Below are 109,842 nucleotides of genomic sequence, written 5' to 3'. Positions count from 1 at the left end.
AGAAGTTAACCATTCGCTTCCCTCTACTGGAGGGTGTCCAATGAAAGCCTTTCCTGGAGATCAGGTAAGTGTTTATTCATGATTATAACATGTATCTCGTAGCCATGAGCACACAGAGAGGCAGTTCCTGTGTCAGACATTTCCATCACACTAACTTGAGCCAAGCCTTGAATATAATCCAAGGCCATCTGTTGGGTAGATCCTTCGATATGCTAATTAGGTTGTGCCAATCTTTTCTATTTACAATTGGGGCCTGACAGAGTCTTTGAATAGGGGAGATCTACTATGTCACAGATGGATTTGAATATGAATTCAGTTTAAAATGATCCCGTGGTAAACCCCTACCTTAAATTATTCATTTTTGGGTTCTTAAATTACATAAACCACTTGTGCCTGGTGTCAGCCCCTCTGATAAAAATGCAAGATTAGCTGTGAAGCTCAGAGGAACTTAGATCAGGGGCTGGTTGCACAGAACACCTTAAGTTAAGATTTTCCTTAAAGACCTAGTTAAGGTTTTCTCAAAATAAATTTGCTTGCATAAAACTCTTAATATGTTCACTGAAGTATTCATGGTTTTCTCCTTTCTCCTACACTTTTGATTTTACACTTTATATTTGACTGTATTCATTTTCGTTGCTTCTTTCCTACAGTGGTTTCCTGTTTTCTGATATTTGGTATTAAATTTATTTGTACTTTGTGTTGTCTATGATTGTTAAGTTCGAACTTTTCCTCCACTGACCAATTAAGTTTTCTTTTCTTTCACCATTTTTTCACTATTTAACTATAAGCCAGCTTTGTGAGATGAAAAAGAGGCATCACAAGCATGAGTCCAGGCAAACCAACAATCTCCATGAAAACTTTTACTTCTTCCTACTTAAGGAGAAAACTTAAGGTATTTTGTGCAACTGGTTCTAGGTATTTAAGTACAATAAATGAAGACAGTTTTAACACAAAATCTTTAAGCTGAGAACTGGCTGTACCGGTCGCCAGTGTCAGTGACCAAATCGGTATAGTTCCTGGGTAACACTTTAGAATAGAGCCCGAAATATACGGTGTAAGTCTTTCCAATTTACTGAGTAATTTTTTAGTTAGTATATATAGTAGTAGTTAGGGAATAAGGGAGCAACAATCTGGAAACTTAAAAAGAATTTATGCTGCAGGTATTTTTTAACTAGCAGGAACCTATTTTAATAAATGACCATGCTGAGCTACAAAGGTGGAGGTTTGGGGTAAGATGGGGTGTTGAGTTCTGTAGTATTAATATAAATCAGCTATGATTTATTTCAAAATGAAATATACCATTTATATACACATTCATATACCACTTAAAAACAATAGAGAATTACAGACAATAAAAAAGGGCATAGGCAAACTACATATTTCCTTGTTTAAGGTTTGAATTACTTACTAATTAAGTTATACTACATCACCTGACTTCCTCCTTTGCTCCTGATAGCCTGCAGTGCATCGGTCAAGTGATCACAGCCTCCCGCAACACGGTTATGTGGGTCATATACAAATTATAGTGCCTTACTTCTCACAGGTATATGTACAGTCCGTAAATGAGAGCAGCGTATGTTGTAAAATAGACCTACTTATGATATGAGGTATAACATTGTATTTACAGGGGACTTAAGAAGCCTGAGCTGGTGCAGGTTATGTGGACTGACACTGCTATCAGCACAAGGTGATGTTCATTGGTGCCAAATGCCATACTCTAATTCAGTCGATCACACTGTAACCTGTAGTAATAGACTACTTCCTGAAACAGTTCCAAACAGCAACAAATAAATTTAAACCTGCAAACCTGAGACTTTCATTAAATTCATGTTTGAGCTGTCACTCAAAATGTACCAAATATTGTTGTAAAGGTACCTGTGTATTAGAAGGAAAGTAAAGATTCAGAACAGAAAATAGAAAACCATAAAAGGAAGCTCAGCAAACCAAAAAAAATCTTCTAAACCAATCAAACGCAAATATTTTTGACTATAATGCAAAATGTATTTTACTTTGAATATAGGAACAAACCGAAGTCTAGCAGTTTTAACCAGTGTGCTGCAGCTCCCAATGGGCAGAAAACAAGCTTGAGCAGACACAGAACAAACACACAGCGTAATCACAAGGGTGTTCCTCTGGCAGTGTGCGGAGCAGCTGGAATAAAGATCACTCAGTCCTGCCTTTTACAGTGGGTAGAAACCAAATTTTAACCAGATTTTCAGAAAGTCTGCAAAAGAAAATGTGGATTTATTTGCATCTCCATCCACTGTTGTGGAGATAAGCAGTAGGTGGCGTTAATTCTCAGGTGCCACTGCAGAATAAGAGGGTATGATGAGATGACTTAGTTTTAGGCCCTGACACACCAAACCGATTGCTCAAAGTTGGGCCACTGGTTAGTATAGCGGCTAATCCTAAACTTAAAACCACTGTGGGGCTGCATAGACAGGCTACTTACTAATCGACGCACTTGCCTGAACTACCGTTGCTCATCAGGTGAAAACAAATATGTTCCACTTCTTCTTTGATGCATAATTCATTTATCACTGCTGTAGTCTTCAATCAAACCTTGCAAACGTCCATAAACCTTTCAAATGTATACATTTTTCACCATTACATTAAGCAATGCATACCTCAATTAATGAGGCCTGGCGTCACGGTCAAACAACTCCCCTGTCTAACAACACCTGTCCCTCAATTAATGGTTCCTACCTCTATTGGCAGACACCCGTGACAATGCAGTGACCCCTACAGGACATATACATTTTACACTGGGGATGGTTCCTATAGTTAGCATCTGCCACCCTCGTCGGTGCAGTGTGTCCTGCACCTTTGCCCCTCGTCACTCCCCTTTGGCTTTTTTTTGGCGCGTTGGCATAGCGAAGAGAGAAGAGAAACGGAAGTGAGGAAATTAAACAAAGAACTAAAGTCAAGAGGGAGTGAGACCAAAACAAACTTATTATTATATGAGGTAAAATTATTTTTCTTTCGCCATTTAGCTCTGTAATGGAAACTTCTCCTGATGGTTTGTGTTATTGTTCACTGGCGATTGGTAAAAATGCTTTGTTCTTTCAAAATTGGATTGTGTTATTGATGTGCTAACAGGCTAACTAGCGTCAAACATGCTCTTCTGCAGGCGCAGAACGTACATGCTGGTTGATTGTCGGGTGTAGTCTTGTAGGCGATGTAAACATATGACACAGTGACATCAGGGGATGCAGCAGGAGTCAGTTCAGTGTATCTGGGTCTTTAAAAGAGCGCTAGTGAAAAACAATTAACGAAAAATAACGGAGATGCACACTGGACAATGGAAATAGAGAGTTTTGTAGCTCTGTGCTCAGAGGAGTTCTGGTAGCAGCCCTGTGGGCATCAGCATGTTAAAAGACATTCAGAGACGATGTGTCTTGCTCCTGTGTAGGAGGGGTGGTGGGGTCGGATGCATATCTGTGCCCAGGGGCCCAGTGTGTCATAATCCGCCCATGGCAGAGAACCTGGGTGTTTTTATCGGCACATCAAGGTGTTTCCCAGCGATGTTGTGTTTTTTCTCAGACCCATACCTGCTTTTCCAGTGGCTTTCGTGCCCCCAAAGTGGGTGCTCTAAGCCAGAATGTGATCTTCTCCTAACCATAACTGAAACCTAATCACACCCTCACCATAGCGTGTTTTAGAAACATAAAGTGTCAAGTACCAATGTAACATATCTGTGGTTTGCAGAAATGCACAATGGCAACATTTTTCTGGCGATTGTGTTGGTTCATGTGTGTGGTACGTCTTGAATTGTGCCTGCATGTAGCTGGATGGGGGTTGTATCATACATTGCTAGGCAGAGCATGTCACTCATATACAATGAAAGAGTCTTGTAATGTGTCAGCATCAGTTACTCAGGTCCAGTTCTTTCTGATCTTGATATAAATTAAAGCTACGATGTAAACAAATCAAAATTTAACCACGCTGTGTTAAATAAATAATAGGCTGTATGCGGATTCTGTTTCAATCCATGTTTCCTCTCAGTTTTACCACTCTGCTTATTCAAATCTCCAGGAAGCGCTTTAGTCAGTTTCTAAAAAAAGGACTGACTTGACGTAATGGGAACATTGTCAAAACAACCTCAATCTTTAACTCTTCTCTTAAAGGCCCAATCAGTATTTCTTTTGACTGTATACATCAAGGAATTTCCACATACATTATGAAGTGTTTGAGTTGCAGATGGAAAATCAACATTTCATGTGTTTTATAATTGATCTGAGTTCAAAGTATTGGCTTGTTTGATATATATTTTTTTACAACTTTAAATTGTGATCAAACCTTTTTGTAGTTATTGGAAATGTTGAATTAGGTTTAGTTATGTTCTAGAGTTAATCCCCGTATGAAAATATGTGTCAGTCAATTTAAGATTGACAGGAGGTCCCATCTACTCATTTGCATATATTTAAATCACAGATTGTGGCTTTAAGAAATGGGCAAACTGACAAATATATGCTGAATAACTCTATATTCAATTATTCATCCTCATATGCACAACTGCATGTGTGCCCATACAGACAGCCTATCACATGCATGGGTTATATTCCAAGGCCACACATCCATATGTATATACAGAATCTCTGACGCACAGCTTTTCTCCCCTCCTTGTCATTCTCACACATAACTAAAAAATTTTAAGCCTTGAAATCCTCCTCTTACAGCTGCGGCTTTGGAATACAATCCATCGCAGTTCATGATGAAGAGGCAACTGCTGTAAAATCCAATTGGAGGTTTATGGAGATAGATGGAGATGAATACCTCTATTCCTCATCCCTCGCTCTCTCTGTCTCTCTGCTGTACAAATATGGACTCGCACACGCTCGCACATGGACATACTTCCTCTCACTCTTGGAGTTACATGAAATCCACCCACAATTATACAGCGTCCCGCTCACAACTGCGAGGGAATCTTTCAGCAGGCTGGGTTTGGTCTCAGCGGGCAGAGCTTCACCGCTGAGCGCGCAGCCTCTCCTGCCTTGGCGGGGGGAGGCCTCCTCTGTTGAGGTATTATCCGCTCCCATCTAATATTCATCAGCTACTGGGAGATTCGTGACGACAAGTCAATTTGATAGGCTAACAATGCACCGAGGTGGTCAGTGTTGTTGTGCGCACATGCAGGTATGTGAGTCCCCATTAACAAGGTATAAACAGAACACACATGGGAGGGCATGTGCACAGAGGCTGAGGTGCGTCAAGAGAATAAATATAGACTTTTTTTTAGTGGTTATGATCGAAATCAATTACACAAACCTGTTTAAAATGATTTCACAAAGATTTGAATGAATAAGTGAATTGACCAAATATTTATCTGTCATTTAAAAGGAAAGTTTAAATAAATGTATTTTCAATGAGCCATTTAAATTCACCTGTAATTAATTACTTTACAATGTATTTTATTTATTAAACAATTTGCTGATAATTTACTGCGTCAAAATTAATCAGGTCAATAAGTGCATGTGTGTGCATGTGTTTGACAGAGTATGACATGTGATGATGGGTCATGTACCCGCACACGTGTGCACTTTGTGCTTCAAGTGCAAATGGATGGCCAAGTGTTTTCATGCATGCATGGTACATAGTTGGCTGTTAACGCAGAGAGCGACCCCACTTGACTTTCTAAAAAGCACCAACCTGAAAAAGCATTTGTTTTTTCTCTGTGCTCTTATTTATAGACATAGATAAAGAGAACATGTGACAAAGATCACAAGATGGACTTATGGTGGGCACTTAAACTTACTGAGCCACTGGAAAACATCCAAACACAATGTAGTACACTCTACAAAACTGAGTCTACTGCAAGAGATAATATCTATTCATAAAGCCATAAAGAAGTATTTCACTGCTGGAAATATGTTCTTTTCACAACAGGGCTGTCACTGCAGTAGAAAGATGCAAATACTTTTGAAACTGATGCTACATGATCAGAGAAAACAGAGGAAAAGGGCTGCAGCATTTGCTTTTGCTCAAGAGGATGAAAACCTACAACTACCAGAATGCAATGCGCTATACCAGACCAATCAATGCTCCTGCTGGTGGTCTTTGTTCTGACACAGGAAACAATATGTTGGCCAGCTTCTAAAAAGAAAAATCTTGAATGACAGTTAAACAGTGAGCTAAAACTTGTTTCTAAAACAGTTGAGAAACAGGCAACATAGTGCTGCTTAGTACTGCTTAGTTTTATTGTTTGATCTTAGTTTTTTTAGCGTCTGTTTTTATAATACAGGAAATAGTATGGTGCCCACTTTGTGTTCACACATTCTATTCTTTAACAGCCAAACCGTGCACTAAAACATGTTTCTGAAGTCATTTTAGATGAGGAATAGGCAATACAGTGACAGAATCTCGGTTTATATTTGATCAGCACTGCTTAGTTTTACTGTTTGGTCCGTGTTTCATAGATCAAGAGGGAGAGAGACAGGGGCAGCTCTCTATCTCGATCCACTTCCATACTCGTTGTGTCAGTGGTGGTCGGCATATGAACATGCGCAAGTACAGTCTGTAGTTAGAGTGTTATATGGTGGATTTGCGTTGGGAGAGCAGCAGGGAGATCTTGCTTCTATTAAGATGGAGGGATGTTAACATAGATCATTTACACATACTTCCCACACTGTTATGATACAAAGCTGTTTGAAATCGGCACAGTATCCATTTAATAAACAGTATATGTTCTCAGTCAGTACGTTTACATGCACAGTGGAGCGACATTTACAGCTCGACTAGGCCATTTAATTAGACTACTGTCCTTGTCCCAGTTTACAAGCACAGAAGGGGAACTGATGTATTGACTTAAGTATGTCTGACTCCACTATGATAGGTGGCGATATGCCCCCTTTCAGCTTGTTAGTATTGGACCTCTTTCCAGTTGACCTTTACGTCACAGACCAAACAATCGCCAAACAGGTTAGCTATGGCAAACTGGTACCATGGTGGACAACCTTGTGCCTTACTTTTTCTTTTTCTTCTCTTCTTCTGTTACGCGTTTAATGCCATTCGACTTCTGGATCAATGCTTGGGCCGGACACTGTGGAGCATGTGCACTGCATCCAGGCCAGTTTGGGTCTGATTGACTGTGCACATGCAGGAGTAATTCAACTACCAATTCCATTGTCTGGGCGTGTTAGTCTGACTTTGAGAAATTCAATTTGTTACAGTTTCAGTCAGACTAACATGTTTACATGTATTTAAAAAATCTGGTTTTAGTCGGACTTTTATTAGACAATAAATCGATTTTCTCTTATGTAAACATATAAGCGAGTGAAATGATAATGAATGGTAAAAGAGATGACTCCACTCTGGCACTGCATAACACACTTTCCTTATCTCTATACTTGTGTTTTTGTGTCTATATGTGCATGAGTGTCAAAAACAAAAAGCTGCAAAACATTCAACAGGACTATCTCACTGATCCCCACGGTGTGTCTACACACACACACACACACACACACACACACACACTGAATCACCCCTGTCCCCCTCCCCGCTCTCCTCCTTCCCTCTCTTTCTTTTTGGCATCCATCACTGTCCGCGGCAATGGACTGCGAAACAAATTTCTATCACTATACATTACAGGTTAAGAAAGGGAGCTGGGAATGTTATATATGCCGGGTTCGATTTTTATGTAGCGTCTACGGGCTCGTCCATCATTGCTCTGCTAGGCACCCCTGTGCACTGGGCCCCTGACGAGATGTTGTCTTGGCACCGCTATCAATCACCCTACGCTTGCCCGAGCCCTGTGCCCGATGTGCAGGAGGGGGCATGTGTTGTAGCTGCGGGACTCCCTGCCTCTGCCTCTCCTGTGCCTCTGTGACGGTGACGCCAGCACTCGCAGTCATTCGTCATTTGAATGGTGCGTTCATAGCATGTGTTTGGGGTCTACGTCCCTGAGTGACCTCTGTTGGTCGTCCTTTCTGTCTCAATACTGCAGAAGACTGGATGCTTTTAATGGCAGGAGATGACTGGGTAATAATTATGCAGGCCGGAGGGAAAACACAGTTGGGTTAGACCCACCTGGTGCCACTCACCCGTGCAATGAAGCTTGGGTCAGAGCCATTAAGGAAACATGAGGTCATGCCTTCATATGAAATATATGTAAACGAGGAATGTCAGTTTCGGTTAATGTTGTTTTTGATTACCTAACACACCTTAACTGGTAACTAACTGGTTTATTGGTAATAAAAAAAGAAATACAAGAGGCCTTTCCTTTGAGTGTGGCGCTCCATTAACTGAGTCTGAGCTTAGCACTGTATTTCAAAGATCTATCCTTTAGGTGGTGACATTTTAATGTTTTGTGATATAAATGTTTTGCCTTACATTTTATGTTTGCTTTGCTGTTAGACAGCAGGCTAGCCATGTTAACATATGGAAACATAGTGCCCACTGTCCATCCTCCGGTCTCCACTGGTTAGCTAACATTAGTGATGGCTAACTGTGCACCACCTGGGTTGGGTGGAAGATAGCTAGTGGCCCCACTAGTATCGCCGTCTCGACCCAACAGTGTTGCTATGGAAACATTTTGGCCACCCTCCAGTTTCCCCCCAGATCACCTTTTATTATCACTGTTAGCTCTGTTAGCACAGTTAGCAGTGTCAGCTTGGCTAGTGGTGCTAAGATAGTTAACAACAAGGGTTCTGTGGCTCAAAATGACGCTGCTTACTCACTGGGCCTACCAGGGGGGGAAACTGGATTGTGTCTGCCGTGTTTCGAAGCAACATTGTCCCACAAAATACCCACTGCCCACCCTACGGTTTCCACTGGTCAGCTAACGTAACAATACACTGTACAGTGTGTCTGGGAGATAAGCAACATCACCCAATGGTGGGATGATGTTGCTTCTGAAACACGGTGACCTCCCTCTGGTCTCTCTCCAGGTAGACCTGGTGAATAAGCAGCTTCATTTTGAGCCACAAAACCCCTTTGTTATCTATGTTAGCATCACTAGCCATTCTGATGCTAACAGTGCTAACAGTGATGCTAAAGGAGGTTTGCAGCTCAAAACTGAGCTGTTTACTCAGTGAGGCAACCTGGGTGGAGACTGAAGAGAGGGCACAGCAGTGCTGTTGGGTCGTTACTAGTCGTGATTGCCAAATAAGCATCGCCACTAGCTAGCCTCCACCTGACCTGTTTGGTGCGTAGTGCAGAGCGGACAAGACTAACGTTACTTAACCAGTGGAGACTGGACAGTGGGCAGTAAACAATATGTTTCCACAAATTAACACAGCTGTTGGGTGTTGCGATTGAGAACTGAGGCACAGCAGAATTAAGCTATAGACCGACATGTGTAACCGGTCAAAAATATTCTTGGCAGTTAAGTGATCAGTGATTAACCACTGAATTACCTCATGTCAGGCATGTCCAAGGTCTGGCCCCCAGGGGCCAGTCGTGGCCTGCAGATCAATTTTAAACAGCTCTTAGCCCCACACATTATTGGTTTATCAGGCAAGACCACCTTGTTTTCTCTTTACCTCACAATGGCAGAACTATCATACAGTTTGTAGACATGCATTAAGTAGGAACTACACAGGTGTAACTAATGTGTTTCATAATTGTAACCGAGCAAACAGAACAGTTACCTAATGGCAGCCATTTCCTGTTCGGTAGCCGACATGCCCACAGCAAAGAAATGTAAAGTCAACAGTGAGGACCAGCGCTTTTAGGAGCGGTGAAAAGTTGAATAAATTATCACTGAAAGATGAAACAGGTGTTGGCCCCCATTTAAAAAAGTTTGGACACCCCTGCTTTGTAAACCCCAACAAGGGGAGCGTCATCAACCACCAGCAGATTGCCTTATACAGTATGTAGGGGGTTTGGATGTAGTGCAGTGATATGATTTGTGGCTTCATCAGCTGATGTAACCTCAGTCCACCAACACCATGAAGGAATAAGCGTTCCCCGCTCTAATGGCTTAATACATCCATTTACTCTCTCTGTGTCTTTATAGATGACATATAGGGTTAAACAGACACAGGATGCTGAAGCGTGCGTCTTTGCATGACTGCTCAGGCTACTGCTAGACTAATCCTTTTTCTCCCAAAGTCAGGCGGATTATGATTTGAGGAGTACTCCTTCGCCCTTCACACTCCACGGTGAAAGTCATGGACCTATCAGAGAGCACGGGGGGTGGAGGGGTATTGGCGGTGGGAGTGAAGGTGGAGAAGGAGGGGAAATGGGGAGAGGGCTTAATTAGGCCAGATCACCGCCGCTCTCCACCACCACCATCAGCACTACCATCCCCAGTCCCCACACTATTCCCTTAGATCCCATCCACTTAATGTTCTGTGAAATCATATTCCACTCCCCAGAGAAGGGAGAGAAATCAGAACAATAAAATGACACATTTTAAAGAGAGGCAGCACCACGGGGAAATAGACTGTTAGTGACACATGGAGGATGTTGTGGGCTGATGGATAGCAAGCACATCTGTCTGGCCCATTACCAACAAACAGCATCATGCCCCAAAACACAGCAGTCTGGAAGAGGCGTCTGCACTTCAGTCAACTAAAAACAAGTTGTCTGTATGATTTTATGTCTTTTATGTCCAGTTATGTCGCTGATATAGTTTGAGCGTCTAGAATATACATTTTCTTTAATAAGAAACATCCTAAAAATGTCCTCACATGCATTTCTATATGAATTTACCATGACAAAACAACATGTTTGAGATCACATCGCTGCATTTTGTACACCTCCAGGCTTCAGGCTGAGCAGCAAACTGTGTAACAAAAAAAGTCATGCATTCCTATAATGCCTTTTTTAGGCTGATTATTCAACCTCCAAATCAGGGCTGGGTGATATGGAGAAAATCATATATCTCGTAACATATATTTTTTTTGGCTTTTATTACATGGAGAGAGGAGATAACACACAGCAAAGGCAAGAACACAGCCGTAGTATATGTGTTGCCTGCTCTACCAGGTGAGTGACTGGGCACCGATATCACTGATATGACTAAAAACCTTAATATCGATACTGTGACGATACTGTAGGGTTGAAGATTGATGCTTTCACAAAATGTTTACACAATGAGATTTAAGTACGCTAATCATCAATAATGTGGATGTAATAACTAAGAGGGCCAAGGCAAATAATAGAACAACTAGAACAGTCTAGTAAGTTAAAAATATTACATCACCTTACTGTATCGCACCCTTTAAAACCAGGGACACATACTACAATATCCAAAATCTAAGATGATATCTTGTCTAGTTCCACAACATTGATGGCAAATATTGCTTTTACAAATAATTGTATTGAAATCAACATAATAGATTGAATTACAGTTTACCAGTTTCTCGACCCAACACAGAAAGGGCTGGTTGTACAAAACACCTAAAGTTAAGATTTTCCTTTAAGTCCTAGTGTAAGATTTCATCATAATAAAATCAGATGCACAAAACACCCATAAGTCTTCTCCTTAAGCTTTCTTTAAAATGTTCACTTAAGTATTTATTGTTTCTCCTTGTCTTGGTCTTATACTTCGGGAACCCCTAGACCGTTACACAAAAGGCCTTAGCAACCAAAGCAAGGTAAAAGAATTTGAGGATCAGATTGACTTTGTAGTATGTGCTTGCTATGATTGTATTCCTCTAGAAGTATAATCTTTCCTCCTTTGACCAGTATGTTTTTTTGTCTTCTTTCCTTCTGCCATTTTTCACCATCTAACTATAAGCCAACTTTGTGAGACAATGACAGGCATCACAAGCATGAGTCCAGGCAAACAAACAAATTCCATGGAAACGTTTACTGCAGTGAAATCTCTTTCAAGGCAGTAATGAGTTAACGTTGTTCCTTAACAAAGAAAACCTTTTAAGGGATTCTGTGCAACTGTGTAAGTCCCTCAGCTAAGGAGAAATTAAGCCTGAAGTGTCCTAAGAGAAAACTTGAGGCGTTTGTGCAACTGGCCCCTAAATGCTTCAGCAAAACTACAAAATACCCATATACATTGAGTTTAGCTAATCTTAAAAGATGTGAGTTAAATAAACAGAACTGACTCTGCCACACATTGTCACATGTCATCCATCTCATCATCTCTCAAGATTTCGCTCTTCTGATGGATATGAGCTTGCTCATTCTGCGAACAGGTCTCCAGGCTGTGTAGCAACACGAGCCTCCTGCACCCAAGCTGCTGTCACAACTTCCATTTATAATTGCAACGCAGCCTCCATTATTCTCAACTGGGAGAGGGCAGAAAAAGAGGAAACAACAAACCTAAGTACGACCCCGAATTACTGAGATGCAGATTTGCACAGGACTAATAGTCTCACATGACCTCTGTGTTTGGTGAAATATGTTCGGTAATTTAGTGGAATTCTTACTTGACGAATTACAAAAATGGAAAGTCTGCATGGGATTACGATCACAGACGACCCCTGCAATTAGTATAAATTATTAGAGGTCCCTGGGTAACACCAGTCCTGTGCAAATAGGGCTCATGGTCTAATATATTCCAAACAGTAAAACATATGTCAAAAGATTCAGGTCATAACTCAACCTTGACTAAATATATAGCCACTGCTCTTTGTGCTTGTTTGGCCTCTGATGCCCATAAATCCACCACCTGACTAACAAAATATGTTTAGCACATATGAACCCATGTGTGAAGGTCTGAAATCATTTCATTACACTGTCGTGTTCTTAATATAACTTGTGCGCACATTTTGATATTGAGAAGAGGAGGCAAAAAAAAGATCCTCGTGGTGACAGTCATTCTCCAGGGTGGTTGTCTGCTAAAAATACCCTGTTGCCTTAAGGGCCTGGTGGAAAATATACAACAGAGCAAAATCTGAAATGTCACCGTGTCCCTCGAAGGTTAGAACAATGCTGCTAATAGCTGATAGTTGCTCCACAATACTTAAAGATTATGACGTCAGCTGTGAATTAGAGCTGCATCCTGCAATAGCCAACTCAAGGTAAGGAGTTAAATTCTCCGATGAACGGACCTTGTTACAAATTAAACCTAAGCTGCTTTAATTCCTTAATTAGAACTGTGTCTGTGTCATTGTTCTGCGCTTCCCCTCAGCTCCATTTTAAATTAGCCACACTTACCCAAATTTACACATGCAGAGCAGTCACACTGTAAACTTATAGGAGAGGTTGTGAATAACAAAGTAACAATGCTTTTGGGTGTGGCTGAGCCGTCTTTCTCTACACTTTTTTTTTTTTTTTCTCTCTGAGGCAGAGCAGAGGCAGTGAAGCAGACAGGCGGCCCCAGCATGCAGCGAGCAGCGGAGACGTCCAGCAAAATGGAGGGAGTCAAACAGAGAGAGGCACCCAGCATCAACATACAGGCAGACACGAGAGAGAGGAAGGGAGGCTGTCAGGGAAGATACACAAAGATACACATGGAATATAAATAATACACAGACTGGACAAACAGCTGGCCAGACAAAGACAGACAGGCGAGTTCACACACGCACACACACACACACACACACACACGATGGATAAGAAGACATGCAGGCGGGCAGGCAGAGTGGAGGAAATCCAGACATCCATGCAGAGTAGATGGAGGGCAGACAGACCAACAGGCAGCAGGGACAGACCACGCTGCCTCTCCACACCTCGAGGACACTTTGGCAGTAGAGAGAAGCTAAAGCTAATCCCCCGCTGTGTTTAGCCAGTTAGGGCCCTTCAAGACGAGAGAAAGTGGCTTTACACCCCGCCAAGGAGAGAGGAAAGGAGGGAGGGAGGGAGAGAGGAGGTCCGGCATTTTCCAGCAGCCAGATAACATCTGGGTTTTTTTTTTCATTAGGACACAAGGCAGCATTATCATCCAGAACATCTGAATTTACCCCCATCCACTACGCTCTTTCTATCGCTCCCCTCCAATCATTTCTAATGCACTCTGTCTCCCTCCTCCCCCTCTCCCTCCCACGTCTCCCACTCAATCAGACAACCCTGTTTTTATCCCGTACTACCTCGGAGTCCTCTATTGTTCTCAATTTTCGTCTTTTCACTTTGTGTCTTGTCCTCTCCTGCTCTTGTTCCTTCCCTTTATTCTCCTATTTATTTAGGAGGAGAAACAGCAGCAGTAAGTCTACTTTTCAGGATCCTTTCGGCTACGTTTTTCACACTAATGTTGGCCTAAATTATCTGTGGTGAGAACTTGATAATTCCTTGTTCTTGGATTGTTGCTCACGCCCAGAAGTGAGGGCAAATTTTTTTTTGCAGAACACAGCAAGGTGTTTATGTCCAGGAAAGGTTGCCACTTCACCGTGTGCTATCAAAGCATTCCTGCTTGAAAGCTGGGTTGTTAGAAATCTGGAAAAGGCAAGAAAAACCTTCCTCCTGCAGCTCCCCCGTCTCTTTCTTAAGCCCCTCCCACCAGACGACCACTGGCATATGCATGCGCTTCATACAGTATCGCAGTGTTTCCCATACACTGATTTAATCCTATTTCTTTGTACAGTCACATGCAGCTCATTCACTCAGCCCCTCCTTGCCCCACTCTCTCTGCCCCTTTTTACCAGACCACAAATGAGGCAAGAATTAGCTCACCAGCCACGGTCCCTTTGCCCCCTCCCCACCACTATGTACTACTTCCAGGCGGGCATCAGCTCAGGAGACGCACATTCAGTTGGTGACTATAGTGGCTCGAATTCAGCCAGCGCAAACCCCCAGCACCAGGTTTCACAGCAGGCTGGTGGATTTAACCAGTGTAATGGCAGCAACAGAAAGTTTGCTGCTGTGGCAGGGAGATAGAGCTGTCCGGTCCTCTGGAGCTGGGGTTTGCGCAGGCTGGATTTGCGTTGCTATGGTTGCTGACTGGATGGCGGTCTCATTAACTGCTGCCTGCTCTCCTCCCAGGAGGAGGACACACTGTGATTTGTGGTTCTGGCTAACGTCAGCTACATAAGCACGAACTTGAAGCTGCAGCTATGAGCCTTTAGCTCTGGTTAGCAGAAGGCTAAACTATTGGCAACATTTCGATCCATCTCTGAAACACTTTGCTGATATCGATATGTTTTGTTTAATTTATTGTCTGACTCGCTTTTTGATAAGTCCGCCTTCCTTTTTGAGTTGCTTTGCAGTTTAGGCAGTTGTTGCCAGTGTTGGAATAGCCACTCTCTCTGCAAGATTCTCCGCCATTGAATCAGGTTTTCACCAAAAGGCCGTGCAAGCGCATCTGCATTCATTGAACAGACAATAGGAACGCCTCTCTCTCTCTGAAACGACCCGTGATTGGCCAAAGTCTTCCTTAAGGGGTTAGAATTTTTTAATGCCTCTTTGTCTACTTGAATTACACTATGCTCAAAGTTTATTATGGGATTTTTGTCCAAGGATGCCAAAATTAAACTGCCTACCGTAGCTTTAAGCATGTGAGATTCAAACAATGAACGTGAAGTTAAAGCAGTTGTGTAAACGAAGCAATGACGATGAAACAGCAGGTGGTGTACAGTGTGTTTATTGTTTGAGCTGTGACTTCATGTCACGTGCACCCAAAAACAATAAAACCATTGTATGAATTTACACAGTCTAATTAATATGCCAGACAACAAGCAAGGAGAACAAAACCTGCCTGCAGATGTTCAAGTTTTTTAATTAGTAATTAAACAATATCTGAAAAATTAGGTTGCAGTAAACAACACTTAAATAGCCCATTACATGAGTGGCTATATTTTTATTCAGCGCAGCAACATCCTCTTCTTAATTAAGTGTCATGCGGTCACAGGTGTGCTTTTTGTTTGGCGGCCTGCAGCTTCAAACGTAAACTAGCTTTAAGGTTCGGGACAATCTGCTTTATCATTTTTTTTTTCTTCATCACATGTACCACTATATGAACGCCTCCTCTGCGGCAGTTTGGCTGCTCGTGTTTCTCCCAGTAATTATACGCCTCTGATTAAGTGCGCGAGTGAATAATGCAACCAGCTGGAGGAGTCCTCTCTGATGCCTGCGTGTTTTTTTTTCTTTTTTTCTTTTTTCTTTTCTGCGGTATGGTTTGCCTGGGTCTCCCCCCGCCGTGTGACCTGCGGGTGACGGGGAAACCTGCCATCAATGTGCCCGGAAACCCTCGACGCCAACACGGCAGCGCGAGCTAAAAATAGTCGGCTGGTGATAAATAATAAAACCTCTCCCCATATGCGAAGCTTCCCTCCACCTTCCTCCTGATCTCAGTCTGTGCGACTAATTGTATGACTTCATTTGAATTGGGTGTGTGTTGTAAGTGCTCAGGCTGTTTATGGTGGACACTGGCTGGATTTGAGACATTATTCAGCTATTATAGGATGAGAAAATACACCTAGAAACTTAAATCATGAATGGTTTTTACAGTGGTAGGCACAAGCACCGGGTATCAATATAGACATGAGGGAAGCACCATCAGGTGTGCACGTCTGTAGCCTGTTTAAATTCAATTTAAAGCAGCCCAGACCTCACATAAATATTATATTGTCTAAGGGCTCTCTCTGTAAATGGTTGTGCACGTAACAGGTCTAAAATCAGACATTTAAATGACAGAGCTGTGACATACAGGCCTGCATTAGTAATAATGGCTGTGAAACTGTCGTATATTATAAACGTAAATGCCATTACAGGTTTATTACTGTAGGTTTATTACTGAACACTCTCCCTGATCAGCATCATGTCCCTCTAATTTACCACAATATAATCATACTCTATAATTCTGCATGATCCCCCCCCCCCCAGCATCTTTTGCAAAGCGCTGCGTAATTTAAGACTGGTGTAAAAACCAAAATAAATCATGCTAAATCAAAGAAAGCAGTACCGTCCTGTGTGGAGAAAATGACACGGCGCTCCCTTTTCTGTTTTTCCTGGCTGTCTGGTCACGATTCAAAGCCCTCACAGTGGGGAGCTTTGTGTTGATGCTGCTGCAGTCCGCATGGGAACCCCCCCCATACAGCCCCCCCCCTCCTCCTCCTCCTCCTCCTCCTCCTCCTCTTTCTCCTCTCCTCTTCTCCTCTTCCATCTCTCCCTCCTCTTCATCCCCCCGCTGCTCCTCTTCCTCCTCCTCCTGCTTCTCTTCTCTTTCTCTCCTCCACCCACGCACGGCTCTCCACGACCAAGAGGCTAAAAATAGCATCAGGAATCCCCGCATCAATTCAGAGGGAGGAGGAGGGTTGGGGGGACGTCAGCGCACACACACAAGGTCATAAAACCCCCCTCCAGTGTTTTTCTTGATTTGTCACAGCTCCTATCAGCGTTTTTTTTATTTCTGAGACCCGCATCGTGTCAGATTTTATTTTATCGCCCTGAATTGATAAAAAAAAAATAGTATCGATCTCCTTTAAATCACATTAAACGCCTCTCCTATAATTAATTTCATGACACTGAGGTGAGAATGAGATTTCACTGCGGACTAAAATCACACAAAAATAAAAAAAAAGGACTTTACATAGCTGGGGTTTATCAGAGCGAAAACAGGTGGAGGAGATGGGGAGAAAACACACAAGGCAAGAAGAGGGAGCAGCCAATAGCTGTAACAATAAGCTGAGCATGTGCTTGCAGAATTTCAGCGCGTGTATTGCCCGTTATTCCATGCTACGAGCGACAGGAGACTGCAATGACTGGGAGAGCCCCTATTCTTAGTAGGAGACTATTGATTTTCTTGCTGTCATTTATAATCATCGCTGATGTGCCTTCTGCAAGGAGAGAGCCTGTGCAACCTCCATCAGATAAAAGGTATGTCCTTTCCTTTTCTTTCCTTTCACTTCATTCTCTTTTCCATGAGTGTTAGTTAAAGAAGAGGGGTGTGAAAAGATTGCATGATGAAATTGCAATTGCAGGCTCTAATATCTGTGGCTAATAGCCTTTATAGCCCACTTCATTTGCATTTACACACCTAATGGCACCAGTGCATGACTTTTTTTTGCAGGGATGATTTTTCTTATCTGTCATAGCTACACCTTGAAGCAGAAATGAACCATTTCTGTGTTACTGGTGTGCAGTGTGGAATATAAAGGGATATCCCCTGCATTAGATGAGTCTCATGCAAGGTTGCCCGTGTGTACAGTATTTAAACTTTTTTTGTCCGTGTGCAGATGGTGTAAGCTGGTCACATTTACGTGTGTGGTCTTCCTGAAACGGTTTCTAAGAGATGTGTCTTAATAGGAGAGTGTACAGTCCACCTCTGCCTGCTGGTGGTGAATATGGGGGGTCAGTTGGTCATCTCCTTTGTGTTTGTTGCGGCTCTGAAGATGAGACGGGGACCGAGTCTTTGAACCTTTGCATTAGTGATGAGCTTTCTCCTCTCTTTATCTCTCATCACCATATTTTACAACCGAGCCTCTCTTGTCAAACACTGGTCCCATCCGCCCACAAAGGTATGCACATGTGTTCACATGTGCACGTCGTTGCACAGACACACACACCCCGAGGCACATGTTTTGAACAAACAGGCATAATGCCATAACCGTCTTTACCTCACACACTCCAGACTGCGTCCCAAGTGGACCTTGCCCAGTTTGTTTCTCTTTGTCCTCTCCACTTCCCCTCATCATCTACTGCTCCATTTAATGACATCATTGTGCTCTGTGAACAGAGGTTGATGGTCCAGTGCTTCTGCCAAGGCCACGCCAGGGAACACAAGGCAGGTGTTGTGCTGTTGTGTTAGCAGAGAAGACGTCATGTACAACCAGCAGCAGACAAAACCCAGAGACATCTCTGTCACCGCTACATTAACACTGCCAGACTTTGACTAGAGGCAGGAAAAAGTATGACGTATAACGTTTTAAAGCTAGTGAGATAACGTCTCACATAGAGATAAATGAGTTAAATGAGAGTGGGAGCTATCAATGGAAAAATAAATCTTTAAAGATGCTTTAAATCTAACTGTCTATATCAAAATTTTAGTTTTTTCCCCCGTACTACAGTCATCCTCTTGCTAAGTATGTGTCATTCTTGTCGAAATAATTGCCACTGACAATAAGATTTTCCTCGTAATGTCACTCATAATCTCATAATTAAAAACCAGAACAAATCTAATACAGTAAATGAATGGAACTGTGCTGTGATGGCCTTTTCTTTCGCGTGCTGAGGAGGAAACAACCATAACGAGGTGGTGGTATCTGCGCGTGTGATGGGGGGGGCGTATTGCACGGACTGAAGTGACTAATTGCCCTCTTGTTCATCCTGTGAGATGGATGACAACACTCACCCCTCTGCTCCTCTAAGCATATGGCTGTGTGTCAGGATTACCCAGGATGGTCGCTGAGTGTCCCCTTATTCCTTCAGTGGGATCCCATCTCTTCTCGGGTGTTACCTGGCATGCCCGTGCATTACAGCTGCTGCCTGCATGGGCCACTTTATCATTCCCTGCACCTTGGCTTTGCTTGTGGCGGTAATAGAAAACACTTCATCACAGTTGTCCACCTTGTGCAGGCCTTTCCACTCATTTATGGGACTTTGGGATGCTAACATGTCAGCTGATATTTAACAGCGACTCCTCCTGTACCTGCCTCTTCCTGAGTGATGGCAAAGCTGCTTAGTCATTTGAGTAGCCGGAGCAAATCTAACTAATGATCTTAGCTGTCAGAGATAAATTCCACCATTGGGCGCTGGGCCCCGCTGCTGCTGTGGCTCGCAGCGCGTATCTCTTAGACGCTCTGTCTCAAGCATGCCCTCGGTATCATCTCACACTGGCTGCACCGAGTATTCGATGACGCCGCAGCCTCGGGTTGAGTCACGACTCGTCTCTTATCTCTGGGATCGCAGGTTGTTTGTCATGTGTGGAGCGTATCAGCGTTTACGCAGGCCGGCCGCATCCGTCCAGCTGAATATGTGTCACATTATTCACTGGTCATAACACTGTATCAAGGCCCGCCGTCACTCCAGCGGCACCAAACTCTCTATCCTTGAGGCATCAATCCAGTTAGTCATAGTTGAGTGAAATGACAGCCATAGCCATGACATGCAGTGAATTGACAGGCTAATTCAAGATGGCTGCCTTACACTCAGCTATCATACATGGCACACTGAGAAGCAAGAGGAGGTTTTTTTTTTTTTTTAAAAACATCTGTCTTTTTTCTCTGCTTTTTTTGTGTCTTTCTCCTTTGTCTCACGTCTCTGTCTTCAGAACAGCAGTTGGGTGCACCTCTGCATATATTCAGCTCTAAATATTAACTTGTATTTGTCATATACTGAACAAAAATATAAATGCAATACTGTTTATCTGTGTACACAAAAGGCTCAGTTCTCTCAAATTTTGTTCACAAAGTGTTCATGAACACTTCTTTTTTTCAAAGATAATCCCTCCACCTGACAGCTGAAGTAAATCAAGATCCTGATTAAACGGCATGATTATAACACAGGTTTGCCTTGGGCTAGTGACAATAGAAGGCCACTCTAAAATGTACAGTTTTATCAACGCAATGCCACAGATGTCTCAAGTGTTGAGGGAGCGTGCATGCTGACCGCAGGACTGCCCACCAGATCTGTTGTCCTTGAGCTGAGTGTTTCTAATGTTGTTTCTGAGTATTTGGGACTACATTTGATGGGCCTCACTTCAGCAGACCATGTGTAACCACACAAGCCCGGGACCTCCACATCCAGCTTCCTCACCTGCAAGATAGTCTGAGATCAGCCACAGACATGAGCACCACTGAGATGATTTCTGACAATTTTGCAGAAAGTCGTTGGCTGTGTAAAGCACCTGGTTGATTAGTTGTCTTGGTCGCTGGTCTCAGACGATCTTGCAGGTGAAGAAACCAGATGTGGAGGTCCTGGGGCCAGATGCATGAAATTCTGTAGATTCATGACTAAAACTGTGTGTACACATATAGACAGAAATATGCATGTGTATTCTTTTTGACAGATTTTTAAAGCAGTGCGTGCACCTTTTTTATAAGTTTCTATCATTGTGGCGCTGGATGCACATGCATAAGTCTAATTTCCACACCCACTGTTCGCCATAGATGGATTTAGAAATCCCCCTAAACATCCATTTCCATATTGAAACTTGTACACCACCGCCACTTAGTAAAAATACTGTGTCGCATCGGCGAGGTTCTCCAATAATGCCAGAGAAGCTGTCAAATTTGGCAGATTTGTAGCATCCATACCACTAATTCATCACGTTTCTGGAAACCATTATCGCAATAAAAACTCAATCATCATTATTTTTTAATGTCGGAAGGATGATAGATGATTTATTCAGAGTGCTCATGTTGAAACTGACTTCACAAAGTGCTCCACAGGATAACAAACGATAACTTACAGGGAGATGAATGTAAATAAAAATAATGATAAAATTCATCACTAATGAATTGTTTAAAATTAACTTTGACATTTCACAGAATGCAATGTATTGGCAAACAACCTAAAAGTAACGTAATCTGTCTCTCAACTGTAGCATCTCACCCACAGCTATCTTGGCTAACATCATGTGTAAAGAATTGGTGAGTTGCGCACATTCTCACTGCACATTCTTCTTTTATAAACACCAGTTTACATGTGGGAAGAGGCGTATGCATGATTTTTGTTTGTATACATTTTTTGTACATCTGGCCCCTTGGCAGGGTTACATGTGATTTCAGGTTGTGAGGATGGTTGGATGTACTGCCAAATTCATGGAAACAATATTGGAGATAAACGTGGATCCGTATTTGTGGACACAAAGTACGGTCACCTGTGTTATTTCAACAGGACATGAGCTTATTTTTATGACTGTGATCACTGTAATGAGAGCAAACAAACATCAACTGCACACATTGTTTATGTACCTCTCCCCAGCTGGCAGGGTTACGCTTGGTCTGCAGTTTTGAGGATGGTTGGATGTACTGCCAAATTTGCGAAAACAACATAGAAGATAGTTTATGGTGGTGAAATGACTATGAAAAACATGGGTCTACCTCTGTTGACACAAGATACAGTCACTTGGGTTATTTCAGCAGGACATGTGCCTATTTATAGGCCTACTTACATGACGGCAATCACTCAGTGATAGCAGACAAACATGGAGTGCAGTTCATTATTAGAGGAGCATTTTTTTGTTCACACATATTGTTTGTTCATCTGGCCCCTGGGCTGGCAGGGTTACACATGGTTTGTTGTGAGCACGGTTGGATGTACTGCCAAATTTGTGGAAACAACACTGGAGACAGTTTCTGGTAGGGAAATGATAAGGAAAAACCTTCAGCATGACTTCATCTGCAAACATTTATGAAAACAGCAACACAATTCTCTGAAGCGTATTGTTAAAAGAAATATATTTCTAAAGGTAAACGTGGGTCGATCTTTGTGGACATGGGGTACGGTCACCTGTTTTTTTTTTTTTAACACGACATGGACCTACTTACATGACTGTGATCACTATGATGAGAGGAAATAAACATGAACTGTAGTACATTATTAGAGGAGCAAGGTTTTTTTGTTAGCACACATCATTTGTACATCTGGCCCCTGAGCTGGCAGGGTTACCTGTGGTCTACAGTTGTGAGGATGGTTGGATGTACTGCCAAATTCGTGGAAACAACATTGGAGACAGTTTGTGGTAGTGAAGTGATAAGGGAAAAAACAGCAATACAACAGTTCTCTAAAGTATATTGTTAAGAGAAATTTATTTCTCAAGGTAAATGTGGGTCTGTCTTTGGGGACATGGGGTACAGTCACATGGGTTATTTTAATAGGACATGGGCCTACTATCATGACTGCGATCACTACAATGAGAGCAAACAAATATGGACTGCAGTTCATTTTTGGAGGAGCATGTTTTTTGTTCGCAAACATCATTTGTACATCTGGCTCCTGGGCTGGCGGGGTTACTCGTGGTCTATGGTTGTGAGGATGGTTGGATGTACTGCCGAATTGATGAAAACAACATAGGAGATAGTTTATGGTAGTGAAATGACTAGGAAAAACGTGGGTCTGCCTTTGTGGACGCAAGATACAGTCACCTGGGTTATTTCAGAAGGACACATGCCTATTTATATGAATGGTCACTATAATTAGAGCCAACAAACATGGGCTGCAGTTCATTATTAGAGGAGCACAACATATGTCCCAGTGATGTCATAGTCTGGTGGTCTGGCGGTTAGAGAGACAGTCTAATAAGCGGATGGACTCCTGTTTGAACCCCAAAACAGCCATGTGTTCTGCCAAAGTAAAGGTAAAACAGCTCAGACTAATATTCATTAAACCCCGGTGCACACGTTACACAATATATGGTCAAGATGCCAAGAACAATGAAATAGCACTCAGAGGCATACACGTATCTGTAAGAACAGTGATTATAAAAACACATATGACTTATCTTTGAGCGTAGATGATTCTGTGTTAAGATAATAGGCTAATCTCCGTACCTGTGTGTAATTATTTTTGGTTCACTTCACAGTACAACACATTTTCTATCTTCCTCTTCTTTTCAATTGAACTCTTTCGATCTATTCTGTGTTGGCGCACCTGCTCTTTTTAGATATCTCTCCCACTCGGTCCGATTTCCCTCTCTCACATACACACACTATCAGTTTCTCTCTCTCTCTCTCTCACACACACGAATACTTACACATCTCTCTGCTTCACCCTGGTTGGTTTTCTCTTTCTCTGTAATTACAGGCTTCTTATCTACTTCCTATGTTACGTGCTGCAGCCATTGGCCTCCTCCATGTTTCCTCCTCTACCATTTTAGTGTCACAGATCTTCCGCTGCTTCTCCCAACAGGAGCCAACAAGGCAGAGACACACAATATGCTTTAACGTGGCCTGGACCAGCCAAGTTTGACGGCTGCATGGGACAAATCCAAGAGGCACTAAATTCTGGTGGCAGCTTTTGCTAGAAAGAAGCTATTTGAGTGAAATATCGCAGCATCGTTAGGGTTGTGGGTGTGTGCATGAGAGGGGGGGGAAGCAAGACGGAGAGAAAATGTGGGCCCTGGCGTTCACAGCCGGTCAGTGAATGAGTGTTTGTGTGTGTCCAGGAGTTGTAAAGTTTGATTTAATTATTCATGTGGAAGCAGTAACATTGCTTCCCAAACTAGCAAATGAAACTCCATCTTGCCAAGGAACTCGCACAGGTCACAGCGACCAATTACTTAATGAAAATGATCAGGTTTCTAATGCGGCCCTGGCCAGAGCTCCACTCCAAATTCCTGCAGTACTTCACCGAGCTATAAAACAGAGTGTACCTCAGCTTTCTTCCAGTGGTTAGGCAAAGTGTGCCACCGCTGCAGTCTTTAGACCCATCAAAACTCCAAACGGCTGAACCAGCTTTAAGCAAAGGATTATTACTTATTAAGAATGGCTAATGTATGATGTAAAAGTTGGCTTCCCTCTCCATCTCTATCCCCTCCTGTCTCTTTGGCTCAGCCTCAACTTCTCTCTCTTCACTGAAATGGTTGTTGTTTATGCTCATATTTTCAAATATTAACATATTCTGATGGAGCGGGAAATAAACAAGGATGTGAAAGTCCATCTTAATAAAACACTCAAATGTGTATATGTACATTATAAGCAGTGATGTAGTGTTCGAGATCAATCTTGTGTCAAGACCTCTCCTTAAAGGTCCCGGCCTCGTCTTGGACTCGACCACATTTTTACTTGGTCTTGTGTCGGTCCCTGGATGTGTCTGGATTTTATTTTTAGACCACAAATGCCTGTGCATTGTCTGATTAGTTGTTACATTGTCACTATGATTGGATGTGAAACTTCTTGCTTCCTTGACTCATGTCTAATTTGAACTTTTGATACCATTAATGTCGGGCCCATTTCCCACGGTACACTTGTACACTCACACATGTATATGGCAATTTGAGGAGTGCCTATAGTTTGCATCTTTTACATTTAATATTTATGCTATGTGGGACTCGCACTGGTCTGGTCGTGGACTTGACCCCTAAAGTGACCCCTTACAAGCACAACTCGGTGACAAGAGATGGGGGACAAAACCCACAGTCCTCATTGTACTCCACAGACAAAAACATACAGTAACTAATCATAAACATTCACTCATTTCTGGAGCCTATCCCAGCTGACATTGGGCAAGAGGCAGGCGACACCCTGGACAGGTCACCCGACTATTGCAGGGACAGACAACCATTCACACTCACATTCACACCTACAGACAATTTAGACTCACCAATTAACCTGCATGTCTTTGGACTGTGGGAGGAAGCTGGAGTACCTGGAGAGAACCCATGCTGACACAGGGAGAACATGCAGACTCCACACAGAAGGGCTCCCCCACCCCCGGGGTTCGAACCCCCCACCTTTGGTACAAACTGGGAAACCTTATTCTGCAGAGTAGGACTAATGTAACTGAAAGCAACTGCACCTTACCTGGATTTTATTCTAGGTGCAGTTACAAAATGGTTTCAGGTTTTTTAACCTTTTTTAACCTCTAACACAAGCGAATGTTAGAAGTTGCACGGTCCAAGCTTTACACTACGAAACAAACAGTGTTAGGGAGCTGTGACCAACATGTAATTAAACTACAAGGTTAACTGCATAGTGGTAGTACAGCTACATTCATATTTGCATAGTGATTCCAGTAGTGAAATCACTTTTTGTGTAGTTTACTACTGAAACAACAAACATTTTTTGCCATTAAAGTCAAGAAATAGGGCGGCACGGTGGTGTGGTGGTTAGCACTCTCGCCTCACAGCAAGAGGGTTGCCGGTTCGATCCCGGGCGTGGGAGCCCTTCTGTGTGGAGTTTGCATGTTCTCCCTGTGTCAGCGTGGGTTCTCTCCGGGCACTCCGGCTTCCTCCCACAGTCCAAAGACATGCAGATTGGGGACTAGGTTAATTGGTAACTCTAAATTGTCCGTAGGTGTGAATGTGAGCGTGAATGGTTGTCTGTCTCTATGTGTCAGCCCTGCGATAGTCTGGCGACCTGTCCAGGGTGTACCCTGCCTCTCGCCCGATGTCAGCTGGGATAGGCTCCAGCCCCCCCGCGACCCTCAAGAGGATGAAGCGGTTAGAAGATGAATGAATGAATGAAGTCAAGAAATACATTTTTCTTTTACCATTACGGGTGACACAGAGGTGTAGTGGTTGGCACTATCACTTCACAGCAAGATGGTTCCGGGCTCAAACCTGCCAGCTGGTTAGGCCCTCCTGTACGGAGTGTGCATGTTCTCCCCATGTCAGTGTGGGTTTTCTCCAGGCACTCCGGCTTCTTCCCACAGTCCAAAGACATCAATCAATTTTATTTATAAAGCCCAATATCACAAATCACAATTTGCCTCACAGGGCTTTACAGCATATGGCATCCCTCTGTCCTTAAGACCCTCACAGCAGATAAGGGAAAAACTCCCCCAAAAAAACCCTTTAATGGGGAAAAAACAGTAGAAACCTCAGGAAGAGCAACTGAGGAGGGATCCCTCTTCCAGGACGGACAGACATGCAATAGATGTCGTAAAGAACAGATCAGCATAATAAATTAACAGTAATCCGTATGACACAATGAGACAGAAAGAGAGAGAGACAGACAGACAGACAGACAGACAGAGAACAGTAGCTTACAACAACATTAATGAAAGTAATAATATTATAGTTAAAGTTCTGGCTACTGCGGTACAATATGTTGAAAGTATGTATTAATATCTGGCAGTATACATGTGTGACAATAATCATATGTGTATAATAACAGTAGAAGTATGACTAATGACTAATGATGGCAGCAGCAGCAGGAGGCATCTGGCAGGACCACGGCAGCAGCACAACCACGTACGTTACACTGTCCAGGCACCGCTGCGATATGAGTTAATCTGAGAGACAGTGGAGCACAAAGGAGAGAGAGAGAGAAAGAGAGAGAAAGAGACAAGGAAAGAAGGTGCCCAATGTATTATAGGGGGTCCTCTGGCAGACTAGGCCTAAGTCAGCCTAACTAGGGGCTGGTACAGGACAAGCCTGCGCCAGCCCTAACTATAAGCTTTATCAAAGAGGAAAGTCTTAAGTCTAGTCTTAAATGTGGAGACGGTGTCTGCCTCCCGGACCGTAACAGGAAGATGATTCCACAGGAGAGGAGGCTGATAACTGAAGGCTCTGGCTCCTGATCTACTTTTGGAGACTTTAGGGACCACGAGTAACCCTGTGTTCTCAGAGCGCAGTGTTCTGGTGGGATAATAAGGCACTATGAGCTCTCTAAGATATGACGGAGCTTGACCATTTAGAGCTTTATAAGTTAACAGTAGAATTTTAAATTCAGTTCTGGATTTTACAGGGAGCCAGTGCAGAGAAGCTAAAACAGGAGAAATATGATCTTGTTTCTTAGTTCCTGTTAGTACACGTGCTGCTGCATTCTGAATTAGCTGGAGAGTTTTTAAGGACTTACTAGAGCTACCTGATAATAGAGAGTTACAGTAATCCAGCCTTGAGGTAACAAAAGACAAAAGACATGCAGGTTAATCATTGACTCTAAATTATCCGTAGGTGTGAATGTGAGTGTGAATGGATGTCTGTCTCTATGTGTCAGCCCTGTGATAGTCTGGTGACCTGTCCAGGGTGTAGGATAAATGGTGACAGAAAATTAATAACTGAATGTTACCATCACTTCGCTTCTGTAATTGAATCCGCTTTGACTGCAAGCATTTGTTTATCACTGTTGTTTATTAACAGCTCAGCTTGGACAACTTTACTGGTCCCTAAAGGACAATTCATTTGCAGCTTTACCCGGTCCATATCATACACACAACATTCAAAACGCCAAAGACTCACAGGTGAGGCAGTTATATGTCCGAGACACAGGTCAACATAGGCTGTAGCAACACCAGGTAACACGCAGCAAATAAAATAAACTGTTAAATATATAATTGAGACAGGCAGAACATGGTCACATTGGCTGATGATTCTTTTTGTGTTTCTCCCAGAGGGAACACAAGTCTCTTTGCTGGGCTCCAGTTATCTTAAAGCAGTGGTTCCCTACTGGTTCAGCCACAGGGTCCAGATTTCTCCTTAGTGATTAGTCCGTGGTCCCGCAGTTTAATACATTCAGCGTCATACTTGTGTTTGGCCATGTCATCAAGCTAGTTTGCTGTCTCTGTCCAGCAGCTGTCTGTTAGTCACTCACTCCACAGCAGAAAACAGTGCTTCAAAATAAAAGCTCTGTGCTGGAAATTTACTGTACTCAAGAATAACGTGTATTTTTTTTACAAATGTATTTTTTTTTACAAACTTGTGGTTCATTCAGAATGAGCCTGCGACCCACCAGTTAGGAACCACTGTTGTAGAGCACACTTTCCCAATATCATGTAGGCTGTTCTCATCCTTCTCCGACAGCCCATTAAACCAGCAAATAAATGAGAATATTAAAAGACTTTTAATAACTGATTGATTAAAAAAATGACATAGAATAGTATCACAGACACAAATAGAGTTAAGTCTCTGCATCAAGAGAATTCTTTGTGGCTTGACAGGTGACTCCGTGTTGACATCAAACATGAGTAGAAAGGTGAACACAGTTTCATGGTACCTTTATGTGTCGACAATTTGAACATCTTCACCATATATAATTGGTGCTTTTGATTTGTCGCTGTTTGAAATCAGTTAACCCTATCAATTTAAATGTGTTAAGATCAGGGATGTAGTTACAGCATTTAACAAAGGCAGGTATAGAGCACAAATAAATGTTCAGAGAGGCTGTTGCAGGTATTTTAAACGTTACCTGGCTCACTGAGGAATCCTGTAATGCCCCAACACTGACTCTAGTTTCTGGACAGCAGGTGTCTGACTGATGGACACTGTGTACAAAACCAAAGCTGACATTTCTCCCACTTTCCCATAATTATTATTCTATTTTTTGTGTGGAACATGTTAAGAAGTAAGCACTTTTGTAGTACACAAATAAAAATACACAGTAACAATATATGGTCGTCTGGGACGGTTTCGGTATTTAAGTATCTTCAAGTTATGTATTTTTTTATTTGGTGTCACGTCCCTTATAAATGTTCCATTTTTCCCAGTTCTTTGTAAATGTATTGTCTCAAACTCTCAAAACGTATGTCAACTTTTCCATCACTCAGCCAGTGTTCCTGCTTTGGGGGGCTTTCTTTGAGCCAGTGCCTGGTATTAGCTGTCTTACTTGCAGCAATCAAGACTTTAGTCAAGTAAATATCTTTTCTCATCACAATACCTCACAAGGCAGGTATTTGGGATTTCATATCCCAAATCACTTTCAACAGCCACATTAATATTTTCCCTGTATGACCTGATCCTTGTACAGCCTCCAACAACTTTACTGTGTTCCCAGCTGCCTGCTTTTTATTTCAGGTGTTGTGAAAAAGAGGGTTAAATTCCTCCAGCAGACTTCCCTCCACACTACTGACTGTGGCTGTGCATTGTGTCTCACACATCTGACACCAGTCTTCCTCTCTTATTTAAACCTTTAACCCCACTTCTTCCCATTTTGTCTGGTTGTCTGTTATATTATGTTGTTTTCTGTCACGAGAAACAAGTGTCTTGGATGCAAGAAAATTTTCACAAGTGATTCTGACAAAGTATTCATTCATTCATACAGTGTTGTGCCCCCCCTGCTTTAACCAAGCTGGATCTCTCCCTGTAGTTGAACTTCTTCCAGTGTGAAGTAATTGGTAGCTTTCAAAGTAGCTCCCCCAACACTGGGAACAAACCTCCCCTCAGTTCATCAGCTGAGTCTGCAACTCTGGTTTTTAAGGGTGCTATAGACATAAAGTTCACTCACTTAGCAAACCACCACGTGATGACCTGAGAGGTCTGATTGAAAGTTCAGCTGAAGCGACAGAATTTGGGCACATTCAGCACTCTGTGTTTGCTAAATCAAGGAGGCATCTCAAGTTAGTGTTAGAGAGAGCAGCCACCAGTAACTTTTGGGCATTTTAGTGTTGTTTTATTGTGGTAAAACAACAAAGACTCTTGACAAAACTCAGGGTTTATCCCCTTAATTTAAGCTCTGTGTTGTCTAATTGCGAATCAGTACATATATGTGATGGTCAGTTGTCCATTTTCTGGCCACTTGACACCACGGACACAGTCTGTGTGCGTCCGGACTCTTCCTCCATCACCACGGACAGCTCAGTCTGCGCCCTGCCTCTCTCTGTCTCCATCCAGCCGGGCTGCTCTCCGCGGTGACAGTGAAGCCTTTACCATGTTACACTGAGAGCATGCAACAGCAGCTCGCTCTCTCACACACACCGCGCTGCAAGCCGACTGCAGGCTCTGCACGCAGCACCCATTCTTAATATTTCTGCCTGGTAATACAAAACCAGGCATATTCTGCTTAATAATTAAATACCAGACTGCACGGCTGAGGCTGTGTGGCATGAGGTAATCGCTCCCGCACTGTGTGTTTGATGCTTTTCCTGTGGGCCAACAAGTGGGAACGTGTTTCAGCAGATAGATATTCAGAGTGTGTTTATTGCTCCACTCATGATTTTTTAAATGCTGACACTTTATGGACATCAGGAGCGGAGGTAATCACTTAGAGCTGATCATAAACTACACTGAGTGGGGGGGAAGGATCATGTTTGACAGGCCTGTGGATCTGTTTGGGTGACGTAGCAGTAAAAGTGATTTCTTATTATGCAGGGTGGTTATGGCAACATTGACAAAGTCGATCCACGGGGTCCACAGTGGATTAAGGTGATCGACCATGTGAGCGGGATTTAAACACCTTTCTACATCTCAGTAATCCCATTCTTGCATTATCCTAACAGCCTTAAGGAGTGATCGATCCGCTGCAACCTGTGCGCATAGCAGGCAATGGACCGATATTCAGTCGAAGGCGGTGTTTTGGCTGTACGGTGACGTTTTAAGGCAGGTCTTGGTCAAACCTACCAATGATACAAGTCGGTTCTATTCTGCTGGGACTGATCGCAATGAACGGGTGTCGGAGCTCTGCACGGCAAAGGAGCAACCACAGCGAGACGAGGCGATCAAGGGGATGCGGCATCGGTACGCGGGAGCTGTCCATCAGCACCAAATCCCCGACGATAAGCAAGCAAGCAGCAAGCAGAGCCGAGACCCAGTCGCTCCTGTTTTCAGCCTGCCGCCCCCGCCCTCTTCTCACCACCGAGACCGCACTTCGACCACCGCCGCTCACCGCCAGAGCCTCCAGGAGCTCCCGTGTCTGAGCCAGCCCTCTCGGAGACCTGTTCACAGCGGCGACCCTCTACCTCTGGCGAGCTACGACACCGCCCAGCGACCTTCACACCGAGGCAGCGAACCCAGCACCGGGCAGCCGGCGCACCTGCAGCAGGATCCCTGGGCCCCGGCCGGCTCTCAGCAGCAGCAGCAGCAGCAGCCGCCGCCGCAGTCGGAGAAGCAGCCTGTTTTTCCGAGCTGCCACTGCAGTTTTTCCGAGCAGGAGGCGAGTCTTTCTCAAAACCATCACCATCCTGCCGATCCTTTCCCACCGCAGCCCTCCCCACCTTTTCCGCCGCCTATACCGCCGCCACCAACGTCGTCCTCCTCCTCTCTGCTGTTTTCCCGGGAATCTAAAAGAGGGGATCGTCTCCGAAGGAGTGCCAATAATTACCAACAGGCAAGCATCGTGGAACGCTGCAGGGGAGGAGGAGGAGCAGGAGGGCACCGAGACCACAGGCAGTTGTTGCAGCAACAGCAGCAGCAGCAGCAGCAGCACAGTCATTTAAGACTCCAACAGAGGGACCCCTCCCCTGAAGGAACCCGTGCAAACTCGCAGAAAGGGCGCTCTTTAAATGCATGTGAGTCAACCGAGGCTAACAGGAGAGCATTCGAGCCTCAGACTCAGGACCTGCAGCAGCAGCAACAGATCCCACAATTACGAGCGCAGCAACAGCTACTGGTGGGGAGCAGCTTGCCTATCAACTACTGCGCCAGCGGCTCAGGAGAGCTATGTAGGACTCACCAGGCTCCACTGCTGCAACAGCAAGAGCAGCAGCAGCAGCGGCAGCAGCAGCAAGGCGCACTGGGGCTCTGTCCCCAGCGTCCGCAGCACTGTGAACAAGACCGCAATAAGTCTGGGAGGATCACCGCGCAAGGCGATCAGGCGCAGCCACACAGCCGCGACTCCCGCGTAACCCCCCCGGTAACACAGCAGGCGTACGCGGGGAACTCGTCTGCGACTGGCAGCAACAGCAGCAAAGACAGCCCCAACTACGGCTCCAGCTATCACCTGTGGCCAGAGAGCCCGCATAAAGGAGAGGAGAGGATACGCATCGACCTCCATAAGGTAGATTTTTTTCCTCCAACATATTTCTCCTGCGATATCGGAGCTAATTATCCTCTCATGACAAAAACAAACTGGCCTTAACGTTTTCACTCAATGACCACGCCTGTCATATGATTTTGATAGAGCAGAATCGCATATGTGTACGGTGTGCACGCGCGTGGCATGTGTGTATGTATGTAAAGGTGGTGGTGATGGAGGAGGAGGAGGAGGAGGAGGGGGGGTTGAATCGCCATTCATGTCTTCGCCAGCTTTTCCAAAACGGACCGCTGTTAACTACCGCACATGTAACCCAGTGCGTGATGTGTGTCTTATCTAACCTGGTATTTGTTTCATTTGGTCACACAAGCGCGCGCCTGCACGCACAAAAAAAAAAAAAAAAAAAAAAAAAAACGCGCTCGCGCACACACACCTGTTCCATGTTGCGGTGTTGTTTTGGGTAGCCTAGTGAAAATATTCAAATGACGCTCCCGGCTGCTGAATTAGAGACAAAGCGCGTGTTGTCTCACAGAGCAGAGGGGTGTCTGTTCAGATGTTGGCTCCCAGACACAACGCTTAGCTTTCTATCATCTAGGCCTGTACCTGTCAGTGTGAGCAGCTGCTGGCACGGTGCTCGACATACTTCCAAAGTCACTTTATATGGCAGTATGTGCTCTGTGTTCCTGCCTGGAGAGCTGTCTTACACTCATATGTGCAGTATATGTATAGTAGAATAAAAGTAAAGATGTATTTCATGTGGGCAAACAGGTGACAGCAGGGAAATGAAGAGGACGAGCATGTTAGATAATGTGTGACAACATGATTAAAACATATTAGGGAGATTAAATCAGGTAAAATAAGTTCAAGTGTTCCTGCAGAATATGAAATCATAGGTGAAGTGAAAGTGTGTCAGCATGCATGTGTCAAAAAGAGAAAGTTTAAAGCAGTTCGACTCAAATCTGCTTCTAATTATCAGCAGATGTAGATTAACTGACAGTATAAACTACTGTAGCTCACGGTAAACTCACAGCAAGCATGAAAAATCATCCTCACGTACGTCTGCTCAATATTGTTTGACAAATGAGTGAGCCGAGGCTGCTCGGAGTTGAAGAACAAATTGTTTCGGGTGTTGCAGAGAGACCAGAAGAAGCTAAATCAAACTGCAAGATGTTAAAGCACACTGTTGTTGATTCTGGCTGCTCACGCCTCACAAGAGGAAATTAACTACTTTTTTTCAAAGTGCCACCAGTCATCTCGTCTCCCCTGCGAAGTCTGCTCGACACAAACATGGCCACTTCTCCCTCATACACAGTGGACACGTGAACAGATGTTCATTTCGGTTGTGGAAGTTATTATCCTTAGTTTAGTCCCCGTGCACTGTTGTTTTCGTTCCTCCTCCCCTGAGCATTTCCTCCTTCGGTGCGGTCGATGTGAAGTTCTCATATCGCAGGATAGGAAATAACAGGAGGCGCTGATGAGGGTGCAGCATCTAAATAAGAGCGCCGGACTCCTCTTTAAAATGCTGCAGCTGTTTGCACGAAGCCGGGCTGGCACCACTAAAAGGTGCTACATCGAACCACCTTGACATGACTGTTCTGAACTTGGCTCAATTTCGGAGCATCAGCAAAACGCCGAAATGACCAAGGGGAAGTAAACTTTCTTTTCTTGAAGTTTCCAGCGTGCTGTTTTCAAGTTTAAATCACGGGGTGTTTTGTTGAGAGGAGAAGCTAAACCTGAGGCATGAGCTGAATTAAGAGCAGGGGAACTTGTTCCTCTAGTTGCATAATATTGGTCAGGGTCCAGTATATAAAGTGCCAGCACATGCCAGTGCTTGGTTTCTTTCTAAACTGCTGCGTGCACTGCATCTTAGAGGCATCAGGTTAATGGTGTCGGATACTGTGCACCAGTTATCACCTTAAATTCGCTTGGATCTCAATGTGAATCACCAGTAATGTATAAAAATACATGATATCCATCCATTTACCACGATTACATGTTATCTGTTAATATAATAAGGATGCTGTGACACCATTATCACAGTATACTGGGGGATAAAAGCCCATATTGTGCTAATTATAGTGTAAAATGTCAGTGTAAAGTCTTTTTTTAGTCGTAAAATACTCCCAGTGAATTCTTATTACTGTTTAAAACAGCTGGTATTTTAACAAGCTGTAGGGCCGTAATGTCTTTTAAATCCATTCTGATTATGGTACTGGCAGATTTTTTTTTTGTCTCTGATGGCTACAGCCAAAAGAAAAAGCTGGAAAATGGTCGTTATGCAGCAGGACACCAGTCATGACCGCAATATCACGTAGCAGGCAGCAATTTGAAGAAATCATTGATAATAGAGATGTCAGAAAAGTTTTCTCATTCTTAAAAATCTTCAAAATGGCGATATAACTTTAGCATCATAACTCACTTTGCTGTGCAGCTTTCCAGCTTGTGGTTTCCACTGAAAACAAGACGTTTATTCATCACACAACGGTTACATAATCCGGTTTCAATCATGAAACTGGAAATCTGAAGGAAAAACAAATCTTAGAAGTGCTCCCCGGACAGACTCTAAGTATCAAACCTTTTCCACTCGCTCAGATCCGAACGTGCCAAGTATTTTGATACGGCCAGACATGCTTATCTATTCACGGATATTCGCGGGATCGTGGTTACATCTTATTGACTCGCCCTCAACGAGGAGACAGCCCCCTACCCCTGCTCCCATTTGAAATCCCTTAAACAAAACACTTGTGACAGAACAAGCCCGATAAAGTGTATACGATTACAGTATCCCGCAGCACACCCTGAAACCCAATACCCAGCCTGCTGAACTGGTGGCAGGTAGTACGATATTGTGTCCTGCCTCAATAACATTGTGCTTTGAAAGGTGCATTGCTGCTTCTATTGTGATGGGCTATGTAAGTACTCTAATGCCTGCCACTTACTGCTATGGTGATATCTCCTGCAGGGACACGGCGGTACACAAACACCGGTGGATTTGCTCTCGTCGAACAAGGCTGATTTTTCAGGATACGTCTCGTTTAGCAGAAACCTGTGATTCGTCACGTTACAGTTGGTCAGATTTGGTGCCATCCAGGGCCAGTAGATAGAATGAAGGTGCACTTTCACTTGTTGACTGTCCATGTTTTTTATTATAATCACAAGTGCAGATTTCAGGGGGGGGCGCTGTAGACACGTCTCTCTTGATATTTAAAAACAAAAAGGTAGTAGATGACTTTTATTTTGACAGAATTAAACACATTTGCACCATAAATTGATGCAGAGAAGTGCATAAAAATTCACCAGAATGCAGGAAATTAAGTGTTTGATGCTCTAAATTTTCGTTCAGATGACCTCAAACCCTCCGTTTTGTATGTTGCCCCCAGTGTTGACACAAAACCTGCGTCTGATGATATTTATGTGCCGCCAATCCCCCTGCAGGGACAATATGGGTGACCCATGGGAGCTGTAGCTCAGAGAATCCGTCTTGGTGTGTCTTTTGTGACAAAGAGGCCAATATTTTTTAACTCTTCAAATTGTCAATTAATATATTGATCATTTGTAGAAATGAAGGGATGGTTTACTTTCATTTGCTTGCTCGCTGAGAGTTAGATGAGAAGATTACATGTCAAATTGTTCCATTAAGGAATAAGTTTGACCATTTTATTGATTGTTAGATAAATAGAAAATAGTGTAAAATCTTCATAACCATTTCCCAGAGTCCGGGGTGACATCTTCAGATTGTTTACGCTGTAAAACCAATTTTAGTCGCAAAGAAAGAAGCAAATACTCATATTTGAGAGTGGAAACACAGGATTGTACGAGAAGTTAACATAAATTTTGTCAGTCAACTATTTGATTTTATCGACTAATTGCTCCAGCACCACAAATATGTTCAGAAAACATTTTAGCAGACAAGGAGAGATAAAAAGTATTTTTATTATTTGCCTTCAGGCTGGCACAATATCAGATTTTCACAATGCAATTATCAGGGCTTAAAGAGTTTGCAATAACGATATTATCACGATATCTGTAAAAATTCTAAAAAAAATAATGCTGTTAGTCAAAATCGTCTTCAACTTTTCTTATTGTTTCATTTCTCTCACTTGTTTTTGGCAAATCAATTACGCTCAAAATACTCAAAAGTCCAGGAGGTGGAGAGAGTGTGTAACTGTAACTGTACAAAATTTTCAAAAAGAACAATTACACTTAATAGATGATGAGGAGGCGACCAAATGACTTTGGGGGAGGGAGACAAAGCGAGAACGGAGAGAAACGGAAATGATTATTTACATGATATGTGTATTTATTAGCATCATATCCATGTTTCATTGTCAGACATCACGGTTATCATCAATACCGGTATATTGTGACACCCATTATGCCCACTAGTTTCACTATTAATGGATTAATTGTTTGTTTCTAAACAAATAGTGAATATTATCTGTTGCAATTTCTGTAAGCTGAAATTATGTTTTCAGATATCTTGTTTTGTCTGACTAACGGTCCAAAACCCCCAAATAATTGATTTACTCTCACATAAGATAAGAAAAGAACACAAATTGTCACAATTGTGAGGCTGTAACTGAAGACTGTTTATATTTCTGCTTTGAAAATGACTTCATGGATTCTCAGAATAGTTGATAATTGATTTATTGACAGATTGTTTGAGCTTATCTGATGCTCGTGATTCAAAATATAACAAACCTTTGTGCTGCACGTTCACTATTAACTCGTCATTTCATAGTTTAGTAGAAAAAAGCAAATGTAGAAATCAGATTGTTCATAGCCAGCTGCCATCTTTCTCTTTCTCCCTCCTCCTGTCACATCACCCATGTTTGTTGGGTGCACTGGGCCTATAAGCCGCTCTGCTATGGCTGTGTGTATGTGTGTGTGTGTGTGTGTATATGTGTGTGTCAGGCGAGTGCCAGCCCACCTTTCTGGAGAACATAAGGTTGTATGTGTCATTGCAGAATGGATGGCTGGAAAAGAGGAGGAAAGCTATTACAGTAAAGCTTTTTGTGCGGATCCTGCCAAACGCTGGTCCAACACGCGTATAATCACCCTATATGATCTGGAAAAGGTCAACCCAGAATATATCAAAGTGGCACCTGCAACCAACTTAGTGTCTCTCTGACGCTGTCTGGAGGATTTAGTGTGTTTAGTGTTGCATGTGTGTGTGTGTGTGTGTGTGTATGTGTGTGTAGAGAGAACTTTGAAATGTGAATGATTTTGTTACCACAGAAACAGGGACAGCAAGTAAAGTAGTTTTGAATATTTCCACTGCATTTAAAGCCTCTTTTTTTCCACGTTTCAGTGTTGAATTTTTCCTATAACTAAGATTGTTTATTTCAACTTAATACCGGAGCACTTTTTTTCCCCCTCCTGTCTAAATTAAGGAAAATGCCAAAGTAATTTGGTTGCCAGCCCTCTTTAAAAAAGTAGTTTGTCATATCAGTTGTGTGTGTATGTGTGTGTTGGCTTTGCAGTATCGCTGAGGTAACGCTGAATGCTCAGGCCCTCGGAACAATTGATGTCGACAGATCTGCTTACAGCGTTATGATTTACAAGTGGGCTTATGCCAGGAGAAACATAATGTTGATTTAAACTTTCTCTATCGGTCATCTCTCCGCTGTTGTTACAGGTCCCGAGTTTGTTTTTCCCTCATTAGGCGTCCATGTTTCCACTGCCTTCTTAGTCTGAGAGGGCAGCCGACACCTTGAAAGTAAACACACCTCGCTGAACAATTAAATGTCAGACACGGGGCAGATCCTAGTTCACATCCTCTGTGTATGACGAAGTAGTGGCACTGCTGTAGATCCCTGATAACACTCACAATCGCACTGAGGAGAGGTGGCTGTGGGAGCCTCTTAGTTTCGGCTGCAGCTGGCAACACACAGGCAGTAAGTATGAACATGAAGCTCTTTAATAATTGATTGCTGTTTTCCCTATTTTTTTTTTTTTTTTTTGTCCGCTGTGTTTAAGTGCTGCGCTCCTGCTCTGAAATAGATTTGTGTTACCATGTGTGTTGCTATGGAGAGATCAGCCTGGTATTGTTGTAGCGGTCTCTCTCGGCGGTGTTGAGTTTGGTCAAGGAATCATGTGCGGAACAAGATTAATCTTTTTGATTTCACACACACATACAGTATGGGCTCGCATGTCCACGTCACACACACACACACACACACACACACACACACACACTGAACAAGCCCACATAAACACTGATATTACTGTAAGTGGTGTTCAAATAGTGCTCCACTTGATATAGTTCATTGGCTTTTGCGTTTCATTTGAGTGAGCCTGCACAAGGAGAGGTGTATTGAATTACTTGCAGTCCAGTTGAATACAAAGAGTGGAAAGAAAGCGTGTTGGGGGTTTCCTCAGCCGCCGTGAGCCTCGCTGCTTACTTGCTCCACGGGTAGAGTCACAGCATGGCAGATGTTTTCGCTCTGCCAGCAGTCAATGCAATTTGTAACCTGCCTGTTCGACCTCTCATGATGTTTCCCTTTTCTGATGTGTGTTGTAACTTACAATTCCCCCCCTCCCCGTTCCGTAGCATGCCAAGTCGCCACCACGGCTCTTTGCTTAATAAATGACCGCAGTTCATTTATATGGTAATTCCTGTGAGATGCTAGCCAAGGGATGCCAGGCATATAATGTATCACCGCAATGCATATGCTTTATGGCTAATTAGGTTATTGATCTGAGGCTGTTCCTGCGTTAGGGCATGATCACAACACAAAAGAGTATTAGAGTATGAGTAATGCAGCTGTAAGCAGATATTTGTCATTCATTACAATGCTGGTGAGACTCAACAGTACAGCGGCGGCTTCATGTGTGTGTGTGACGGCGCGGTCTTTCCACATATCTTATGATATTGTCGAGGCACGAGGCTCATTGAGTCATTTCAATATTGCCTGCTGGCTGTTTTCAAATGTTTGTTAAACACTGTGTTTGGTGGGAGTGCAGGGTGCAGTAACGAGATGTGAGAGATGTGTGATTTCATCATACTTTGCTCACACAATCGACTAACGCTTCGCTTGCAGCCTGCCCTTGGAAGTGCAAGTTTGAAAAGCTTCTCCTGCCATTGTGAAACTCCATACAGAGAGTGTTTGGCTCGCATGTGCGCCAGTCGTGCATATGAATACATGCGTGTATATTCATGGTGCTCTGCCTGTGCGCTCTCATTGGATACTCTTCTCCTCCTCCTGCTCATCAGGTCTTTATGCCCTCAGGTCAGAGTTTGACTGTGGATCCCCTGAGCTGCCGCACTACTTCATTTACAGCACATGATACACAACCATTCCCCTGTAAAACTCAATCACAGCCTCCTCTGGCCACTGATAAATATTCAGTGAGGAACAAAAAGCCTCAGCTGATCCGCATCTACTCAAACCTACTCTGCCTTCAGCTGTTTATAAGAAATGTGAGCACAATTTGTTACCTTTAAACAAACAAAACACATCGCTATGGGAATTCAAATGTAACCCACCCTCTAATCAGGAGGCTTCTGTGTGTACGTGTGTGTGTACTTTAAGTGTGTTATGTACAAATTACTGTGTGCATATGTGCGTGCTTTGCTGTCGCCAGTCGTAGTGGCTCTTCTCCAACACACAAGCTTTACAAATAGAAACAGGAGACGAGTTGAATGAAGCTGCTTTTCCTTCAGCTTTGTCAGCCCCCCCCGCCCTTCACACACACACACACACACACACACACACACACCCTCCTCCATCGTTACCTCAAATCACCTAGCTGCTGAATATGAAACAGCCATCACGGATGTACAGCAACAGTGTGATCTGTTGAGGGGCTCCTGAGGTTGACTGCACGTGATGAAAGCTGCAGTAAAACATCTGTTCCATGGAGCATAGTTAAGGTATTGATGTGCGTATGTTCTGCTGCATGTGTGTTGTGCACATTTACATGTTAGTTTGCACCACAGATGGTATGAAAATAATGGACGTAGTCACCGTCACCCATTGGTTTGTGGACTCCTGTTTTGAAGCCTTAAGTTTGGCATCATGGCCATCGCCATCTTGTATTTTTGGAGCCAGATGTGACCATATTTTGACGAGTGTATAGCTCAACTCCTCTACTCTGTGAATCTGGGGTTACGCTACCTAACCAAAGTTGTCACCATGGTAGCAACTTGTCAACTGATAACAGACACCTGTCACTCAAAGCAGCCACGCCCTTAATTAACTTTAAGCCCTAATAGATTGCCCCAGGGATGACCTTTTGCTGTAGGCTGACTCTGAAATTTTTATCGCACTGGTTCCCTTGTCAAAAATCCAATGGGATTTTTCAATTGAATTGTGGATAATTGCTGAAAATAAGCTCCATGGCAAACAATCGTTTATGAAACTTGCACGTTGTAATAATGATTTCAAGATAATCTTCACAAATGAACATCACTTAATGATTATTGAAGCCTAAATGTAATCGACAGAAGTAAAAAGCTAACGTTAGGCTATAAACAAACTATGCTGCAGTCGCATGACATAACAAGACTGTAAAACTGTGTTCGGCACAACTCAGCGTGATGACGTTCTATAGTCTCGTTTAGTCACTTGTTAGCAACCACTTTTTTAAGACACATAAATGGACCTGCACTTGTATAGCGCCTTTCTAGTCATCCAACCTACGAGTCACATTCACCCATTCACACACACATTTATACACTGGTGGCCGAGGCTACCATCTTGCTCAGCATCTTGCTCTAGGATGCTTCGACATGTAGGCTGGCGGATCCTGGAATTTAACCACTGATCTTCGATTGGTAGATGACCAGCTCTTCCTCTGAGCCACAACTGCCCCACAACATAAAAGCTTCATAATTCACAGGTGAGGTATTTTATGTTGTAGAATAAAACATGAAAGTCTCTTCAGCTTGCGTTAACCACAAATCTTAATTCAGGCATCAAAAACCACTGACGCTGAGACGAGGAACCATGAGTGGGCACGTCAATAAATGTAAAAGGGTGATTTATATAAAAATTCACACCCGTACAGTCATAAATTAGGAAATTAGCTATAGAGACCAGGGGACTCATTTATAAACATTGCACATGCACAAAACGAGGCCTGAAAGAAGCATACACCACTTCCCACGCAAAGGTTATGATGTATAAAAACAGACATGATGGGAGAAACTTTGACCCATGCTTACGAACATTTTGGAGACGGGAAATTGGCGACGCAGATGGTGAAGAGGAAGCCTGATTGTAGAAATATTATATTTTTGGCTTTTGTTCATATGTACATTTTTAGTATGGATCCTATGCGCTTTTTTTTTTTTTTTATAAATGAGACCCCAGAACTGTTTTTGTAGCAGGCCTTAAACATTAGAGATGTTAATGTACCAATATTTTTCTTCCCAATTTCAATTCTGATACCTGAATTTGCGTATCAGCTGATAGCGAGTATCAGTCTGCTGAGTACGTTTGCAGTAAAAAAAAAAAAAATCAGCGGTAAGACCACTAATCCTGTATGATTGCGTAATGATTGCTATCGTTGTTATATGGTATAGTTCAGCTTAAACTAAATATGAACAAGTACATAAAAAGAATGAATGCCATCGTTAATAACAGATTGCTGGCATTGTGCTAACGTTACACTGTTTAAAGGAAATTGATATTTCGTCCCTGGCCTGAAGCAGTAGATGCCAGTGGCAGCACACTGCAACTTGCTGTATGGGCTACTGTTTTGGAGCAGCGCAGAAGAACTGATCTACGGGAAAAGTGCTGTTTTATCTGGGTATGAATCTACTTTAAAGTTTATTAATAAATCATGGTATCAGAATAGAGCATAGTCTTTTTCTGCTGTGAAGTTGGGCATGTTAGCATAGGGGTCTATGGCGGCGGTTTCCAACTGGTGGGTCGCGGGTCCACTCTGAATGGACTGCAAGTGACTCGAGAATGTGTCAAGTTTGTGAAAACCACACTTTTTTTTTTGAAGTGCAGTGAATTTCAGGCGCAGAGCTTTTATTTTGAAGTGCCGTTTCCTGCTGTAGAATGAGTGAATAACGGACAGCGACTTGACAGAGGCCGCAAACTAGCTCGACGACATGGCCAAACCCAAGTATGACGCTGAATGTGTTAAACTGTGTGGACCTTGGACGAATGACTAAGGTGAAATCGGGACCCTGTAGCTGGACCAGTTGGGAACCACTAGTCAGTGGGGATTTAATCTGTTTTGGAACCAGCCTCAAGTGGCTGTTCGAGGGATTGCAGTTTTTGGCTCCTCTGCATTGGCTTCATTTTTCAGTCCCAGAGGTTGCCGATGGTTTGCACCTGTGTTTGTGTGCAAAGAAAAGCCAGAGAGTGAATGAGTGGGAGGATATGGCTTTAGTATATCATTATCATGTGGATGCCACAGTCTTGTCTTCAGGTGCTAAAGGTCACATTAACTCTGCTGCAGCTTCCAGTCATGTGGACGAGCCTTGTCTTCAGGAATCCTCGCTGCGCTGTAGTCTTCCTCCTGTGTGAATCACAGCATTGGGGCTCCGTGCCTAATTATGCATCTGCAGTGGTGTTTACAAAGAGGGCGGACGCACCATACTGTATGCGTTAATGGGTGTGAACATGTGTTTGCGGTCCATAAAAAAGGCGTATAACAATCTATGAATGCTATTTTTATTTATCTTGGTTTATGAGTCTTCACACAATGCTGACATGAGAGAAATGTAGCACCTCGCTTCCTCCCTCACTCTCCCTCCCTCCCTCTGTTTATCTCTGGTTTATGTTAGCGGTTTCTATGGTGTTCGGCTCCGTGCCGCGCTGTAGTTCCTATACAGCTGCTCCAGCCTCCATTATCGGCCTCTCTGTGACTGTTAACCCCTTAATAGGTCAGTGGTCTGCGTACTTCCCCTTTTGTCACTGCCATTTTCTCTTTAACCCTTTCTCAAACAAAGCTGCCTTTCTCTCTCTTCGCGTCTCTTTTTCTTTGAGAGTCCATTTTCGTTTCCGCTCCCCAGCCATCTCTTCTTCTCTGTCAGACTGGGGGAAAAAAGGCTTTTTAAAATAGAATCAATTTACACTAAAGGGCCCAGGGGGCATTAGAAAACTGCTGCACTTAATTTCATAACCAAAAAAAAATAATTCACAGCTAGAGGCTGTTAGCACATTTCCCAGAACTTTTATCATGTGAGACATAACAGAGAAGCATGAAAGACAGCTACTCTTGACTGTAGTAAAGTGCGATGCAGGGTCAGGTTATGGTTCATGGTTGGTGTGTTACATTTGTGTCTGTGGGTGAATACAAATGTGCTGCTTTTCCAACTGGCCCTTTGTCTCAGTTCACCAGAGAAAAGGGGGGGTGGGGGGTGTTTCGGAGCCAGATAAGGATATTCAATTAGCTTGAGTCTATGGAAGGCGGCTGCACCAGTCAGAGCATGCCGGAGCCGGGTGACATATGGTAAGGGCTCTCTGTTAGTGTGGAGGAGCAATGAAACCTGATATCTTCTCATTTCATCTTGTCACTGTTTCAGTAATTTTCCCATTGGAATGTCAAACATACACTGTCTGCTTCAGTAGATATCAGTTTTTTCTTGCGTTTTCTCAGTGGGAAAGTCTCATCTTAGAAATGAAAATGGAAGATGACTAGAATAAAATGGAATGGTTTTCAGATTATCACAGTTTGAGATTAAACTTTTTTTTATTGGTGTTTATTCTTATGTAAAACGGCACACTGGGGATGCAGCGATCTATCAGATGCACATCGGTATCAGCCGATATTCACCTTGTTGACTGCTGTTGGCCTATCAAATAAAAAAGATGACAGTCACTGATGGCAGTGGTCGATGTTTTTCTGTGTCACATCATTTGAGCATTGCTAAAAGGCAGGGCTCAAGACTAACTAACCCAGGATGCTGTCGGGACGAAAGGACACAGTAAACTCACTGTTGGTGTGCCAGGGAACACACCCTTTTGTTTCCTTGATAATGCTACACTGTGAACAGCTAATCTATGTTAAAATCAGCAGGAAGGGAGCCCCTTACCATTAGCTGTTAGCAGCCGGTGGCCGGAACTAACCGCTAATGAAGGTTGCATTGAGTTACATTAAGATGCATTCAAGCCCTCTTTGGTAAAAATGAGTATTGGGCAAAGGTGAATTATAATATTCTCATTTTGTGTCCAAATATAATCTTGTAAAATGTAGTTTTTGGTGAAAACTCGAATAAATTCAGCTGTTTGAAGAAGAAGAATTTATTTTATGTTTTCACAGCTATATGAAATAGACATTAGAAAGGGAATTATTAGGGCGTTAATCAACGTTAATCAAGAAAATCTTGGTCGACTGAAATTCTGCCTACTCTTCAATCAATGGATTTGTTGATGGGGAAGAAAATTCTGCACATTCTCTCTGGGCTAACTAAATCAGCCACAGTGCACTGAGTGTCACAGGCTTCGACATTAACTCTTGCCCAGGGCAAGTTAATTCAATTCAGACAAGTTGAACACCTCGAGTGAAAAATAAATGTAATGTTCACTGTAATATTATCTGAAAATAACTGTATCAGTGGGAACATCCAGCTGAGCTTCATGCATGAGCTTGTCTTAAAACTACGCGTTCAATGAGACTGATGAGAAAAACCTGACATACTGAACTTTATAAACAAACGTAATTAAAGTGATATCTCTGTAATGTTGCTTGCGAGAGACAGATTCACTGTTGTAAGTCCAGATGCTAATGTTATTCATCCTGCTGCTCCAACAGGGGCTCCGGTGTGATCGTATCCCCTTCAGAAGCTTTGTAATCCAACCTTGAACTGCAGTGTCTTTTTGGAGACGTAGTAAAATAAATTCTTAGAGATGAAATCCAACACTAAATGTCCTCTGTGATTATTTATGCGTTTTCCAATTAAAAATGAGAGGTGAAAAATGTCTTGCTGTGCTCATCAATGTCACCTGCCGTCCAATCACAGCAAGGAAGGGGAGGGACAAATACCACAAAGACCAACCGTCACAGAGGACGAATATAGGTGCCGGACATCAACAGCAGCAACTGTGTTTTCAGCTGGGAAAGAAACTCTTTGGTGGACACACAGCCTTATAAAGGCAACACCAGCAATTGTCCGACCAATGAGAATTTGGTCCGACAAGAGCATATCGATCAACCAATTGACCAACCGACCAGAATGTGACGGCCCTAGGAATTATGATATGTAGAGTAAAAAAGTTTTTGATGTAGTCATGTTTTTCAAAATAGTTTTCATTTGAAGAAACGTTACTTTTTAGGGTTGTTTCATAAACTTGAATGATCACATTTGTGCTCATTTAAAGATAAGGTGGTGAAAGGCTCAATTACTCTAAAACAATTTATTTCTTTTTTTAAAATAAAGATTTTTTCCCTCGGCACAAAAGCAGGAATATGTAACAACAATCACAATATAAGCAACAACAACAACAAAAAAATCGGCTTTCGGCTATCGGCCAAATTGTTGTTTTAAACATCAGTATCGGCCCAGAATTTTACATTCAGTGCATCTTTGATTTTTTCGATTAACACACTTTGAGATTAAACTTTTTTTACTGGTGTTGATTCTCACTGAAAACTTCACAGCTGCAAGCAAAAACCTTTTCATGTTATTCATTGATATTTAAAATGTATATATTCTCTCTGAGATATTGCTGAGGATTCACTTTGACCCTGAAGTGTTGGGGGGAGAAAAAAAAATTCCTCTGATTCCCCATCACTCTCTCTTCCTCTCCCTCTCTCTTGTCCTCCAGCTTCTCCTGTTGGCTCGTTTCCTCCTCATGTCATAAATTTCAAGCAGGACGTTTCCAGGCAACTCTCCAGTTAATCTTTACTGAGTTTGTTGCGCTATCGATCTGTCCTGTGCTATAGGTTGTCCTGGCTTCTCTCTCCTCTATTGATGTTTTCGCCTCGGGGAAAGAATGAAACTGCCTCGGCCTGAATTTACAGAGGGCTCGTTTTCAAATGACTTACAATCACTTTGCAATGAAAATAGAAGTTGTCAGGCGGTGGCATTTTTACATTGATACTGTTGTTGGATGTCCCGAGAGTGAATGCAACTTGATGAGCGGTCAGAATTGTGGGATTGTGGAGAGGGTTATGGGGCACTTAGGGGTGATAATCTCTGTGAGGAATATACGACCTCCGTGGTTCTGTTGGGATGTCCAATAGCCGTCAGGGGAACAGGCACATAATGAAGATGGTTTAGTCCTTTGGGTCCACACAAACTGGGCTATATTTCTTCTGTGGTTTGGTGTGCCTGTGTGAGTCTTCTGTCGCTGACCACGTGCATAAGTGGGAAGAAGTTTTGCTATTAGAGGCCATTCAGGTCGTAAATCAAACTTGTTTTTACGTAACATCATCACATAATGTTCCACTATACTCTCCTTCACACCAGTATGTCCTCTCACATGTGCAGTCACCGCAGTTTTTTCCAACATGCAACTATTCTCATGTTAGACTCTGCCATAATAGCACAAGAGGATAATTGTACATGTGAATGACAATGGAGGGTATCTGCATGACATTAATGTACACTGAAGTGGCTACAGTCACACCCTCTCATTCTGTTTGACACACACTTTCATCACTCATTGGTTTTTGTCCTCAGACACATAATAATTACGCTCATATTCTCGCATAATACTGTTTCTACTACACACACCATCATCATTTCTCACACAAAGATTCTCTCTTAAATAGGTTATCATAATCACACACACACACACACACACACACAGCAATATTTCAAATTTCTAATTAAACTTAAAGGCCCAAATTCACTGAAAGTGTCTCATGTCAGCATTTTGAAGTACATCTATTTATTTTAAATTGCTAAACTCGCACCAAAAATGGTATAAGGCCTGTCAAAATGCTTTGTCGCCCCTGCTCCGACCTTGTCATGATTTTGGGGCGTCAAATAAGGACACAGGAGCCAGGGGGTAAAACGAACACTACTGGACATTGTAATGATTTATACGACAAGTGCAGTTTAAAAACAATATAATTTCCTTTGTGGGGCTAATCAATGGTGATAAATGATCTGAAGTATATAGTTTGTCAACGTTTAGAGCAGTGATACTCAACCTACAGCCCCTGGGCCAAATCTGGCCTGCCGACCATTTTCTAACTCAGTGGTTCCCAACTGGTCCAACCCTGGGGTCCAGATTTCTCCTTAGTCATTACTTCAAGGTCCACACAGTTTAATACATTAAGCAACATACTTGTTCGGCCATATCGTCGAAGTAGTTTGCTGTCTCTGTCAAGTAGCTGTACATTAGTCACTCAATCTACAGCAGGAAATTGCACTTCAAATTATCGCTCTGTGCTGAAAATCCACTGCACTTAAAAATAAAGTGTGTTTTTTTACAAACTTGACACATTCGCAAGTCACTTGCGGTCCATTCAGAATGGATCCATGACCCACTTTTGGACCACGACCCACCAGTTGGGAACCACTGCTCCTAATTCACAATGAAAATGAATTGATTCACACTGGGATTTTATTGTACTGTAATGTAAATACGGTGCCAGAGTGCATAAATACATCAAAATAGGAAAAAACAGCCAGGGAAGGATTCCACGGACCCTCAAACACAGGTCCGAGTTAAACCTAGAAATGCCCCAGCATACACCTGACCTATATGGAGCTGGTGCGATTGGATTTGCCTCTTGGCAGAGATGAGTGAGAACAGCAAAGGTTGAAAACAGGCAATTCATTTATTATATATACTGATAAATATTATTGTTTGTATAATAACTGGGCCCTGGCCTCCTGTTTCGCAAAAGTGGCCCCCGGGCAAAGCAAGTTGAGGATCCCTGCTTTAGGGTCATTAATGTTTTATTAGACTCAGTAGAAGTCACATTTCCTTGATGTGATTGGTGTGAAATTTGGAGGGTTTCTTCATTACATCTCGTTGTTATATCATATTCAATATAACATTGATCATCAGGTGCAGTTTGCTTTGTCGGTCAATTGTGGTCACTGTACTTGCTGTTACTGTGATTTGAAGCATTCTCTGGCACAAGAATTTCCTTCGGGACAAATTTAATTCTATTGAAGTGAATTGAATTTAATTAAATTAATCTCTTTATTTCTGAGGGCAGTTTTTTTCCTCAAAACACTGCTGGTTCTGCAGTGCTGGAATTTGATAGAACAGCTCAAATAAAAATGTACAGAAAATGAATATCTGTAATGTACAATCACATAGTGACCATTTCCTAAAATACTGCTGTTTCTGTAGTGTAGCATTTCATATCTGATGCCTGCCAAAGGAAGTGCGTCAGTTCCAGTGTGTTTGGGCCTTTAGTAGCCATACTTTAACCATGCTGTACTTACCATGACCGTGATGTTTACACGTGCTGTGAGTTTCCTGCTCAGTATGAATATGTCCTCAAAAAACTTCACAGTGAACAAATTGCTGATACAAAGGGTCAGATCTTTTTGTCACTTTGTTGTAAAGTTGTCACGCTTTTAAGAATTGAGATTAAAAAATTAGATATTTAGCTTGAGTTTCTTGAAGACGTTTCGCCTCTCATCCAAGAGGCTTCTTCTGTTCTTCAGAGCGAGACCAGCAAGTCCAGTTGCCTACGATGTAGCACTTATGATACCATGACCTGGATGACTGAGAGTCTTCACTGGCAAATGCACTCTCACTCTCATCTACTGGGTGCCCTGTCAGTAAACTGTGGGTGTCTTTGTCAATGCAAAATGTATAAAACTTGTAAGCTGCTGATATGAATGCATTTTGGATTGGGCATTACTGATGGAAAAACTGTAGGTAAGGCTGTTTGCTCCCTGTTAAAGATGCAACTCCCTTACAGTAACGACACTGCAACAAGAAATCTCATGTCGCTAATTCGTAGCCTGAAAGTCACACTGAACTGATATTTCATTTTACTTTTAAATAGCTGAACAAATCAGGGATGATTTAGCAGTCTGGAACGAGGCTGAGCTGAGGGTGCTGAGGTCAGTTCTACAACAAAGTTTAGTTTCAGGCTAAGTAGATTATGTTCGACTCAATTTAAATGATACAAGTGTTATCTTTCATCCATTTTAACCTGATTTATTTAAAAAGTGACGGCCCTAGTGCATTGATAAAATAAATCAGGGTGGCGTTACATTTCCAGTTTAAGCAAATGCAAAGTTATTGTATGTGAATGTAATTCTTTTGTGGCTTGTCTTACATAGCCAACTATGAATGGTGTAATGCTGTATCAGAGAGAGGTGACGCTCACTGCAGTAGCATTGTGGCCTTAACCTGCTCTCACAAGACTCGGTGTGTGTGTAGGAATGTGTCGAGGACCAGGTCTGCCTCTTTATGAGAAGATCATCAGCACAAATCTGGCATTAATCAAGCAATGGGCCATAATAGGAACAATATGGGGCAATACTGTTGATTAGCTAGAATAAAGAGGACGCTTTAGGAAGCTGATTAGTGCAACGTTGAAATGCGCTTCTGTTCCCATTTCCATGTACAATGTCAAACTTCAAGGAGCAGGTTTTATAGAGGCATTAACACATCAACGGAATATTCAATGTGATGCTTAACAGACGTTATATCATGCTGTCACCCATCTAACCTGGAATCGGCTATTTTGTTCTTTCAGATTTCAGGAATGTGAGTAACTTTTCGCAGTTGTGCAAATTAAACTTAAACTAAACTAAAACTGCCAATGCTTTATGATTAAACCAAAAATAATTGGAATAGAAAGAAAAATCCATCATGCATCCACATTCCAAAATACATTTTAAAGCCATTTTAATTGAGCGGTCTAAAACCTTTTCTCATTACTTTCTTTTTCCTCAGTATCTACACCCTGCTCACGCTCACACACCTGAGTTATGTCTGAGAGGCTCACTTACACAAACACGCTGCTTTGCTTCTTCAGCTGTTGTGTCATTTATGAGCGGTTTTTACCTCCAGTGAGTGCAAACAAACTTACCCGGCTTTGAGTGGCCCGACTGGCCATTTTCCAAGTTATATGTCTTTCTCTGGGAAACCATCTTTGCTTAAGTGACATTTACTAGTGTCCGGAATATTCTGCAGTAGTGAGTGCTGTGGGTGCTTTCATTTTTCTCATTGAATAACCACATTGTAAATATACTGTTGCCTTATTAGATGGCACAAAGGGAATGCAACAGTTGGAGGAGATTAATGCAGGTCCGTTTGTGTCAAAAGTTTGCCTTTGATTGAGTTTAATGGTTGTGTGTTCCAGAACCCTTCCTGCTAATTAGTATAAGTGCAACACGTTCTCACTCCCAACTCTTCAAATAGTTGCCTGATATCAGACAGAATTGTAAACTCGTTACACTCCGTTTCCATCTTAAGTCTGACATTATGTCCCCAGACACCAATTCATCAGCCTAAATCTAACTTCACTTTAAGTCCACACTATTGCATAGCCATGCCAACATACTTGTTTTGCCAGGTTTTTCAGAAGGGAACAGAGCAAAGTAAAACAAACCATGGTGTCAGCCTTCGCCATTGTTGTTAGTACTCCTCATGGGTTCTGGTGCACCACTTGACAATGGGGTTAGTCCTGCCCATGTTGCTGATGATCTAATCAAGTCCCCGGCGACAATCAGTGGTAATTGTTTTTAATTTTAACCAAGAAACCTCTGTTTCATGTCATGATGCCAGATGTATCTGTGGACTCTCACTTTGCGGAGTGGGCGGTTTCAAAGGTCTAGGTAGTCTTGTTGGGTCAGTTTTGGATCTCAGTTTCTGGTTGGCAAACAGCATCTTGTAAAAACAACCATTAGTCATAACTTAGCGCCACTAGTCGATTAGTCGTCTGCATGTTTACGATTTTAATTTAATTATTAAATTGTATATTTTGGGCGGGGCAACACAATGGTTTGAAGGTGTGAGAAAGAATAGTATCAGTAACATTGTTAACACTGTGCTACATTACAGAGAAATACAAAACCGTACTAATGAACCTTCATTAATATAGGCCTATATTTTATCTACAAGTGCACGTCACACACTGAGCGAGCCGCCTGTTAATGACGCTGTGGGCTAATGGGCATGTAGCTACTTCCATGTTTCAGATTATGCATCATGTTTGAGGTCAATAGGTAAATGTTTGCCTGCAGAGTTTACATATCACATATCAGGTACCAGCCCAGTAATTTAATGTGACTCCTATCTGACTGCTGAGTGTGGCCTCTTCCTGTGTCTGTCCTTTCAAATTAAATTCCTACATGGTCCAGTCATATAGGTTTTGATTTATTTTGCAGCTAAGCAACCACTGAAATCTTGCCGACTAATGACGTTTCTGGTCGTCTAACATTTGGTCAACTATTAGAGGGCAGCCCTAATTCATGTTTACAGAAAACTTAGGTTTCGTCAGCAAAACTACTTGGTTAAGTACAGGAAAAGATCAAGGTTTGGGTTAAAATCCAGGTAACTTTTGTTCTCACATGGGACACAAACAGCCGTTTCCTTGGTGAAAGTCTTGTGTTTGTTTGACCCATGCATCCACCACCCACTCCAACCACCTCACTACAGAGACATTTTTGCTCTTTATACCACGAGTTGCTCTAAGCGTCTCATGGGTTTGCATTGGAGCTAGTTTAAAGCCTGATGTGTCTCATACAGTATTTGATGACCTGGGAATGAGAAAAGGTTGATAAGTTCAGGGTTTTACAAAGTATGACTCTGCCTCCCTACAGATGCAATTGAGACAACTGAGTGCCCATGCAGGTTGTAAACAGGAGGTATGATGTTGCTATTGAGTCAGGTATTTAGCTATGGGCTACAACTGTATAACTTTATGTGGGGTGTATACACTTCCTGCGTTTTACCATTTTCAAAATCCCAAATCCCCATTGCTATGTTAAACTAGTCTCACACCTCTCTCGCCATTTCATTTTAGTGCTATGGGTGAAACAACAGTTGCCTCTGAGCTAGCAACCTACATGCTAACACATCTTTTAATGTGTTCTCCAGTGTTTTGTTTTGCAGGAACATAGCCATGTTAATGACAGTGCTTCCCTCCTCACGTGCAGATGTTCCACTAAAACAAGTTCCATCCTGACACTATTTAGGAGATAGGTCTGGATGTGAGACTACTTTGATATTAAGAGATAATAATATCCTTCAGAAGTGTCAGTCATGCTGAATCTAAAAATATTTGTATTATGTGTTCAAATGTGGCAGAGTTATGACTCCAGGAAAAAGGAATCAACTCTCCCTCACAGTTTGAAATCCTCTGCTTTAAGGGTGCTGTCAGACCTAGAGTTGTCTTGCTTTGGTCTGAATCAGGGACTTATTTTGTGACAAAGTTGTATAATTGCCTAGAGTTGGTTCATGTTCTCACAGCAGCATTTACAAGCGGACCAGATCAAATGCCTTGCGTGAGAAAGCTGCTCTTGATTGGTCAGAATTTCCATGTGGGAAAAATCCAGGAAGTAAACCAAACGTTGAAGAAGAGTACACTTGCAAGATAAATGTGACACTTTGTATATGGTTGCCAGTATCAGTCTATCCTTTATGTCCCTGATCTACAAATCAAGTTTCTAACAACCTGCCTCCTTTAATTTGCTGGAAATTAAAATTGTTCCTAATGAGGCAGTGGGTGTCCCACAGGGAAAGTAACCCCCCCATCAGTTCTAACCCCAATCTCCCCAGGACCTAGTTTATAAACCGCACACTCACACAGGTTCACATGGAGTAACCTTGTTGGGTCCTAATTATAATAGCATTGTGTCTCTGTTGAACACAGCGCGTTATTAGTCCTAACAATAACACATTCCCACAGGCATGTACTCATGTCCTTTTTCTCCATGGAGGGTTTGTCTTGTTTTTGCCTACTTTTTTGTTGTTAATCTCTGAGAGAAGAGAAACGGGGGGAGTGAGGGAGGCCGAGCTCTGCTAGAGGCCAATGAATTTCTCTGTTATCAAGCTACCATCATTTGTAACTGCATGTTGTGTGTACAGTGAATTCTTTAGACACAGAATTAAATCTCATATTTTTTACTTTGATAATGAATCGTAGCTGTTGTATAGCTACCACGACCCTGTATGTGTCATACATTATTTACTAAGATGTTTTTAAAATCATCTTTTTTACACTAATGTGCACATACTGTCGTAGTGATATTGTTCTCTTCATCTTCTTCTGCAGGGCTTTTCTGTCTGTTGTATTACTGTATATTTTTGTCACTGTAAAATACACAAAATAACAAACTAATAATGGCCACATCGTGTTTCAGATGACTCATAGTTGGAGTGAATGTGATCTTTAAAGGATGCCAACACTGAACCAAACAGTGAAAGAATCTCATCTTGTTTCTGCTGTGACTTAATGCTATTGCCATATTTTAAGTCTAGTTATTTGCCTCAGTAAAGGTTATAGCTTCCCCGAGGCGACTGCAGTGCTGAACTTGATTTTTTTTTATTGTATTGACACAATTTATTGTGTGTAGATTTTATTGTTGGCTTTTATTTTCTTGCTGAGTTGCTGTGTTGGGTCTTCCCCCTGGGGATTCCATTAAAGCCACCAGCAGTAATGGAGGCTGCATTGCAGACCCCTACCACTTGCAGCTAATCGTCCTCACTGACTGACGGTGAGCATTTAAGCTGGCTTTAGGGCTCCAGGTGGTGGTCATGACAGTTTGGGTTGTCAAAAATGCAGCTTCCATTACAAATGATTCATTCAGTTACACCCACAAGACCTCAGTACTCAGAAATTCATTTAAAATCATCCTTGACGATGCCAGTTAGAGCTGGAACGATTTATTGATTTGTTGGCTTGCTAGTAGCTATTTGTGTTAGCACAGAGAGCAACAATAGCTTAGCTTCCTAATAGGCAAACAGGGCGCGCAGTGAGTCAGAGGGGTAGTAAATTTAATAACACCCCCTACTGGAGTACAAGCAAGCAGCAAACTCCGGGGCTGAAAAACGTCTGCCAGTTCTGTGAACGGCCACTTTAGGCCGCCTCCAGAAGCCAGTCAGTCCCCATAGACCCCCATGTTAAAATGCCCAAATTTACAGCAGACAAAAACATGTTTACAGCCTGGTACAAAAAACAGTTTTGGTCTCTATAGCTAACTTCCCCCTCAATGACAACTGTACCAGGGGTGAATTTAAAGGAGTGAAAGTCACCCCTTTAAATTTTGTATGCATAATTAAGGGCAAGCCGCTTTGAGTGACAGGCTGCCAATAGTGTCCTCGGCTTCTTAGTCAGATCCACCTCTCGCTAATCCACAGTGCCAGCCTTTGGCCAAAATATGGTCATTTCTGGCTCCAAGAAATCAAGAGGGTGGCAGCCAAAATTCGGAACTTGAGGCTTCCAAATGGGAGTCCACAAACCAATGGATGACAATGAGTGATTTTTACAGTCTGTGAGGTTTGTGGTTCATATCCAGGGTGGGGGATTCAAACCTGGGGGTGGGCCAGGAGCCCTTCTGTGGGGAGCTTGCATGTTCTCCCTGTGTCAGCGTGGGTTTTCTCTGGGTACTCCGGCTTCCTCCCACAGTCCAAAGACATGCAGGTTAATTGGTGACTCTAAATTGTCCGTAGGTGTGAATGAGAGTGTGAATGGTTGTCTGTCTCTGTCCAGGGTGTACCCTGCCTCCCAGCGACCCCCAACAGGATAAGCAGTTACAGAAAATGAATGACTGAATGAATGACAGCTTCTCAAAAGTGGAGCCAAAACCTCTCGTTAGCCCCCAGTTGCTGGCTGCACTTTGGGTCACAAACCCCATTCCCTCCATGTTTGTGGATGGACCATTGGCTGAACTAAATGATCAAAGTACACGTCAAGCACATTTTTCCCAAAGACTTTCTGCCATTTTAGGTTGTTCTTGTCACGCTGATGTAGTGTTACTTTTTCTGATAAGTTTGAGTTTAGTTAGTTATATGATGCCATAAAAAGGGGGTTTAACATCATCACTGACAGCTGTGTTGGTTATTTGATCTTTCGCTAAGCCCCGCCTCTTTGTGATGGTAGTAGTAAGCATGGAGCCCACACTGTAACTAACTAGAAATATGATCATATTTTTGGAAAAATTGAAAAAGTGATTCCACAGTCTGTGTTTGAAGGATATATCCAGGATGTCAAACTGACTCAGCAGCAACAACAGGTTAAAAAGACAAAGATAGTTAGAAGCTAAAGCCGAACTATAGGCTACAGATCACAGTGTAAAAGTGAACCACCACATCACTGCTGATCGCCACACAAGACAATGAAGATAAAGGGAAACTTTGCTGATATTGAACCAGCTGTGTGGCATCGCAGTGTGTGCAGATGAACGGTGTTTGGTCCGGCCTGATGCTATGTTATGATTGGCCAGTCTGCGTCCGGGGGCAGTATTTTACGAAGGATTAATTGGTGTGCTAGCTATCAATGGCGCTGCTTGCGATTGGGTGGGACTAGAGACAATATGGAATCTCATATCACAGTATTCATATTTAATCAGTTCTCAGTTGCTGTATTGTGTGATACTGTGTTTGAACAGCTGCTATTAGAGCTACAAAGTTCTTCAATACACCAAGAGAACCCCTGGATGTGACCTTTGGTTGATGTAATCTGCCAACTGTATAAGAAATGTACCTCATTTAATTGTGAAGTGATCCTTTTGGTTTGTCGCAGCATTACTGATGATACACACTAAACATAAACCAATCCATACAATCACACATGAGTACATGTGGGACAGGAAATGTCTGAATAAATGTATGAGGTGAAAAAAACACACTTGGCAACGTGCTTTTCATGTGCTTCATCACACGTATCCCGGTCTTGTCCCACACACACGTGAGCCGCTCACTTCAGTACACATCAAGCAGTTGTCGGTACGCCTGCTGAATGTACCAGATATGTGATGTCAGCGCGAGAATATTCTGTGAAAACTCTTTGAACATCGGCTGCCTCTACAATCTCCAGGACTGTCGTGTCTTCCTGAAACACTTACAATAGCTTCGACTTATCCTGCAGAAGGGCAAAAGCAGCCATTATTTAACAGCAGACATCCCTACAGAGATATAAGGACATGAAGTATAGGGCGATAAGACTCGGCACATAGAGGCTCACCCTTTCCACTCCTGCAAGCAAAATCGCATTTCTGCTTTAGACACTGATAAAGATGATAAATTTTAATTCTTGGAGTTATCCCTGAGACATGATACGTACGCCTGTGCAATTCATTTTGGAGCTTTAGATGCTGTAACAAGATCGCATTAAATATATATTGTTTGGTTCCATCACTGCAGCACACAGAGAGCTGCGATGGAGGATTTTCCTTTATGAATGTGGGGCTGCAGCCTCCGGTTTTCCTCCATCTTTACCAGCGCTGAGTAATGATCCACATGCTGGTCAGGGATGGACGGAAGAGCCCCGATGCCTGCTGGCCTGTCAGAGAAATGTGACAGCGTCTAGTGTGCAGGGACAAACTGGAGAGTGTAGCCTGCAGCTCTCAATCACTCCAGGGGCTGGCAGAGACACCCACAGGGAGCTGTCTTCCCTCTTTTTCATTTATCTCTTTCTTTTCTACCCTCCCCGTCTTTCATGTTCCCTCAATTTCTGCCTTATTTTCCCCGCTCTTCCTTCTTCGTCGTTCTCCTTCGTGTTCCTCCTTTCATGTCAGCCTTGTCAGCACCCGTCGCAGATTTTACACACTCGCATACACGTGGATCTTCTCAAACAATTCCTCCCCGTGCTTGTTCCGTCGCTGCACACTGTCTGCGTCAATATCCGACCTAATCCGGTGCCTGGCTGAGGCTCAGCTTGTTCAACTAGCACACATATGCACACATCCACCCACCCACCCACATACAACACACACGTAATTAAACAGACTGACACCCACATGCTCAAACTCGCAAACAAACACAACGAATTGAACACACTTGATTTTATAATGCACAATTCCATTTTTAGGGTCTTTAAGCCTTTAACACTGCAGCACAGAAGCCCCACACAACACTGAAGAATGAGGATTTTCTATTAGATTTGAGCCGGCTGGAGAGAGACACACAGAGTGAGGGAGAGAGGAGCGTGGCAGAGAGTTGCCTTCATTTAAACAGTTCTGCACTGAGGCTTTTCAATTTGATTATGAGGCTCCATTTCATAGAGCCTGGATGCTGCGTGCCATTCAGAATGAAATTGAGCCGTCGGTCGGCTGGACGAGCAGCCTCCCCGCATCTCCTCTGTGGGGGCATCGGGGGACAACAAGGGCAACGCTGGCCCGCCGTGCCCTTTCGCTGCTCTGTTTAGTTGGGTTGCAGGGGAAATGCGAAAAGCGACAGAGCTCGAGCAGCTGGCTAAGTGGGCGAGAGTATGGAATTGATGGAGGCTGCTTTGAGGTTTTGGAATGTGATGTGAGGACTCCTGCTGCAAAGTCTGTGAAGGACTTTTTAGTTTTACAGAGGAAAAAGTCAGGCATACATCTTGTTATAGTGCCTTAGTTCTTCAATGTGCCTGTACAGATGTTCTCTCTCTTATTTGTGTCTCTTTAAAGGAATGCTTCAACCCACAAAGAATTATTTGTATATCAGTTACTCACCTTATGTTACGTTGAATTCTGGAAGAAAACTGTTTTTCTCTCATGTTTCCGTGCTGAACAAACAATCAACAAACTGAGAAAGCTCTTGATGAATTGAAGTCATAGGGGTCCAACAAGAAAACTTTATCAAAACAACCATTTACAAACTCTCACACAACTCGTGTAGTATGATCCAAATCTTATTTATCCAGTCTTATGCTCAGTTCCCCCCAAACACATGCACTTTGCTGAAACCTTAGTATTTAAAACTGAGCTGAAAGTGAAACTTGTCTGTGCTCTTTTTAAAGCCAGACTCCATTGACAAAAACAGTAATTTTATTTTGCTGAACATGGGAGCTGCTGATCTACCACTGTTTCGATTTGTTATGCCCTCTATACACTGTGCGATTTTAGCAATCTTATAAGACCATTGCATGACACATTGTGAGACGTGGATCTAATAAACTTTGGTACGATGTCAAGTTTGATGTGTGCAGATTGTACGATGGCCGCTTACTACTGAATCACAGGTTACAATGTACGTCAATATGCAACATCATCAGCATGCACCGCATCAGCGTACGTCATCCATCTGCGCCACCATAGGTAGCTTGCTCACCTGGAAGTTGCAGTTCCTCCGCAATTTCCTTCCATGCAGCGTCTTTTTTCTCGCGGTCATGATAGCAGCTGGAGGAAACATCAAATAAACAAAGCTTCTGCTGCCACAGCTCCACCAAACTTTCCTCTTTCTGGGAGTTCCACAGACTTCTTTTTGTTCGTTTTACCTCCATGGCAAGCGATCATTTGTTTGGGTTTAGCGCCGGTGTCGTGGTGACCATTGTGTCATTTCGTGCTGCATTTCTGTTGGTTGATTAGTAGACATAGGTTGTAGTAGCTGTCACACTGTGAGATAGTCATCCTAAATTTCTGACACCGTCAGAATTTTATCTTAGGTTATTTTTGGTCACAAGACGCTGACAACGGCCGTCCTTGAACCTGTCTCACGGTGTGACGTAAGACCACCGTTTTAGAGCCACGACCAAAGATGTCACCACGTTTCTCCCACGATGGCCATCTTTCGTCTGGGACAGCCTAAAATCACACAGTGTATACCAGCCATAAGTTTGTCTGTGGTATTGTGTGACCTTAGTGTCATAAAGCGTTAGTTCAGATTCACCAAAATCACACAATAACACAAACAAACTACTGATTAAGGCGGCGGTAGACCAGCAGCTCCCTTGTTCAGCAGGGTAAAATTACTGTATTTGTCAATGGAGTCTGGCTGTAAAGAGAGCATAGATAAGTTTCACTTTCAGTTCTGTACCTGGTCAGAAAGGGCTGTCGGTTTGGAAAGTACTGAGCACACGACTGGATAAATGAGACTTGGATTATACTGCACGAGTTGTGTGACTTTGTAAATGGATGTTTTGATATATACTTTGCTGTTGTTCAGCATGGACTCAAGAATTTTCTGTATTTGGATTCTTTGTTCACTGTAGAGACCTGCGAGAAAAACAAAGTATTCTTAGTGAATTCAGTGTAACATAAGGTGAGTAATTAATGTACAAACGATCATTTTGTGGGTGAAGCATTCCTTTAAGATGAAAGCCCTTCCCTGATGTGTAATAATAACAGTCAGTGTTCATACAAACAGCCGTCATGGGGCGGCTGCAGTCCTGACCTGGTTCAGTGACTGATGAGCACCAGAAACAGGTAACTAAAGCTGAGGGTGTAACAGCAGCCCTGCTCTCCTGGTGTCCATCATCAATCCTGTTCATTTACCTTATTGGAGCAACACTTCCTGGGACGTTCTCCTTTTACGTCTCAGGCTCCTGACTGTCACAACATGGCCTTTTTACTCTGATCAATCGTCATGTAATTGGTCTTCGGAAACTTAATTCAGGGTACGTTCACAATATACAGAAATGTTTTAAGGGGAGATTAATTATCTTAAAGAAAATACCTCTTTTCCTAATCTGACTTCATGAATGGAGGAACCCATAGCTTTGCAAAGACAGATTACTTTTACATGGCTTTATTTAAATTATAGTTTTAGATAGTTTAGAGTAATTTATCAAGCACATTAATCATGTGTGTTCAGTTTGAAATTCCAAGGCAAATATCAGTGAGAGCCCATGCAGGGAGTGGTGTGTTTGTCCAGTCTTAAAGTCCGTCAATGATCTTATTGTACAGATGCTTACTCAGAGTTCAGAGTTCACTTTGCTCTATGAATCCACACCTTGAACCAACATGAACAATGATGTTCTTTGTCTTGCTGGTGTCTTATTAACTGTGGTGGTAGGACAAGTATGCTATTTATTGTAGGGTTGGTGGTTCAAACCAACATACTGAACGGTAATACTCTTCAACTGTTAAGACAATGGTGAGACAAACAGTAAAAGTACACTGATGTACTTTAAATTAGAGAAAGCAATGTTTTCTACAAACATGCACAACCTTTGTTTGAGCTAGTTGTCTTGGATTTTTCCCTCAGATATTATAGTCCAAGAACCAAATTTACATATCAAGCATCTCAGACCCACTCTGAAAGTTTGACTGGGTCTAAAAATACTCCGAGCTCAGAGCAGGAGCTTCAGAGTTATTTACTTCCTACACAAAAGCAGGAAATTCTCTTTTGACAATGAATGACATCATGTTGTGACACTCAAAACCAAAAGAATAATGATGTTTTGTAGTTGTTCAGTACAAGTTATGCTGGGGATTCGACATGTTCAAAAGACTGACAGGCGGATCTACTGTAGAGCTTGATGCGAGGAAAAAAAAGCAAGCTATTTTAGCACCGGTGAGGACTTTAAAAATATTTCCCCAAATGTATTAAAATAGCTCAGTACAGCAATATTTCTGTTATCTTTGATGCTGTTCAGCCATTACATGCATTGGCTACTGTAACAATTTGTCAGGATGATTTTGCACTGGCTGGTCTTCTGTCATGGTCTGTAAATATGCTTAAGTGATATTTTTGATATATAGTTGTCGTAGTGAGTGTGAGTTATTGCTGATGATGAGAGTCCAGGAGCGTCAAGACTTTTGTAATTTTGTGTGGCAGGAAAATAATTACATATTCTACCTAAAATCAGAAACGAGACATTTAGAGCGTATTTATGATTCAGAGTCTGAGCTGGTATTTTGGTCCTCAACATGGCTGGTGGCTGAGTTGATGGCGAGCAGCTAGCACTGCTAACAGTCAAACAGTGCTATTCACTGGCAAAAGTGCTGACTGAGCAAACAGTTTTAACAAGGGATGGGCATTTTAAGTAACTTTTGTATTTTAGTACCCACATTAAGTTATAAAGTACTCAAGTACTTGCAAAACACACAAACAAAAAAGCAATCTTACATAAGGGTAGGAATCTAAATCATCCAACAACAGAAAACAAGTGCAATGTGGAGAACATTTTTTGAATAACAAAGCTTCAATTAGCCTTTTTAACCATAGATTTAATGTTGACATAAGAAAAATCTGGTATAGGTTTGCTGCCGCACTCAAGAGACCGTCCCTGGAGTCCGGTTCTGCTCTCCTCCTGATCAGTTCAATGTCTGGCCAATTAGCACAAGCTAACACAGTAGCAGTGGCTAACATCCGACAGCAAGTCATTTAATGGTCCCAACAAACTCCCACTAAAACGCCTCTACTCAGTCATTAAACCCGTTAATAACCTTTAGGTAACGTTAGCTGTAGGATGATAACAGTTAGCCCTGTCACTGTGTGTGCGGGCCCCTTACCAACTGTTCGTCTGTGCTGAGCTCACACTCCCGCAGCAGTAGTGTTATGACCATAGACATAGACTGCCAATGCCTGATATGACTAATAGAATGACCGTCATTCACTTTCTATCTGTGGTAAACACAGAGAGAAAGAAACAGCGGGGCAAGGAGACACTGAGTAAAGCAATACACTGCAGGCAGCTCTGTAATAGTCAAATTTTACCCATTTAAAAAAAAAACTTGCACATGTGTGAGGTTGGGCTGCAATTGCTCGATACCAGGGGTTTTCAGTGTTGGAGCAGGGACCCCTCCGCTGCATAAGCTGCATAAACTGCATAAAATTGCATCGCATATTAAAGTGGGTGGATGGAGATTGTCTGGCAGAGGGCTGTATCAGCCTCAGGGGGAACCACTGGGTGCGTGTCAGGCTTTTATGACGCCACGGTACTGCCACTGTGAGTCGGGATAGCGTTATCAGCGGTAACCACTGGTGTAGTGGAGGGTATAAGCACGTATACAGGGTATACCCACCTCTTTTTCTGGCTGTTTACAGTATACCCACTTATAAGCCAGAAACCCACTGGAATACATAGGAGAGTATACCCACTTCCTCCTCTGTAACCTACCCAACTACCAAGTAGTTTAGGCACCTCATCAATTACTAGTGCAATACATGTGTGGCCGGACTGGCTACCACAACAAAGTACAGGGAAGCTCAGATTGCATCAAACGCAGAGTTAGTGTGACTTCATTCTTTGATCAGGATGCCATTAAGGCACAGACACGCCAAACCATTATCAAAGAACTAGCAGTGTGGAAAGCCTCACATTGGCTGTGTCTCGGCCAGAAAGTTGCACATGAACACACCACAAAGACTACAGCCAACAGCCAACCAGCACGTACGTTATGCACCTGCTTGAGAGGAAATAACTCTCCACACTAGCAGAAGGTCGTAGTCTGTGTTCGTCATTCAAAAAGGGAAACGGGAAAACCGTCTTATCGCTATTTACCCAGTTAGCACATTAACAACACGATCAAATGTTGAAAGAACAAAGCATATTTCCAATAAAAAAAAAAAAACAGCATTAGAAGTTTCTGCTAAAGAACTCAGTGACTAAAGAAAAATAATCTTATCTTTTGTTCAAGGTTGATTTGATCTCACATCCTCGGACTTAAGCAATTTGTTTACTTTCCTCAGTTCCGTTTCTCTTCTGGTGTGCTGAGCTTATCTGACAGAGCACTTTCATTAACCAACAGACTCTGCCATTGCTGATTCAACATGCTGAATTGGCTGGAAAAAAAGCAGACAAGGGTCGACAAGGGCCAACGGTGGGGGACACACGAGGGCAACTAGGGCGACAGACGATCACTGACAGCCCAATAGTGACCCACGGCCGACTGTCGGCTTAGTGTGTCAGGGCCTTTACTCCACTACATCTTCACAAAGCAAGTAGTTTGCTGCTATCTTGTAATTCTGAATGTTGTATACAGCACCTTTAAGGACCTTTCTGTTCTTTTCATTAGCAGAACTGAAATTAAATTGCAAAATTCAGCACACTGTGTTCTATTTTCATCTTCAAATACAGAACAACATCCTGACCACTATTGCCATATCAGCATCTATTTCTGCAGTATTTCCTGTCATTCAAACCTAAAGTTCACTCACTGCACACTCTTCAAAAGTGTAGAGGGGTCCTAATGGCACAGATTAAAAAGCAATTTAATACAGAAAAGGGGATTAGAAACACTATGGGCTGCACTAATCCTTAACCTTTAGTCCTGTTCTCATGGAGCCACAATATGCGCAAGACGATAGCATCACAGGACTGGAGTTAGTAAATTTCCATTAGGGCCGCCCTTCTTTATTCCCACCAGCACATTTAAAGGCATTAGGCATGCTTTGTCAAGGCTAATAAAAAGGGCCAGCAGTACTATCACACACCCCCGACTTGTTTCGGAAAAAGCACTGTTCCATGTGAAGTTTTCATAACCCATTATGATAATCTGCCCGAGTCTCTGAAGGGCAGGGGATAGACAGGCAGATAGATGCTTCTGGGGTGACTGCTCCACAGCCTCTGCATGGATTGAACATTTTCTGTCTCCGTAACCGGGACAGAAACTCACTCCTATCTGCCAAGAAGAGCAGAAACGATAGATGGCTCAATGCAGCAAGAGAAGAGTCTACACAGCATCGTTCCAGAAAAGAAAAATAGTAGCATTATGTGCAGGTGATAAAGAAGTAAAGTAAGAAAAAAAAGTTAAATATATATTCTCTCCTATCGCTGTGAAATTAGAAATTATATACACAATGTAATATTTATTGGTAGGGCATGTGTATATGCACCTGTGCTTTTCTGCTTGCCCCTAAGTTGCCCCTAACCTTCAACAGACACTATGTACAGTACACTGTCCTTGGAGTTTCAAAGGAAATGGGTTCCCTTGTTTTCCTCTTAAAATAGTGGGAATCTCGCATTTAGTCTCTGTGGTACGCCTGATTTGAGAAGGTCCACATTCCGTTCTCTTCCTCTTATCTCTGCAGGGGAAGAGTGTTTCTCTGATAGGAAACAGGGTCACGCCAAGCATTAATCATTCATATCTAAATTTGTGCAGCGCGAAGATTCAATTTTCTGCACTTTGTAGGGTCCACTATTGGTTATATGGCTTTATTTATACATCAAAGTCCATTCATTATTTATTTGTTTTTCAGCCATCCAATTTTTATGCTATTTTCTTTAAGGAAACGCCAGAAACATACAGTCAGATAAAGGAACTTTTCAACTGTTGTAGTTTAACTGTAAAACTATGATTAGCATGTTTTTCATATCACAGGCTTGAACTTAAATGAAAGCAAATATTCTCATTTTCAGGTTCATACTTCAGTTTCAGTAGAAAGACTAGAACATTTTTACATGCTTTGATTGTCAAATCAAAAAAATATTCTGATACTTTCTGTGCTGGAACACTTGTATTCACCCTCTGTCTGAGAAGGCCATCTTAGCACCTATCTTTATAACCCTTTATAACAGACATACCACGGATGGCCTTGGAGAATCATTGTTTGCATGATCCTGTTTAAATAGCAAGACCAATCATTCTTTTTTCAGCAGAGAGCCAAGGCTTCTGTCTTCCTCGCCATCATGTCATGACCTTATGTTACTTTACCTCACGTGCCGTACAAACGTGGTATTTCGCAGTAATTACACCAAAGTTTCCCCAGGAATCTCCCTGTAATGGCTGTGGGAGATTATTGTTTCCATAATCCTGCGTGTACCAATCTAAAATAAAAACTGTAACAACTGGAAGATTTGTTCTCTTTGCAGCAGAGAGCTAAGGCTTCTTTCGTCCGTGTCATCACACTTGGGATGACGTTATTGCACTACGTTACATGTGATGCGAAACGCATGGTGGCACCAGGGGGATGGATGATGAATCTATCACAACACCTTTGCACTCTGCCCATAAAAATGAGCATATCTCAAAAACTAAATAATCTACATAGTTCAAATAACTTACGAATTGTTAAGAAATGTTTTGTTTATGTTCATAAATTTAGAAATCTTTTGGATCAACATGTTATGTGTTTTTATTTTGTAAAAAGACCTTAAAAAGATTTTTGGGATATAAAGCATTTAAAATACTCCAAGAAATGACATCATAACGATCAGAAATATGGACCATTAGTGTTGCAGAATTCAAAGGGTTAAGGCCCCCTCCCAAAAAAGCCCATGGTCAGCATTCTTGGGTCTTCCTTATCTCTGCATCATCATTGCAGCTGGTGAATGGCTGTAATGGAAAGTAACTGCACTTTTGACCATGAAAACCACCACCAAAAGCCTCTTAACACAGCTGGACATGTTCTAGCAGGGATATGATCCAAAATCGACAACAGCAACCAAGATTACATGTTTCCCTGTTGTTAGCATGTAGCTACATGTAGCACTGTACATGACATAATGCAGTTGCATGCCATTTTAAGAAATCTGGCACACTATGATGTCATACTGTAGCCAAAGTATAAAAAAATTGTTGGAAATGGACTGTTCAAATCAATAGGAGGATTACTTCTACATTTGTTTACCCCGTTATTTGACACTTTGGCCACATTAAAATGAGCGTCCTTCATTGTGACACCAGGCTATATAGAAGACACAAAATACAGAAAAGCATGTAGGTCTCCTTTAAAATGAACAACCCCGTCTCTGTTAGCTGCTCTCAGTCTATGCTTCTTAGAAAAAGAAGAGTATTTGGGACTTTCAAACAATAACTGTTGATATTTTGGTTCATACTGTATGTTTGGCCACATGTCCTGCTGAGCACTAAATCTGTCTGCTTTTATAACCAAAATTGTTTTGCAAGATCCTTCCCTCTCTGTGCCCTCTCCAGAGCCACAGAGATGTAACTCCCACATCAATGCTCTATTTAAAACCTGTATGTGTCTCTTCAACCTACTGTCAGTCTTTACACCTTTTTTGTTGTGATAGTATTGTATTTATCACTCTTCTTCCCGTTCACAGGCCACTACTGAGCAGAAGAAGCTGAGCCATGCTGGATCCAAGCCCTCCCTCTCCGAGAGCAGCGGCCGACTCCCTCAGATAGCCATGAACACCTGCAAGTACAATGGCGGAGTGGTGAGACCACTAGTGGGCAGCCTGGCGTCCTCGTCGCGCCGCAACCTCGCGGAGCTCGACTCGGAGACGCAGCCCTTGCAGACGCTGCACAGCTCTGGCCTGGAGGTGGTGGTGTCCAAGGGCAACGGCGGCGAAGACCCCAGCAAGGCATCCAACGAGAGCTTGGTCAGGGAGGGCAGCGGGCGTGGCGGAGGCAGGGCGCCGCAGAAGAAGAACAGGGACATTGGCTACAAGCTCGGCCACCGGAGGGCGCTGTTTGAGAAGCGGAAGCGGCTCAGCGACTACGCACTCATCTTCGGGATGTTTGGGATTGTTGTCATGGTGACAGAGACGGAACTGTCATGGGGGGTTTACACTAAGGTGGGTTGTGCATGTGTGTGATGCATGAGTGGGAGCTTTGTGTGTTGTCACTGCCTTTGTTAATTTTTGATTTGTGTGGGGTTCGCAGCTGTCACATTTATGAAGAGTGATTATTAGCATAGACACTGACATACATTATCTAACAAAGGTGATGGGAATATTGCACAAATACAAGTCGCAAGGAGTGTCATGTGATCTATACTATGACTAACAGTCTATTTATTGGATAAAATGGAATATTTTTTTAATCAGTAATTTCTTGCCTGCTTTTGTTACTAGTTCTTTATTTTCTCAAATATCCAGTTTTTCATTATTGGCATCAGATCGGAGTTTAGCCAAAGGATTGGTTCCACTACTGGTGCCATTGTGGCTGTCTGTCGTTCTCTGTGAAGCCAGCATCTGAAATCACTAGCTCACAGCAGGGGAGGGAGATGGAGAGGGGGATAGCAGAGGAAAGGGGATGAAGAGAGATAGATATGTAGAGACTTAGGCAGAGCAGGAGAGATAAAGACAAGTAGAGATGAAGAGAAAGGTCAAAAGGAATAAAAGATGGGAATGCCATTCCAGATGCCCAACAGCGTCTTTTACTTTAGCAGATCAGAGTAAAGACGACACAGCATACAGTGGGAACATGTGGGACTCTTGACCAAGGACATCAGCAGGGCAGTTTGGTGTCAGGGTCATGGTGACCAGGTCACCACCCCTTGACCTGTTGTTGTCCTTCTCTTTCAGCCAATCACTTCTGCTGTGTCAGGGTATATCGGGAAGAATAGCGCTCACTCAGTGCAGTCAGAGCAGCTTCTACCACAATATTTACAAGGCTGTTTACTTGGGAGCTGACATTGCAGTGCACTGCAGTATATAATAGGTCACAGAGCAGGTGTCTTTCATCTTGGGAAATAAGACCACTTTTTTAGCTGTATGTTAGTGAAAACTGAACAGGACTGAAAACACTCAAGTGGTTTTGCATGTTTGAGCCCATTAACTACAAATTGTGTATATTTAATCTAAGCATCATCGATTACTTTGGGTCCAAATCCCACATGAAGAACAGGATTTTGACTTACAGCATTATAAAGTTGATATTGCTATCATGTTAGCTAGGGATGCAGCGAAATGAAAATTTGTGGCTGAAGCCGAATAATATTAAACGCTTGGCCGAATACCGAGTAGCAAATACCGAATGCCGTTGTTTAGTTTTTCATTAGTTTTTGCAGATGAACCCCCTCCAGATTAGTGTTGTCACGGTACCACAATTGGGACCCACGGTACGATAACAGTGAAAGTATCACGGTTCTGAGTAGTATCAGGATACCACAGCGAAAATGAGGCAGATGTGCCTTTTGTCATTTATAAAAAGATAAATCACTTTTCTATAATACATCAATGATACTTCAATGGAATAAATTACTTACTGACTTATTCATACTTTAAAAATGGCATCAATCAGTGATGAACATAGGGGGGATCAAAATAAAATAAATAAATGAAATAAAAATCAACCAGTCACCCTCCTCCCCTGACAAGTAAAGAACAGTCCCTAAAGTGCGGTGAGGTTTGTGGACCAAGAAAGGTGAACGGCTCGTTTCTCCTTTGATACGCCCCATACTGTGTGCCGCCATGGCTCGGCTGTTCAGGTACTTTTGGGCAGTCATGAAAACAAGTTATTCACCTGGAGCCAGACTTCTCCGTCGCCGGTAAGCCGTTATCATGCGCCGCCGTATTTGACAGGAATACGTATTTCTGTCTGTGTCTGTGACCCGCGTTCAACCCACAACCAGCGGGATTCGCCGTTTTGTTTCTGCTGCTCATGGGTGCAGATCTGATGACAAGTTTGGGGGGGACACAATCAGTCTGGGACACAATCAGTTGTGATTTTTTTTTTAATTGCACGTGTGCAAATCATGCCCACAGAGCGCTTGAGATTGCCAGCATATTTCACGATTTCATAGAGGCTCATCACCAAGTCATTCAAAAAGCACTACAAAGAGAATCATATGCTTACCCTTACTGTTTATTTCTCTTAAACAGCCAGTAGTACATGGAACCAGCCATCACCCTCCTTTTCACTGCTTCGCTGTTAGTTAATGCTACTTCTAGTTTCAGGATCTCAGACATGTTATGTCCACTCACGTTCTCATCTCTCGCCTCTCACAGATTCCCATTTCTCCTCATCATCTTCTCTTTCTCCCAGTATATAGGACTACTGTATACATTTGTTCAATTTCAATCATTTAAGCTATTTAGAATTGGGGGGGACAATTTGTGTTTTTCAGAATCCCCCCCGGGATCTGCACCCATGCTGCTGCTGGTTGAAACCTGTACTCACACAGTGTGCTGAAGGATTTATTTTGCCCGCACAAAACTATTTTTAGTCGCAAATGTGAGTGCAGTGACGGACGTAGTAAAATATCGCCACACTGCCGACATTTTACTCCGTCCGTCACTGCACACTTTTTGATTGCATTATCAAAACACGCCGCTATTATTCGGCCTTGCTTTTCACTTATTCCACTGAAAACCAAATGTGTGTTTTTTTGCAATATTCGGCCGAATACATTCGGTTACCGAATATTCGGTGCATCCCTAATGTCAGCAGCTGCCGCTTTACACGTACAGCATTAGCATTAATTTGGAGTCATGCCTCTGGCTACCTGATGAATGTAAGTCCAATATTTATACTTGTTTTAGTGCTGTTTTGGTCCTCACCAGCTTGTGAGAAAAGTAGGTTTGTCTTTTGGCTTACTACATGTAATGCTGTATTCATAAGCTAGTTGCTAACTTTTGCCAGACAAATAAGGAGAAAAGAGACATGTCTCTGTTTTAGCATCATACTCTTTTGCTTTTTCAGTAACTAGGCTAGTTGTTAACTTTGGCTGTTCTCTGTCTAGTTGCCAACTTTGGCTGATCCCTGGCTAGTTGCTAATTTTGTTTGTTCACTGGCTAGTTGCTAACTTTTTCTGTTCTCTGGCTAGTTGCTAACTGTGTTTATTCTCTGGCTAGTTGCTTCCTTTGTTCCCTGACTAGTTGCTAACTTTAGCTGTTCACTAGTTAGTTGCTGTTGCTTTTGTTTACGAGCTCGTTGCTAATTTTGTTTGTTCACTAGCTAGTTGCAAACTTTGTCTGTTCTCTTTTTAGTTGCTAACTTTGGCTGTTCGCTGGCTAGTTGCTATCTTTGTTTGTCCACCACTGGCAAGGTGCTAATTTTGTCTGTTCTCTGGCTAGTTGCTAACTTTGTTTGTTCCCTGACTAGTTGCTAGCTTTATTTGTTCTCTGGCTAGTTGCTAATTTTGTCTGATCTCTGGCTAGTTGCTGACTTTGTTTGTTCCCTGACTAGTTGCTAACTTTGGCTGTTCACTAGTTAGTAGCTGTTGCTTTTGTTTACGAGCTAGTTGCTAATTTTGTTTGTTCACTAGCTAGTTGCTATCTTTGTTTGTCCACTGGCGAGTTGCTAATTTTGTCTGTTCTCTGGCTAGTTGCTAATTTTGTTTGTTCACTAGCTAGTTGCAAACTTTGTCTGTTCTCTGGCTAGTTCCTAATTTTGTCTGTTCACTGGCTAGTTGCTATCTTTGTTTGTCCATGGGCGAGTTGCTAATTTTGTCTGTTCTCTGGTCAGTAGTTAACTTTGTTTTTTCTCTGGCTAGTCGCTAATTTTGTCTGTTCTCCAGGTAGTTGCTAACTTTGTCTGTTCTCTGGCTATATGCTAATTTTGTTTGTTCACTAGTTAGTTGCTAACTTTGTGTGTTCTCTGGCTAGTCGCTAAGTGTAGGCCCCTAGAAGAGTTGTAAAAATGTTGACAGGACACCTTGAACAACCAAACAAAAAAGTTGCGGGCTGTATAACTATAGCAAGAGCTGAAAGATGCTAAAATGCACATTAGAGTGATAGTTCTCTGAGGGTTCGTCCATGCACGTGACCCGTTTCACTTCTCAACTTTATTGTGCAACTTTAACATTATTACAGATCATTGTATAAAGAGTAACACAAGGTTATGCAGTTATTCTCCACCTTTCAAGCCACCACTGGTTTTCATTTATTTCACTGTGATGAGTGATATTTGAAGGCTGTACAGCTGGGACAAGATGTTTTATAATATTGAGACACACTGCTACATCAGTGGGTGGTGGTCGTGCTAATACTTTGTTCTCAAACCACCAAAGAACAAGAGAGTTTCTGTGTCTTTTCACTGAACATCACAACTTCCTGCTGTAGGGAAAGGAGCTTTGTGATTGTAAAATGTCCTTTAATGTGAATACTGTGTCACCTTTATTTTGTTGTCAGTTACATTATTGTCCCATGGTGCTGTCGCTGTGAGAAAGGGCTATTTTCAGAAATGTCGGCTGTCAACTGGGACAAATCTCTAGGCACATAAAAGCTTTTGATATGCTTTGAAAAATCATCAGCATTAATGTCAAGAACATATGTAGGTAATGGGCTAAAACCTGCAAAACCACTGGTATGTTCCTTTCACAAGAGAGATTTTTTCCCATTTGTGTCTGTCAGATCTATTTGCGTTTTTGAAGATGTTTTAGATTACACATCGCTGCGTGTGTGTGTGTCTGTGCAATATAGAAAGTCAGCGTGGTAATCTATAGGATGATTTATGGGGTTTTAAGAAAGTCAATAGGTTTGTCTGTGACTTACTGAGCCGGGTTCAGTCCATTCATCAAGCTGACCTCAGCTTAAATGGAAATGACCTCCCATCTCTGAGTGGCACGGCGGCACCCCGTCCCACATCAGACAGGTAGCATGTGCTGCAGGATGGTCCATTTTCCATCTCACGTCACATCGCTCAGCAGACACTTGAGGCTCAGCCAAGGTTCTGTGAGCCCTGAAGGATAGAAGCACGTTAAGAGGCAGTGAGCACTGGGACTGAAAAATCCTTGAACCTCTGGCAGGTGGATTAATTGGTTTACTCAATGTTATTTCACCAGGGACTTCTCAAAACAATTTCAGACATTAGAATGTCTTGAGAACATGTCATCGACCTGAGGGGCAAAGCAATCTAGTTGATAGCTAAAAATACATTCTGTAATATGGACCACCGAAGGACGGAGTAATATTGAGCAGCTCTCACTGTCATCACACACTGACGATTATGAACGATATTTCCACTTGTCGTTCTTGTCATTTGTTGTCGCCGTTGTTATTATAATAACCCTGCGATCATTAGCCTGCTGCAGAGCGGCCTTTTTACACCATGGCTGTTAAATTGATTCATCAAATGGCATTTTCCCAAAATGGGGGGGGGGGGGGTAGTACAGGTTCTCATTTCCTAGATATATTGCCCCCCCACACACCACATGCACACACACACAAACAAACACAACACTGCAGCACTAGCATCCAGCTGGCCTATTTATCATCAGCAACGCACACTGTGGTGGCCCCCCTGCCTTGCCTTTTCTGCACCTACCATTAAATGGAAAGTCCCCCCTGTTAGTGCTGGGCTTTGATTAATTGGTAGTTTAGATGGCGGGGAACAGCGTCCATAGATAATATCAGGCTGCACCTACACCTGCAGCTGCATTGTTTAGCAACATCCTGACTGCGCTGTTTGTGTGTAAAACCCCATTATCTGGTCTCAGTTAGACGTTTAAGCTAATAAGTACTATGTCTGCAAGAATGTGTGTCCACTTGTGTGTGTATGTGTGTGTAGCTGTATATACCTTAGCGGGCATATACTTAATGTGTATGTGTGTGTTCATATTCATTTATGCTCCTTATCTTAGCCAACATCAGAAGCATTTGTTTTCAACGTAACTCAACACTTCCAGATTCAAAATTCTGAGTAAGCAAACAGTAAAGACACTTAGCTTTCACTTGAATGTGCTTGGCTACCTCATTTCACCTCGTTGCTAAGCAGTGACATACAACTCAGAAATCCTTGGTTGTATCAGGACAAGTCAGTATTGCCATCTGTTGAGTCTAGATATACAATGAATACAAGAAACAGTTTGTTATCTGTATATAAGATGTGATTGTTTGTGTTAATTGTGTCTTTTTTCCTCTCTCTTTCTCTCACCATAGGAATCTTCATACTCATTTGCACTGAAATGCCTTATCAGCCTTTCCACTGTTATATTGCTTGGTCTTATAATAATGTACCATGCCCGGGAAATCCAGGTGAGTCTACCACATAAAAAATAACATTATTTTTATTCATTATACCATTAGCTTTTGGTATCAGTGTTGTGAAGATGATAATTGTTACGCAGAGGATTTTATTATTTATAAGTAAATGTATATATTATATAATAATGATAATATACACAGTGCATTTATGATTAACATTTACTAGATTTTAAAATATGGTACACAAATACATGTATTTAATTGAATGTAATGACACAGTTACAGCATTCAAGGCATATTGTTTAATTAGAAAGCTTTAACACTAGTTATACAAAGAAATTTCTTTTTCTTATCATTAAAGCTGGAGTATGCAATTTTCTGGAGAGGGCAAAAAAAAAAGTGAGACATGAAAATACACCCTTCTCCTGCAGCTCTCCCTCTCTGTCCGAATCCCCTCCCACTAGACACGCATGAGCATATGTACACACTTCATACAATGACCCAGTGATCCGCACATATTGATTTATTCAACGTTATTTAATTGTAGAACTCTCTATTTCTTTATCAGACCACAAATGAGACAAGAATTAGCAAGCTATCCCACGGTCCCTCCGTCTCGTTCCCTGCCACTGTAGACTGCTTCGCCAGTGGGAGGGCGGGCAGTGGTCCAGGGACTGACCTTCAGTTGACTGCTGTAGCAACTCAAATTCAGTGATCACAGCGGGCTGGTGGCCAGTGGAAGCACCAGGTCTGTGTGTAATGGCAGCAACAGAGTCTTGGAGTCGGAACAGTCTGGTCCCCCCAGTGCTGGCTGAGTTTGAATTGCTGGGGCTGCTGGCTGGAGGTCTGTTTCCAGGACTTCTGCCTGCTGTTCTCCCAGCAAAGTGGCCTGTAGTGGTGGGGAGTGAGGCGGAGGACACACTGTGATTCGAGGCTCTAGTTAGCTATATAGATATGAACTTGAAGCCGCAGCAATGAGCCTTTAGCAACATCTTCTCTCCATCTCTGAAACTCTTTGCCAATGTTGACACGTTGTTTAGTTGCCTGCTGTGCAACAGAAGGCATAACCTTAGTTATGTGCACTTATTTCATTTATTGTCTGGCTTTCTTTTAAACTCTCTTTTTGATAAGCCAGTCTTCTGTTTTTGGGACACTTTACATTGTAAACTGTTGTTGCCAATGCTGGAAAAGCAACTTTTTCTGCAAGATTTTCCACCATTTAATCAGGCTTTCACCATCTGAAGGGACATGCACATGCATCTACATTTGCAAAACAGCCAGTAGAACGTAATCTCTCTGAAACTACCTGTGATTGGCCAAAGTCTCCTGTCATGGGGTAGATTTTCTTAAGCCTAAAAACAGAGCCAAGAGGAAGTGCAGAAGTCCAGTTTTCTCTCTTATGGGATTTTTGCCCAATGACGCCAAAATTAAACTGCCTATCTCAGCTTTAAGTAGCCATTAACAATAAATATAACACACAATGCAATGAATCTGTCAACCAAATTTCTTGCTTGTTATGAGGTTTTCTTTGCAGCCTTTATTATTGCATCTCAGTTTATGTTGTTTTTTTTTGTTTTATTCTGCTGTATCTGAGCTGTATCAGACTTACCACATTTGTATTAAATTAAATATCCAAATCTTGGTTTATGGCTATAGCATTACAACAAATGCAAAATGTCTAGATGTCTTCTCCTTCATTGCATATATATTTTAATCTAACTCAGCATGACTTCTTCAGATCTTGACTAGAATTTCAAAAAAAAAATCTGTGGATTGATTTAAATAATGTATGTCTCACAGTCTAACTTTGTATTGATAAAAACTTTGGAGGTGTAAGGAGTTGAAGAGCATGGGAAAACTGTAGAAAACACCAAACTATAACAAGTAAAAACAAACTAAACTAAAGTCCTGGTGTTTGTCTGTTTTTTCCTCAGCTGTTTATGGTCGACAATGGTGCGGACGATTGGAGGATAGCCATGACGTATGAGCGGATCTTCTTCATCGTGCTGGAGCTGCTGGTGTGTGCCATTCATCCCATCCCGGGCCAGTACGTCTTCACCTGGACGGCGCGGCTGGCCTTTACCTACACGCCGTCGGTGGCCGACGCTGACGTGGACATCATCCTCTCCATCCCCATGTTCCTGAGACTCTACCTGATAGGCAGGGTCATGTTACTCCACAGCAAGCTGTTCACAGACGCTTCGTCTCGCAGCATTGGCGCCCTCAACAAGATCAACTTCAACACACGCTTTGTCATGAAGACCCTCATGACCATCTGTCCGGGAACTGTTCTGCTGGTGTTCAGTATATCCTCCTGGATCATTGCTGCATGGACTGTGCGCGTCTGTGAGAGGTAAACACAGGGTTGTAAATAATGGATGTTGCTGGGGACAGATTGAAAAACAAAATGGCTGATGCACATTCACGCGTTGTGGATTACTAGACACCTTTCTTTCTTCACTTCTCTGTTTCGTCCCAGGCTTCTCAGTGTTACCTTGTTCTCAGTCACTCAGCTGCACTGGTCCAAAGAATTGAGTGGAATCATCAGGATAGGTTACATATAAATACTGTACACATGTGTACAGGAAGTCATATTACATGCTACTCCACTACTGTTTAAAAACGATTCATTAGCTCAGCAATCGCTCCACGACTCCCCATTGCTATTTTAGATGGCTTGTCCATAATTCATGAGTATCTAATTGTTTGTTTGCTGAATGGTTTGTTTTGGTAATGCAGAGCAGCCCCCAGGATCCCCTAACCCGTTTTCTCCCCAAAACTGCGCATCGGGCTTCGTCTCAAGGGGGCAGCAACGATTCTCACTGAAAATGAGAGGCAGGGAGAAATGAAAAGCTTTTTTTTTTTCCTGTCTCGTTTTGCATTTGCATAGGGAAATGAGACGTTAATGCCAGCTTTGATGTTTCAAAGTCATTTGTGCATAGTTGGAGTGGAAGGGGAACTTGAGTAGGGTGGGTGGAGAGTGGAAGATCTATAGCAGCGGTTCTTGTCAGACCCAATATGATACCGTACACGTGCTGCAGTGTAAAAGTCAAGCATCAGCTCAGACAAAGGCTGTCAGCCAGGCCCTGACTACAGATGCTCCATGTCCTCCTGCAGCTCACTTCGCCTGCTTTTTACTAAGTACCTCCCCTCCCTCCCCCTCTCCTCTTAACTCCCCTCCCCGCTCCCTGTGTTAACACCTGTCACTAACCACCCCTCCTCGCACGCCCAACCCTGGATCCTCTCGGACCCTCAGCAGCTCCAGCTGTGGGGTGGTGGGTTTAAACCTCACAGGGTGAACCAGCAGTAAAAAGAGCAGCTGACCTTTGACACCAGCTCCTCTGGAACACAGCGAGGTGTAACTGGCATCACCACATGCTAAAAACAACAGCCCAGTTTGTATATATGTAATACCTCGATACAGTCCATTTCAGCAGGTTTCTGGAATTCATATTTTGGGATTTTAATGGCGACACACTCATTCACTATCTCGCTTTCCTGTTACCAGCCTTAAAGGGACAGTTCACCCCAAAACCAAAAATACATATTTTCCTCTTACCTATTGTGCTGTTTATCAATCTACAGTGTTTTAGTGTGAGTTGCTGAGTGTTGGAGACATTGTCCGTAGAGATGTCGACCTTCTCTTGAATATAATGGAACTAGATGGCACTCGGCTTGTGGTGCTCAAAGCGCCAGAAAATACATTTGAAAAACTCAACAGCAATGTCTCTTTCCAGAAATCATGACTCAGTTACTCAAGATAATCCACAGACCTTGTTGGGAGCAGTTTCATGTAGGAATTATTTTCTTTCTACTGAACTACCTTTGCTAATTGTATCACCGCGTAGAAGGAAGGGTCCATCAAGCGTGCATAGCTCACCTTGCATCTTTCTTCTGTACATCGATACAGTTGGCACGTGTAGTTCAGTAGAAAGAAAATAGTTCCTACATGAAACTGCTCCCAACAAGGTCTGTGGATTATCTTGGGTAAGCGGGTCATGAGATGTTTCTGCTGAGTTTTTCTGTGTATTTTTTTGGCAAGTTGAGCACTACAAGCCAAGTGTCATCTAGTTCCATTATATTCAAGAGCAGATTGACAATGTCTCCAGCACTTGGCAACTCACACCAAAACAATCTAGACTGATAAATAGCACTACAGGTAAAAGGAAAAATATGTATTTTGGATTTTAGGGTGAACTGTCCCTTTAAAGATAAACAGTAGATTCGTATCTTAGGAAAGATGCTAATTAGCTTTCTTACTGAGAGTTACAAGATTAGATCGATACTACTCTTTATGTCTGTACGTTAAATCAGGAACCAGCAGCGGGTTAGCTTAGCTTAGCACAAAGACATTAAACCAGTAGAAACTCGATGAAGTTACTGATCCCAGACCAGATATAGTATGGCGTGTAGCCGCCTGTAAAACAGCAAGTTGTTGTTTTTACACTTGTGTGGAATGAGAAAAGATATAAATTGTTAATTGGTAAGTTGTAGAGGATTTTGTTACCTTTGTAAAGAGCCAGGATTGTTGTTTCAAGTCTTTATGCTAAGCTAAGGTAACTGCTCGCTAGCTCTAGCTACATTCAGCTACGGTAGAAGCATGAGAGTAGTACTGATCTTCTCATCAAAGTCTCAGAAGGAAAGCAAATAAGTGTTTTTCCTAAAATGTTGAACGATCCTTTTGAATGTAATAGTGAACTTTGATATTATTGTCATTGGTGGGTCTTTAGTATCTCATTATCTAAAACAGGAATTCCATCAGAAAAAAACTATGAGAATGAATATCTGACTTTGCACGTCCCTAATCCAACAGAATGACAGGGTCAATTCAGAGATCTGACCCTACACTGATGGTTAGATGGGATGCACAGAATCTCAAACAGAGTCTTGGATTTCTCACACACATGCTCTGTGACACACACTTTCCATGAGCAGTGCATGCCGTTAGGTTTTTGGTTTCAGTTTCAGGATAAAATGTGTGCTCAGATGGGTGGATCCGTGTGTTACTACGGATGGGTGCAAGCATGCACATGTAGCCATGTGTGCAGTGCGTGCATGTGTGTGTGTGTGTGTTTGTATAATGTTTTGTTGTACTTTCTATTTCCCCACTATGCTGCTCCATAGGGATACCATGTGAGTCCTCGTTCTCTAGCCGTGGAAAAAAAACAAACCCAAAGCAACTTACCATTTTTGCACCGAGCTGGCGCCACTGCTGCCCTGAGCGGGGTTGGAGGGTGGGGTGGTAGTGGGGAGAAGGGGCAGCCCCTCTAAAACAATTACCTGATGATCCTTTCCAAACTCAGTATGGCAAAGGAGGATTAGGCAGGCCCTCTAGTTGACGTGAACGTGGCACCATCCTGCTAAGAAAACAGGCTTTTAGTGGCTATAGGAGCACAGCAGAGACCAACGGTGTGAGCAGCACTTTGAAGCAAGCGTCTCTTTGCTAACTATCGTGTGTTAGGCCGGTAGGGGCCGGAGGAGAAGGAGGAGGTGGAGGAGGAGGAGGAGGAAATTTGTGCTAAAGTGGAGCAGCTCCTTCAAGTCACCTTCATGAATGTGCCAGAGGGCAATTTGTCTTTTCTCATTTTTTTCCTCTCCCTCTCCTTATGCAATTGTTATAGATCCATATTGCACAAAAAGTCTTTTTAGCAGTGACTCCAAAGATTTGTCGAGGAGCAAAAGCCTTTCTGTTCTTTGTGTTCACACATTACCATCCCATTATGTGTCTCCCTTCACAAAATTAATTGAACAGTGTTGTAATGATTTTCCACAGACTTTTGTTGCTTCTGCCCCAAAGATTTTGCTCTAGAGGTGAAGACAGTTTGTCTCATTTAGCCAAAGGAAGGTTTGCAAGGAGAGGACAAATGTCAAGCCTTTTTGTGTACTAGGTAATGTCATATTGGTCTGGGTTGTGTCTTACTATCTATTTAATCGGCATCTTTATGAGTAGTGTTACTCAGTTCAAAGCGAGGCAGGTAAATGAGGGCATTGCTTTCCATTGTTGCACCGTTTTCTTAAATTTAGACACTCTTGAAGGAGGAGTTTGTCCTGCGCTGAATGCAGTGTCTCCAGTTTTTGTTTACACCCATGAACTGAATGTCCTCATCCCCCTTCGTCCCCTCCTCTGGTAAACATCGAAACAGCATGCAAGTTTTCATGTTTACTTATCAACCCCATCATTTTGAGAGAGAAAAAACAACAACAAAGTGGATAAAAAAAAGAGGCGCTTGTTTCCCAAAGTGCTGTGTGTGACTTTTGTATCTTCTGTTAAACGCGCCGTTACACTGTCACATTGACCACGCTCCTGAGCCAATCAAAGGGCAGTACGGTGTGAGATTGGACGAGCACGGAGTCTACCTGGAAAATGCCTAGATGGGGGGAATGAAAGACACACAACCAGGAGGGGGGGGCAGAGAGGGATGGAGGGTGGAGGGAGGGTGAAGTTGGGAGGGATGCTAATGTTACAGTAGATGGATTTAACGCTGGTCACTGGCCCGCTTTCTGTTCTTTTTTGATACAGCCCATCTTCAGAGCTAACCTACCTCAACTAAGCTCCTTAACTAAGCTTTTTTGGCTTCTCCCTCACTACCATACGGCTCCCTCCCTCTCTCTCTTACTCCTGACTGATCCTTTGCAGATCTCCTACTGTACCCATCTAACGTGGCATGCTTTGCAGTTTTTCCTCATCTCTCCCCACTACTGATTCCTCGTCCCTTTGCCTTCCCTTATCCATAACAAGCAGGCCTAATCCGGCCAGAACTCAGTTACACACTTGCATGCATGCCTTGCCTGCCTCCCTGGTCTCCCGCTCCTTTTTCTCTTTAACTGTTATCTAATTCTCTTCCTCTCCTGTTCTAACTCTGTTATCTGAAAGAAAACGCTCTATTTCGAGGCGATGTGAGACTGCTGTTTCTCACCTCGCTTTCTCCGGTGAGGACCCGTAGGCAAGCTCTCAGAAAGTTTAGCTGACTTTCCCTCAGAGCTCAGAGCGCAGCACTGGATTATCAGGCTTGAGTTACTAGTCAGCTACACCCACACCCAAGGTCTGACATCTAGATTGTGTCATCGCTTAGCCACAAGATACAAACAGCGGCAGCCAAGAACAGACTGTCCGAATATCTAACCGAAGAAACACACACCAGTGCAACTTGAACTTTCTCACACCAACCGCAGGTTTACATAAAATATTCAGGTAGATTTTACAACTTTACAGTTTCCAGGCTAAGAGTGAAACAGCACTGACACATATTCAACAAAGAACACTCTTCCTTTTAGTCTCTTACTAGATTAAAATTCAGAATGCTTGTTCTCCTGGCTGAATGGACGATGACAACTTTGAAACTTATCCATTTTTTCAAAGCATTTGTGTCCACACATGCTGGCATCGATCTGAAAGACACTGAAGAACAAACTGATGCTCCAGTCCAACTCTCAATGTGCCTAACCGTGGTACCCAAGAATCACAAAGCAAACTGTCTGCACAGTTTGCCGCACATCAGTCGAAGTGTCTAATGCACCTCTCCCATAACCTGAATCATTCACAAGACTATCTTAAAAATGAACATCTCTTCCACAAAGCCGGATGGATTTTATGCAAATTGTTGCAACCTCAAGGACAGGCGGATTCTCTATGGTTTGATGACTTGATCTGATAATTTCTTTTTAAACTATGCACGCTCTGCAGGCATAGTATTGATTGCAGCCTATGGCAAAGTCATATACAGAGCCTGCAAAGCATGTGGAAGTTATAATCAGCCGTGATAAGATCTGCGCTGAAGATCATGAGCTGAAGCAGAGCTGTTCTTTGTTCAAAGACAGGTGGTAGTAGCTTAAAGTAAAAGGTTCCTTCAGATGTTACTGTTATTGTTGTAAAACTGCAGTAGTGTTTTTGCTTACTTGTGAGTAACGCATTGCCTCAAGCTTGTAGACGAATCACCCCTTACCTCAAGTAAAATCTATTATCTGTTAATATTAGAACTAAGATAAAGCTTCAGTTGCTTTACTAAAGGATTGAAGAGAAAGAAAGTAGTCAAAGTAGACTTAGGCTCAATCCCAATTCCATCCCTTAGCCCTCCCCCTTAGCCCTACCCCTTAGCCCTACCCCTTAGTTTTGCGCTTTCACGTGAGGGGAAGGGGTATCCCAATTCTCCTGTGGATCGAGGGCGAGTGCCAAGGGCTAGGGCCAAATAGCCCTTAAAATGAAGATTTTTCCCGGACCACACTAGCAACCAAGGGGTACATGGAATTTTCCCACAATTAAGCGCGAACACCGGCAAAATGGCACAACGAGCAGCCAAAGCGAGCTATAAATGTATACACGAATGTTTACACATGTTTAGGTAAGCTCGTTAGCTAACGTTAGCGTTGATTAGCTCGGTTAACGTTAAATACAACAAAACGTCTATTTACAGCCAATCCATGCATACCAAAAACTGGTCCATCAGCACTTGTATGCGTCGAAGATATCTTCTCCTCCTTTGATTTCTGCTGGACAGCCGCAGAAATAACACTAAAACCCAAGCAATGGACATTACAATGTTTGCAGACAGCATTTTGAATATTTGTGATAAACACTTGTCGCCTCTGCTGAGGTAGCAGCCAGCTAGCGACAACGTTTCATGACATAGCGGTAATTGACTGCTGTCCCATTTCTTAGGGGAATATCTTCACCTCTAGCCCTTGGCACTCTGTTTTGAGGGGGAAGGGGTAGACGAAGGGGTAGGGGTAAAAATGAGAATTGGGATTGAGCCTTAGAAACAACTTGATATTTTGCTACTTAGTTTGTTTGCGAATACTTTGTTCTATTTCAACTGTTTCGGGTAATGTTAGTTAAATTATTTCAAGGTCACTAGTTGATACCTTTTAGTTGCTCTAATATAAGGGTTGTTCGAGCTGAACTGTGCCTCATCTGGAAAATAGACAAGATCAGGTGGCTGCAGCAAGGGACGGTGACAATTAGCTGCCGTCAGGTCTCACAGTTTGGCAGCAAAGACGTTCTATTTCCAATCGCCTTTAAAGAATGAACAAGAAGTCACAGAAATATTTACATCCTGTTAGATCCACCTGTAGGCTACCAAGATATGTTTGGTTACAGATTAAACCTTCATTCTTCGTCCTTAAATATTACACAGAAAATTAGGATTTTACAAAATGTGGGGTTTGTCTTGAAAGAGCCAGTGTTTCCCATCATGCGTTGAGTCTTGTGGTTGGTGGAGAACAATTGCGGTGCCTGGCCCTAAAAATTGCATCCACCTCGATCTCGTGAGGTTATCATTGCCCAAGTGTGCATGGCATAAGTGCAAGAACGGAACAAGTTGGACATAAATCTAACCAGTCTGCATTTTGCAGCAATTGGCAGTGATTGATTCTGCACAGGCTTGGCTCATCTCGAACGAGCCTTATATTAAGATACTGTGGTTTCCTGTATGCTTTTTTCTAACAAAGTTCGAGCAGTGAAAATAAATTGTTGCGATAAACCTTTATGCACTAGTACAGTAAAGTATCATGTACCCTGCACGTATCAATGAGTGCACAAACAGCTAATAAAGAATCAGACAAACGAACCTAAACTGACAGAATCCTTTCATCCCTCGTCTCTGCTCTCAGACAAAACCTTAAAAACCATGAAAGCTTTTTGGGCAGGCATTTTGTGGGGCAACTGAATGTGGGCTGAGTTTAAGAAGAAAGTCTGCAATCTCATGGGTTCTAATGAGCAAGCAGTACCTTAAAGCCAAACTTGATGTTGTGGGCAGAAGTAGGTATTTTGTGGAGTGTATTGGGAAGACTGGGAACATGAAAGAAAATGCTGAGGTGTACTTACTTGGCAGTGGAGGTGGAGTGGTGATGGTGTTTCAAAGCTTGTCGTGTCCCCTGAAGGTTGGAGTTTGCAGCAAGGTAAACTTAAACATCACTGGGTATGGGATGGATGCCCTGAGCATATAATATCCAGCAGGAAAACCTTTTTTTTTAAAGATTACACGTGGACTGGTGTGAGGTTGTTTACAGGAACTGGGATACCAGAACTCACTGTTGAGTTTTCTAAAGGTGTCTCCAGTCTAATTCACTGAAACATTTGTAACAGGACACTTGCTATCTGATAACCCCAGAGACATAACCACACTCCAGCACTGTAACATTAAGATTAAGGGCTTCGTGAGCAGAGCTTCCTGTCTGGTGGCCTTATAGATTAAGAAGGACAGAAAAGGCCTGACTTTGTGAAGTGCTCAGCTTAGATATGAAAGTTTGCAAGGGTAGTGCCACAAGACTGTTTCAAGGGCTTACGTGAGCTGACGTCTTTGACTTCATTATATCTAATAGGATGACTTGCAGGAAATCTCACTAGTTATGTCAGTGTTGCAGACTCTTTGGAAGTTCTCATCCAGCGTCTTTAAAATGGATGAGATTCGCAAACACACACACACTTGATCATTTCTGGCAACGAAGGCCCGAAGCCCGCCTCGCTGCGAAATCTGCAAGTCAGCTAATCCAAGCAGGTCTTTACTTTTGGATTCACAACTTAGTTGGTTGACAGCAATACATTATGTATAATTCATTATTAAAGTGCAGTCGTATCGGTGCAGTAAAATCATTTAATTCTTTGCAACCAATATACAGTGCAAAGGCTCATTAAGTCACTCAACTAAAGTTGATATCTGGTTTCTGCAGCACAGCAGGCCTCTCTCTTGGTTTGTATTTTGTTATTTGGCTAAAGTACAATTACCACACACCTTGTGAGACCGCCACTCCTCCATGTTTGATTATCAGACGAGGGGTCATCGTGACATTGAGTCCTCCCGAGTAAACTTGGGCACAAAGCCAGCAGATGAAGATGGCTGCAGATACTTCCTCTCCTCTGCATATATGTCTAAAGTTGAAGTGAATGGGACATAAACATGTATTGAGACTTATGTACAATGCAAATCTGTTTCAGTGAACATGATAAAGAGAAACTAGGAAAAAAATACAGATGTAGATCAAGTGTTTTCCAAGTAATGTATTTTTTTCCCCCAAACTAGCCGCAGTAGCCGTATATTTATATTTATATTTATTTATGTTCCAGAAAGATGCAGTATAAATTGTAACAAGACTAAAAGCATGAGTCTGCACCCATTTTAACTTCTTTAGCATGCTAACATGCTCTTAATGACAATGCTAAAATGCTGATGTTTAGCAGGTATAATGTTTATCATGCTCGCCATCTAGGTTAGCATGTTAGTCGTATGTATAGCTGAGGCGATAGGAATGCAGATTTGCAGGTATTTAGTCAGAAACCAAAGTGATAGAAAAGCAATGGAAATTTTTTTTGTAATTGTTCGAGATGGAAAGTTAAGGCCTCAAATCTTCTGCAAAATGGCAGCACAAGCAATAAAAGAAACCCATGAATGTGTTTTCTTCATAAATGAAGGTTTAAAAGTAGGATAACCATCGTATTATCTTGGTTTAATGTTGTTTCAATGTTTCAACTCCTTTTCTTAGTATAGTAGTATGCTCATGTTTCAGTTGCTAACTAGCTAGCTAGCTAACGTTACATTGTTTTTGCTGATCCGTGCATGACAGTCCCACATTTGGACATATTTCCATGTCGCATTCACCACATTTGATGGCATATGAGGCCTTAAATTCCAGCTGCGAAGTTCCTGCACTTGTTACTGCTCCTCGAACATCAGTGCAGACTGGCAGGGTAGGAGCACGGGTTGCTAACGTTAGCCGACAGAGCACTGCTAGTGGCCTGGTCATGAAGGAGTGTTCTTTTTATTGGATGACTTGTTTTATTGGTTGATAGCATAAAACTTAAGATGTGAATGAATTGCAAGTGTCCATGCTGTTCTGTCTTTGTCAGATTAATGGCTAATGTCTTGCGATACCTTTATTGCGATAGTTCATTATATAGTGTTTCATAGGGGAAGATTTCAACCACTACTTGTAATTCTGTTCTGAGAGGCTAAAGGCGAGTTCACATTACATGATTGGCCGACCAGTCTTCAGTCGCGGAGACTATCGTAATCTTTTGAGTGTTCACACCTGGCAATGTGTGTTTCTGCCCCAGATAACGTGATGACGTCACCAAACTACGTTTTACAAAACAGGATATTATGAAGTTCCCCGGCACTAAACTTGGAGACGACACATCATAAAGGCATGGATATTCTTCCCAGTGTTGAATCAGATCTGCCACCAGGGCCTAGGTCAAAACACAACGCGCTCCCCGTGATCCTGTGGACACCGCCATTGTTGTTGTTGCTTGCTGGCTTGTCCTCAATATTTCTTCTGTCCTCCTGCTTGCTGACATGGGATGTATCCCGCCTCTCATTGGCTGATGCTCTTTGTCAGTCGTGTCAGACTTCTCCAGTTTTCTAGCATGCCAGATATCCGGTCCCAGTCACAGACGAGGGGGCGACTTGCTTGTAGGATTGTTCACACATGAGGCAGACTATCTGCCGACTCACCTCCGACCCAAGGTGGCTCTCAAGATCCTCTGCGACGTCAAAAATCGGGGTGAAAATTGTGTAATGTTAACTAGCCTTAAGGGCCACTCACTGACGAGGGGTACGAGTACAAATAAGAAATGGTATTGGGCTGTGGTTTTCCAAATTTTATGGCAATCCCTCAAATAGTTGTTGAGAGATTTCTCTTAAACCTACAAATGTGAACCTCGTAGTGGCGCCAGAGGAAAAGTTAGAGGATCAAACAGTTCTCTAGGGATTCATTCAAGAGTTGTTGAGATATTTCAGGTCGGACCAAAGCGGACCGACCGACAGTCAAACTGACGTTAACATCAGATACTGTATTTCTGTAATTGTAATTGAAACAGTTTTCTCTTAAGTGATCTGCAGTTGAAACACAAGCAAAGATTTTTTGAAAAGAGAAAGACCAACTTCTGTTACCTTAGCTTAACTTTACCAAGCTGAAGTGATTTTTTTATTTATTTGTCTGTTAAACTTGGAAACATATTATAAAATGCACATATCATAAAGTTGCTACAGTCCAGTCGGAGTGTGCTGCTGCTGCTTGCTCGCCTGCTTTGCATATTGGCTGCGCTGTAAAAACACAGTTAGGTTTGCAGTTTTTTTAATTAGGTCATCATCACTTTGAGTTTAATCTGCTCATGTTTACTGCAACTAACACACTCCCTGAGGAGCATCCCAACATATTTGTCCCCAAGCAATCTCAGCCAGAGCTCAAATTCATTTATTTCAACAAGACTTGCACTCGTTGAAAAATTGTTTTAATTTGTTTTTGTTGATGTGAAACCAAAATGCAGGAAGAAGAGGGGAAGTGCTGTTATTGTACGCAGGCGATAGCTGCAGAATGTTAAGCAGCAGCTTTTGAATGTGGCGGAAGTCATTTACTTTGCTCAAGCAGCTGACCGGCGGAGGAAAGGAGTAACAGAGGGAGCTCTGTGCTTCTCCTAGGAGACGTTGGACAGACAGACTCAGGTTTCGCATATATTAATCGATGTTAACAGAGGAGTACTTTAGGGGCAAAAACACAAGCGTGTGAAATATCTGAAACACTCTCTCTTCTTCTGTTCTGATATTGAAGCAGCGTGTCATAGTGGGTTTCACAGATGTCATGTATCTGAAGTCATTCACAAACTTTAAAGATAATTGCTGACAAAGATGTGAAACCTTTTATTGAAAGCATTGAGACTGAAGCTAAGGATGCAGCGACTGTGAAACTCTTGGACAATACTGATGTTTACAAAAACAGTTTGGCCAGTAGTCAATACTGATACCAGTGGTTTTTTTGTTGCTGTCATTTATTTTGTTGTATTTATTCCCCCTTTTGTGCCAGGGAGACAAAGAAATCTGAAAAAAAGTCATTACACTACCTTTGAAAAAGCAAAAAAAAGTTTTTTTTTGTTTTTTTTAATTTAAACAATACAAATACAAATTACACAGCTACACTGTAACACATCACATTGTTCACATTCTTTTCCTAATAATATGTATTAGTATTATTAGTATTTAAAATGCTAGGACAACCATTTCTCAGTTCAACGAGCAGTATTGTTTGAGGGCACATGGTTAAACAAATCCAACTTGATGCAAGCCATCTTTTGATAGCTGTCCAAAAAGTTGCCACATGAGGACAGAACCAAAATTAATGCAACGTATCTTCAATTTCAGATTTACAGAAACACAACCAAGAAGTGTTTTTCTTGTCGGCAGTATTTTATGAAGAATTGTTAATTGAAAATATTGTGACTTGGAATCTACAACAGCTTTATAAATGAGATCATACGCCTGTCTCCATGGCAGTGGGGTATTGAATGCAAAGCTTTGGCTGTTTTAATAGGAATATTTGATGATTTTTCTTTCTTTTTTTTTTCCAAATAAAGTTTTAAAGATTGAACAGGGTTCAGTAGGATGTTCGGTGTGACAGCAGCATTCATGTAAAGTAGTAAACAAGTGGCGACAACATCATATTTTGTTGCCACTAGACATCAAACGAAAGCCAAAGACTGTATCGTATTAGGTGTCTGTGAGCTGTAAATTCACCACTTCTAAGCAGAAGAGAGAAGATACTGTTATCTTGGAGGCTTGTGGTGGGAAGTTTCTCCTCCTTTGTGCCGCTACATCATTTCCTGTACCAAAGAGTAGCGTGAAAGCCAAAAGCACTCAATCTGCAGCAAAATCTGAAGACTAAAGTGTCCCCAGAACTTCACTGCAAAAGCTGACTAGCAAAAAAAAAAAAAAAAGACTGAAAAAAAGACTCAAAAGCTGCTTCAAAAGCCTTTTACTATAGATATCATAATTCTCTCTCAGATCTATCTTATATTGCTGTGAAAACATCAACAAATGTCTCATTCAGAAAACTGTATTAATTTGAGTTTCTCACCAAAAACTAAATTTTGAACCCCTTTCTTTTGCCCAATACTCATTTTTCCCAAATAAAGCTTGAAAGCATCATAATGTAACGCAATGCAACCTTCGTTAGCTGTTAGTTCTGGCCACTGGCTGCTAACAGCTAACGGTAACTAGCTCTCCTCCTGAGCAGATGTTCAGCTGACAAGTCAGTGCATCCCTAGGTTGTAGTCATGTGAACTTTTTAGGTGTTGCATGCAAAAGCTTTCCCTTTGCACTCGGAAATATTGTATATTGTGGTGCTTTAGTCAAACATTTCTAATATTCCTGTTAATTGTGTGTGTGTGTGTGTGTGTGTGTGTGTGTACGTGTGTACGTGTGTACGTGTGTGTTTGTGTGTGTATGTGTTGGCTGAAGGAAGTTCGTTGCTCTTTCACATTTAATCCATCAGTGTGATTCTGTTTGTTCAGACGTCTCGTCAACTTTGGCCTCCGTATTTCCTCAGGACTCGTCTCTTCAGTCATGAGCTCATCTGCGCACAGTGGCAGTTAAGATATTAAATGACGGGGAATCATTCATCAATACACATAAACAAACACGTTAGTGCTGGTTTTAGGGCTGACAAGTCTAGTTGATACGTTGGTGATCATTTGAAGAGACTGACGAGGAAGGCTGACGTTACTGATGACTTGTTTAATGCAGATTAGAGATCATTTGTCGTGTGCTGTGTGAATCGTGCTGTACTCCCTCCTCTATCCCACCACGAAAGCAAAGTTTCAGAGCTCATTTGGATGTAAATTACAGCATTATTTTATATACAGTAGTGGATAAACAACATCATCTCTGAAGTATTTGAGTAAGTGATTTCGGGGTAATGCTTTCGCTGCAGAGTGTCTGTCAGGGAGAATTTAACAGCGGGGGATAAAACTGTCTGCTCTAGACAGTGCAGTATATACCTCTTGTCCTGGAATAGGTTGAAAGTGGTGCCAGCTCTTCTCCATGCTATTCCAAAACTTGACACAGTATATTGAGAGCCTTAAAATGCTATTGATCAGCTCCCCATTCAGCCTCTGTCTCTATTCCCGTATTGCTGTTTCTGCTCTTTTTCAGAGTAGAGGATTATTGAAATATGTGCATTGGAGCTATATTTCAACCATTAGAAAAACGGACGATAAAACAGGAAGCATTCTCTTAAACATTTTATTACCAAAAGAAAAGCAGAGCATATTTATGGGGGTTTATTTACAACAGAGAGAGGGCCGCTGTAATACACTGTAATGCATTGTACGCCGCTCTAAAAGGTGCAGCACATTTCTGCCTGCCTTGAAGACATGACTCACTCTCTGCTCGCCTTGATGACAAGATGAATGAAATTAACATACTAGTCACTTGTAATTACAATATTTAGCCAGCTGATCAAGTTTAGCCCCCTGGCAGCTATCAAAGGGCAGCTGGTGAAGTGTTGGGATGCAGGTAAAAGAGACAGGGGTGTCAAATTCAATGAGCTTCTTCCTTTGTTACTCATCCAATCCTGTCCCACTGTTTACAAATGAAAGCCCGTCCATGAAGACGTACAATCCCCCCTCCACCTGGTGATACTGCACTATTTGTCAGAGGTGGTTTTCATCTCTAAACGGACCCCAGGTTTTTTCCCATCGCTCCCCTGCTCTCAATATACTGGCTTTGAAGCATGCAGGATGCAGACATCTTTCTTTATTCCTGCATGGTATTGTACAGACTGCTTCTCTGCATGTCATTTAAGAGGCTTGAATCCCACAGACCGCACACTTTTTTGTCATTGTGAGGGAGAAAAAGTGCTCATAGTTATTTTCTCCCCCTGACTTTGAGCATGAATAGACACTTGTGGGAGTGGGAGTTTGAAGAACTTGCAGAAGGCATGATTAGTTCACTTATATTTGCTAACAATGAACTGTCTTGGAGGAGAAGGAGGAGAGGGCATTTGCCTTCGTTTTGGAAAGAAAACGTAAGAAATTCATCGTCTGGCCCCAAGTGTTCCGATCTGTACTTGTGCACTAATTAGAGGTGATTGTTCGGGCGATTTTGAGTCGGCACGCTGGGTCACTGCTGGATAGTTTGAAGTCGTTAGCGATTCATGATTGGCTCAGTCAGAATCCCCTTTTTGAAAAGCCTTAACAAAATCCCAAGAAATTAGACTCCATCTATGTCGTCTTGTCAGAAGGATGTTGGCGAGATGTTGTCTCAAAGTGTTTAATGAATATTTGATTTTAACTCCAAAATTAAATCTTATCTGATCTCCTCCTAGACAGCCCATTGGGAATAATTAGACGAGTTGAATGAGGGTGGGTGGATAAGGCAGATTTGCCTCTGTGATGGACTTTTGTCTTGCTGCAAAAGGTATGGGAATGTCATCATCAATGCAGCTTTTGTGCAGTGTGTGTTTTTTTATAGAAATATCTTTGCATATGCACTGTGGGCCTTTGGTCTGACAATTCAAGCATGGCTGTCAGCTATTTTCAGCAAACAACATGTTTGAAGTGATGATTTGCATTGCCAAACCTTATTTTGGGGGCAGCGTAAACTTCGATGGAGGACAATTTACAGCAAACTGCGACCAATAAGCCAATTGTTAGTTTGATTTTAATGCAGCAGTAAGTGCATTTTGTGGATGCTCTGACATTAACATTGATGGGTTGTCACATTCAAATCAAGTTTGACCTGTGGTACTCTTTATTCAGTACGGCCCCTTTGAAACATGTTGTCTAAAATTGTAATTTCTATGCAAATGTACGACAAGAGTAAGTGATTTGGCCTCAGAATCATCTCCTATGAATGCTCCTTCACGTCATTCCTCTCACCAGACATAAAACATGTTCACTGGTGTTGCTCTAGTTTTAAAATCATTCCATCAATTTCTTTCAAAAATGGACACTATTTGCTTTTTCCTGGCTTCATGTCATTTTAAGTTTCCATGTTCCTACATTAAACTGTCACAGGTAGAAATGACCCAAAGTCAACGAGGAACAGGAATTATAGTGTCTCTTTCAAATCCATCGACTTCACCTTCATTTTTTCACTCAGTATGGATGTTGTAGTGCCACACTGGCTTTACAAAACAGGTGTAACACACTCCTCCTCGAACTTCACCACCTCCACCTCCTCCACTCACCACCCCGTTTGGTTCACACAGCACCACGTCATTCTCCAGCATGCTCACGTTCAAGTAACTGTGCGCGGTTTCACTGACTGTGTCTATCCCACTTCTGCTTATCTTCGTCACCTCAGGTATCATGACAAACAGGAAGTGACCAGTAACTTCCTGGGAGCCATGTGGCTCATCTCGATTACCTTCCTCTCCATCGGCTACGGGGACATGGTACCGCACACGTACTGTGGGAAAGGCGTGTGTCTGCTTACAGGGATTATGGTGGGTTCCTCTCGTCTTCGCTCAGATAAATACATAACACTCTCACAGGACAACTGGAACAGTTATAAAACTAAACCTCAGCTCTCTCTGCGCTCACTGCCAGCTACACCGACTGAGCCTCATGCAACAAGAAACACAACTTTGAGATAACTTTAGATATAATCCCACTTGTGTAACTTTCTTTTAGCCGCCATTTTTTACATATATATATGTTTAGGTGTGCTCTAGACAATTTCTCTTTGAAACACACTCAGTAAACCTTGAACACAGCTTAGTTAAGTTATTTTGCTTTACTAAACTGATGCATAGTTATTAATATAGAAGATACCTGAGTGTCACAGTTTTTTCAGTTGGTGTTTAAGGAAAGATTAAGGAAAATGCCAAATGCAATGAGCTGTTCCTGGTTAAATAACATCCCCTAACTTAAAGCTGCTTTGTTTTGTTTCTTTACTGGTTTTCATTTTATATTATCAATGTAGTAAAGTTGCATTTTGAAGGCTCACAAACAAAATGTTGCTGTGTGTGCTTGCTTGACCGTGTCTTTGTGCAACAGGGAGCTGGTTGCACTGCGCTGGTGGTTGCAGTGGTGGCCAGGAAGCTGGAGCTGACCAAGGCTGAGAAACATGTCCACAACTTCATGATGGACACACAACTCTGCAAACGAGTGAGTATTGCAGTATTCCACTGCATGTAACTGTGATAATGCTATGCTGTTTTTTTTTTTGTTTTGTTTTACTGCAACAAGCGCCCTTAGTTTTGGTTCATAACCATTTAAAACAGTGGTTCCCAACTTGTGGGTCATGGTCCAAGTGTGGGTTGCAGTCCATTCTGAATGGATCATAAGTGACTCACAAATGTGTCACAGCGCTTTTATTTTGAAGTGTTTCCTGCCATAGAGTGAATGACTAATGGACAGCTACTTGTTGGACACAGCAAACTAGCTCGATGACATGGCCACCCTCAAGTATGATGCTGAATGTATTAAACTGTGTGGACCTTGAACTGATGACCAAGTAGAAACCTGGAACCCGTGATTGGACCAGTTGGGAACCACTGCTTTATAAACAAATGTTTTGTTGACTTATATGATCTAACATAACAAGTTGCATATGAATATGTGTTGGAAACGGTTCGATCAGAGAGTGATTTTCCATTTTTGAGGCTGTTCATTTAAATTTCAGACTGTGTTTAGACAGTTTCTAGAGGCCTGAAGACTGTAACTAGATCCGCAAGCAGGTATATTGGGGTCAAAACACCTGACGGAGACCTAAAGAAGTCAAACTATGTAAGAAAGTAGAAAAGAAAGAAAAGACTGATTGCTGCTTATCCTGTGACATATCAACATTTCTAAAGTGAGGTAGTACATGAGCTGGATATGTCATCAGGAGTTTTAGGGGATGGTGGATGACACATAGGCAAGACCGCTGTTCGAGACCAATAGACAAGAAGACTTGTTTTGTTTTAGTGACTCATCACTGTTTTTCCAATGGCTTTTTGGCAACCGAGTGTAGGTGGTTTTTAGGGACCTGTCGCTGTTTTTCCAGCTGGGATTGCACCATGAAAATACACTATTTTTTACTGAGACATCATTATGCCCCCATAATGGTGTATTTTAAGCCAAGACTTGATCTTCTCCCAACCATATTCATGTGTTTTTTGTGCCTTAACCTAACCACACGCTAACCACAGCCTTGTTGAAACGTAAAGGTCCTCAGCATCACATCAGCTGACTCTATGTTGCTTTTAAACCCCTCCTGCATAGGCCGGCATTACAATTCATTACTCTGGTGGTTTTATATTGTTTTTGTTTAAAGAAGTGCTATACAAATAAAGTTTTCTAACTTGCCCTATTTCAGCTCTCTCTGTAGGTAATATTTTCAGACAGTAACATTAATCATGGACCACTGACTTTCAAATTTGATGTCAAACCTAAAGCTATTGTACATCTTACGTTTTTCTCAACCTTGCCTCACAGGTAAAGAACACAGCTGCCAATGTACTCAGGGAAACATGGCTCATCTACAAACACACTAAATTGGTCAAGAAGATAGATCATGCCAAGGTGCGGAAACACCAGCGCAAGTTTCTCCAAGCCATTCACCAGTAAGTCCTGCACTGCGTTTGTTTTGTGTTATCAAATATGTATTAAAATGTTTGACAGAAATATGACAGCGTTGTTCACCACCAGCCACCGAGGGGAATCACTCAGCATGCCCTAAAGAATACAGTATGTTACTGACAGATAGTTCTTACGATGTTTGATCCATGTGATTGTCTTTAGTGCTATTTATGGTAAAAAAAAAAACTTAAGCTGTATTATTAAGAGTTGTAAAGCTAATAAACGAGACTGTCCTCCAAAATACGACCACGTAGGTCATTTTTATGAGCAGAAATACAACCTATATTTACAGTTTTGGAAGGCGGCGACCTCTAGTGGCCGTGGTAATTATTGCAGAGCAAAAGAGAAAGTCAGGCGATGTAGTGAAAAGATGTAAAGAACAACAAAGTCTGCCTGTGGTGGAGCGGAGGGGAGTAGGATGGGTCAAACAGCCACAGGACTTTCATCCAGGAGACTGATGTTCGTGTCCCATGTGAAACCGAAAGTCAGCGTTGATCTATTTTAATGAAGTATGTCACAGTACGTCACGTGACATAGAGCTTTGATTGTACCCAATAAATCAGGCCAAAGCCTTCACCTGCACAGTTTCTGTCCAAGCCTGACCTGAGCAGAACCTTGTTTAGCCCGAGCTCGATTTAAAACCCAAATTAAAATTCTTAATAGTGGGGGCTGATGTGTTTCATTGCACCACTTCTCCTTTTTCTCTTCCCTCTGTTATATCAAAAGCCTGTCATCTTGTGCATGACAGGTTGGGCCGTCTGGTCTGTGTAGACTCACAAGTCAGTCTTTAGACACTTCGCTTAACTAAAGACTGATGACTTTCTCCCTGATTTTGTGTTTAGATGGGCGGATACAATTTCAGAGTTTAAAAAAACTCCCTACATTGCAGAACCAATAGTAAATCTGCAGGGCGGTCCTTCGATGGCTCGCTGAACTCTTGTGCTTGTAAACATCGTCCCACTAGAAACACGTATAGTGGTACAAAATGGCTCAGCTGCGCTTGCAGAAAATGCCGTCAAAGTTAGTGGATGTTTGTCGCGTTTGCGGCGACACATTCTCGCCAACTATAAGAAACAAACATAATCTTTTACAAGGCCACGACTCATCCGTCCGGCCGGACTATAGAGGGATTCGCCTTGTTGTTTACAAATAGCCTACTTCCGGGTAGAAAACCAGCAGAGCTTTTAGCTATATATATATATATATAGCCTATATATCACATTTTTCACATCACTGTATCACCGTTTGGACTAATCCGATGTTTGTAAAGTCTATAAACACAATGATTGAACAAACATTACTATTTCTGTGTGCACGTTTAGCTGGGCTAACCGTTAGCTGTTAGCCCGGTTAGCCCGGTTAGCCGTTAGCAGTGTCTGTAATAGGTAATAACTCATTAAACGGTCCGTGAAAAAAATATCTTTTCCAGCGGATATCTTAGTTACAACATGATTGAGCTAGCAAAGCAGTTTTGTGTTGCTATGTGTGGTATTTATTCAGTTTTAGGAAATCACGATGTCTAGAAAGCATCAGTGGCTCCAGCTGACAGGGACAGCTAACAACAGCAGCAAAGCTAACATCAGGACGTCATCTGTTAAAAGCCTCCCGTTGTCGGCTATGACATGACACTACTCCAGTTAGCTCAATCATTTTGTAACTAAGACATCCGCTGGAAAAAAATTTTCTTCACGGATGAGCACACGTTTGATAAAGCGGAATTAAATCTCTCGGCATCCATTTTCAAGCTCTCTGTGTGTTTGTTTCCTTGCAGACGAGAAAAGGGGGAGCGCTCATTTCCGAGAAGGCATGTCCTTTTCAAAAATGCAAGAGGCGTTGCTTTGTTGCCAGCCGTTTTCGCCGGTGTGTTAAACACACTTTAGAAAGGAGTGTCCCCAGGCTATCAGGAGGCGGAGATCTCTGATTGTCTGGTGGTGAGACTAGGTCTGTGCCCTTTGGTGCGTCTTCCAGTACGCACGGCGGTCCATGGCGATGCGGCGTGCAGATAATGATCAGCGCTTTCCGCTGCATGTTAAGCACTTTTCTCCCACTGCTGGGTAGACAGAAGTAAACACTGCCAACCAAGTCGCCTTGCAGCCCCTGAGCTCTCTCTTTCTCTCTTGTTTTCCATCCCTCTCTTGCGTGCTCTGTCTCGCTCCACCGGTCCTCCACTATGTTGCTCTGCTGTTTCGTCACTTACTCTCTATCTCCATTGAGTCCCCTTCGTCTTTCTCTTTGCCTCTTGATTCAGTCCAATGCAACTTTCAGCATTTATGCACGAGAACTGCCAATTTCTTGAAAAGACAAACTGGTAAATTGGCCAGAGCTCAACCCAGTTCAAGCTCAGAGGAATACTGAGAAATTGAAGCCTAGTCCAGGTCGGGTTTGCAACATGGAAGTGCCAAAAACTGCAGTTCTTTGAATGGCCACTTGAGGCTGGCCCAGAAGCCAGTTGATCCCCGTAGACCTCCATGTTGAAATGTCCAACTTTACAGCACAAATAAACATGTTTACAGCCTGGTACAGAAAAGGATTTTGGTCTCTACAGTTGATTTTACATCCATGACAACTGTACAGGAGTGAGTTTTTATATAACTCACCTGTTTACATTTTATTAGGGCGTAAAGCTACCCATTATTAAGGATGGGCCACTTAAGTGACGCTGTCTGCTGACAGCGTCTTCGGCTTGTCAGTCAGATCCACCCCTCGCTACTCCACAGTGCCAGCCTCTTGCCCTAATATGATCACTTCTGGATGGTAACAACCAGAATGCTGAACCTGAGGCTTCAAAACAGGAATCCACACACCAATGGGTGACATCACGGTAGCTAAGTCCATTAGTTTTACAGTCCATGTTCGGGCAGAATCAGGCTTGGGCAGAGGATCATAGCTCTAACGTGACACACATTACGTTACCCTAGTAACAACCGTACTTATTTGAAGCCAAACTACTAAACTTAGTTTTGGTGCAACTGTAGCCATTAACAGTCATAAACAAGCTATTCTGTCATCCACCAGTAAGAGTGCTAATTTAGGAAATACTCCTATGGGTCGTATTCAGAAGGTAGAAGCATACAACCTATGTGGTCGTATAAATTGGAGGAGTCATTGGAATAAATGTACAAAATGCAGCTGTAGCAGAGAATGTTTCTAGCGTTTGTTAAAGTGTCCTCTCCGAGAGTACCATTTCCTTTGATTGTTATGCTCACACACATGCAAACTCACACACATGCATACACATACACAAGCACACACGCTGCAATCTAGTGTAATGGTCCTTCCTATCCCCCCTCCCCACCTCCCTCTCCCTCCGACCCCCTTTTACCCCGTGCTTACAGTGAGAAGTGTAATGGTTTCACTCGTTTCGTGAATGTTGTGAGGTTAAAACTCTGTACTGTGTTCTGTCTTTGTTTTGCTCTATCACCGCAGAGCTCAGAAGTAAGTTGAGTCTTCTATGTATCCTCCTCCTACTGTTTCCTCAACATCCTCCTCCTCTCTCCATGTCTGCGTTTGACATGCATGAAAAAAACAGCGTTTGTTACCACAAAAAAAAGAGAAAAAAAAGCTGGATGCTGAATTGTTTTTTTTTTCTTCAGTTTTTCTTTTACTTCAGTGTTCCATTTACTTCCCTCTCCCTCCCATCCCCCCTTTGAATGGAATGAAACAAAAAAAAAGCATCAACATTTTGCCACCGGTGTCGATAGTGGAGGGTTTGTCTGGAGAGAACGTGTGAAAGGAAAAGCATCTTGCACAGAATGAGCTTGGAGCTTTGTTGGCCTGGTCAGCGGTTCATAATCATCTACGATGTACTGTATAATGTTGCCCATGATTAATATAGCTGCTCTGGAGGCTATATTAACCTGCATCAACAGATATCATCCTACACTCCTGATGGTTTTGTGATGACACACACACACACACACACTGTAATGTAATGTATGAGGTTTAAATATTTGCTGTTGTTACATTTTATTTTCTTTCTTTTTGAGATCAAATGCCAAAGCTTGCACATGACATTGACGACATAGCACAAAAAGACAACACACAACACATAGGTTGTGGTTTTGTAGAATAAAATTGTTCTCATAATGCGTTACATTAATAAGTAGCGCTGTTAGCTTTTAGCCCCCATTCTTCGACAGCCATAAGGGATAACAAAGCCGGGCAAACAGACACATACAAGCTGTTTCCCACAGAGATAGAGCCGTAAGCGAGCGGTCTCACTCCGCTCTGATATACTGATTTGCACATGAATAAATGCCCTTGAATGTCATCCTGTCTCATAATTTGCCGAACAGGGAAATTCTTCCTCTCACACATCCCAATGATGGCTGTGTGATGCCACCACTAACAATGACACATTATTCGCATCAGCGTTAACAGTTCTTACAGGGACGTAGTGCATTTGATTAGAGATAAAGAGGCACAATGTTGAAGGCATCACAAAACATGTCCGACGTATCATTGCGCAAGTTATCTGAAATGTCTATGTTGCCGTATGTTCAGCAGTGTCATGAAACAGTTTATTTCTGGCAAGTTTCATCTTTTATCTGTGACATCCACACACACACACATCAACCCATGTACATACACACGCACACACACACACACACACACACACACACACACACACACACTGAAAGACTCACATTTCATTGTGCACAAAGTCACTCACGGTCACTGCACGCTTACTGAATGACCAGTGTGTATATATTAAGTCCTACCACTGAGCTGTGTGTAGCACTGACAAAGGGCATGTCATCTTTTTCCTTTTTTGACGTCTTACTTTTGGAAAGAGATGGGAATGTTTTGATTTCAAACATAAATTTTGGGGGGTTTTCTTGTATGGAAGCATATTGCATTCTTACTGAAAAAACCCATCATGTTTTGTCATTGTAATAATACCTTTTGGCATTATATTGAGATTTTTTTCCTGTTGGTGAGAAGCAAATTCTTTTTGGGTTGTAACAAGATCATCTCTGTATTAGGACTGTTTATCGTTGCAGCGAAAAATACTTTTTTAATGTAAAAAGTGCTACTTACAGCACTGCACTATTATGAGAAAAAGATCTTGTTATAACAAAAAAAAAATCAGATAAAACATGATAAACACGGTCTTTATTTTTGTTTTTCAAAATGAGCGTAGTATGCTTCCGAAGTTTTGCATGTTTTGGTTGGTATTGCATTGACCAAGACCAGGAATGCTTGTGTATATATATACATATATATATCTCTCTATATATGTATATATATCGATATGTACCGTACATATATTTACGATGCATGCAGGCAGTCCTCTCTCTTTTCAATGTCATCAGTGAGAGAGCATGCCTGATAAAAATGTCCTCCTCCTCCTCCTCCTCCTTTCTTCCCTATCGGCCCTCTCTGCCCCTTCATCACCTCCAAACAACCTGTCTTTATCTCTCTGCTCCACTCCTGCAAACCGCCCTCTATTCTCCCCTTCCCTCCGCCACTCTTCTTCGCCTCCTCCCCTTTCTCCTTTGTCCACCTCTTCCTGCCCTCCTCCTCCTATTCCCACCTCCCTCTGCCTCCACCAGACTGCGCAGTGTGAAGATGGAGCAGAGGAAACTCAATGATCAGGCCAACACCTTGGTGGACCTGGCGAAGGTAAGTCTCCGTTCTGATGTGGGTAGAATTAATGTTTTCATACAGACAGTGATTACATGACTACCTGTGTGGAAAGAAGACTTTAATTAACCAGCTGTGCACCATCTGCCCAGCACCAAGCAGCACATATAGGGCCCTATTTAAATGATCTATAGCACATGACGTCAAGTGCATTTCGAGTGTTTCCAACTTCACTTTTGCGAGTTAAACGGCACCTAATCTGGTGCATGGGGCAAAGGGGTTGTATTTAGTTCATTCATTCATATTCTGTAACCACCTAACCTGTTGGGGGTCGTGGGGGGCTGGAGCCTATCTCAGCTGACACTGGGCGAGAGGCGGGGTTCACCCTGGACAGGTCACCAGACTATCACAGGGCTGACACATAGAGACAGACAACCATTCACACTCACATTCACACCTACGGACAATTTAGAGTCACAAATTAACCTAACATGCATGTATTGTCTTGTATTTAGTCCCTTATTTAATCATAGGTGTGTTTTGGGTGCAACAAATGTTTAGCCAATCAGATTGTCATCTCCCATTCCCTTTGAAAGCCAGGTGTGCCCGCACATGGCGCTCTATATACATGGCAGATTTGGCAAATTGAAAAAGCAAGCGTTTTTCTGCTGAGTAATGCTGGAAGAGCAGTAATGTCAGTGCAGCAAATATCGTGGGACATTTTCCATAACCACTTATTTTGTTAGGGGTCATGGGGGGCTGGAGACATTGTGCAAGAGGCAGGGTACACCCTGGACAGGTCACCAGACTATCACAGGGCTGACACATAGAGACAGACAACCATTCACGCTCACATTCACACCTACGGACAATTTAGAGTCACCAATTAACCTGCATGTCATTGGACTGTGGGAGGAAGCTGGAGTACCCAGAGAAAACCCACGCTGACACGGGGAGAACATGCAAACTCCACATAGAAGGGCTCCCCCACCCCGGGTTCAAACAAGGAACCCTCTTGCTGTGAGGTGACAATGCTAACCACTGCACTACTGAGCAACAAAGCCAAAAACTGTAGTTATAAAATTAGCAGAGGAAACAGAATTAAATGCTTACCTCCTGAAGTAATCAATGAAGTTACACTGCTCCTCCTGCTACTTATGTAGTCACATCTTACTATCTGAATAATGAGCCCTTTAACTAGTAGTAAAATACTTCACCATTCTGACTTTAGAGCAGGTTTTTGTTGACCAATACGCCAGTAATGCACCTGACCACACCTCATGTTAAGACCTACACAACCATGGACGCACAGATGGGTGAAAGTACATTTGCTACTTACATTGTGTAAATAATATTCAATGTAGACCAACTGTCTCATTCTTTGTCGAGCTGATATGAGCTCTAAAATCACTGGAGACAATAACGACAACAAATCCAGGACTATCCCTGAAGTCTACTGTATACTTTTGTTGTTAAGTGTATTGATATTTGTCAACTAAAATAAATCAAACTCAGCACAGACTGAAGTCCCATTTGCTGGTAATATTTTATGGCAGTGTAAGAGTTTGGGGAACCTGAGCCTAACCACACACTGTAAACAGTATCCGTCTGTAAGGAGAGGGTGAATGCAGTCATGCCTTGGTAGCTTCTGTCCTGCTGTATAGACGTCAGCTGACCCAGCAGAGCAGAGCGGAGAGGGGGTTCAAAGGGAGGTGCATGACTGCAGCCTCATTTGATGTGGATGGCATTTGCACTCCAGTGTGTATTTTAAAAGGTTCTGAGGGTGACTCCTTTAATGTGTGTTTACTTGCCCTTACTCTGCTCGATGGTCAGATCCATCTGTGTACAGCCTACAGTAGTTCAACGGCTCAGTGTCTCTTTGTTAAGCCCCATGGCGATGTAACCCTTTGATTTCTGGCTTATACATATGATAAATAATTTGATTTTGGTGTCTGAAAAAGGCCTTCAAGTATTTTGTGAACACTGCTGGTGACCAATTGTATGTCAAATGGAATTTGCTTTGTCAAAATAAAGAATAGAAAAGAATATAATGCTTTATTGTATATTTTACAATACATACAATAGCCATAGTCTGAATAGAGGAATTACATGCAGATACCACTGGCATTAACTTTGGCCCAGCTGCATCCACTGCGGAACAATAAGTGCCTAAATAATAGAGACGCTTTTCATTATATGAATGAGCTGTGTGGAGCATATACATAAAGCATTAAAGACCTTCTCTGGCTATAAATGGATTGGAGAAGCTGGTTGTGAAACAGTGGGAAGATAAAATCAATGCTGAGTTGCTGAAACTGTCCAACTCCCCTTCACTCTGCTTCCTGTCATTCTTTCCTTCTCTTCGGCCTGAATAAGATTTAGACTGTCTGCTCATGTAATTCATGATGAGTTATGACATGAAAGGCGTATTCGCTGTGATGTATACGTACTGTACCTTCTGTAAATTTGTTGCAGCTCTCCCTGGGGATATTAAGTTGTAAAATTGCTCATGTTTTTCATCTTGTCCTTCCCTCCTTTGTCTGGCCCTCCTCCTCTTCCTTCTCTGTCCTCCTGTTCTTGCACCTCCCCAAACACATTTACTTTCTCTCCTTCATTAGACCCAGAATGTGATGTATGACCTGGTGTCAGAGCTGCAGGAGCGCAGTGAGGAGCTGGACAAGCGCATCGGCACATTGGAGGACAAGCTGGACTCGGTGACGGGCAGCCTGCAGGCGCTGCCCTGCCTCATCTCCCAAGCCATAACCCAGCAGCAGCAGGACTTCCTGGACGGCTTTGTTCACCGCTTTCGGCCCGCCTCACTAGCCTCAGAGCGCTCCGAACGCTCAGAGCGATCCTGGACTTCCACCGCCCGTAGGCGGCGCTCTCCCTCCACAGCACCACACACCTCCTCTGATAGCGGATAACCTTGACAAACCCTCTGCAATCACCTTCGAGCTCCGCCTTTTCCCAGACCAACTCGTCACCTCATTCTCTCCCATCCAAAGCCGTCCCTGTAACCGCTGGCGAGTCCATGTCTGGACGAATAATGAACCCATATCTTGACCCCTGATCTGATCCTTGCCCTCTTTCTCTTCCTCCCACTCATCCCCTCTCCTGTTCCTCCCCACCCAACATCAAATCCAAAAACCAATTCCTCTGTGACTGACCCTCTCAGCACAGGACTGGATCAGAGCTACTCCAAAAGAACAAAGAAAAGCAAACAAAGACTTAAATCAAGAAAAAACACAAATGCATCCAAAAAAAGAAAAAGAGAAAAAAAAATTAAAAATGACTGAAAAACCGAGATAAAGTAGAGATATGGTTTATGTTTTAGCCATTGTATGGCTGTTCAAGTTAGCTTTTTTGTAAAAGCCCTTGTATAGTTAAAAAATGACTGAGTTCAGGGTCGCTGGGGTGAGAGCTGGCTATCACACCGGAGAGTCCTTAACCACGAGGGGGGAAGTTGGTCTGTGGAGCTGAGGGCCTCGGCTCACCTGCTGGCCCTCTGAGGCCATGGAGGACATCCGTCCACCCATCCGTCCGTCTATCTGTTTGTCTGGTGAGGAGAGCAAGACAAACCATTGGATTTCCCTTTCAAAAGACTAGTGTCATGGATTCTTTCCCATAGGTTAGGGTGAAAGCTTTAGATGAGGCTACGAGAGCGCTGACTTCAGGTCAGTGTTTGAAGATGCACTTAAGGGGGAGGGGAAACTGTCACACAAAAGAAGAGCAAAGGGGATGCATATGGCATTACTACTGGGTAGGAAAAATTTACACAGTTGCCAACTTCAAGGTTTCAGCTTCCTTGTTCTTACCAAGGGAAAATGAGAGCGACTATCTTTTTTAGTTACATATTGACATGTGATTTTTCAGTGCCTGAATGTATAAATAGTAGAGGGTTATTTAATTACTAATTTCAGAGCTTTTTTACGATGTTAACAGTCTGAATACAGCATTGCATTCCTTTTTCAGATACATTCCTCTCCAAAAATTTAAAGAAAATGTCTTAATGTAATGCATAACATTGCCTCCATTACACAGCAACTCTAAATGTTTTGAAAACTTTTTTTTCTATTTCTACTAACACCGTGGGAAATGAAAAGTTCAGAGAGTAAGCAAAAGTGAGACCGACGGAGAGGTTATTTGCGAGTGTTTGTCAGAGAACAAGTTCACTTTTAGCTCAATGCTGCACACTCATACACACAACAATGAAATATGTAGTAGTCTACCTTTCTCACCACCACTAATTAGAGCTTCCTGTGGTCTTCAGATAATGGCATGGCTTGAGGTCTGCTGGTGTATACGGCCACACGGGCACACATCACTGGTCGAACTGAGAAACCAACCCTGCCCCTTTGCATGGTTCTGTGCAAAAATGACAATGGATTACAACCTTCCTCGGATGGCTTGATGATTTTTACATGATTTAGATTTTTATCACGTTTACTTTTGTTTGTGGCCTTTCTTTCTTTCAGTTTTTTTTTCTAAATTTTCCTTCTTTTTTTTTAATAGGCTACCTAGGGTTTTAGAGTTGCAGAACTAGAGAGTTGCAGTAATGTGATTCTGTAATGCATTCTCTGTTTAAAATATGAGGTGATGAGAGATCGCTATTTCAAAATAATCCTGAAAGGATACAAATAAAAGTGCTGAAGAAACTTTGGTCCCTCTGCAAATTTAAAAGAATAGTTTTGGGAAATACGCTTATTCACTTTCCAGCCAAGTGTTAGATGAGAAGATTGATACCACTCTCGTGGAACAGCTAGCCTTACTCAATCTGATCGTACAAAACCAAAAATCTAAGTTGTGCAGTCGCAGTCTGGAGTCCAGAACGAATTTTATCACAATTGAAAGGACATTATCAGTGGTTATCAGCCTCATAGGTGTGGGTTAGAAGGGGCCTGCTACATCCACTAGGAGGTTGTGTCGTTTGCCTGGGCCATGACCTTTGAATCTGCCCAACCTACCAAGTTTGAGTTGAATGATTCGTCTGGCATTGTAACATGGAATCAACATGATCTTCTCAACGTTATGCAACACTTAAGGGTTTGCTTTCCTTCTATTCGCTCCTCTCTAAAAAGCCCGGCCAAACAGAAATGTTGGCATGGTGACGCATCAGTGTCAACTTAAAATGACGTCAGATTTTTAGGCATGTAAGTTGGTCTCTAGTGATTGGTCAGGGAAAATCAATCCCCATTCCCAAAGGAAATCAGTTAAAGTGGACGCAATGTCTGAAGATGGCCGTGTTCATTGTTAGGCGGTGACCTCAAGTGGCTGTAGTAAGTATGACGAGAGTAAATGAGGAAGTCAGACGAAGTAAGTTTATATAGTGAGAAGTCTGTGTAAGGAGGGACGTTGGGGTGGTGTTTGGGTCAAACAACACAGGACTTTCACCCAGGAGTGTGGATTCGTGTCCTGTGTGAAACTAAAGTCAGCGTTGCAATATGTTAACTACGTAACGTAGTGTGTCATCTGTGGTTACGTCAGTAACAAATATATTTGCCAAACCATGATCTTTTTTCTATACCTAACTTCTTAGTATTTGCGCCTAAACTTAACAAAAATGAAAAAGAAGCGAAACTGCAACCGCATTACTGGGCTGATACTGTTCGTCTAAATGCGTCTCCCCTTCTTCCCACTGTACAAAAACGAAGCCAAAATATCCTAGATAGGGCTGCTGACATCTTGCGCTGGTGATGTCATTTGGAGCCAGGGTCTGTGCAGTAGGGGTCGCCATGGTATCGAGTTCCCACCGTTTGACCAATTGTGAGCACTCCCATTGATAGCCACATTTGGAACACACAGCTGTCAATCATGACGCCAAACCCCCTTCTCATAGTATCAAATAGCTACTTAAAATCAAACTTTTTAATTAAAAACTTGAACATACATCAGCGTGTTATGACTTACCTAAAATGACAGACACAATCTTTAGGGAAAAATTTATTTGACTATACTTTGATCTTTAAGTTTGGCCCATGTGCCATCTGCTAACATGGAGGAGAAGGGGTTTATGACCGATACTGCAGCCAGCCACAAGGGGGCGATCAAGATCTTTTGGCTTCAGTTTTGGGGAGCAGTCATGTCAGTCTACGATCTGAGCCTACTAGTAGATGTAGCAGGGCCCCTTAACCCACATCTGTGAAGCTGATAACCAGTGATAAAGCCAAGTGATAACATTCAAAGCAAAAGCAGAGTGTCTGTTGGTTGCCTGGCAACATCACATTGGTAACAAGACTAGTCTCCTATAATACCAAAACCTGTCTTTCATACACATAGGTTTTTGTACGAATTAAACTTAATATAATTAGTTAATTAATGAGCTTTAGCAGCGCTTGTAAGTCAATTTTGTTACCGTAATACAGAGCCAGGCTAGCTGTTTCCCCCGTATTCAGTCGACGCTAAGCTAACTGGCTGTTAGCTAGCTTTATATTTAAACACGAGAGTGGTGTCAAGCATCTCTCTAATGCTCAGCAGAAAAAATGAATAAGCGATTTTCCTAAAATGTCAAACTATTCCTTTAATATTACAGTATCAGGCCTCTGTTTTGTCTTTCAAAAAGACACTGAAACACATTCACCATGATGGAGGAGAAATTCTAAGATTTTAAATATCAAAGGCATGGTATGTGACGCATCCAGTTGTGATGACTTGTAGATTTTTGACTTGAAGAGAAATATTTAGGATTTTTTAGAGTTTTTATTTTTCTAAAGTGCATATTAACGGCAGAAGAGGAAGTCAGCGGGCTAGCATGCTGTCCTGAACTAGATTAAATGGTAGAAAATCTGAGTCGCAAAAGGATGATAGTGTTGAGAATCATCTTTGTAGTCCCTAAAGCTAACAGACAAATAGGATTATTGTTATTATTTCTTAGATCTTAATTTTTTCCGAGATGCTTTGTCGGGGTGAGTCTAAACCCTGTGAGATGGTGAGTGAGTCCGCTCTCCCACAGGCTCTGGACTGACCAGAGAGCACTTCATTTAAGAACATATTCAGTTTGCTACGAGTGGAACTTAATCAAGCATGAATATTAGCTTTTTTCCTTTTCAACTTGAGTTGATGAAGCATGACTCTTTACTGCCCCCACCTCTCGCCACTTCTTCGTACAGTGCTGCACTCCACTCCTCCAGTGTGAAGGGATCTATCATGCTGTTACAGTCTCAGTTTCAATCAGAGTCGTCCAATAAGTCAGGACGGCTAATGGAAGACTATCCGCTTAATCGCGACCTTACCTACCTTTTTCGTATCTAAGCTTTCCACCTCCTCATTACATCGCAGGTTTAGCCTTGCGTTTGTCATCTGTCATCATTAAGAGCATCACTCCCCCACATACAAAGAGGCTTCCCAAATGGACCGCAGCAAAGACCTTTGAGTGGTTCGAACGGAGAGAAAAACAAAACAAAAAGAAAGAAAGGAAGGAAGGAAGAAGCAGGGGAACCCCCAGGTCATGTTCCATGTTGCACTCAGTGTGTAATATTCAGTTACACCAGGAGGGATCACAGATGCTGGAGTGTCTTCCCCAGAGAGATGTGATGGTGTTGGTGTTAAGAGGGCGAGACTAGATTGAAAAAAAAAAAGAGAAGATGAGAGCTCATTTACCGACAGACGTCTGTTTTGGCCTGCAAGTGGGTTGTGAACAGCGAGAGTGGGTGTCCTGTAAATATGACCTCATTGTAGATGTCACAAAGTAAACGGGACAAATGGTGAAAGTAGCTGGGTGCAAGTGTGCAGTAGAAAAACATCGAGAAAGGATTTGAAATTCTGACAAATTAAACATTTTATTAATTTCACACATTGTTTTCCTGCTCACGGAGGTATAATCAGGTTCTGTTATTGTGAAGGTTTCTTCAGTCTATGCTGTCGCCACCAAAGTCCTGCCAAAACGCCATTCCAATATTTAATAGTGACCCGATTTTCTCCACCAGAAAATAAAAAAATGCACAGTATTTTGTAGTGAAGTGAGGGACATTCATGATGTTATTCCGATGATGGTAGGTGAGTCAAAGTGATAAACGCATCCCAGAGTCTTTTATTATCCTGAAAAGTAGGCTTTCCTCATAGAGCAGGAATCAGAACACACTTCTACTGAACAATAATGGAGTGAACAACCCCCCAAAAAGTGAAGAAATGTAACCCAATCATTGTTCTGTGTACACTGCCACATGATGCATAATGTACGTAGTAGCACTGGAATAAATCAACTTTTAATGGATGGCAAATGGGTTTAACATGTTCTCTGTATGCTGTTCGCTGTTCCTTCATTTTGCAGGTGAACTTTTGTCCTAGCAAGGAGAGACACCAAGGTCAAATCATTAAAGACTATCTTCAGCTATGACCACAGCTCTCTTCTTTTTTTGGCAGCTGTAGACGAAACTTTAACCGTCCAATTTCCTGTCCTCCAATCTGAAACTTTTTTCCGCATAAGGTCCACCCCGAGGAAAAAGGGAAGTGGCAGCAGCTTAAAGCCAATTGTGACAGTGAAAGGTGAGTTGGCACATGTGTCGACAGACATCACGCGTCCCTTCCCGGAAAACTGTGAGGCAGGGACATCCTAAAACATGATTACAGGAGGATGTATTGACATAAACATAAACATCGCTCCAGAGGACACACAGCTGCTGAGGCGCTGTTCCAAGGTGAACTATGGGCTGTACACAAGAGACACACACACACTAAGACACACACAGCCATTAATGCTCAAATAACAAGCTACTATTCATGTCGGCATGCACAAACAAGGCTCAGCCTGGTTAATTACAGCCAAATCAGAAGGGAGTTGGCAGCAGACCGATATCCCGCAAGAGTGGCAGAGTCAGTCACCCTGCAGTTGTTGCTATACAACCCCAAAGACATGCAGCAGTGGAAACACAGCTCCTCTGCTCCTCGGCCCTCCCTTATGAGTACAGCATCATTACATGAAATATTGGGCCTCGTGCAGGACGCAATACACAAACAAATCTTCTCTTATTTTTGTTCGTATCCACGATTTGTTCTTATTTCATGAGCACCCACTGATATCTGGGATTCACCAGTGTTTCCTTATTTTTGCTCCGAGGGAAGAGAACATTTTTCGAGTGGTTTAGAGTACTCTTACCAAGAAACCAAAGCCCTCCAACTGTCCAGTGCAAGGATACACAGGTTTTAAATTTGAGGAACAAAAAAAAGAACGCATTATTATTTCAGGTACTTTGAGTATTTTAATCTCATGCCACTTTCTACTTCTACTCCACTACACTTCACAGGGAAATATTGCACTTTATACTCTATTACAATTATTCAATAACTTTAGTTACTGGCAACTTTACAAATTAAGATTTTTGCTCACAAACTAAGTGCAGCCACAGACGGATTATGATGCAACAGGCCCCTGGGCCCAGACGCTTAAGTGGCCCCCTACCCCCCAGGGCAGGTACAACCTTCTGTTGTTTCTCCCCACAGAACTGAGTGCTCAGCCCATCTAAAGCCCTGTAGACAAACTGAGGGGAGAGAAATACTCTCTTAATGTGTATCATTCTTTGGTGTGACATCGTCACAGTTTTTCTTTTTTTTTTTAGCACTTTTGGTGCTGTTACTGACATGATGACTGAGGGTTAATTTATGCTCAACGTTTGACACGTACTTTGTATTAGTTTTATCCGTATTTGTATTTTCTGAAAGCTTACGGATATGGACAAAAGGGAGTACCGGAGATCTGGAGGCAGAACAGTGTAGCTCAAGCAAGACACGACTGCGGGAGATGGCGAGGAAATGTATATAATGGTGAAACAGAACAAATCGTTACATTCCCCTTAAGGCAACACTGCCTCCGTTTAAGGTATAATATAATTACCTCATCCACCATCACGTTGTTTGTTGTTGGGGCAAACTTTTGACTCTGCACTCTCGTGCCATCTGTTAATAATAATAATGATAATAATAATGCATTTTATTTATAGGCACCTTTCAGGACACTCAAGGACACCTTACAAGACACAGTAAAAAAAAAACAAGCAGCAATGTATCCATAGATCATAGAATCAAACAATTCAGTAATATACAATAAAAGTTACTAAAATGACGAGACAAAATCATAATTATAAATATTAGGTATAAAATCATCATCATCAATATGCATGCCACTGTGCCATCAGAGAAGATGCATGGAAGATGTTTGAAACAGACTCATCTATTTGCGTACATTGAGGAGTATAAATTATCCTTAACCCCTCTGACAAGAAATGCTTCAAGATTTTTTTAAGTTAGGGTAAAGTAAAGTCTGAGATTTACATCTGAACACATTTTACATGTTAGAAATCACTTGTTAAAAATGTGAAAAGACCGGGAACTATGTAGAACTGAATTATGGAGTTAGACTGTTTAAGTGTTTTTCACCGTATCAGTATCCGGGACTTTATGCAGAGGCTCTGGCTTAGGGGCCCCTTGGCCTGGGCCTGGTAGGCCTGTTTGGTAACACACCCATGAGTGCTGCTGAAACAATTAGTCAACTGATTACAACATTAATTGGTGACTATTTTGATAATCGTTTAAGTCATTTTCAATGCAAAACATTTCATGGTTCCAGCTTCTCAAATGTGAGGATTTTTACTGCACTGCTTCTAATTTTTAGCACATACTCCTGATTGTACATACATACTTTTACCAAACTAACATTTTCAGTGCAGGGTTTTTACTACTGGTTTTAACAGTGTGGTAGCTGATGACCCGACATTTACAGCATCGCAAATATTGCTGGGTTTTAGATTTATTTACCATTGCGATTTCACCAAGTTCTTCTTACAGCCATTTTTGGTGGCACCTCTCTCATTCTTGGCATGTGCCAGAGTATTTTTGCACACGGCATAACACTTGCCCTTACACAGTGTTAAGGGGGCGTTACCTATGCTAATTAATTAGTTATGTTCAGGTGGGATTCATCATTCAGTGCACCTGGGTAAGAGCAGACTCAGATGGCTGAGAACATTTGGTGCATCTGGAGCTGACTTCTTTATTTTTTCTCTTGACAGAAAATATAAATTTAGGAGGTTGTTGCTGCGTGAGGCCCATTGTTTAAAATATAACAAGGATCATGTGTGATTCTAAGCACACACTAACACAATCTTGTTTCATGATGAAAGCCAAAGTGGAAAACTGGTAAAATAGGTCCAGTTTAGCCACAGATACTCGGCTTAATTAATGTCCTGGGCAGGTAAGCTTCCTATCATTTCCTCCTGTAACGATGTAAGTCTTAATGGGCACAGTTAATTCGTCCAGCTACTACTTACTCTTGTGTTTAAGTGTGAAAGGCAAGAAAAGAAGCATCAAATTACCTGAGACCTCCCCTAGAGGGTACTGAAGATGAAGTCCACAGCGAGGAAAGACGAGAGGAGGATGCAGGTTGCAGAGGAGTGAAGATGACCCTCGGACTGAGGAAGGACAGGAGGGGGAGGAATTGGCTTGCAGGGTGTTGAGGATCATCCTAGAGTGTGAAAAGGTCCTTCGGGGACAGCTTGCAGCATGCACTGGAAGTCATTTATTGAATTTACCACAGGCCGCACTTTTCTCCCTGTCTGCCCTGGGAGCTAATAGCTAGCAGCTGCATTATGCTTAATGCCCTCCCTATCACTT

The 109,842-nt window shown here is 42.4% G+C and overlaps 1 protein-coding gene across 6 annotated transcripts; it reads left to right on the top strand.

The window, feature by feature from the left end:
* Positions 1-30,574: 30,574 nt before the first annotated feature.
* Positions 30,575-106,562, top strand: kcnn1a (potassium intermediate/small conductance calcium-activated channel, subfamily N, member 1a). 6 transcript variants are annotated; one of them, XM_049599020.1, is made up of 9 exons: positions 30,575-32,087; positions 65,775-66,248; positions 72,279-72,374; positions 74,258-74,676; positions 90,395-90,536; positions 91,090-91,200; positions 92,512-92,639; positions 98,211-98,280; positions 100,860-106,562. In XM_049599020.1, the coding sequence occupies exons 1-9, from the start codon at positions 30,819-30,821 to the stop codon at positions 101,163-101,165; spliced, it is 3,015 nt and encodes a 1,004-aa protein (XP_049454977.1). In that variant the 5' UTR covers positions 30,575-30,818; the 3' UTR covers positions 101,166-106,562. The 6 variants fall into 6 exon arrangements, with proteins under 6 accessions (XP_049454977.1, XP_049454978.1, XP_049454980.1 ...); XM_049599021.1 differs by lacking the exon at positions 30,575-32,087 and adding an exon at positions 37,548-37,960; XM_049599023.1 differs by lacking the exons at positions 30,575-32,087; positions 65,775-66,248 and adding an exon at positions 68,880-68,911.
* Positions 106,563-109,842: the final 3,280 nt, after the last annotated feature.

Source organism: Epinephelus fuscoguttatus, linkage group LG15 (assembly GCF_011397635.1).
Source record: "Epinephelus fuscoguttatus linkage group LG15, E.fuscoguttatus.final_Chr_v1".
In the NCBI taxonomy this organism is placed as follows: Eukaryota; Metazoa; Chordata; class Actinopteri; order Perciformes; family Serranidae; genus Epinephelus; species Epinephelus fuscoguttatus.
The sequence above is the reverse complement of the archived record's forward strand: the minus strand, read 5'-3'. Positions and strand labels throughout refer to the sequence as shown.

What these genes read in the sequence shown, in the direction of transcription:
- kcnn1a (XM_049599020.1), top strand. Translation starts at nt 30,819, where the DNA reads ATGCGGCATCGGTACGCGGGAGCTGTCCATCAGCACCAAATCCCCGAC. An exon ending in ACTGTGCGCGTCTGTGAGAG is followed by an intron (nt 74,677 to 90,394) that starts GTAAACACAGGG and finishes TCGTCACCTCAG; the next exon opens with GTATCATGACAAACAGGAAG. An exon ending in CCTTGGTGGACCTGGCGAAG is followed by an intron (nt 98,281 to 100,859) that starts GTAAGTCTCCGT and finishes CTCCTTCATTAG; the next exon opens with ACCCAGAATGTGATGTATGA.